The sequence below is a fragment of the Chelon labrosus genome, assembly GCF_963514085.1.
Source record: "Chelon labrosus genome assembly, chromosome: 6".
NCBI lineage: Eukaryota > Metazoa > Chordata > Actinopteri > Mugiliformes > Mugilidae > Chelon > Chelon labrosus.
In genome coordinates this window covers 23,351,905-23,496,083 of record NC_140342.1, presented here as the reverse complement: position 1 = coordinate 23,496,083, position 144,179 = coordinate 23,351,905, and the positions used below count along the sequence as shown (strand labels likewise).

General features: G+C 42.8%; 1 protein-coding gene across 2 annotated transcripts; it reads right to left on the bottom strand.

The window, feature by feature from the left end:
* Positions 1 to 65,285: 65,285 nt before the first annotated feature.
* On the bottom strand, positions 65,286 to 137,883 carry LOC311489821 (zinc finger E-box-binding homeobox 1-like; the record flags this gene model as incomplete). 2 transcript variants are annotated; one of them, XM_084547112.1, is made up of 8 exons in its annotated part: positions 65,286 to 66,522; positions 68,612 to 68,792; positions 69,387 to 71,224; positions 74,806 to 74,950; positions 75,594 to 75,799; positions 75,927 to 76,079; positions 89,661 to 89,840; positions 137,826 to 137,883. In XM_084547112.1, 8 exons carry the CDS (start codon positions 137,881 to 137,883, stop codon positions 65,873 to 65,875), a joined length of 3,411 nt encoding a protein of 1,136 aa, XP_084403238.1. In that variant the 3' UTR covers positions 65,286 to 65,872. The 2 variants fall into 2 exon arrangements, with proteins under 2 accessions (XP_084403238.1, XP_084403239.1); XM_084547113.1 differs by having other exon boundaries at positions 74,806 to 74,935.
* Positions 137,884 to 144,179: the final 6,296 nt, after the last annotated feature.

Sequence of the window (144,179 nt, the reverse complement as noted above, 5' to 3'; positions counted from 1 at the left end):
TCTTTTAACACCAGTCTATGTCATGGTATGTCCTTAAGCGATACCCCTTTTAAGGCTCCACAGAGTGACGGTTTACAGAACTTTGGGCTTCCGTCAGCGTGACTCGGTGTATAGAACGCTGGTGGAATTAGGTGCGATTACTCACCCCCGAGTAGTAGTCAGGATACATTTAATGACGGCAAAGTGGTAGAACAACCGATTGATTATCTTAATGAGGACGCTTCACTGTGTGACACAAGCCAGTTTTTTTCGTCTTTGTGAAAATTCTGGCAAAGAGACCACAGGCGTGCCACAACACACAACCCATCAACAACTTTTCAGCAGCCATACACATACCAGCCGGCTGAGTATAATCAACCGCCAGTGTTGAATACCACACACAACCCTTCAACAAATTTCCAGCAGCCATATACATACCCCTGGTATCTCACACCCCTATCCAACACACGTACCAAGCCCCAGGCTTTAATCAGCCGCAGGCATTCAACCCCGCATACGCGCCACCAGCTCCCTATATTCAGCCTGTGCACAACACACACACCGGACAGCAGCTTCGCCATTAACCTCGCGCTCCTGTTAAATTGGGAATTGACCACAACTGAGGCCACCGTACAAGCTAGAGTGTTACAGAACCGGGCGGGGTTATCACACGACACTCCTGTGATGTTTAATGACATTAAATTTGAACAGGCTTTAGATCGTTGTCTTCTTCAGAGCGGAAAGTGAGCGAGCCCTCTCAAAATTTCAAACGTGTGAAGGAATGCACTCTAAAACCCTGCATCTCTTCCTCCATCAAAACCGGTATTACCACCCTGAAAACATTTCGGGTTGTGCTCACTTATGGAAGCACCACTGCTCTGGCCATTGTTCCATATGCTTTACATCAGATTGTACAAAAAAACGGATCCCTTTGTTCCGCGTCATACTGTTTTGTACTGTTTCCCGTGTTTCCTAGCTCTGGACTTGTTATGTTACAATTTCGTCTTTTTGTAATTCCTGCTTCTGAGCAGCGCTTTGTGTTTCCAATTTGTTTAATTAAATTCAGTGTTTTGCCTCATCGTCAAGCATTTGGGTCCTACCTCACCTAGAAAATCCGTAACAAAGTGCCACTGCCCTATGGCGGGTAAAGCCGCCTTCAATTGCCAGACGGTTAAAAAGTGTAATGCTTGCAAAGCGGTGTATTACAATGCGATCAGCGGCACCACCCAGCACAAATGTAGAGTTAAAACATGCCCCGTAAAGACCATCTGCATTACACGACTCCTTTGAAAGTTGAGACTGACTATTCAAAACAGGTAGTGTTTTGTGACTTTGAAACACTCGTAGATGCCGCATCAGGTGAACACATACCCTTTTACATCAGTACACAAATGCTACTCGGTGAGAAATGGGGTTCCTGGGGCTTAAAATGCGCAGGAAGCTACTTTAAGAGTTTCAGAAAACAGGAATACAAAGGTTACATCTTCATTGCTCACAACGCTAAGGGTTTTGACAGTTTTAACTATTTAATTCGTCAAGGTATGACATCCTGTATAATTATGCAAGGCTGTAAGGTGTTGCAGATGGTGGATGAGGCATTCCATCAAACATACATCGACTCACTCTCATTCTTAACTATGCGTTTAGCAGACATGCCTGCAGTCATGGGTCTGGACGCCAAGATTGGTCTGCGCGACGACGAATTAAGCAAAGGTTTTTTTCCCCGCACCTTTTCAGTTCAGATGCCCACCAATTATTACCAGTCTCATCACTTGTAGGTGAAATGGAGCATACGTAGTAAATGTTTTTGGTTCCCCAGCAACAGCCTGACATGTTAAAGCAGCAGTAGCAGAACAATCACACGCACAGCACTGAATGAGTTGGACAAAGCCACGGTCGATGTGTTACAACTGCCGGATATATAGACATGCATGAGAAAGCAAAAATATGCCAGCGTTCTCCAAAGATACCGTCACTGGTCAGACAGGACGAGCGTGAGAAGGGTATCGTTTTTGTACAGTGTCCTTGTGAGTCTTGAAAGGCACTTATAAATAAATGTATTAATATTATGTTGACGCCATTGTTGCCTGCCCCTGAAAGGGACGATGTGGGAACGGCAAGTCAGCTGCCCGCCCATGCGGTTGATACCTCTCGTCAGCATTGACTAGGGCCTCAGATGCAATTTCACGGACTAGCCAGGGCGAGGTTAGCATTACCAACTGACCAGAGGCTCTCTTGTATGATCTGGTGAAAGGTGTCCCAACAATTCAGTGTTTCAGATGCTTCAAGACCTGTGGGGTGGTCTTTTTTTTAGAAACACTCTCCCACTTGAATGTACCACTGTCAGCAGTCCCCAACACACAGGTATGTAGAACTATTGCTAGTTATAAAGGAGGAGTGATGCTGTCAGGGTCCCGTACAAGGGTTGCCCCCGCTGATTATTCATATTCTGGCAGGAAAGCCAAATTATTTAAAACCCCACAGCATGGTATTCCTAAGCAGAGGTGCTCTCAAAGGACAGATGTGGCTTCATGGTCAGACTTTGACATACAGCGAATTCCTGGTGTTTGTTTCATTTTTCCTCTTTGTGACATGCTTTTATTTTCCTCTCAACAACTATTGAATGCATTTTCTTGATGACTATTTTATATATTTGACACGTGAATAAAATATGAGACTGCATTGTACACATGATTAGTATTCACGACATACAGCAACAGGGTGAATTTTGTTTACAAAACTACAAACAATGGCATCATTACAGTCAAGATTAGCCCTGTGCATTTTAAGCACACTTGTAAAAAAGGCCCACGTTTTTGTATTTGAAAGTAATAAAAACACTCGTCAAGATAATTATTGTCTAGAGCACTTTAACATCTCCAGCTGATTTTCAACGCTCTGATCAACCACTTTTCTATGCCTCTGAGACCAGGCGTAACTGGGGCACTTTAATAACGTCATCACATGTTTCGACGTTTTTTTTTTCCTCTTTTTCCTTTTTTCAAGATTATCAGCCTGTTTCAGCTCATGCAAAATTGGCTCTGCAGCTCCTCGGATTCGGGACTCATCTCCGTTGTTTCCGTTTGAACGAAGGTAGTGGACTATGGCAAGAATGAAGCCGTCAGTCCAGAGCCTCTTTAGGAACTTGTTGTAATTGCGCTTGAAATAGTGTCCAGGCATCCCCAGCAAATGCTTGTGCGGTTTCAGACTGGGATGGCCGATCTGACAGCCGTAGCATTGTACCCAATACTTGTGCAACACTCCGTTCAGTGGATGGACAATGTCCATTTTAACGCTGTCCACAAACTTTCAACTGCGCCTCCTGGGGATGGGCCACTGCCTCATCGTCAGACTAGTTTTCAGACTGGGGGGGATGGCTTCTCCATAGATGAGCGAGGTGGTGACACATCGAAAACAAGTTTATAAACCACATCATGTGTTCGTCGAAAGTGAGAGGGTATGGATACATCTACCATTCATCACAACCTCTGGCAGCCATTACACTTTCCCTACCCACACAACCAGTGATAACGTACTTGTTCGCAGGCCAATCTAGACGATTTGCCTCAACTCGATACATTTCAGGAGCCACCAGGCTGACCCACTGCGCCTCATATAGAGGCGTGGGCAAACCAGAACAGTTCAACTCGGGGAAAACTAAAGTGTGAAACATTACCCAGTCATCAATAGACATACTTTGTGATTCACCCAGACCAGTGTACAAACACTATTTTACATTGTACATATATCTATTCACGCCAGTGAAAAACTAATGTGCGTAACATTAATCTGTGTGTACATGCATGCACACACACGTGTCCCCATTATACTACTTTTATCTTTAAAGCTTGTCAGCAATTTGCTGCTGGAAGACACTCCTATGCAGACCCAACATGTGGTCTCAGTGTGACCCTGAAATCTCACTACAGGTACCTCATGGCCTCAAGTTTAGTTTATTCCCCACATTTGTAAAGCACATGCTTTGCATCTCGAGTAGATTTTCCTCTCCAACCCACAAGTCGTTTTCACAGCCAGTTAAACATGGCTTGAATTTGCTGTGAACGTCAACTTTGGGATTTTGCGACATGACAAATTGTAAGACACGCTACATTTGATAAGCAGTGTGGACCAAGCCTAGATTCAGCTTCAGATTACATACAGCATGGTGACAACACATTGAGACTTCAGACATAGCTTTTCCTCTGCATTCTACTTCTCTCCAGTTTCTAATTTCAATCATTGACTAAAAGCCAGTTATACTAAACCAACTTCAAGGTTGAATGAATTTTGTAGCAACAAATTCAAGGTTTGTGTCGTCATAAATTTCACATGACAAGTTTTATCGGAAACTGACACAAAGGTGTTTTACAAGTGTACATTATAAAAGATTTCCCCCAAATGCTGTAGTTTTTACAAGAACCAAGTGGTGAGAAAATACAACTTGTACATATTGGCTCAGATAAACAAAGAGAAGAGAGTACACCAATGTCAAAAGTAGTTCTAGGCAACACAGACTTTCCTACTCTTATTCTGTCTTCAATAATTAAACAGCCCTAAACACAACACAATCACAGCATCAAACATTTACGAGAAGCCAGACCAAACTGACCTGAGAAACCACTTTTTATACACACCTGCCAAACCCAAACGAAGAATCCTATTGGATCATTTGCAGGCCTCTGTAATCAGGCTGGAATCTGTGTCACCTGGTGCTCCAGCTGCCTTCTCCTTGAGAGTAATCAGGGCCATCTATGTGACCTCAATAATAGCAGCTAGTTTATATGCAAAATCCAAGAGGTTTACAGAAAACGTAATATAATCAGTCTCCTGTACAAAAAAAAAAAAAATGTATAGTCAATGTGATGGTAATGTTCCAGGTGGGACTAGATTTTCAACATGGAAATGAGCTTGTTGCACTGAAAAATAACTGGACAGTTTGAATAAAGCAAAAAAAAAAAAAAAAAATTAAAAAAAGAGACATTTTCTTAATCCTTTGCAATTTATAATTTTGTAAATAAATAAATCACAGCTTCCATTAAACTGCAGACAATCATCCGAATTTTAGAAAGTCCGTAGTGTCTAAAAAAAAGACTTTTAATGCATCAAGTCATGCAAGTCATTGGGTGTCGGCTTCATTTCAGATAGTAGTATTTTATATTTATCCAATTTCTTTTAAAGCAATTGTTTGTGGAATATATGTGTTTGGAGAGTATAGACTTTCTATGATGGATTAAAACTCAACTGAATCCTGAGGTTTATAGTAACTTGGTGTGTTTATTGTACATGAGAAAAGCCTTGCGCCGAGCAGTGTGTTTTTAGGATCCACAAAAATTATTTGAGTTCCTTCCTCAAAAATATGTTGCAATAGTTTTTCCTCAGAAGATCTCCATAGATCATATTTTTAGATCCCAGTCTCTTCTCAAAATTTTATGTATGAGAAAAAATATTACATTTTCCTACTGCTTTAGTATGTCTGTGTGGAGAATCATATATTTTATTAAGAGAACTCTGTTAAATAATTCCTTTCATAGTATGTGTTGCTACAAAAACTTTTTTTTTTTTTAAATATTTCCTTGTGCTTTTATTATTACAATATTTTTGTATATTTTAACAGGCCTCTGTAGTGACCTGATATGGAAACAGCAACAGGTGGCTAACCTGCTGATTGCTAATTGAGAATCACACCTGAGGCAGTTGATGAGGTGTATAAAGTGAGGTGTGTCAGTTGCAGTCTGCATGTTGTGGGTAAAACAGCTGAAACAGTTATGTTAGATGATTTTAAGTTCTGCTTTATGAAAGGGTTGAAACTGCATTTAATTTTATTTTTTTAAATTATGATGTATTTTCAAGAAATGACAGAACCAAAAGCATAGTTTTTGAAAGAGAAGCTTTAGTCTCATGTAGCCATATGGGCACTTTTACTGTTTTACACCAATTAGATTAGTTTTTGTCTGTGCCTTTGCTCTTAAATTCAAAATATTTGGGGTTTTGAAATGTGGCATGAGGACTGTAAAAAGGGGTTATGGTTTGCCCTTTCTCTCCATGTTCTAAACAACTTTTTTTTTTAGCTTAGGCAACAGTCATGGCTTCTTCTCTTTCCTGCATGGTGCGTCACATGTTTAGTTAATTTTCTGCCTTATTTGTAATGCAGTTTGTTCATAGCATTGGAAGCGTGGCTCCACGCCATTCAAAACAAACCAGTAGCTAGTCAGGTCCATGTAGCCAGTGCGGATAAACTTGTGTAGCTCCTATTAGCATAGCTTCTGTTAGCTGCCATCAGCTGCTTGTGAGATGAAACTGCGGTGGTTGGGTCACAGTATAAAGGACACTACGGTACATGGCCAACCCCTTCGTGCTTCAAATCCGTTTTCTCCACTACTCTACTTTGCAGAACATGTAGCTGGAGAATCCAGCAACCATAGTTAAATGTATTCCAGGGACCAAAGCAGCCAACATTAAATTATATCTGAAACTGCTGGTTAAAGCTAAATATAACATGTTTAGTAGCATTTCGTCATAGCATTACTGATTTTTCTTCTACATTTCCATGTTAAAGTAAATCAACACACCACATGAAGTAGAAGACTTCTGAAAGCTACATAGACCATAATGGTTTGAAACAGCATACATAAAGAATAAAAACGAAGCATATGAAATGGGATAAAAATGCAGACTGAATTGTAAAATACTGCACATTGTCGTGGCAACTGAATATCAATTCTTTGTGTAGTGCAGATGAGAGATGGTCAAAATACCAGGTTTTGACAATATTTCTTTTCTAAAAAAAAAACCTTTACTGCTTGCAAGCAAGAGCCATCACAGGATGACTGAAGAGAGGCAGTCTCTCCTCAGCCTTTATACTAGCCTAAACAATGTTCATATTGTAGGGTTTACTGCGCTTTTAAAATGTTTGTCAGGGCACCACCTCCTGTTATCGTAGGAAGAACACTGTTTGGCCCACTGTTTAATCAATTTATCAGTCTCAGTTAAATTTGCATATCTGAAGGAGTGAATCCTTTTTTCCACTGTACCATTCATCCTCTGCCATAAAACATCACAAAAAAAGTGTGAACAAATATTTAATGAAGTGACAACTATGAATAAATGAGGGACTAATGGATTATAGGAGTGTAATCTAATAAAACAAATATGATAAGGTATGAAATTAATTTCTGGAGAGATGGAGATGTCTTAAGGTTTAATCTAAAGGGAATGGATTTGATACCTAATCAATCTTCTCTGAAAGATGTTAGTAGGGAGTTTCAAAGTAGTGACACCAACTCTTTGTCTTAAGCGGTAGGAACGATTCAGCCTACTTTTCTTGGAGTCTTCTCGCCACGGTGATGGCGAAGCGTCGGTGTAACGAGGTGGTGACGGCGCAGCTGATGCAGGTCTCTCTTGGACCGGTAGATGGGTGCTTGGTCTGCAACTCCAACACCCAGCTTTGCTTGAGAGCATTGTAGGTGTTCAGTTGAAGGCAGTAGATGACACTTTGCAATGTCTTTGCGTTCAAAGAAAGAAGCCGGATCATCTTCTCGGCGTCGTTGCCATCGCAACAACCTATGCTATCTTGATCCGTCGAAGAGATTGGGTCTTTCTCTGATATCCCAGCTGACTACGCTGGCTAACTTATACACGATGATTAGTACTTTGGTTCGTAGAGTATAAAAATGAATAAAACTAGAAAAATATTTAAGTCACTACAAAAATTGTACGTCGTAAAAAAACGTCAGACGAGAAACGGAGCTTGAAATTGGCCGTGGTACAATTTTCCAGTTTTTAAAACAAAGTTACCAAGTATAAATGTGACAAAATGTGGAAAGAAGTAAAGTGCGGAGAAGAGGGAGCGTCTCTCGTTTTATGTGTTAATTACTCAGGGTGTGTTTAGATTGGTTTCCAAATTCTTCGCGCGGGAAGAGAACGCCTACTTTGTCTCTGTCTTATTGCCTGATCTTTTTAACCATTCCATCACTCATCATGGCTCGTTAGCAATGTTTTGCCTATGCAGCAACACTTAACATTACAAGATGGCGTAAATAACTCAAAAGCATCAGTGAATTAATAATGCGCATATATCCGTTGTGTTCGTTGGGGTGCCGATGTCCTGTGAACTGTGGGTTACTTTCTATCGCTGGACTTCAACCAACTGACTTATGCACTTAAGTAGCTATCAATGTGGGGTCCCTGTGTTCCCTCTGCCAAGCACTTTTTCCTCCCTTTACTGTTGTTACCTTTTGCCAGCCACACACAAACCTGATGCTTCTTCCCGCCTCCATCTGAACTAGCGGCTGCCAATAACATGCCTTGCCTACTCACTGTCAAATTCGTTCCAGAGTCAAAAACCGTGTCAGTCAAAGGTGAGTCATCTTCCGCCTCTGCTCTCGCTGACTGTAGGGGTATTTTATCATTAGTCCTACTTGTAGCAACGTAGGGTGTAGCCCATGGCTTATTAAAGCCTGGGCTACTGCCACAATGAGCTTCTAAACCTGTCGGACTGTTCCCTCCGGTCAGCTGTCTTTCCATGCTGTCACTAGGTCTTTCCCTCGTTGTCAGCTTCGCAACGGTCACTAGCTTAGGCTAGATATAGAATTCATTAATACACAGGATTAGAAGTTACAATCCCTTTTGCCAAGATCCCAGGCAAAACACATCAGCGTCAGATCTAGCATCTTCAACACTGCGCCTGCTGACAGTAAATGAGGTATTAAAACGCAAGAACTTTGAGACACATGATGAGTACAGTAATCTTTTCACATGGAGTCTGCGTGACTTCTACACCAACTATCTCAAATACTATTGTCTCTGTGCCAAGTGATGAGGCTACTGCTCCACTCCTACCTTTATGCACTTTCCATATTTTGAGATTTCACTATCCAAATTAGAAACGAACATATTCATCATCCTGCAGCAACATTTCAGTCAAACTAAACAGGTCAGATGATCAGTTATCAAATCATTCACTGAAAGATTTAGATGAGAGATATGACATTTAAAAGACCACATTTAATTTTTCCTATTTTCTACCAATGAATTTGTATAAGGTTCCTATGAGTAACTCTTTTGTTGCTTGATCATTCAGAAAGGCAAAATGTTTGACGGCTCTGAAAACAGAAACTTGAAAAATTATTCAGGTTTTCTGACAAGGCTGGTCTGAGCCAGCTCGGTTCTCTGTGCAAACTTACCCCAGAAGCTATCTTTTGGCGGGGTTAGGATGGATTTTAGCCGGATCAAACTGGATACCCTGGTTAGCCTGCTAGCGTCATCCAATGCTTCAGAGGGGTAGCCTGAAGCTTCTTGTTTCCCTTTCAAAAAGGTGTTGCTGTAACCCCTTAAAATAGTCACTTTTTGTCAAAATGCCAGACTTCAGTTATTTCAGCAACACAATATCCAGCGTCTAGGGCTTTTGTGAATTCGGGGGTCGGCCAGGTGCCGGATAAAGCTCTCTTTCTCGCTATGCATGCACAAGCCGGTTTGACTCTTTATTTCAGGGCACACGCGGCAGAAAGTAAACACCAGTTTACCTCGCTCGGTTTTGTAAGGCAGAATCGGCAGAAATGACCCTCGAGGAGGATGTACGACGGCTTTGATCAGACCAAAGTACATACGCGGATCTTTAAAATCCTGACGGATAATTTCAGGGTGACCGAGAGGGTACTCAAAGTGTGCCTTGACATAGGGGTACAAGGATGTGACGTCCACGTAACGAACCTGCTCAGTATCACTCACCGTGTACCTCAGATGGCTGGGACAAGTTCTACCTCCAAACAGCGGAGCGCTATGATGACTCAGGAACTGTTTCACTCGATCAGACTTTGTCGTGCGGGTCCAGTCATGCTCCCCATATGAACTGTACCGAGACCTTTAGCTTAGACCGCAGGTTTAACAGCTTTTCTTGCCAGGCCGAGTGGAGCTACTCAAAGGGAATCTTTGTCAGGGGGTTAACTTCATGGGGTGAGAAACACTTGGGACACCCATGAAAGAAACAGCTGAGAAACTCCCACACCTTTTTTACACCCTCAATTTCTGCATGCCCGTCTACGACATAATTCCCCAGCCTCTTCTCACCTCTGTTGAGAGCGTGTGGAATAGCGACTTTTTTGCTGTGTGAAATCCATTCTAACCACAGAATCCCCACGTTCGAGTAGTTTTGACGGTTGTAGTTATCAGTGGGCGGGTGAGTCGGAGTGTGGGGAGGAAGAAAGTTTGTTTTAAAAACTTTCATGCACACGAAAGAGTCAACGCGTGTCTCTTTGATGAATTCTTCATGAAACTTTAAACAAGACGCTGTTAGGATTTCAGTGTCTTTGTCGCAATAAAGCACGGCCTCTTTTTTGAAATCAAATGTACACCCATCCTTGGTGGCGTACCAGGCTATGAATTTTTTTTCATTGTCTCCGCCGACATTCTGTCTGCGCCGTAAGCGTGTGCAGGTGGGTAAGAGCCTACATAATTTAAGTGGGCCTCTGAACTGAAAAGGTGCGTGAAGAAACCTTTGCTTAATTCGTCATCGTCGCGCAGACCGATCTCAGCATCCAGACCCATGGCTGTGGGCATGTCTGCTTAGCGCATGGTTAAAAATGAGAGTGAGTCGATGTATGTTTGATGGAATGCCTCATCCACCATCTGCAACACCTTACTGCCTTGAATAATTATGCGGGCTGTCATACCTTGAATTAAATGGTTGAGAAGAAAACTGTCAAAACCCTTAGCGTTGTGAGCGATCCTGCGCATTTAAAGCCCCAGGAACCCCATTTCTCACCTAGTAGCATTTGTGTACTGATGTAAAAGGGTATGTGTTCGCCTGATGTCTACAAGTGTTTCCAAGTCATAAAACACTACCTGTTTTGAATAGTCAGTCTCAACTTTCAAAGGAGTCATGTAACACAGATGGTCTTCGCCCGGTTCCTTTACGGAGCACACGGGGAATGTTTTAGCTCTACATCTGTGCTGGGTGGTGCCGTTGATCGCATTGTAATACACCGCTTTGCAAGCATTACACTTTTTAACCGTCTGACAATTGCTGGCAGCTTTACCCGCCATAGGGCGGTGGTAAGGCACTTTATGTTTTACATAACAGGCGTTTGATCAGCACGTCATATTACAATCAGAACATTCGATCCGTTTTACTTTGTTTTTTGTACAATCTGATGTAAAGCATACGGAACAGCAGCCCGAGCAGTGGTGCTTCCATAACTGAGAAAACCTGTGTGACAATAATTGCAAACGTGAGGCATACCCAGAAATGTTTTCAGGCTGGTAATACCGTAGTAGTTTTGATAGAGGAAAAGAGGGTTTTAGGGTACATTCCTTCACACGTTTGGCTCGCTCACCTTCCGCTCTAAAGAAGACGACGATTTTACAGTCTAAAGCCTGTTCAAATTTAATGTCATTAAATGTCACAGGAGTGTCGTGTGATAACCCTGTCCGGTTCTGTCATACTCTAGCTTGTACAGTGGCCTCAGTTGTGGTTAATTCCCAATTTAACAGGAGCGCGAGGTTAATGGCGAAGCATAATTGATCGGTAGGGTTAACGACTATATGTAAACAATGTGCTTTTTTTTTTTTCCTGCAGATTTCATCGTTGAGAATGCTTTGTATCTTTTAACACCCCCTCAAGGACTACCTACCACCTGCACGACTATTTCCAGCATCTCATCCGTCATAAGGGACATGTTTGATTGCACGAATCTGTCGAGAAGATTCTGAAATTCATTTAGATCTATATCACCGTCATGAGTGGCGATGACAGACGTCGTTTAAAAGTCCCCCCCCCCCTTAATTCTAACTGCACCACATCCCCCTGTCTGGCATATGACAGAGCTCTTTCTACCGATTCTTGGACAAAACCCATCACGTTACAGTAAAACTCTGCATAATCAGGGACAGGAAATATTTAGAAACTGTCGTATTTCAACGTTGTTAAATTGGTCTCTGGAAATCACCCTGGGGGGTTCAGGATTTTGTCCCGCACCCCTCTGAGCGGTAGGTGTTGCAGGTAGACGGTCCGGGTAACGACTCATCGGATGGACGAATGGCACGCGCTTCGAATTGGGGAGGTGCATGCTCGTGGGATGGGTGACTGGAAGGAGGTTCTCTTAAACTCTTGAGAGCTCCGTTCACATTCTCAAGACGCTGTAAATCAGAAGGTTCAAGGCAAGCAAGGGCCTTGTTTAAATTCTCTAAATGCTGTAAATCGTTTAATGGAGGTAAAGTTTGCGAGTGCGGCTGATCAAGACGTTGTTGAGGGAGTTTTCTTAAGGCTTCAATTTCTGCATGAAATAACTGAAGAACTGACTGCGAAACCGAATTTTCCCCTTGGTTATTGTCATTCATAATTAAAACATACAATTCTACCCTAGCGATGCCGAGACCAGATTCCAAGCCGAAGAAAGTATGTTCTAGAATTCTGAGGGCCTTTCTTGTCGACCGTATCACCATTCGGAGCGGCTGGGGCCTGGAGTCTTTTGAATGGTGACAGACAGATTTTAAATATAATCGGACGTTGTTTAAAATGAAATTTTCAGATAAAATGTTCTTGCTGACAGCCGGATTGCTCTCTTGTTTCTCTCACGGTCTGGGGTTTATGGGGTAAGGCAAATCTTCGGTGCTGGAGCTGTCATTCCCTTCTTCACCTTTCCAAATCAAATGTTAGAAAATATGACGAGTAACATCACAAATTAAAAAACAAAACATCATTGATAAAATATTATGGGCAGTCACCTCACTCTTCTCCGGAGTGTCCGGTATGACGATTATGGGGCAAGATGGTCCCTGCTCGCCTTCTAATGTTGGTTCAACCTCTGTCAAATCATATAAATTCTGTGTGTGTCTGACAAAGAGTCGGCTCACTTCAGCAGTCTGAGGCACTGACCAGGCTACAGTCTGAGCAGGAAATGCTACAGAGAAATACAGTGATTATAAATAAAGTAACTATTTCTAAAGTAGGACAAGATAGTTTAACTAACTATTCCACACTGTTATGGAGGGTGTAGCGGGTATTACATCAGGGGTGTCTTGCATTAAATAAGAAAATTGTCATGCAGTTTTGTGTATATATACGAATCAAATGACTGTCGTATTTAAGAGGCTCTGGCTTTCATCATATTCACGGAAAAAGAACTATTTTTTTTCAGTGTGGAAGAAAGGGCCTGATGTTATCCCTTTACTGTATCAATAAATAGTACTCAGTAATTGGCTCTGGCAAATTAATGTTACTATTTCTGGGTTGTTTCTCGTTGGGAATTTTGTTGGTGAAGGTGCTGTTAAAGTTGTTGAGCTTTCTGCGGAGGCTGGTGATGGGTGCAGTGTTGTCATCAAAGAGGTTATTGGAGGTGACGTGCAATTTTTGTGTAAGGGGAAGGAGGGCAGTGTTTGCTACACCTGAAATGATAGTGGTATACGTTATTTTAAGAATATGTAGGTAAGCAAATGTATAAGAAAGATGAGATGTACATAGCTAGTGCCTTTTGTATGTATGCTGATTAGTTAGTTGTGGTGACAAATGCCACAAACTTTTTAAAGTAGGTAAATAGTTTTTGTTTACCAGCAATGGTGAGATGTAAGCCATCTCTGCGGAAGAAATGTGCAAGTACTTTGCCTTCATACAGAAACAAGGCGTTTGTGCGCAAGTACACAGCGTTAGGAATGTCTTTTACACGGTGCTCCATCATTGTGTTGAATTGTTTGACAATGTTTTTGGTGTATGTCATCCACAGGTCGGAGCAAAACGGCGATGTAAACTTTGTTTGTGCGACCACGGCGAATAATGCACACATTTGCTCTACGTAGAGTCTAGGAGTCGGCCTCCGGGCAACGTCATTAGTGCCGATGTTGATCGCGACTAGAGTTTCTGCTGTCACACGGTTGAAGTGATGCATATGTCGGTTCAGGGTTCTGTAGAGGAATGTACCGGGATGAACGAAGTCAGAGACATTGGCGATGTTGTCTTGCAGGCCACGACACATTGAGAAAATACACTTGGATACCTGTAGGGATAAAGGCCAATGGTTATGGTAACTGACGCACAGTGGAAATGATACCTTTGGTGACAGCATAGCGCCTGTGGCCCATTTTAGAGAGCACTGTAATGGAGTGTTGGCCTAAAACAGAAACAATCACAAAAAGGTGATTATAAATGTACCCCAAATTGATATTTGTTGTTGTTTATTATAAGCAAGGGCGTAGAATTGGGTAGGGACACGTCCCTACCAATATTCAGCCGCTACTGTGTTGTCACTATCAATACAACAGCTGTCCGTAGTGTTTAGGCAATGATTATGGCACACAAAGGGTTAAATGTCAGTTTCTGCTCGAAGTCCCGCCTCTAACCTAAATATCGCTCCCTGATCGGCTGCCGGTTTCCCGCTAACTTACATGTGATTGGCTGTCACTCCTTCTGTTTGAAAAAGCTACATGCAACCTGCTAGTTGGACCGGACGAGTGCATGTTATCTGCAGTTGCGAGTGTAAGTCATGTAAGTTGCCAACATGTTCGGCATTTGTTCTTCATGGGTCACGTCAGCTAGACGGATTTTAATATCAATGGTGTCATTTACATTTGTGTCTGTTTGCGTGCGTGTACGTGTGTGCGAACCACCATGACACAAGTAAGACTGAACAATCTTGCTGTGTGCATGTCCATCAGGGAAAACTGGACAATACTGACCTGACAGAAATCTGCCAGCAGTTCATTTCTGCCACAGACCGGCGTAGGCATGTGTTTGGCTCTTTCAAATAAAGTAAAGACGAGAACTCTTCGAAGTTGCCCCCTTGTCTTTCATTATTTGCTTTAACCTATAACATCTGCATGATGTGAAACTATGATTGCTAATGTAAAAAAACGTCAACTTTCAGGAGTGCTGCCTTGGAGCACTTTTGTGTCCCCACCAATCTCAAAATCAAACCTACTCCCTTGATTATAAGTGCATGTTTAGTGTAAACATTACTATGATGAGCAACGATAGAGGCCTAATTTGAACATGAACAGAATCAATAGCCTGCCATACAAATAAACTTGGCTCGTTGCTGCGATAAGTCAATGTCGTTGCCATATTGGAGGAGGCAGCACTGTCCCGCCAACTAATACGATTACCCGTATGTAAATACAGCTATCAGACAAGCAATACACATTACAAAGATGTAGACTTTTACAACACGTGTTAAGGAGTACTGTCCTGAATCTGATAGTGAGCAACCATTGCAGACTGCTGACTCTTGTAGTCCACCTGTAGCTGAACATGCTCAGGAGGAGCTACTGCATGATCAGACACACTGTACACACAGAGGCAATTACTATGTCACTCCTCCTCGCGTCACGTGAGTAAGCGTATTGCGTCATTTCCTGCTTCTGCACCGTGTGGCATTGCTGTTTACAGACTGTTAGTTTCGCTCAAATATCAAAAAAAAAAAACATTCTGTTTATAGCGGGGAATTCTTGCGTATCTTCATCCACCTGTCCTCTATCGCTACTTTTTGAACCACACACAATCTCTCTTCTAACCAACTTTGTCTGCTAACGTTAGCGATTTAACCATGGCTTCTCCCTCTGCTTCCCCTTCTCTCTCCTGCATCTCGTGCCACATGTTTAGTTACTCCTCTGCCTCCTTTAGTGGTAATGATATGTGTAACAAATGTAGTTTATTCGTAGCACTGGAGGCGAGGCTTTCCAAATTGGAAGCACGGCTCCGCACCATTGGAAAACAACCAGTAGCTAGCCAGGGCCCTGTAGCCGGTGCGGACCGACCAAGAGTAGCTCCAGTTAGCTGTCCCCCGACAGCTCCCGAGCAGCCGGGAAACCAGGGCGGCTGGGTGACGGTTCGAAGGAAGCATAGTCTGACTCGGCCCGTGGATCACCACCAAACCCTTCACGTCTCCAACAGATTTTCCCCACTCAGCGACACGCCCGCTGAGAAACCAACTCTGGTGATTGGCGACTCTATTTTGCGAAACGTGAAGATAGAGAAACCAGCGACCATAGTTAGATGCATTCCAGGGGCCAGAGCGGGCGACACAAAATCTTACCTCAAACTGCTGGCTAAGGTTAAATATAGTAAAATTGTTATTCACGTCGGCAGTAATGACACCCGGTTACGTCAATCGGCGGTCACAAAACTTAATGTGGAATCGGTGTTTAAGTTTGCTAAAACTATGTCGGACTCCGTAGTTTTCTCTGGTCCCCTGCCCAACCTGACCAATGATGACATGTTTAGTCGCACGTCGTCATTCCATCGCTGGTTATCTAGGTGGTGTCCAGCAAACAACGTGGCCTGACAATTGGCACACTTTCTGGGGAAAGCCTGGTCTGATTAGGCGAGATGGCATCCACCCCACTTTAGCGGGTGCTGCTCTCATCTCTAGGAATATGGCCAATTTTATTAACCCCCCGAAATATGACAACCCAGAGTTCAGACCAGGAGGCGGAGTTGTAGTCTTACACACTTCTCTGCCGCTTCTCTAGGACTGTCTCACATCCAAAACTCTATAGATGTTCTGTCTGCTCCCAGATTATTTAAACCAAAAAACAATAAAAGAGGAGTTACTCATTTGAACCTGATACAAGTACAAGTTCATTGGTAGAACAGAATAGACCAAATTAAATGTGGTCTTTTAAATGTCTGATCTCTCTCATCCGAATCTTTTAGTGAATGATCTGATAACTGATCATCAGATTGATCTATTTAGTTTGACTGAAACGTGGCTACAGGATGATGAATATGTTAGTTTAAATGAGTCTACGCCACCCAGTCATAGTAATTATCATATTCCTAGAAGCACAGGTAGAGGAGGAGGAGTGGCAGCAATCTTCCACTCTGATTTATCTATTAATCCTAGACCTAAGGAGAGCTTTAATTCATTTGAAAGTCTTACTCTAATCTTGCTCATCCAGACCGGAAAACACAAAAACCAATTCTTTTTGTTGTGGTGTATCGCCCACCTGCTCCTTATTCTGAGTTTTTAGCTGAATTCTGAGTTTTTATGTGATTTAGTTCTTAGAACAGATCAAGTCATTATAGTAGGTGACTTTAACATCCATGTTGATGTTGTCAGTGACAGCCTTAGCTCTTCATTTACATCATTAGATTCAATTGGCTTTTCTCAGAATGTAAATGGATCAACTCAGTTTTAATCACACCTTAGATCTTGTCCTAACATATGGCATAGAAACTGAAGGTTTAACAGTATTTACTCATAACCCTCTTTTGTCTGATCATTTCCTCATCACTTTTGAATTTACAATAATGGATTACACAGGAACTGAAAAGACATTTCATTACAGTAGATTTTTATCCGATGATGCTATAACTAGATATAAAGAATTAATTCCTTCTCTATTTACCCCAGTGCCAATGTTGTGGACGACAGCAACCACAATTTAACTCCTGCACTAATAGATTATTTTGTCAATGGCACTGCAGCATCGCTTAGTTCAACTCTAAACTTAGTTGCTCCTCTGAAAAAGAAGGTCATGAATCTATGAGCTAGTACCCTGGTATAATTCAGTTGCGCTGTTCAAAACAGGCAGTCCGAAAGCTAGAAAGAATTTGGCATTCCACTAATTCTGAAGAAGCTCGCATAGCCTGGAAAGATAGTTTAACATCTTAAAAAAAAAAAAGCTCTCAGTAGTATTAGAACAGCATATTATTCATTAATTTCAGCACTGTAGCCAGGCTGACAAAGGGCCACAGCTCTGTTGAGCCATCTATTCCTCAGTAGTAATGACTTCATGAGCTTCTTTACTAAGAAAATTGTTCAAGGCATCCTTCCAACAGCTGTCAAAGATGTAAGTACAGTGACATTAGAAATTTTTGTAAGACATCAATATCTGGAATCCTTCTCTCCAGTAGATCTTGAGCTCTCTTCAATAATTACAGCATCTAAATCAATCTGTCTTCTAGATCCAATCCCAACTAAATTGCTCAAAGAAGTTTTTCCATTAATTAACACCTCCATATTGAACCAGATAAATTTATCTTTATTAACAGGATATGTGCCTCAGTCTTTTAAGATTGCTGTAATTAAGCCCTTACTCAAGAAAGCCACTCTAGATCCAGATGTGTTAGCCAACCATAGACCAATCTCCAATCTTCCTTTTATTTCCAAAATTCAAGAAAAAGTTGTTGCTAATCAGTTGTGTGACCACTTAAACAAGAATGGCCTGTTTGAAGAGTTTCAGTCAGGTTTTAGAGTTCACAGTACAGAAACGGCTCTGGTTAAAGTTACCAATGATCTCCTCATGGCTTCAGACAGTGGACTTGTCTCTATACTTCTGCTAGATCTTAGTGCTGCATTTGACACTATTGATCATAATATTTTACTACAGAGACTTGAAAGTGAGATCAAGATTAAAGGAACTGCATTAGACTGGTTTGAATCCTATCTGTCTGACAGATTCCAGTTTGTTCATGTTAATGATTCCTCTACTTATACAAAAGTAAGTTACGGAGTTCCTCAGGATTCTGTGCTTGGACCAATACTCTTCACGTTATACATGTTGCCATTAGGCAAGATTATTAGAAAACATGGCATAAACTTTCATTGCTATGCAGATGACACCCAGCTATATTTATCTATGAAACTAATCAGCTGGTTAAACTCCAAGCATGCCTTAAAGACAAAGGCTTGGATGACCTGTAATTTCCTACTTTTAAACTCAGATAAAACAGAAGTTATTGTATTCGGTCCTAAGCATCTCAGAGATTCATTGTCTAATCACGTGGTTTCTTTGGATGGCATTACCTTGGCCTCCAGTACTACTGTGAAAAACCTTGGTGTTATATTTGACAAGGATATGTCCTTTAAATGTCACATAAAGCAAGTGACCAGGACTGCCTTCTTTCACCTGCGTAATATCGTCAAAATTAGGAACATCCTGTCTCAGAGTGATGCTGAAAAACTAGTTCATGCATTTGTGTCATCCAGACTGGATTACTGTAATTCATTACTGTCTGGCTGTCCAAATAGCTCTTCAAAAAGCCTCCAATTGATTCAAAATGCCGCAGCAAGAGTATTGACAGGAATTGGCAAGAGAGATCATATTACTCCAGTTTTAGCTTCTGTTCACTGGCTCCCTTTAAAGTCTAGAACAGAATTTAAAATCCTCCTCCTTACATACAAGGCCCTTAAAGGCCTAGCTCCATCGTATCTTAAAGACCTTACTGTACCATATCATCCCAACAGATCACTTCGGTCTGAAAGTGCAGGCCTACTTGTGGTTCCTAGAATTTCAAAAAGTAGAATGGGAGGTAGAGCTTTCAGCTATCAGGCTCCTCTCCTGTGGAACCAGCTCCCAGTTTGGGTTCGGGAGGCAGACATTCTCTCTATTTTTAAGGTCAGGCTTAAGACTTTCCTCTTTGGTCAAGCTTATAGTTGGGGCTGGACTAAACCATCCCTTAGTTATGCTGCTATAGGCCTAGGCTGCTGGGGGACGATGCACCAAACACATGTCCTCCTTCTTTCTTCTCTCTCCTCTCTCACATCCTCCACTTTCTTTTCTCTGGCACAGAGCTCTTGCCCTCGAATTTCCTATCTACTACTAGTCATGCAATTCTGTGCTATTACTATATAGAATGTTTACTGCTGTATGTCCCTCCCTCCCCTCCTCCCCCCTCTTCTTCTGAGTATCTCTGGCCTGGAGTTGTCCGTTTCCTGTGGAGCTCCATACATCTGTTGTCGTGGTCTCATCAGCCTGCCCAGTCTTCATGGAATCCTGCAGTTATCCACTCCTACCTGAATGAACAATTCCCCAACCTGCCTATGATTCCTCTTACATTTTCAAACTGTCATGTAACATCATCAGATTCCACATGTACGCTTTAGTCAGATATGTGTATCTATGACAGATGTATGTTTATCTTGCTGTTCTCTTCTCTCTTTCGTCTGTCTGTACCCGGCTGGCCTTAGGCAGATGGATCCCTCCATATGAGCTGGGTTCTGCTCAAGGTTTCTTCCTGTTAAAAGGGAGTTTTTTGCTTGCTCTGGGGGTTTCAGGCCGGGTTTTTGTAAAGCGTCTTGAGACGATTTGTATTGTTATTGACGCTATATAAATAAAAAATTGAATTGAATGTATCACGACACCTGTCTCATGCGGTCGATATTGGACAAGAGGCTCTTGACCAGTACTTTGACCACATCTTGAACATCGCTCCTGCTGAAGGTTACTCTCCAGTTAGACTTATCAGATTCAAGTACTGAGGCCAAGTGCTTTCCGGTTCTTTTTCCACAAGGCAGCCCTACGTACCACGACAGCAGGTCGCATTGCCTCACCCTGTCATGGTACTTCAACAGGATTATGAATGCAGTAGTAATGTGGAGTAAATTTTCTTTGCACAGTACATGTTGTGACGTTTTTTTTTTTTTTTAAAGCAACTTATTATCCTATTTTATTTTCTTTTTGGGGTGCCAGTCAGGACTCAGCCTGACAATTTAAATATAAGTTGTTTTTCTTTTTCAGTCAAACCGACACAAAGGATGCATAAATTAAATACCAACTCATACAACCTTAAATAAAGTTAACACAAACCAAAATACCACTTTGTCCTTTTTTTTTTTTCTTTTAAATGTATTTACACAACAACCAAAAACAAAACAAAAAACAATGTCCACTTTTCCAGGTGTAGGCAGTCTCTCAAAAACACAAAACAATAATTCCTTTTTCAAGGCAAAAGTCCGTTAGTCTTTAGTTCCTATTTATTTCCCACATCCAAAACGACGGAGAGGGAGAAAAAAGAGAGAGAGAGAAAAAAAAATACATAATCCTCCAACGTCCGTCAAAAAAAAAAAAAAAAAAACAGCAGGGAAAAACATAAATAGCGGTAATCCAGCTCACCCAAACATCCACAATTTTAGCCACTTGCCAGTGAACCCGTGGTCCGGTTCCAATTCAGTTCATTGCAATTGATCGAGAGGGATTAACTACCTCTATATAAACTTTTTTTTAATGCTGCCGCAGTTTGCGGACTACAACGCCGAACCGGAACGTCGCTCTGCCAGCACGTCATTGCAGGAGCGCCGGAAGCGGCTGCCTAACGTCTCTTTATATTGACGGCGACGTCAGATCAAAGAGCCGTTTTAATTTTTTTTTTTTTTTTTTTTAGCTCGTTACAATGTGTGAGGTTAAGCAAGTGCTATCCAGCGTGTCCATAGCCCTGCGCAAAGGCCACACACACTCTGCTTTACAGCTGCTTGAAAGTGACACATTTAGTACAGAGGAGTCCTTCAAGAAAATGCTTGAATTCAACGAATGATACCGCACTCCAGCTATCTGGAAAGTGGCGCAGTGTGGTATCCCTACCTGGTTCTGTTCTTTTTCTTCAGCAGACATCCGATGGGCAAATTTTCTGCCGACTATCTTGAAGCAGGAACACAAACTGCCAATGACTTGGAGTGGGCGCAGAGATGCGAGCTTCTGCGCCGTAATCCTGTCACTGCTGCTTGCATGTTTGACTTTCGCTGGCATGTCTTCTTGGAGGTTCTCATGTGTAGGGGGTTCTGTTATCTTCTTTTCTCTCCCTGTGGAATTTAAATTTACAAAGTTTTGCAGAAGAACTCTCCTAACAGATCAACCTTTTACACCTTAGCCATAAAGGTGCCATGTCCGAACGCTGGACAGGCCCACGCTATCAGACCTCCCTGATGCTCTGGACGTCATCTGAGCCAAAATGGACAGATTTACACTTCTCTGGAATTTCACACCCCCTTTCTTCTTCTAATCTTCCTCGTTTCACTTAAGACATCAACACGATCCTAGGAATTTAAGGGGAATCTTAATGATAGACTCACCTCTTGGATTCAAATGGCCAAAATCAGGAAGCCTTAATGTGATACTAATCATGTTTTAAATCTGTTATCATTAATTTTTCTTTTCAGAGACACGCACGCAAACATACCAAGCACTATGCTCCGAGAGTTTTCAGAGGAGCAAACACATAAGGTCATAAACTTTCTTTCCCCGGAACCAGACTCTGATCTCCATTTTTCTCTGAAAAAGCACCTAAGTTTGATAATATGACTATCGAAATTGTAATAACCTGTTAAGTTATATATTTTCAGGAAGGGCTAAGGATCCCAATGAGACGATTTTGATCCTTGTACGATAAAGCTAGCCCAAATTCACATAATTTGTCACAGTAAGATGGATCAACATTGCCATCAAGTGGCTCTTTAAAAGTATTTTCTTTGTTTTAATATTTGAAGTTAAAGCATGTAGAACCTTAGATAGCTACCATTAGCATAATAACCTGTTAGTGTAAGCTATAACTGTTGAGATTGTTATTTTAGAAACTCCAACCTTTTATTAGCAAAATGTCACTGTTAAGAGAACTTGAGTTTATTAATTTGCTGATGCTTTTGAGTTATTTTGATCTTGCCATCCAGATATGTCATCTTGGAATGTTGACTGTTACTGCATAGGAAAACATTGCTAACGAGCCATGATTAAGGATCTGGAAACTCGATCCAAACACGCCCTGAATAATTAACCCATAAAACCAGAGAGACGCTCCCTTTTCTCCGTTCTTTCTCCACACTTTTCTACTTGTGCTTTTATTTTGCTCGAGCTCGCTCTTTTCTTCGTTACGGACGTAGTTACATTTATACCCAATAACAACTTAAAATTGTTCCGCGGCAATCTCAAGCTCTGTTTCTCGGACATTTTTCCACAACGTACAATTTTTTTGTAGTGACTTTAATATTTTTCTAGTTAATTTTTATGCTCTACGAACCGAAGTACTAACCAACATCATTTATAAGTTAGCCAGCTGGGATATCAGAGGAAGACCCAATCTCTTCGACGGATCAAGACACCGAGAAAATGTGACGATCCGGCTTCTTTCTTCAAACAAAGACATTGCAAAGTGTCATCTGCTGCCCTTGACTGAACACCTACAACCCTCTCAAGACGCTGGGTGTTGGAGTTGCAGATCAAGCAACGAGTCCCGTCTACCGGTCCCAGAGAGGCCTGCATCAGCTGTGCCGCTTCATCACCACCTCGTCATCACCGTGCCAAGAAGACTCTAAGAAAAAGTAGGCTGAATCGTTCCTACCGCTTAAGACAAAGAGTTGGTGTCACTACTTTGAAACTCCCTACTAACATCTTTTAAAGATTGATTAGATATCAAATCCATTCCCTTTAGATTAAACCTTAAAACATCTCCATCTCTCCAAAAAATAATTATTCCATACCTTATCATATTCGTTTTATTTGATTACACATGCATATATTCTATTAGTCCCTCATTTATTCATAGTTGTCACTTTAATAAATATTTGTTCACACTTAAGAAGTTTGATTTTTTTTTTTTTTTACGGCAGAGAATGAATGGTACAAAAGGATTCACTCCAGATATGCAAATTAGTTAACCGAGACTGATAAATTGATTTAAACCGTGTTCTTCCTACGATAACAGGAGGTGGTGCCCTAATGAGACATTTTAAAAGTGTATAATATCCTACACATGTCTCCAGCTCACCCCGTTGGCAAGATCCAGGATTACTACTACTGTGTGGAATTCCAGCAGCGCGGATCGCCGCATGTTCAGTCTTTTGGATCGAGAATGCACCCGTCATCAACAAGAACACAGACGAAGAAGTTTAGACAAATACGTGACTTGTCAACACATGACCAAACTCTACTTGAAACTGTGACCTCTGTGCAACAGCATTTCCACCGCCACTCCAAAACAATCCGTTTTAACTTTCCCAGGCCCCCCTCTGCTCGCACTTTCATTTGTCGCGAAGCCTCTGATGACCACGTGTGGCTGTCACACCAACCTGCAAACGCAGCTTGCTCTTGTAAAGCTGTTACTAACATGACAAGAGGAAGCAGATAAGATCATGAGCAAAATTAAAGCTGCTCTTTCTGATACCACCGCGGATCACTTATTCAGTCACTTGAATATCACCCAGAGCCTCTTTGAGAAGGCCTACACATGCTGCGCTTGCAAAACACAAGTGGTCTTAAAGCGTCAAGCTGATGAAGTTTGGATCAATCAGTACAGCAGACCACTCTTAAAATGCTAGAATGCAAACATTGATATCCAGTATGTGGTCGACGCCTACGCTTGTGTACATTTCCAAGGCTGAACAAGAGATGGGCTTTCTACTCCAAAGATGCAATGAAAAACCTGGGAAGTGTTGTTTATTTGTCGGTGATGATGAAGGAAAAAATCTCCGCTGACACCGTCTTTCTTGTATATAAAAAGGTTTATTACAAAGAAGTTCAGCATCCAAGTACAAGCATCCAGGATTGCTTGGAGAGGATTCAGTGCCAATAGAAGTCGCTCTCCCGATCTCCGTCCTAAACCCAACTTATATAGGGGAGTTGTTATTGTCTACAACTTAATGTATACCGGCTGGAACAGAGTTCACTTTTCACAAAATGAGAAGCATATGGAACTCCTCTTTCATGGGCATGCAACCTTTAACCTTAGGCTCTTCAATCTTCTTACTCCAGACTTCAGGTCTCATGGTCCTGACACTAATATAAACACTTAGCCTTCTCTTTCATCACCTTAAATTCAAACATCTGGCCAACCGTTTGACTCCACAGAATGTTTCTTTTAAAATTCAATATACCTCATTTCCCCCCTTCGAGGCTAAAGAAGCCTCAACAAACAAAAGAATAAAACATACATGTTTAACATTGTTTACAGAAATAACAATTCTGCTTGGCAACACAATAATTTTATGGAGTGTGAAAAACCTGTCAGGCAGCTATTTATCCTTAAACATCCTTCAGATAATCAAGACAGGAAAACTCCTCACGGCCCCTCTGCCCTAGGTGGCCACATTTAGCACTCCAGCCCAATCAAATTTTAATACTGTGTTTAAGGATATGACTTAAGCAAATACATATGAAACCCCAGAAAATAAAATCAATCCAATGTCCATCTTCCGGCTAGTCAACCCATCGGACCTTCCCCTGCCTAATTCCCATGTCCCTAAACATCGAGAAAAAGAAAAAACATCTGAGGTACAAATATATTTGCCCAACAGCATAAACCATCATTCCTCAAACAATTACTACTAAAATGATACATATGTATTCATCATATAACAGAAGAAAATTGCAAACTATTGTGACTTACTATAATTATTACTGGTATACAGACATTCTCTAATAATATCGAGTATAATATAACTAATACAGTCCAATAATGAAAACATATATATGTGAAAAGAAGGTATCCATCTGCAACTCTTCTGCAGCGTTGGCTCTCAGTATGGTATCGCTGATGCGTTGAATCCCAGCATCCTCGTTCAGAGCCTTCCAATCCTTCTTATTGTCCATGTTCGAATATATGCAAACTCCCCAATCTTGCTTCTTAGGAGAAAAGAAAAAGACAACCAGTATCGTCTTCACAAACAAATGAATCACTATCATATTAGTCACATTCCATTTCCCCCCTTTCATCATAACACTCTATAGGAGGAACCAATAGAAAGCAAAAAATAATCAAAAAAAAAAACAGTATAATATGATTAGACATCAAAATGGATATTTCTCCACCAATTCACCTCCTAATACCACTTCATCTACATCAGTTGTTTGCAATAGTGGCATCTGAGTTTGATCCCCAGGCATCACTACTCCAACCCATCGCAATATCATTGCCTTCGCAAAGGTCAACAACAATGTACAGAAACAAAACATCACACTCAATGCTAGAAGAACTGCCACCAAAACTTGCACTAGCACTGCTCCTACTGGTCCTAATTTGTCCTGCAACCAAACGTTTGCAGACCATCCAGCTCCTTCTGATGGACCAAATGCATCTCTTATGGTCCTTAATGCTTCTATAACACTAGTCATATTGTCAGAAGAATCAGGAATCAAAGTATAACAAGCATCACCAGTTAAGTTCAAAGCTACACATAAGCCACCTTGTTTGGCCAATATATAGTCTCGAGCCATGTCATGTTTTAACAATGTCAATCTGTGACTCCTTTGAGTATTCGACAGAAAATCAAACCCTCTTATGGTTTCATTGGCGAAACCCTGTAGCGTATAGGTGATATCAATATGATCTGCTAAAAATGTCACACCATACCATGGAAACAGTCCTATACCCCACTTCTCTCCTAGACTTATCCTCCAATGATAGGCTTCCAAATTATGGAACTGTGCCAAGTCCCTTTTTACTCTATTTACAGAAACAACATTCGATTGATTTCTATCAAGTCCGTCACCTTTCTGTATAGAAAAAACCTCATGACAGTTTCAATTTTGCCATGTAACAACATCCTATCCATCCATAAGGCAAAAATATATATGCCTTATCACCGCAAATCCACCAAATATCTTTAAAATTCCCTATTGTCACATTTCCAGGCAAGTCTTGATTTCTCACCATCAAAGTTCTACTATATTTCTGATATGGCACACGAAATGTCACTTCATACAATTCACTAACATCTTATCATGTTTACCCAAATTCATCAAATAGCTGTCACAATCAGATGCACCCATAAACATCCCAGAACCAGTATAAGTTTTATTGGAACAAAAACACCCAGTAGCTCTCACAGGTGTCACTACCATCGGCTCAGGGACTGCTGTTAGTATATTTTCATGTTGATCAAATAAATTCACATAGGGTAATCCTCTCAACCATAAACAATCATTTTTGGGCCTAAACAAACCAATTGACATAGCCATTACTCTATCGGTTGATACCTGCTGCTGAAACAACAACCAACCTAATGCAAAAGACTGACACTCCATAGTTAATGGTTCCGGCACTGTCTCTAAAATTGACGGCCATGTACCTGGTGACGAAACTTTCACCACACATGGACAATTCAATTTTCTAACTGATCTAACAGAATGAGTTATCTGCTGGAACCATAAATTCTTACCTGCCCATGGGTCTGCAATCTGTAACACCGACGAATCCATATGCCTTCCACCTAGTCTCTCTCTTTTGTAAGGAATGATTTGGATCAGCACCAGAAAACTCACTTTCTGTATCCAATGCTTCCTCCTGAGCTGTCTCAGATGAATCTACAACATACTCTTTCATCATTTGTTTTCCCATCTTCAAAAATCTCCTCCCTACCCTTACCTTCAGACTCAGTTTTCAACATAGGTGTCTGAGTTACATTTGACACCTCCTTTGCCTTTAAGGTCACTATGTCAGGTGCCTGTGTCACATTTACAAATTTCACAGACATCAAAGGTGTCGTCACCGTTGTAGTATCATTACCCTTCACAGTCCAAGCTAACATAGTGGTCTGGGTTGATGTATTAACACTCTTAGTTGTAGCTGGAGCTACAGTAACAAATTTCATTTGCGTATTATTCAACCTTGGAGTGGTTACCATAATCGGTTGATCCTGAACCTCCTTAGTGTCTGTGACACTTCCACTAGGTCTCAAATCTTTTATCTCAAGTGTCACCTTACGTGTTACATAACCCTCCATCCAATAATTCCGAATTGGTACAAATTTAAATGCCGGCTCGAAATACGTACACGTATATTCTCCTTCATCTTCCCACGTAGCATTACGCAAGACTAGTGAACAATCTGTTAGACTCTTCAACGTCCTCATGTCATTAGACAAAGAATACTTCCTTTTGTCATGAGGCACAATTGCATCGTCATACTCTGTCCACAACAGATCTTCACCCTGACTATTTCTCCACGTAGGAGGATTATTACCAGCAACATTCCATCTTCCACATTTAAAAGGAAGAACAATCAATTTCCCTAATTTAACTCTAACAACAACCTTCGGAGGAGTTTGTGTTGTAACAATCTGTTGAGGGGCAAAAGCCTCCTCAACTCTAGTTTTCATACCGTTTTGGCCTAACTCTTTTCCGAACTGGTCTTGGACTTCTTCTCTCAACTGTCCCTCTAACTTCTCCTGCAGTTGACTCACAGTCCTTAACCTCTGGTGTTTCGCTCTCAATTGGCACAGGCTCTGTTGTCTCTGGAACCTGCTGGAAATCGATGTCTCCAAATGTTCTTTCCTGTCTGCTAACTGTAATGTCATTTCCGGCATTATCAAGAGTGTGCACAGAATCATCAACATTTTCCATCTCACAGACAATCCCCTCTTCTGGGTTTTGACCTTGATGAGCTTCAGGCATCTCTTCTCCTGCATGCTCATCCACACCTTCTCCCAACTCTCTTGAGCCTTCAACATCTTGGCTCTGGGAGCACGGTGCCTCCTCCGCTGGTGCTTTAACACAATGCGATAAATGATACCACGTTGGAGACCCTCTAACCTGAACCGCTGTTCCAGTACTGCGGACAACTTCAAGTGGTCCTTCCCGGCGTTCGTTATACCATTTCCTTCTAAATACTTTCACAAACACCTTGTCTCCAGGTTGCACCGTGATTCTCTTTTGCTCATCAAGTTTCTGCTGCACCTCGTCTTTCCTCTGCCTGTCAAAAACATATGTGGATATTCTTTTATGTAAGCTAACCATATGTTACATAAGCTCGCATTTCGTCTTCTAAAAGGGCTAAACTTGGACCCTTTCCACTGGTACGCAAACAAGGTGTCGGCATCCGTCTTCCTGTTAGCAGCTCATGAGGTGTCATATGCAAATCTCGCAGCTCACTTGAGCGACATGCCATTAGTGCCAACGGAAGTGCCGCTACCCAGTTTAAGCCCGTATGCTGACAGATCTTAACAATGCGATTCTTTAGAACCCCATTCATCTTTTCACAAATTCCTTGACTTTGCGGGTGATAAACTGCTCCAAGACGTTGTTTAATTCCCAACTTTTGTAAGATCAGCTTGATCGTTTTATCCACAAATTCCTTTCCATTATCTGAGGATATCCGATCCGGAAGTCCCCATCTACTTATAACCTCTCTGCACAAAAACTTGGCAACCGACTGAGCATCCTTTCGCTTGGTTGGACAGGCTTCAGGCCAACGTGAAAATCTATCCACGACAACCAACATGTATCTTTTCCCTTCAACCGGTCTTATCATATCAACAAAATCCACAACTAGTTCACGCATAGGACCTCTCGGAGTGGGAATATACCCAGGGGGAACTGATACACCCTTTCGAACATTATTTTTCAAACAGATAAGGCATCTGCCTATGACAGTCAATCTGTTCAAGCAAACAGGGTGCCCAAAAGCCATATTCCTTCATGATCTTTCTCCTAACTTCCCCCCTTGCGACATGAGCTAACCCATGTGCTTCCTGAATCATTAGCCCTAACAAGTCTGGAGGTGCTACTGTTAGCCCCTCATGATTTCTCCACAGACCAGTAGAATCCTGAGTGGCTCCTCGATCTAGCCACAACTGTTTATCTATAGCAGGAGCAGCTTCCTGCATCAAAATCACATCTCTAAGGGTAATTTTGTCTTCTAAATCCACTCCATGAGTGACCAGAAAAACTTTACCCAATTTGTCCCCTCCTGCGACTGCTTTAGCAGCTTCATCAGCCGCTTTATTTCCTTGAGTGACCCTCGACGCATCCATCCGATGTGCTGCACATTTAGCTATTGCTATTTCTTTAGGTTTCATTATAGCATGCAACAGCTTCATTATTTGAGCATGGTGTTGTATTGGAGAACCATCAGTTTTCTTAAACCCTCGGCTCTTCCACACCGCTCCAAACAAGTGGCACACATGTGCATATGCAGAATCAGTATATATTGTCACTCGCTTTCCTTCTGCTAACAAACATGCTTCAGTTAGCCCCACGAGTTCAGCAAGCTGTGCAGACGCAGGCTGTGGTATAACTTCAGCCTTCTCAACAACAAATTCTGCTCCTTGTGCTCTTACTACTGCATAACCAGCACTCAATTTGTCTCCCACACGATAACAGGAACCATCAGTCCAATATTCCAAGTCTGCCTCACGCAATGGGAGGGCTTGCAAATCTGATCTAAGCCTTGAGTATCTCTCTGCTTCTTGAACGCAATCATGTGGTTCGCCATCCTCTGGTGTTGGCAAAGTTTCAGCTGGGTTCACTGTAGCACATCTTACCAAAGTAACATCCTCCTGCTCTAAGAGTCTATGGTAATCCCTGAGTCTAGGCATAGTCAATGTATATTTACCATAGTTCAAAAGATTTCTAAGGCTATGATGTGTGAGAATTGTCACCGGATAACCCATCGTGACTGACGACCCCTTGTCGTACATCAAATAGACTCCTACCATCGCCCTATAACACAGTGGTAGCCCTAGCTCTACCTCTGAGTATGCAGTGGAATAGTAAGAAACGGGTTGAGGATTTGTCCCAGTACCTGTCAGCTGACAAAGAACTACACACGCATATTTACCTCCGGTAGAAGTAGACACATACAACAAGAAATTCTTGGAGTAGTCTGGAAGCGATAATGCTGGAGCCTCTTGTAATCTCTGTTTGATTGTCTCAAATGACACAAGACCATCCTGCGTCCAGGTCAGATTACAATGAAGCTGAGCATTGCCAGTGTCTTTAATCATAGCTCTCAAAGGCCCCGTCAGGCTCGCATAATCTTCTACCCATGCTGAGGAATATCCAGCAATGCCAAGAAATGTCATCAACTCTCTGACGGTTCTAGGCTTTGGAGCCTTACGAATAGCTTCTAACTGATTACCAGAAATGCTTCTATGTCCCTGCGTTATTGTTTGACCCAGGTAAACTACCTTCTCCTGACAATACTGCAGCTTTTTCTGAGAGGCCTTATGCCCCTTCTCTGCCAGTATCTGTAGCAGTTTAATTGAGTCCTTGTGACATGTTTCCTTATCTGGTGAACAGATGATGATGTCATCCACGTATTGAACAACAGTACTTTTCAGTACCTGATCTATCCCTGCCAAATCATCCTTCAATACTTTGTTGAAAATATGAGGACTATGTTTGAACCCTTGTGGCAATCTCTCATACTCATAACTCTGCCTGTTGTATGTAAACCCAAACAACCCTTGACTTTCAACACTGAGTGGAACACTAAAAAATGCACCACACAAATCCAATACTGTGAAATGCGTCGCATCAGGTGGAATTTGAGCTAGCAAAGTATGTGGGTCTGGTACTTCTGCTGGAAAATCAGCTACTATGTCGTTCAGTGCTCTCAAATCATGTACCAGGCGATAAGAATCATCAGATTTTTGCAAAGGTGTATTGCTCTGGATTGTGAGTTATCTTCAAAACACCTGCCTTCATAAGTCCTTCAATTTGAGGTTCAATCCCTTGAACTGCTTCTTCTTTCAGTGGGTATTGATTCTTCCACGGAGGTCTAACTCCTGGTCTGAGTTCCACTCTCACTGGTTGTGCTGACTTCACAAGTCCAATATCAGTACTATGCTGAGACCATAAACATTCTGGAACTTGTAACATCTCTCTCGTGGGGTCTGAGTCCATTTTAACATTACAAATTGACTCATGTGTCATCCGTACAATTTGTGGCTGTCCCAATCCTTGAGCAGAGATCATAATCTTAATAAATCGTTGATCTTCACTCTTCCAAATAGCCAAATTCTCTGTCATCGGCACAAAAACAACTTTCTCTGCTTCTGCCATCATTTCTCCTACATGCTTCTGATCGTACTCTTCAGCTACCAACAAAGTCACATGTGGGACACTGTTCTTAATATCAAATTCTCTGTCCAAGTAATCATTTGCATTTACCTTCATAGCTGCTCCTTGTGGTCCCAAAATTATACAACCTGAACTGAGTTGAACCTGGTTTGGCTGACAACTCAACCATTCATCTGAACCTGTCTGATCAGTATTCTTAAAATACTTAAGCGTGCAATGCAACGGATACTCTGGAGGTTTTGCATTGGGCATGTTTGCTACAATGAACTTTTCCCACAGCTTCACTGGTTCCAAAAAAAAAATCAGTGCTAAGGTAGTAATTGTTTTTGACATTTTAATACCGTTCTGTATTCTTGCACACTTAAATTGAAACTACTTACTAAATTTAAAAACTCCTCAAAACTAAACTCAGCACAACACAAACAAACTATAAACCTTGCATCAACAACTCTCAACCAAGTTCAAATCAAATGATTATGCTCCATTAACTAGTTAAATACCACAACTGGTCAGTCCGTTGCCAAGCCTCCTTTAAACCACTAGCACAAGAGATGCACACAAAAATGAAATACACTGCGTTACTTCTCAAGCTGAGAGACAAAACCACACAGTAACAATAATAGCGATAATTGGGTATGCACACATATGTTCAATACATAAACAAGCACTTAAAGAGTTTGTGGATAAAACAGTCACTGGCCTCTGATCACACTGGAGCCATAAGCTGATCCTGCTGTCATCAGCGCGCTGCACTCCGTATGACGCCCTGAGCAGCTTCCTCCCCCGTTGCGGAGCCGACGGCGACGGTGCAGGTCACATGACGATCCTGTTCGTGACGCCAAAGTTTTGTTGTTTATTTGTCGGTGATGATGTGAAGATGATGAAGGAAAAAATCTCCGCTGACACCGTCTTTCTTGTATATAAAAAGGTTTATTACAAAGAAGTTCAGCATCTAAGTACAAGCATCCAGGATTGCTTGGAGAGGATTCAGTGCCAATGGAAGTCGCTCTCCCGATCTCCGTCCTAAACCCAACTTATATAGGGGAGTTGTTATTGTCTACAACTTAATGTATACCGGCTGGAACAGAGTTCACTTTTCACAAAATGAGAAGCATATGGAACTCCTCTTTCATGGGCATGCAACCTTTAACCTTAGGCTCTTCAATCTTCTTACTCCAGACTTCAGGTCTCATGGTCCTGACACTAATATAAACACTTGGCCAGATGTTTGAATTTAAGGTGATGAAAGAGAAGGCTAACCGTTTGACTCCACAGAATGTTTCTTTTAAAATTCAATATACCTCAGAAGCGTCTTTTTGCACAACAGGGATGTTTGTCAGTCTATACAGCTTCTTGAGCGCAGTCCGTTAAAAGTGTTCACGAAAAGTCGTCTTTGTTCCAACTGGGGATAACGTTGTCAAGATGAGCTTGCCCTTGAGTGTGCTTAGACAGAAGGCCGCTTCAAAAGAACTCAGCACAGATGACATGTGGATGACTAGTCTTGTGGATGGAAACAAGAGTCGCCCACACCAAGCCCCGTTTAATGACACGTGTATGGCCACATTTGCATCAAACTATCGCATTGTGTCTAAACATGAAACCTGGAACAAGTTCACACTGGAACACAACAATGGCTTCATTGCAAAGCGCACACAGCCTGCCGTCGTCCGCTATGTGCATTTCTCTGAAAACCAACAGCCTGGACAGTATTACCGCAGCATCTTGCAGCTTTTTATGCCATATCGTTGCAACGTGGACTTGAAGCCTGCTGTGTACCCTACCCACGAGCTCTTCTGCTCAGATATTGTTACGGTCTTACAGAAATTTCTAATGTCTTCTTTGACAACTGTCGGAAGGTTGCCTTGAATGTTTTCTCTAATGCCAACAATTTTATTAGTAAAGAAGCTCATGAAGTCATTACTACCGAGGGCTAAAGGAATAGATGGCTCAACAAAGCTGTGGCTCTTTGTCAGCCTGGCTACAGTGCTGAAAAGAAATCTGGGGTTGTTCTTGTTTTCTTCTATTAATGATGAAAACTATGCTGTTCTAATACTACTGAGAGCTTTTTTATAAGTTGTTAAACTAGCTTTCCAGGCTATGCAAGCTTCTTCAGAAATAGTGGAATGCCAAATTCTTTCTAGCTTTCGGACTGCCTGTTTTGAACAGCACAACTGAATTATAGCAGGGAGCTAGCCTCCTCCCATTCATTACCTTCTTTTTCAGAGACGTAAGTTAGTTTAGAGTTGAACTAAGCGATGCTGCAGTGCCATCGACAAAATAATCTATTAGTTCAGGAGTTAAATTGTGGTTGCTGTCGTCCACATCATTGGCACTGAGGTACATGAAGGAATTAATTCTTTATCTAGTTACAGCATCGTCAGATAAACATCTACTGTAATGAAATGTCTTCAGTTCCTGTGTAATCCATTATTGTAAATTCAAAAGTTATGAGAAAGGGATCAGAAAAGAGGGTTATGAGTAAATACTGTAAAACCTTCAGTTTCTATGCCATTGTGGTAGATTGATTTTATTAAAAAGCTGATAAAAATTTGTTCATGGGACAGTAAAAACGGCTTTTAAAATCTAAAAATGATAAATTAAATTCATAATTTTAGAAAAACTGAAAAGGAAATTAGTTGATGGGAAGATGCAAGATTTGTAGTCCTCTCCTAATTGATTTAAAAATTCATGTCACCAAAATTAAATATGTTAGGTTAAAATGCTTAAGTTAAGTGAACAAGGTTAAAAATATACCTGTCAGATTGGCTTATCTGTCATCAACCTGTTGGGCCTTTTTTAAAAATTATTCGTGATTGATTAGTTATACCTGCAGTGACCGTGAGGGGGAGTTCATGGCAAGGATGCTTCACACTCGGCTGAGCGACCGCGAAAGGAAGCATCCGTGTCAGTGTATTTATTGATTCCCCTCATTTCAGGGTCGTAACACCATATGTTAGGACAAGATCTAAGGTGTGATTAAAACAGTGAGTTGATCCATTTACATTCTGAGAGAAGCCAATTGAATCCAATGTAAATGAGGAGCTAAGGCTGTCACTAACATGGATGTTAAAGTCACCTACTATAATGACTTTATCTGTTCTAAGAACTAAATCACATAACGGAATTCAGCTAAAAACTCAGAATAAGGAGCAGGTGGGCGATAAAACAAATTGGTTTGTGTTTACCGGTCTGGATGAGTAAGACTTTCAAATGAATTAAAGCTCTGCTTAGGTCTAGGATTAATAAATCAGAGTGGAAGATTGCTGCCACTCCTCCTCTACCTGTGCGTCAAGGAATGTGATAATTGCTATGACTGGGTGGTGTAGACTTAGTTCATCCTGCAGCCACGTTTCAGTCAAATTAAATAGATCAGTTATCAAATCATTCACTAAAAGATTTAGATGAGAGAGATCTGACATTTAATTTTCCTATTCTGTTCTACTAATGAATTTGTATAAGGTTCCTACGAGTAACTCTTGTTGTTTGATTTAAATAATCTGGGAACAGACAGAATGTCTATGGAGTTTAGAGTTTTGGGTGTGAGACAGTCCTAGAGAAGCAGCAGAAGTGTGTAAGACTACAACTCTGCCTCCTGGTCTAAACTCTGATTTTATTCACCCCCCCAAAACCATGACACAACCCAGCCATATTCCTAGAGATGAGAGCAGCACCCGCTAAAGTGGGGTGGATGCCATCTCACCTAATCAGACCAGGCTTTCCCCAGAAAGTGTTCCAATTATCAGTGAAGGCCACGTCGTTTGCTAGACACCACCTAGATAACCAGCGATGGAATGACGACATGCGACTAAATACGTCATCATTGGTCAGATTGGGCAGGGGTCCAGAGAAAACTATGGAGTCTACATAGTTTTTGCAAACTTGCACACTAATTCCACATTAAGTTTGGTGACCTCCGATTGACGTAACCGGGTGTCGTTACTACTGACGTGAATAACAGTTAGCATATTTAACCTTAAGCCAGCAGTTTAAGATTTGGTGTCGCCCTCTCTGGCCCCTGGAATACATCCAACTATGGTCGCTGGATTCTCTATGTTCACGTTCTGCAAAATAGTTGCCAATTACCAGAGTTGGTTTCTCAGCGGGCGTGTCGCTGAGAAACGGGGAAAAGGGGTTAGTGGTGATCCACGGGCCAAGTTGGACTAGGCTTCCTTCGTACCGTCACCCAGCTGCCCTGGGACAGCTAACAGGAGCTACTCTTGGTCGGTCCGCACTGGCTACAGGGCCCTGGCTAACTGCTGGTTGGTTTTCAACGGTGCGGAGCCGTGCTTCCAGTGCTATGAATAAACAACATTTATTACACATACCATTAAAGGAGGCAGAGGACTAGCTAAACATGTGACACGACATGCAGGAGAGAGAAGGGGAAGCAGAGGGAGACTGAAAAGCCATGGTTAACCGCTAAAATTAGCAGACCAAAGTTGAGAGATTATGTGAGGTTCAAAAGGAGCTATGGAGGACAAGTGGTTGAGTAGAAGCTATACACAAAACATTTTGGGAATTTCGAAAAGCTAAACCAGTCTGCAAACAGCAACACCGCATGGTGCAGAGACAGGAAATGACAATATGCTTACTCACATGACAGACGTCGAACGAAATGTTTCAGTCAGCCTGTACATGTAACAAAGGCTTTCCTACTTTTTGCCACCTAAAATTGTGGTCTGAAATCCAGCATTAACCTTACAGGACACAGTCTTTCAGATACCTGGGCAATATCAGTTAAAATTAAAGCTGCGAGCAGCATTGAACGGGCCCTGGCACCCCACGCCCGTCGGGGACCGGCAAGGACAGGGTCACCGCAGTTCTCGGGGGATACACTGGAGTAACAATGCACAGTCTGTGCAATTCAATATTTGTCAGAGCAAGTCATCTGTGACAGCTGGAAGTCTTGGCTGTTTTGAATGTATTCTCTCTGTGGCATCAAAGTATGTTAACAGTTTCACACACACATACAGCCACCAGAGAGAAATGCTATGTCTCCATCTGCTGGACTGTCAACATTTGAAGTGAATCAATCACTGACAGTAACAGCAGGGGGGTATTCCATCAAGCAGGCTAAAGGCAAAGTCAAGCTTAAATGGCCAAGTCTGGCTAATATGAGTGAGAGTTCGGTTCCATCAAAGAGGCTGAGATTAGCCCCAACTCAGTAACCATGGAAACTATGACTCCGGCTAAGCCAGAACTGTGGCTCAGGTTTCCGTTCCATCAAGGTGGCTAATGTGAATGCCAGCCAAGTAACCATGGTAACTTATCCTGCCGGGCAAACCTGGTCTGTAGCAGGCTAAAAGTGAAGCTTAGCACCATCTATGATCAAAGAATGTCCAATAGACAGAAACAGAGACACACAACTGTCATGGAATGATAAAATATGTAAAACATGAAATATATAATAAAATGTATTAAAGAAATTATTTATACTAATTATATATTATCTATAAGTACATTAAAGAACATCATGAAAATAAAATATAATAAAAAGACAAATAAATTAAACTAATTAGCCAAAAAATATAATAAAAGGAAATTGAGGCACTGAAAATAAAAGATTGAATATGTACACCAAACCACAATTAGATGTAAATGTGTAAAACCACCACCAGCACCAAGGGTCTTCCAGGACAGGACCAACCCGTTGACCCACACAGATGCGTACCTGTGGGAGAGGTACCGGTTCACCAGGCAAAGCATTGTGTATTTATGCAGTTTGCTTGAACCACACATTATGAGGGTCACTCGCCGCAGCCAGTCTGTATTGCACTGCGGTTCTTTGCCAGTGGTACATTTCTCTACAGTGTTGGTGCTGCTGAGAAGTTAAGCAAGGCAACTGTTTGCAGAGAGGTAATAATTATATGTCCTCTATTCATTTGTGATTATTTCCAGCATCGCCACATATTATGCAAAGGATTTGAGATGATCACATGGGGGTGTCCATGATGTCATAGGCCATGACTAATTGGAAGCAGAGACAGATGGCAATGAAGTAATATATTTATTTGAATAAAGTAATTTCCATAGTTATCTTTCATATTTATACATTAAACATGACACAGAGCAAACACATTACAGGTAAGAGCAGTCTACCTGGCCCTGAAGCAGTTCCTTAATATCTACATCACCTTCCCTGGCCATTTGCATAACAATCAGTTGATAAATGTGATGGATATCACTTTCTAACATTACTACTAGGGCTGCCAAATGATAAAATAAGGAGAATTTCACATAAATTGCAGTGAAACAATAATGCCATTTTAATTATGTTCATATGAATGTTACTTATTAGGGCTGTCTTTTTGTTCTTTGGGGATTTGGTTGCATTAATAGGTCCACATAATTGATTAGTTTAAAACAAAAACCATCAAGAAATCAATTGGTAGATTATTGTCTACACATATTTTGTCCCTTTGATGGGGGATTTATATAACATGATGATGCTGAAATACTTAATTTTCTTTGTCACTTACGCATTCAGCCTGTCGGCAATATTCTGCCACATCCCTCGCTTTATTGATTGCCGCGGTATTTCCCTTCTTTCGGATTACGTGGCTGTAATCCTCATACCTCCATGAGGAGGGTTTGCTCCGCTGCAGAGAATATTTCTGCACGCTTTCCCTTGCTTTTCGGCATTTTTGACAGTGTTCGGCACTCGACTATAATGGGCTTTTTAGTTTCCCTGTGGGCGTGCACAAGTTGAGACTTAACAGGTGAGGCTTGACTAAGCGTCAGGTGGAGCCAGCTGATTTCACTTGATGGAATGACTTGAAGCTGGATTGGGAAGTGGAGCTTGGTCAAGCTTCAAGCTTACACCTAAATCTGGCAATTCTTAGCTACGTTGATGGAATACCCCCCAGGTCACACTACAAAATAAGACATTTCCTGTTCTCAATAGGTTGCGCTACAGTATACCACTATCATTTCAGGTGTAGCAGACATTGCCCTCCTTCCCGTTATACCTGCCACGATATTCGCAGATGTCACCTCTAGTAACCACAATGACGACAACACTGCACCCATCAACAGCCTCTGCAGAATGCTCAACACCTGTAACAGCACCATCACCAACAAAATTCCCATCATCAAACAACCCAGAAATATTAATTCACCAAAGCCAGTTGCTATCTGTAAGTACTATTTTATTTATTTTTTTTTAAATCTGCTTATACCGACTTCTGCTGCTGTGAATAACTAATACATATTTCCTTCTAGTTTTCCATTATGGACCCTCAAACGGCACCAAGAGACAACTACAACACATCACTAAAACTTGGTTATAAGATCAGTAGCCTACTGGTGAAACAGGACCGCCAACACCGTGCCCTACAAAACACACGATGCTTTGGAGGAACACCTTCACAACTGCTTGTGCAATAATAGTAAGTACTTAAGGCTTACATGACTACTAACACAACTTTATTCATTACAACTAATTAAATACTATCCACACTTACATCCACATGCCAATACATCTATGTCCTACCAACACTACTTTCCTTGAATTTATTCCATTTATTGCACATTTCTAGTCATCTCCTCATCAAATGTGATCCAGCCCTAAAAACTATTGACTGCATTCATCTTGAACCTTCTTCTGGAAATAATAATGCATAAACTGTCTTGCAGGTATCCCAGACTCCATCTTCCTGGAGCTTCCTGACACAGGACACACCTGAGTTGTCAGAGTCTGACTAACTGCACTAACAGGAACAAATAACAGTACAAAATGCACTCTTTGTTTGAGTACTTCATATTTATTATACTTTATTCTTGTAAATAAAAATACACTTTTACAATGTCTTCATTAATGCACTCACTCAACATCTATACATTTAACTATATCACCATTGCATACACATGATTTTCCAATCTTTATGAAATCAAAATGACTACCCTCATTACAACTTTATAATTTCCTTAAGAGGAACTTAACACACACAATGTTCATCTATAATGGCACATTCTAATTACTTCCAGTTAATAAACTTATCTTAAAACCTTCTTAGAAATGCTTCAGTTAACATAAGCAATGGCTTCATCTGCTGGACAAAGTAGCACACTACTTGAAATAATGGAATCAGTAAGACGGTGAACCATTTCACTTTCACAACAGGCCCAAAGTTTAACAAAAACTCACAATTTTCGCAGTAAGTCATCATGACGGCCATTAGTCTGTCCTGACAAAATTTGAAGAGAATCCAATCACCCTGACAGTAACAGCAGGTCACACTACAGACACCTGCCAAGATCAGACATTTCCTGTTCACAATAGGTGGCGCTACAATAATTGTATTTATACTGACACATGGATGTGTGCAGTTAGGGACCATTAACAATACTGTAAAGTTTGATGCACTTTAGACTGAATTAAAGCCCGTTTAATGCAACTTCGTGGTCATGAAATTTTAAGGGGCCAGAACACCCACGCCACTTCGACGAAAAGTCAGAAACTTATGTCAGGTTCCTTTGCCTTTCTTTTGACAACCTATTTCCAAAATTTCCAATTTTGACAGTTTTATCAAATTAACAGACTTCCTGTTGGGTTTAGAATATGGCTCCAATTGACTTTGTGCGTCCTGGGATGTTACATATTTTTAGACGCAACGGGCTTCAGGGGCTAGTCCGTAGATGGTGTCACAGAGCCTTTTTATACAAGTTAGTCTTTCCAGGCCATGTGAACTTCTTCAGAATTAAAGGAATGACTTTATTTCCAGTTTTCGGACTGCACAACTGAATTATACCAGGGAACTAGCCTCCACCGATTCATGACGTTGTTTTTCAGAGGGGCAACCAAGTTTAGAGTTGTACTAAGCGATGCTGCAGTGCCAACAAAATTTGTGTAGGAGTTAAATTGTGGTTGCTGTCATCCACTTCATTGGCAGATGGCACTGGAGTAAATAAAGAAGGAAGTAACTCCTTATATCTAGTTACAGCATCATCAGATAAGAGTCTGCTGTAATGAAATGTCCAGTTTCTGTGTAATCCATTATTGTAAATTCAAATGTTAAGTGGAAATGATCAGACAAAAGAAGGTTATGAGTAAATACTGTTAAACCCTCAGTTTTTATGTCTAGGACAAGAGGTGGGAATTAAAACAGCGAGTTGATCCATTTACAGAGAAAAAGCCCATTGAAGGATGATTAACACAGAACGTCTATTGAGTCTAGAGTTTTGGGTGTAAGACAGTCTTAGAGAAGTGTGTAAGACTACAACTCTGCCTCCTGGTCTGAACTCTGGGTTGTCATGGTTTTTGTCCATGTTACGGTCTCTAAGGCTCAACAGACACGTAACATATTAAGGGACACCAGACAAGAATCGGAGGGTGTACAAAAATGTGTGTTTTATTTAAATTCAAAACCAAGAGCAGGGGACAAACAAACTCAAAGAACCAAAAAGGACTGTAGGTGCCGGCCAAAAAGAACAAAAGAGGGATTCGGACACGAGGCCAGCCCACATAGGGCCGTAGGACCCTGACCTCATCCCAACTAACACTAAAGTGCTTAAAGTAAACCTAAACAACAAAAACCGAAAACAGGACTACCGGTCACCTACAATCCAATATAAAATAATAAAGAAATAAAACACCTGCTAAAGGGACAAAGAAACATGGACAATACCAGCACCTGGCGCGGTCGCGACGTGCGCCAGCGATGGTGAGTGGTGCCAGAATGAGTGAGCGAGAGCGAGCCCAGAGAGAGAGAGAGAGAGAGAGACAGCCCCTGAGCCACCTCCCTCGCCTCCTTATATAGTCTCCTCCCCTACCTGGGCACAAATGAAATTCAAGTGCTCAGCAGGCCAGGGGAGGAGTCACCAGGAGGAGATGGGAAGAGCAGCCGCACGTAACAGTCCATATTCCTAGAGATGAGAGCAGACCCGCTTAAGTGGGGTGGATGCCATCTTGCCTAATCAGCCCAGGCTTTCCCCAGAAGTGTTCAAATTATCAATGAAGGCCACGTCGTTTGCTGGACACCACCGAGATAACCAGCGATGGAATGACAACGTGTGACTAAACACATAATCACTGGTCAGGTTGGGCAGGGGTCCAGAGAAAACTACATATTCACATTAACTTTAGTGACCTCCGTTTGACTAAACCGGGCGTCCTTACTGCCAACGTGAATAACAATTTTACCGTATTTAGCCTTAGCCAGCAGTTTAAGATAAGATTCGCCTGCTCTGGCCCGTGGATTCTCTATCTTCACGTTCTGCAAAATAGAGCCTCAATTACCAGAGTTGGATTCTCGGTATGTGTTGCTAAGTGGGGAAAATCGGTTCAAAATGTGAAGAGGTTGGTGGTGATCCACGGGCCAGACAGAATTACGCTTCCTTCGTACCGTCACCCAGCCACCCTGATTTCCCAGCTGCTCAGATGCAATTTAAGGCACAAGTGAGCAGCTTAATGTGCAAGTACAGACATTTAAGGTGCAAAAAAACAGATACAAGCATAAAGTACATACAAGTTACCATGCCATAAATGTTATGACTAACCAAAATATCCATGGAGAATGTAAAAAGGCTGTGTAAGTAAAGTGCAAATGTAAACAGTAAATTGTAGTTACAGGGAAAATGTATTTACAAGTTGTAGCCGAGGTAGAATGGGTAATAAATAAAAGGAGCTATGGAGGACAAGTGGTTGTAAAAAAGATATGCAAGAATTCCCCGCTATAAACAAAGTTTTTATAATTTGGAAGAAGCTTAAACAGTCTACAAACCGCAGCACCGCACAGTGCAGAAGCAGAAAATTAACACTACTAAACAGGGAGGTCTCTGCAACGAGTATCAGGTATGAGCAGTTTCATTGACAGAGTAACAGACAGAAAAGCAAGATAGCAGACAAAAGCAAACTAAACTAAAATCCATGAAATATGCAGCAAAAACAAACAAGACTGGAAAGTGACAGGAGAGACTGGCAGTGTGGCTCTGCAGAGCTGGTATATATTCTCTGGGACTGATGAGGGGAGTGGAAACAGGTGAGCTGATTGGAAACTTGGAGCAGGTGGTGTGGTGTGGTGGACCAGTGGCCCACAGAGCTAGAAGATATAAAACCAGAAACAAAGATTTGACACTTCTTCCCATTAATCATCTCACAACCTCCTCAGATTATTTTATTTTTCAAATATAGGACTTTAAGTTGCACGTTTACTTAAATGTTCTGAGTTCTTCCTCCACTATGCTTTGAAATTTGGCTAAAATGTTCAAATATATTTTGCCAGGTGTTGAGAAAAACAATGATTTGATGCATCGATTGAATTAATACCATATCCATGAGGTTTGATCATATAACCAAATCATGCATTGATGTAGGGTACTTTGTGTGTTCACAATTGTGGCACACGGAGGATATAGATTGTGCTAGAAAGAGAGAACAAAGAAATGTTTTTTGAAAAGGCTCTGTGTCCAACCTCTGTATGTAAATGTAGCACAAAGGTACATCAACAGTTGCACAACACCATAATCAGTCAGACTTCACATGGCATCCTGAACTGACTCGGGTTTATTTCTTTTTAAAAAATAAACTCTGCTTGCAGGTTTTAAGAACCTACATGTTGAATTAAAGAGGCTACTATCTGGCCCTACCATGTACCTCAAATGTTTTTTTCGACACAGGCAGGGGCTGCGTCAAAAGATCAGACAAATGGCAGCAGCTTTGGGATGGACTCCCCCTGTGACGATAAGTCTACAGCACCCAAACCTCATCAGGTATTCAAACACTGGTACCTAAACATTACAATCGACCCGGAAATAATCAATGGGGCTCTGCTGTTTTGATGTGGAAATGTTTCACAGCTGCAGTAACACAAAGGGAAAGTCAAGGGGGATAAAAACCCCTCCTAGGAGTGACAACTGTTTTTTTTTTTTTTTCTTTCTTTCTTATCCAAGATAGAAGGAAAAAAAAGTCACAAACCAGACAAAGGGAAGGGCTGACAGAAGGCACAGAGAAGACAGAAAAAAGGAAGGAGGTGAGAGGGCAGGGTGGTGAGGAGGAGGAGGGCTGATGTGGCTTCAGAGACTCAGTTGGAAGTTCATTTATTCTGTCTGTCTGCAGATAGAAACATCACAGCTCCGTCTTCTCTGACTGAAGGCCTGCTATCAGCTGTCTGCAGCCTGTTGTTATGGGAGACAAAAAGGGACGGATAGTGAAAACGAGAGACGGGGCGAGAATGCAAAATGAAAAGGAGAACTCTGGGTTTGCAGGCTTAAAGTTCATTACAGATTGCTCTCTCTGTGTGTGTGTGAGTGTCTGTAGTTCCTGAACGAGGAACAATCTGTGCATTGTTATGTACAGTGCATACGAAGTCCCATCCAACCTGGTTATGAGCATTGTCACACAATTAATTTGGCTAAAATGGGAAAAAGATAAAAAAACAATATGTGCAATGGAAAAAGACTTGTGATTAACAACGGGGAAAATGTCTGTGAAGGTTCTAGGTCATCCAGGTCATGGTATATCCAAAAAACAAGCTGAAACAAGTGCAAGTGGATGCCTAGACACGGGAGTTTCGGATGGGCAACACACGTAAATGTTCCGATTTAAGCCCCAACTCCCCACCAGTCTTTTAGAAATGAAGAAGCTACTTGGGTGAATGTCTTCAAGAAACTCTACAAATCCAGTTGTCCTTGTTTCAGCTCGTTTTTTTAGATATAGATTGAATGTCAGCAGACAAAAAAACCTACATCTGTGTGAGCAATGGAAAAACTATGAGATGGACAAATCCCAGCACATGTTTTACGTTTGTTTTGGTTGACTGGTCCTCTTTCAAATACGTCGGTCTTCCTGTTGCACCATTGGAACTCAGCCAGAAGTCGCCGAGTTCTAATATTCTCATAAGATCAGTGGGTGGAAATCCCCAATAAATCTGCATTTTCTCTCCCCAATTTTTTTAACATCTGGATGGAAATTTGACTACAGGGTCACATAAATGGTAGCACACGATAGGTGGTGTGAACTTAAAGGGGAATTTTTTTTTTTACAACCCGGACCTTATTCCTGGCATAAAATATGATCGTTTACTCACCCATATAACTTTGGTGTCATTTGGAGTCTTTTGGACGATATCCTTATAGAGGGAGTGACTGGGGCACCGAAACGCAGCCTCTAAATAACGCATTATTCACCACGAAACTCATTCATTTCACCAATATTTTGTTATGATACGCTAGTGCTATTCCCCATTGAGTCCGGAGTTACCTGTTATCATCATCCGCGGTCTGTAGATTGACCTACTGACCTCCGGAGGCAGAGAGAGGAACAGCTGGCCAAAGAACAACAAACCACTGCACATCCGCGAATAGATAGTAACTGGTGGTGTTCTCGTGGACAATGTTCGTCTATGACAACAGAGGAGGAATGCCTCTGTTGCTCAGAATAGGTTGGAACGAGTTTCGTGACAGATAATGCGTTATTTAGAGGATGCGTTTCGGTGCCCCAGTCACTCCCATTATATGGATATACGTGGCGCTCCACTGGATCTAAATATCTTCTGAACGACTCCAAATGACACCAAAGCTATGTGGGTGAGTAAACGATCGTATGTTATGCCAGAAATGAGGTCCAGGTTGTAAAAAACGGTAATCCCCCTTTAAATGCATTAAAATAACCTAAATCTTTATGCGTTTAAGCGTAGCCACTAATTTGCGTGGGGAGAAAATGTCTAAAACACGCTAAACACAATGAATTCATAATGGTGTGAATGATTAAAACTACCAAAAAAATCATGTTTTCAACACAGGAGAAGCTGGAGAGAATGAAAAGAGAATCGATATAATCCATTTAATTGTTCTTCTGATGCTGTCAGGACTAAGGTGACGGGGAAATCTTGGAAGGAACAATTTCAGAGAAGTGGATGTGGAGATTAGCGGATGAAGGGCTAATGGTGAGAAAGCCGGTGAAATAGGCACTCAAGGTGAACGAATCTTAACTCACACTTTGCCTTTGTTGAAGCATCTCTGCAGCCGTTTCTCTTTCACTTTCCCCATTTCTGATTTTTCTCCAATTTGTGCAACTTTTTGTTTCATGCCCAAGGACATGCTCAGAAGTTTGTACCTGCACTTATCTTTTATATTTTTGTGCTCCACAACAATAACTCACCTTCCATCTATTTTTCCCCCTTTGGCTATTTCTGTTCTCTTTTGTTTCTTATCTTGTCATTTCACTCACTGATGTACAGTGTAATCGGAGCAGTCTGCAGATGCACAAAACATAACCTTGAGACACATAAAAACTCCCCTTCAGTTTAAAAGCAGGTGAAAGGAAACATCCAAGTGTGTGGAAATGCTTAATCTGGGTTTCTTGCCGTCCATTATTGAATATTTTAAAATGTAAATCATGGGAAATTGAACTTAATTACTATCTTTAACAACAATAGTGATGGAACAGGAGACGCTGTCATGCATGCTTTTCCAGTCAATCACACTGACTATGCCTGCTGGCCAAGAGAAATTAAAAGTGGAAACTGAGTGCCACAGAGCTGAATGTCTCTTCAGAGAACAATAAAACAGATTTCATATGCATATAAAACGCACACATGCTGCTAAAGGAAATTAACTCCTCCACAAGGGTCATTTGTGTCGGATCTCATCTCACTTTAGAGGAGCTCGCGCGAACTCTGCTGCTAATTGTGCTGTGATTGTTACGTCCATACTGGGATTTCTTCTCTGTGAAATTTACATCAGTAAATCAGTAAAAAAGTGAAGATGAACCACATCAGAGACTCCAAACAACCCTTCTGGAAGCACAATCAAGGACAAACGCGATCTGATTTGGACAATCCGAGAGACAAATGAATCACAACAACGGGGGAGGTATCCTGCAGCGAGTCCTCACTGCGTGACCTGCGCTGACACGGGTCAATGGATGAGATTGTTTTTATTTTTCTTCTCCCTCTGACCACAAAACAGAGTTTGGAAACTTGAGGCACAGGTCTGTAGCAGACTGTCAGCCACTAATTGGTTTTACTGCCTGAGGTGGAAAACAGAGCAACCGTTCTGCTGGATCTACAACTGCGAGTGACTGACAGTTTAGGGGTAAGAAATGGAGCTCAGGCTGAAACAGGAGGCCGGGTGGAGCTTCAGGAAGGTTTGTTTGGTGCCACGGGATGGTACAGGTGTCTGAAACCGGGGGTACAAGTTGAGTTTGCGATGGGATCAAGGATGAAGTGGGTAAGCACACAGGAAACGGTCACAGTGGTATTTCTGGTTAAGAGTTCCGTCATTCTCTCGGTAAACTAAACTAGAGTCAGAGCTTGTGATTGAGTCATGGAAAGAATTTATTTAACTTTTCTTTTCCTTGGAAGAATCTTTGATTTAGATTTTCAGAATATCTTAACAGAAAGAGATTTGTTTTTTTTTTTTCACCAAGAGTAAGACATGAAGATTGATATCTTACATGCATGTACACAAAAGGTGAAGCTAAAGCTAGCAGCTAGTTAGCTTAGCTTTAACGGGATGATGCAGCTAGCTTGTTCATTTAATCAAATTAATAGAAAAGTCAAAGCATTATAGATGAAAATTTAAGGTTAACAGGTGCTGGTAGCTGGTTTTAGGTACCAGCAAGAACAAAGCTGGCTGATTGTAGCCTTTATGCTAAGCTAATGGCTGCGGTTAGGGTTAGGGTTAGGGCGATTGATCTACTCCAACTCTTGGTAAGAAGACAAATGCTTTAATTTCCCAAACATGTCAAACTATTCCACTGACACTAACATCAAGTTTTGTTTTTTCTTTACTTTTTCCTCACTCATGAACTTTGCTGCTGCTTTAGGCTGCACATATGTCTGTTTTCTCCAGAGCAAACACCCATTTTTCATAGCTAGATTGCAGAGAAAATATTATCTCTGTCTTGGGCTCTCATAAATCACACAGAAGAGCTCACGGGGTGCAGTTTGAACACTCAGGACAAACGCTAAGCTTCACTGAAGAAAACCTGTAAAGAGGCGGCCAAGTCACGGTTATTGGAGGCAGCTTGCACCGTATCGAATTTCTCTCAGTTTCAAGGTCGTTTTCCACCAGAGGCTGTTGACGCCTGTCCCTCAGAGGGGCGGCGGTCCCCATCAGTCATGTTCAGGTTGATGACACTGAGGAGTAGTTTAACTGACGCTGAGTGAAGAGGGACTGGACGGAGGATTTAGCCTGCGGTGGGACAGAAAGGTCAGGAGACAAATGTGGCCTGAGGCGGCTTGATGGAGTCTTAAGAAAATGACACAAAGAACTTTTAAATCCACTGCACTTGGAAAGACTTGCTCGACAAGCTACTGGAATGACCTTCAGCTCGTATGAGGACTTTTTTAGCATGTTTGGGCTACGTGAGGTTTAAACTGTAGAGGAGTCTGAACTGGTGGTGCTTTGCTTAATTCTCTCCAATTTGATTTTATTATTAATATGATTATTAATGTTTCCGTAGGCACTCTGGTAGTGGCATGTTTCTCATTTGATCAGGCAGTCCTCCTCTTTGGTCCAGATGGATATATCAGACGTCAGTGGTCTCAGTCCCGTGAAACTTCATTCATGTTCCTCGGAGGATGAAGCATATTTACTAAAGTTAATCCACTGACTGCATCTGTCCATCCCAGACCTTCACCTACTGTTTGTCTTGTTGTCATCTTTTAATTGCCTAACCATACTTTAACCATTGGTATTTGGACTTTTCCTAACCTCCTAACCATATGCAGATGAAAAACATTTTAACTCTCTCTCTTTTTGACCAGGGGCACTTCCTGTTTTACTTTGAAAGTGACTTACTGTGTCATTTCAGATGTCTTCACTTCCTCCTTGTGGTTGCCGCCCCTGATTGTTAGCCCCGCCCTGATGTGTTTCACCTGTGCCTCATTGTTCTACTTGTATTTAGCCTCTGTGCTCCCTTCCCACCTCCTTTTGCCGGTTCGCCTCGTTTCAGAGAGTCAGAGACGTACCAGTCTGATTCAAGTTTAGTTTTTGATTCAAGTTTCGTTTTTGATCTGTTTCTTGTGATTTCTGGACTTTGTCTTTGCCTTTTTAATCTACTACCTTTGCCTTGGGTTGTGCGTTTGAGTCCTCTTCAACTTGTTCCTCGTTTCACACTCTGATCGTGCAAAGACTAACAATAGTCATAATAAAACTAAATGCATTTCAACAAAACTACTTTAAAACAGAGCAGAAATCTCAGTCTCATCTGAAGCCCCTGCATTTTGTCAACCCATCTATCCACCCTGACCTCCTCTATGTAGGCATTGTAGCTCAGACATTGTCCCCTGACTTTATGCTTTTGCTCTCGTTGTTTTTATTGCTGCAACTAGAGGGCTTTGTCAACCATATGAAACCAAATTAAAATTAAGCAATGCTATAAGTCTGTATGCAAAATTAAAGAAGGAAATATTTTTATATCATGTCTATTTATGGAAAGAAGCTGATATCAGGGCTCACATGTGTTGTTTGGCAGATGGATATAGACTTTATCCAATTACTGTAGTAGAAAGGCTTCATGTTTTAACTGGTATTCTAGCGTCGCCAGCAGGTCAAAACATCAAAATTACCGTTTTATTGGGACATTTTCTTTACAGACGCATCTAACCAAGTGTTTTAATTTCCCTAAGAAATTTAAATTTAAGATCCTCCTAATCCTAACCAAATGTAAATGTGGAAAACTTTAAAAACGCATCATGAAAAAACATTTAATATGCTCGGTATCAACTCTTGATTGGTGATGAATAAATGACATATTCCTGACGCGAACAATATTTAATTCTGCCACAGAAAAATGGAAACAAAATTCCTTTTTTGACTGCGATAAGCCTCGCATTTGACATTTGTTCAGAAATGAATTAAATCAAATAATTGCCTCCACCAATCTCCCAATCACTCATTACCTTGACTAATTTTCAAACATATTTTCTGGTGCGACAAAGGGAAACTCTATAAGTGAAAGAGGAAAAATATCTAATTTTACACAAAGCTACACTTGCCAGACATTTATTCACCCTTGTTAATAAATTTCATTATCACATCAGACAGCTAGAAAAAGAGGAATAACTTGTTACCGTTTATTTCTCTCGGCTCCTGCTCCTTTTGTTCAGGAGCAAAGTTCAGCATGCCCCGATATAAAATCTGAATTCTGTCTTGGCCGAAAAAAGGCGGAATAATAATAATAATGCTTCAGTCATCAGGTGATTTGCAACAGAGACAGCTGACGTATTTCACTCTGCCTTCTATAAATTACTTTTCTTTAAAGGGACAAGGCAGGAAGCGGAGTTCAGACAGAGGCGCTGAAATTTATATTCCTTCTTCTCCCGACCTTCACTCCACTCACAAGACGGATTGAGACAGCAAGCGCTTATTTAACGCCTCCCTCTACAGCGTTTTCCTCTGGTTATAAGACAAACTGTGACGGCAAACACTGGCAGCAGGGATTTTACTGTGATACCCGACTGCTTCGTAGGACTGATGACTGGAGGTTGAGGGTAGAGGAGGGGGGAAAAAAAAAAATGAATGGAGCCGAGCTAACTCCTTATTATTATTCTGTAGGAGAAAATGAAAAGGTAAGCGGAAAAGGAAGATGAAGAATGGATGAGAAGATGGAGGGTTACAGCAAAGGGCTGCTGGTCGAATGGAAAACAAGTTTAAAGGAAAGGAGTGAGGATGAAGGAAAGTGGAGGCTAATGAGCTGGAGCGTCACAGCGGGAGTGTTTTTGAAGGCTGTGGCGCTTGAGAGAAACTTTCTTTTACTGACTCGCACATATTTACTAATGACTTGTACAAAGACAACTGAATTTTACCAACGCTTTAAAATGACTTTGGCAAAGTTTCTTTTAAAGAAGAGCTACTTGAGTTTGCACCAGTTTCACGGCTTTAGTGTCTCGCTGCCTTTCTTTCTTTGTTTCATCTAATAAGCCGTTTGTCACAACATACCACTTTGTCATATTCTTCTGATCTGATTTCCATTTAAAGAGTTTCATTTCCTCAATAGTTCATTGTCATCTGCGTAAGGGCATACTTTGGATTACAACAAACCACATGTCACATCCTCGACAACCGAAGCGTAGACGCGAACGGGATGGCAGGAAGTGTATTTTATAACTATAATAACATGGGCACAAGCGTATAAGCACCATTTCTCAATATGTCTGTTCTCATGTTCTTGTTCCAATCCAAAGATGACATTTCACCAAGTACAAGTCCAGATAACCAGATAGAAGTGAGACTATTGAATGGAGTAGTGTCTGAATAAATAAGTTTTGAGCTGAGATTTGAAGGTGGTGACTGAGTCTGAATTTAAATGTTTCGGGAGGGCATTCCAGAGGCAGGGGGCTGAGCGGCTGAAGGGTCTGGACCCTATGGTGGTCAAGCGAGCAGGTGGGAGGGTGAGTTGCAGTGATGAGGATGACCTAAGAGTGCGGGCAGGAATGTTTATGTGGAGCAGGTTAGTGAGGTACTGAGGGGCCAGGTTGTTTAAGGCCTTGAAGGTGAGAAGTAGGATTTTGTAGGTGATACGGACTTTGACAGGAAGCCAGTAGAGTTACTGCAGCACCGGTGTTATGTGACTCATGGAGGGGGTTCTAGTGATGATTCGTGCGGCGTAGTTTTGAACCAGTTGTAGTTTATGGATGGATTTGTCCAGTAAACCAAATAAAAGGGAGTTGCAGTAGTCCAGACGGGACGTGACCAGGCTATGGACCAGAGTGGCAGTATTGTCAGTTGAAAGGGAAGGACGGAGACGGGAGATATTGCGTAGGTGAAAATAGGCTGAACGGGTGATATTGTCAATGTGAGAATGGAAAGAAAGAGTGGTGTCAAGGATGACACCCAGACTCTTAACCTGGAGGGAGGGGGAGACTGGGGAATTGTCAATTTGAATAGAGATGTTGTTTATATTAGACAGGGTGGTTTTGGTGCCAATGAGAAGAATTTCAGTTTTTCTACTGTTGAGTTTGAGGAAGTTGGTAGAGAACCAGGTTCTGATTTCCTTAATACAGTCTGAGAGGCAAGTGGGTGGAAAGGTAGAGCTGGGTGTCATCCGCATAACAGTGGAAATGAATATTGTACCTATGAAATATCTGGCCAAGGGGGATGAGGTAGATGATGAATAAAAGAGGCCCAAGAACAGAGCCTTGGGGAACACCAGAGAAAAGGGGGGGATGGGCGGGATGTAAATGTTTTTAACTGAATGAACGGAGTGCGGCCAGAGAGATATGAGATGAACCAATCGAGAGGTGTATCAGAGATACCGATGGAGGCTAGTCTATGGATGAGAATGGAGTGGGAGATGGTGTCAAATGCTGCGGTTAGATCAAGGAGAATGAGGATTGAAAGGAGTCCAGAATCAGCAGTCATAAGGAGGTCAATGGTGATTTTTAACAGAGCTGTTTCTGTACTGTGTAAAGGGCCAAAACCACTGCATTGGGCGCCAACGTGGTGTGGACTTGGGACAGCCAAGTATCCCAGAATGCATTTTGTGGGTGCCGTCGAGCACAATCATAAATGAAATTGTGGTCGCGTTCGATGCAAAACTACGAGTTTCAGGAAGGAAACGACCATCAGCCCTAACTGCCACTAGAAGGCTTTATCACTTCACAACTGTATAAAACCAAATTAAAAATTGAGCTACAATCTGGATGAAGAATTAAAGGTCGCAGAAATGTGTTTATATCCTGTCTTTATGGAAAGAAGCTGATATCGGTTAATTAGCAGTGGTGACGGGACGTGATGGTTTTATTTGAACTCCACACGAAACCTCACATGTTGGGTGTGTTTCAGACTCCGAGGGACTTGAAACGTGTCAAACACCGGTGTCTAATTTACCATGAAAGAACATGTATCATAAACGTCTTAATTAATCTTCTCTCTAAAATACCCAAACAAGGCCCAAATTACGCTTTCTTCTTCTTCTTCTTCTATCTTTTTGTTATGTAAAACCTGTGCTGCAGCTCACCCTCTCTCATTGAACCATTAGACAAAGACCATCGTTAAAAACTCTTTTTTAATTAAACGTCTACCCTCAGCTCTCTTGTGTTGTAATATATGTGCATAACATTAATTGGGGTTCATGTGCTTGGTTTCAGCCTGACCTGATTGACTCTGGTTCTCTTTAACATCCTCAATCTTCTTCCTTTTGCCCTTTTCTCTTGTCTCTCTTCATTTATTTTTATTAGGTTGTACTTTAGATGCAGCCACCGTGTCCTAATCCGTCTATATGTCTGTCTCTGACACCAGTGAAGTCATCAAGTGGTTCAGGATCAATAACCCTATTCTGATTACTGACAGTCTGGACAAGTGTGTTTTTATTAGATAGTGGACTTGATTGTTACTTCACTTTGCTCCCAGAGCAAAACAAGGATCATTTTCACTTGCAAAGGATCCCACACTTTGACTGTCATTCAGTAAATCTCACTAAATATCTACTACTACTACTAAATATTAGGTCCTGTCCCTCCAGCATTAAACACCAGACCAGGAGCCTCATATATGGATAGTGTGCGCCCACAAAAACGTTCTGTACATACTCATTCACAGAACAGGTCAGATGTACCCAGTAATTATTTGTCTGTTACTACATTTTGACTTTGACATTATTCGATCCACTGCTAATGAGCTTAACGTATAGATGGGGCTTTAAAAGAGATTGGAGCCAGACACAACAGACCTGAATCTGATGTCTGCAGCTTGGGGATTATTCAGAGAGCTGTCTGCAAATAAAAATCTTTTAATAAAGACTGAGCTGCCAGAGAATGATCCATGTAGACTGTAAATGTCTTAAAGAGCAGGCAGGTTCAGATAAAGGCTCAGGTACTTATGTTTACATTTTAATAAGCTGCACTGCACGCCACAAGACGGCACAAATCCACCCAAGTATTTTCTATTAATTATCCAGGCACAGCTCAGATGTGTGCGTCTCAGCTCTTCTTTAAGGGTTCTCCGATCAGGTGAGATGTTCCTAGAATATCTTTATAATTAGGTGCCTGAACCGCTCCTGTGTCTCCTCAGTCCGTCCCTAAAAATTTTATTTTTCCTGCAAAAACTCAGACATTGAAATAATGCAAACCTGGGAGTTACAGTCTGACAGTGACATCCAATTGGGGCATTGACACTGCATGAGGGGGGAGGAAAAGCATTTCTTCTGTCCATGCAACCGAGTTAAAAGGGAACTTTTTTACGACCTGGACCTTATTTCTGGCATAAAATACGATCGTTTACTCACCCATATAACTTTTTGTAATTTGCAGTCCTTCGGGTGATAATTAGAGCTGCGTATATCCATATAGTGGGAGTGACTGGGGCACTGAAACACAGCCTCTAAATAACGCATTATCTGCCACGAAACTCGTTCATTTCATCAATATTTTGTTATTGTACGCTAGTGCTATTCCCCGTTGAGTCTGGAGTTACCTGTTGTCATCAGATGATGTCTTCTGACCTGGACGATGTCATCTCTGAGTGGCGCGCGCACCCGCGATGGTCGGCTTGTTTACCCGTAATTTGCTACTGCTAGTTTTTTTGCAACATGGCTGAATATTTTTCCGATTCTGAGGTTGTGGACGAACCGTAGGTGGTGAAATGAACGAGTTTTGCGACAGATAATGCGTTATTTAGAGGCTGCGTTTCGGTGCCCCAGTCACTCCCACTATGTCAATATACGCAGAGCTAAATATCTCCCAAAGGACTACAAGTAACACAAAAATTATATGGGTCAATAAACGACTGTATTTTATGCCAGAAATAAGGTCCAGGTTGTAAAAAACAGTAGTTCCCCGTTAAATAAGGAGCATTGCTGTCTGGGATTCTGGCCAAAAAATAAACACGGAAGCAATTTCCTGGCAGAGTAGGTTGTAATATGACACAACATGGCATACTGTTATTATCCTGGGTAATTGCTGCAACATAATTGTTGCATTCTTTTTAAATTTTAATCTGAAAAGCCATCAAAAGACTCTCCACAACATCAACCATGGACAATCCATCTCATACACTAAACTATAGAGGGGACATTGGAGCTCATTCTCCAACAGACTGATCCTGCTCCACTCCCACAGTGAACGCGACAGGACGTCATTCATACCAAACTCTGTCCAGCTGTACAACAACTCACCTTTCTGCAACACAACTCCATGTTATTCATGTTAATGCACATTATTGCACATACTGAATATTGTTTGTGGAGGTAACAAGTAGCAGGAAGTCCCTGCCTCATTGCTCATGAACAATACATTTTGCTTTCACTGCAACACTGCTTCCCGCTTGGAGACCTTTTTGTTTTACAGTTCCGCTTGAGTGGCTTGCTTTGCATAAGAGCATTGATTAGACACCTGGAGTTATAGCGCCGGTGTCTGCAGCAGAGATCGAGCTGAAGTCAACGCAGCAGCAGAGGGACCAAGCGACGGACACTTTCTCTCCCCGCTCGGCTGCTTCGGTGACGAGCAGCAAACTCGGTCAGCAGGACAAACAAATCACGGGGAGCGACCTCGGCAGGCGTCTGCCATCACTCACACTAACACTGCTCCCTGCTGGAAAACCCCATAAGCCTGCTGGGGAGTCTGGATGGGAATAAAAGTGCACACACATAAAAACAGAGGGATTCATTTGTGCAGAGGAGGAAAAAGAAAATCCTTCTGGGTTGTGGGTGATCATAACATAAAATATATCTCGGAGGCACCCACAGAGGGAATATAAATGTAAGCTGAATGTCCATCTCTTGTTTTTCCCCATCTAATGTCCAGACGGTGAATCCACCTTTTTCTCACTCTGGGGGATGAAATTCAGCTTTTATGGTTTTATTGGACTGCATGAGGCTTCGACCGACAAATCAAAATGGAGTTGCACAGCAGGGATGGTACAGTCAGGTCTGTTATCTACCATCACTGACAGAGTCGTTCTCTCTCTCTCTCTCTCTCTCTCTCTCTACCGACTCACTCTGGTGCATTCTGCCTTTTATAACATAGATCTTTGAATTACTGAGATGCAGCTCAAACATCTCGGCTGATAAAGAAGCGTGTCAGAAAGCTGAGAGGCGGCGGCTTTAAAGAGATCAATAATAAAACTCAAAGAAGATCTTGAGATGTGATTGAACGTGCATGAACTGAGGCTGTTTTGTCAGCTGCAGCTTTGAAGTTCAAGAAAGAAGCCTTGGTCGAGGTGCAGCTTGTCAACAGCTTGAGGCATCTGCAGACGGGAGATGGTGAATATTCTCCCTCGTGCTCGTAGGTGTTTTCTCCAGGTCCTCCCACAGTCCTGGGCTGTGGACGGGCATGTTTGTCTCTCTATGGTAGACTGGAGACCTGTCCAGGGTGTACTCCACCTCTTGTCCAGTTACAGCTCGGATAGAACCTGAGATCTTCTGCTGTTGTCTTCACCCAAGTTTTCTGATGGGTTATACCCACAGAGTTTCCTATTTAAACCTCAACTTCCAGTCCCTTGGAACTGAAGCAGCTATTCGGATGAGTGGCGAAACGTCTTCTGTGGGAAAAAAAAAGACTACAAGTACAAGTCCAGCTGAATTTTTTTTTCCCACACCGAAGCACTCTCCAGGAAGGGCCAGAAGTGACTCTACCTTTTGAGGAGACTGAGGTCTATCAACATCTGCCAGACAATGTTGAGGATGTTCTATGAGTCTGTAGTGGCCAGTGCGCTCCTGTATGCAGTTGCATGCTGGAGCAGCAGGCTGAGAGAGGTAGACGACAATAGACTCAACAAACCGCAAGGCCAGTGATGTTGTACGGGTGGAGCTGGAATCATTGAACACAGTGTCAGAGAAGAGGATGTTGGCCATCCTGGACAAGCCCTCCCACCCACTCCACAACACACTGGCCAGTTTAAGGAGTACCTTCAGTACTTTGGATAAACCATGACCTGGATGACTGAGAGCCTTCAGACACTCTGTCGTCACCTACACAGTGTGAGGGGATTCACACCGTTTTCCCCTCACTGCAGTAAAGCTACTCTTCACCATATCCCTCTCATGATTATTTCTCCCCATATTATTGTTTGTTGAAACCAGTGAAAGATTTGCTAGCCACAGTTCCCTAACATTTTATGAGTTGAAAGTGTGTTTACATGAAGTTTTGTTGAGACAAGTGTTTGAGCAGAGCTTGGTCTCTATCCAAAATGTAAATGTACTCTATTTATATAGCAGCTTACAATGACCCACAGGTGAACCAAAGTGCTTTACAAAAGATTAAACTATTAAAAAAAAAAACACACCGTAAAACAAGTACATTAATAAAAGAAAGCTAAAAACATAAATGAGAGGAGTAAGTAGATAAAATAGAATAAAAATAAAAGTGTCACCACACTACCAGGTACTAAAAGCCATTCTAAATAGGTTTTGATTTGAAAAGGCCCAGGTCAGTAATGAGCAGATGTCAGTGGGTTATTCTTATTCCAGATCCTAAGTACAACGATTGAAAAGGCTCGGACACCCCAGTGTTTAAATTTTGACCTGGGCACTTCCAACAAGAGTTGGTTTGACAACCTCAAAGCCCTACCACACTTACGAACAGTCAACATCTCAGACAAATAAGATGGGGCGAGGCCGTTAAGAGCTTTAAAAACAAACATTAAAAGTTTAAAATCAATTCTAAAATGGACTGGAAGCCAATGGAGGGAATAGAGGACCGGAGTGATGTGCTCTCTTCTCTTAGTGCTAGTTGAAAGTAGTTTTTATACGACACTAGAGAGAGATAATAAGCTCATTTGTTAAATTCTTTTTCTGAGCCACAACAGACTCTAGAATCACCTCTGACCCTTAAACCTCATCTTATATTCAGTTTATTTCCACTAATATTTAATTCTTTCTAGGTTTTATAATTATCATCAGCACCATCAACCATCTCCAGTGTGCTGTTGCTGTCTTAACTGCTCCCAGGAGACAGATGTTGAAGAGAAGATGCCATCTGTCAAACCCTGAGCTGAGACTGACAGGCTGAATAAGATCAAAAACGTTTCAGTGAACTCTGAGAGGACGGAAAGTTCTGATCCGTGACCTCCGAACACACTGAGGAGCTTTCACTGATGTGGTCTCCAGGCTCGGACTGAATGAATAATATCACCAATATAAAGACCTTCATTCCTTCATTTGAAAGCCCAAATGAATTAGTGATTAGTCTCCGTTGAAATTCGTCATATAAAAGTTTTATCTCACAGTGAACATTTATTCTATTTAACTTTCATCATATTTTTTTTAACTAGCTTCTAAAGTAGGTCTTGAAATTATAAAATCTTTGAAACTAAAAACCAGCTTTCATCAGTTTCTGTGATTGCTAACCGGAAATCATCAGATCAAGTGTTTACAGGTTATTAAGGAGCTGACGTTTCACACCACTCTTCAGTCTAGTTGAAAATTTCCTTCTGAGCAATGCAGTCTGCTCTGATTGAGGTAGTTAAACACTAATGGCCAACACAACAGATCTGGGTTCAGGAGTTGGTGTTTCCTTGAGAGAAAGAATGAGTCGGTGCTTTATTGTTCAAACAGAAGGGAAAGGAGAGTGTTTAGCTGCTGAGCATTAAATAAACTGCCACACAATGACCACAACAGAATACCAAACCTCAAAGAGACATGGAATTATGCAAAGTGCCCAAAGGAGTCTTGAATTCTAAAAATGACCAGACGACTAATGAGGAAACTTTCAATCTCCCCACGAAATGCATAAAACTACTAAAAACTGATGCAAAACAGCCACAAAGAGATTTATTTTAACCACTAATTTCACTTCAACACATTAATCTTCCTGTTAGTGGAATCTAAACTGTGCCAGTGGCTGATATTCATCATTTTAGAGGAGTTCAAGTTCTTGTTGTTGTCAGGATTCTGGAAATATAGAGGTTTAAATTCCCAACATGTGCTGTTATTGCAAAGACAAACACGTCCAGCAGCTCCGGCGTCGCCATGGCCGGAGAGGGGGGTTACACAACGTCTGACAGGTGTGACACGCTCCCAAGCTCTCCGACTAATTTTGACAAACGGCTCAGTGTGCGCGGCTCCACGAACCGCAGCGGCGTGAAATGAGCTTTAATTACTGCCAGCTATTACAGGCAGACGCCATTTGCTGCGCTTTGCCGCGCTCCAGCAGACGCCGAGACCTGTTTGGTTTGTAGATGAGCTGGATGCGTTGTCGCCGAACATCTGGGAGGGAATAGATGCATCGCTTGGAGCGTGGAGAAACACTCCAAGGCATATCTGAGCAGCTCAGATTAGAGGCGAGCGGCGTTCACTTGTATTTGTAGTGCTGAGTAACACGTGGCTCTAGAAGTTCATAGTCCAATTATCCAATATAAATACCTGGTTTCAGTACAACAACTTCATGTGGAGTTCATTCCACGGCTTAAATCACCAGGCGTTCATTTCTAAATGCTGCGTGCTGCCCTGCATGTGGGCTCTGAACACCCAGACAGGTGTTCACAGGTGTTTTCAGATGCTATGAATGAGATGTCAGTCAAGCAGAGTCTGTTTGGGCCCAGAAGCGGCCTAATCTGCAGACATGAATGGAAGCAGCTGTGTGGGTGGACAGTTTGTGTTTTGGAGGAGTTAATTGTGGACAGAAGGAAGGATCCATGAAGAGAGTCGCTGTTAAAGTTGAGAACAAACTGTTTGGCTGAATTTATGGAAAAGGACGCCACACACGTTTTTGTTTTTGGTGCCAAATTCTAAGTCACCGCATGGACATAAAATGACCACATGAGCTCACAAATCAACCACGAGGAGACTCAAACTTACCATAAGGGATGCAAAAAGATCCCAAAATGACCATGTGCCATGCAAAATGACAAAAACGGAAACCAAACACCACCACAATGATGACTGCAGGTGACGCAAAAAGCAGAAACGATTACTAAACTCCTAAAAAAGTCATGAAACTACTTTGTATTGTGCACAGTACGACACGAAACTGCAAAGAGACGCAAAACGACTGCAAGAGATGTCAAATTCAGAAGAAGAAAAGACTGCAAACGATGCAAAGTCTCAACAAAGATGTTCAGGAGGACCAAGAATGAACACAAAAAAAATTGTCAAACATAAAACGTCCAAGGAAAAGTTCTGCAAAATGAAGAAACGACTGCGAAACGATGCAAAGTCGCCACAAAAAGACAAAAAAAACGACTTTGAATGGACACAAAATGACCAGAAGAGGACTCAAAATAACCTGCCAGCCATGGAAAATGACAAAAAAGTGATGCAAAAGGTCATTCATTCATTCATTCATCTTCTGTAACCGCTTGTCCTGTTAAGGGTCACGGGGGCCAGCTGGAGCCTATCCCAGCTGTCATTGGGCGAGAGGCGGGGTCCACCCTGGACAGGTCTCCAGTCTATCTCAGTGCTAACACAGAGAGACAGACAACCATTCACACTCACACCTACGGCCAATTTAGAATCACCAATGAACCTAACCAGCATGTCTTTGGACGGTGGGAGGAAGCCGGAGTACCTGGAGAGAACCCACGCAGACACAGGGAGAACATGCAAACTCCACACAGAAAGGAACCAGTCGGCCAGAGGATTCGAACCCCGAACCTTCTTGCTGCAAAAGGACATGAAACAAATTTAAATGAGACGGAAAGCTGCCACGAAACAAACACATAAGGACATGAGAGATCTAAAACAGTCACTACAAAAACACACAAGGAGACCCAAAACGATCACTAAAAGACCAAATCAAACGCTCAACCACTGCACAGACACAAGGACTGTCTCCAACACTCTGATGCTCCTGTGTTCAGTTTGAAGTTCTTCCTCCTACGCTGGACGAGCCACTGAGCTGTTGACTTGTCGTACCTTTTATGAGTCCATTATCCTCTGTGTTAAATACATGCTCTGTGTACGACACCAACCCCCTCCCAGAACACTCAGCGGAGGACTGTCTGTATAATCACAGAAGCACCGCTGCAGTGGTCCCGTCCTTCCTTCCTTCCCTCCGTCACAGTGCTCTCAGCAGCTGACCCACAGCCAGCACGGCATCAGCAGCAGGTGCTCTGTGAATATTCATTAGAACTAGATCAAGTCCATTTCTGCTGAGAGCTCCCTCGCTGCAAACATCCTCCTTTTTATCTGCTGTAGTTTTAGCGTTTTTATAAAAGTGCTTTAGAAGTAGAAGCAGAGTTTTCTCCCACAAACAGTTGCTTCTATTGTCTGGAATCACCCGAGGAGATGCTCATCACAAATGAGAATTTCTTCGCCGGCTCAGAGACAACTCTGCTGGCTGCTCTGTCTCCTAATAATAACCCCCACCGTGCTATCCTATCATTGATTTCTTTTTTTTTTTTCTCTAATTGCACATAATAACTTTTGCAAACTGAAACCAGTCATGCAGATAATCTGTCATTTTGCCCACGGGGGGAAAAATAAATTGTAAGGTTTCATGGATTTATACTCGGATAGAGCTCCATTTTCTCCTCCTCCTCCTCCTCCTCCTCCTCGTCACTGGCTGGAATTAATAGTTGGGGATCAATTATTTATGAATGATTTGTTTCTCAGGAGTGGAATCACCCAGTGGCCTTCAGACTTCAGCTGTTTGTTGCAGAGAAGTCGTGTGGGACGGTCTTTTAGTGCCCCCTGGTGTTGAGGCTGAAGAACAGCAGTTTTCCCCCCAACCCTCAGTTTGTCTACTTTCAGGACTTGTGTGAAAATCTGATGTTTTGAGTCATTTTGATGCAGAAATGTAGAAAAGAGAACCAAATTGTAAAAAAAACAGTAATGAAATGTGTATTTGTTTAATCTGTCTGGCTGTAGATTTGTTGTTAAAGTCTTTTTAAAGATGGTTTTGTGACCTTTTCCAGCCTGATGAGCAACAACTCTTTGTCTGAGATCCTCAGAAAGCTCCTTCGTCATATCATACACATCAGAGGACAAGTTTCTGAGACTTAACAGCTTGCGTGATAGGCGGCTCGCAGGACAGCAGCTTAATAGTGGTCGTAGTAAGCAAGTCTTAGTTTCAACTGTGAAGAGAAGACTTCGAGCTGCAGGTTTGACAAGACGAGTTGCAGCAAGAAAGCCGTTGCTAAGATGTCAGAATGAGACAAAGAGGCTCGCCTGGGCCATGAAACACCGCCACTGGACCTACTGAAGACCTGGAAGAAGGTATTATGGACTGATGAATCAAAATTTCAAATCTTCAGTTCATCACGCAGGATCTTTGTACACCGTCGAGTAGGCGAGAGGATGGTTCCACAGTGTGTGACATCAACTGTCAAACATGGAGGAGGAAGTGTGATGGTCTGGGGCTTTTTTGCTGGATCCAGGGTCGGTGACTTGTACAGAGTGAGAGGCATCCTGAACCAAAACAGCTACCACAGCATTCTGCAGCGCCATGCAATACCCTCTGGTATGCGCCTAGTTGGTCAGAGGTTCATCCTACAGCAAGATAATGACCCAAAACACAAGTCCAAGCTATGCCAGAACTACCTCAGGAAAAAAGAACAAGATGATAAGCATGAAAACATGGAGTGGCCAGCACAGTCTCCAGACTTAAACCCCATCGAGCTGGTTTGGGATGAACTGGACAGAAGAGTGAAAGCCAAGCAACCAGCAAGTGCCACACATTTATGGGAACTTCTGCAACAGACTTGGGAAGAACTTTCTGAAGAATATTTGATTTCTGTTGTAGAAAGAAAGCCACGAGTGTGTTCAGCTGTTATATCTGCCAAAGGTGGCTACTTTGATGAGTCAAATACATTTTGGTCTATAAATTCAAGTCAAGAGCAAGGAGCTGGTCATTGATTTCAGGAGGAAGAGGACACCAGTGGAGCCCATCACCATCCAGGGTCTGGAGGTGGAAGTAGTGGACCAATATATAAGTACCTGGGAGTCCACATGAACAGCAGACTGGACTGGAGGGACAACAGTGATGCTGTGTACAAGAAGGGACTGAGTAGACTCTACTTCCTGAGGAAGCTCAGGTCTTTCAATGTATGCAGCAAGTTGCTGGAGATGTTCTACCAGACTGTTGCTGCGAGTGCCCTGTACTTTGCTGTGGTTTGTTGGGGGAGCAGCACCAGCAAAGAGGACATAAGTAGGATCAACAAATTGATCCGAAAGGCTGGTCATGTTATTGGCAGTGAGTTGGAGATGTTTGTCTCAGTGAGGGACAGGAGGACACTAGACAAACTGCTCTCCATCAAGGACAATCCGTCACATCCACTACACCAGACAATAGAGGGGCAGCGAAGCTCATTCTCCAACAGATTGATGCACAACTAAGCTACTGTGACCAAGCAATTTCCCTTGTGGATGAATAAAGTTTATCTAAGTCTAAATTGATTCCATGTTTTCTTTTTCAACTCAAATTGCTTATTTGTTCTATGCTTTCATTTCAGAGTGCAATGAGACACTAAACTGAATAATTTTCAGTAAAAAAATGGAAAAAGTGTGGTGTTCTAAAACTTTTGACCGGTAGTGTAACTCTTTTCTTTTTACCGTCTTCTTATTCTTTTAATGTGTGTCACCAAATGTCTTCATCTCCTATGAGGGTAAATTAGTTTTAAGACATGTTTTTAAGGCACGTGATCCACCTTCTTGACTTCAGACACTGCATATACTGTAAATGTACCTTCACTCTGCTTCTCCATATTGAACTTCTATTTTGTCTTTTATGTTTTGTGGATATTTTTTTTGCTGATTAGATTTTGCTTAAATAAGATCTCAGATGCTGACTGAACGTCAAATCTGCCAAAGCAACCTTAAAAGGATTCATCATCCTGTTGATGCGGGACACGAGGAAGTAAAGTCAAGCCACTCAGAGCTACTGTCTTACATTTTATTGTGATGGGGAGTCATAAAAATGGAGCAAACCTAAAATAAAAACAATACAAAAAAAAAAGACAGTGGATTTACAAAGGGTGGTGTAGAGGACAAACATTATGCAGCCTTCAAACAGTACGATGGAACAAGTTGGCACAGAACAGAAAACGGGGCGGGGGCGCGACGATGCAAATTTGGCTTCAAAATAAAATAAAATGATTCAAAAAAAAAAAAAAAGGGGAGAGAGGAGTAACGTCTTCATAACAAGATCCTTCATTTAAACGGCGACGACTCATGCTTTTTTAAAAAATCACAGAGTTTTAGAATTCAGTAGCTTTATAACGACGCAAAGAGCGGATGCACATGTAACAGTTTCTATTTCTCACTTCATTCCTGTCTCTTTTCTATTTTTACATTAAAACAATCAAGTTTCAAGAATACACGTGTTATCGTCTTTTTTTTTTTTCCTTTTTTTTAATATCTCTCCTTTTTTGTTAAAAACAAACTTCATCTCCCAGAACCACATTTTTGGGATTTTTTTTTTTTATTATTTATTTTTTTTATTTTGTTTGTCTTGAGATTATTTTTCATACTAAAATATATTACTGTATCAATTCAAACTACAGTAATGTACACTACAATGTGTAATAAATAACCATAAAAGAAAATATAAAAATAAGACACATAAATATAAAAAAGTCTTCTAAAAACTAAACATGTATATTTATTTTATTTTTTGTTTTAAATCTGTGAAAAGGGTTCTAATACTGCCATTGTCGACAAACACATACAGAGGACACAAAATAAAATAATAAAATAAAAATGAAACACTGTTCGGTAAAACCAAAAGAGACCACATTCACTAACGCTTGTTACCTGAACTGCGGGACAGCTCGCCAGAATTACTTTTAATTATTTTAAAACAAGTGCACAAGTGTGACTAATTTCTATTGACGATTTCTGACTTTATTTAACCGTAAATTCGTTTTAATTTCATTTATTTTCACCTGTCCTGAGCCAACCTGACGGGGCACAACATCAAGTTTTAAGATCTGAAACTCTCCCTGCGCGTTCAGGGATGTAAACATTTCATTCAACGTATCGCTAACTCACAGAGAAACTGATTATCTGAAAGTTTCAAGGCATTTTTTTTATATCCACAGGAAAGCTCGGTTTAGTCCTCAAGACATTTTCTACACTTTATATCCTCTTAAAACGCTTTAGTTTTGAACTTAAGTTGAAGATTTTTTAGTTTTTACAAGGCCATGACTAAATCCTTCCTCCTTTTTAAGCCTCATGAACGTTTTATTTTGAAGACACGACACAGAGCGAATCATTCTCTCGTCCATGTTCAGTTTTTTGTAATTTTTTGGCAATTATAACATTTATCAACCCACGCGGGGCTCCATTTTCCGCTAATTCGATTAACCGATGGTGGAAGCAATCGGTTTTTCCAGTTTTCTCGTGTGTCCCCGCTTCAAATCATCAACAACCAAAAAGAAAAAAAGAAATAAAAGGTCTAATTCCACAGGGAGGATCTTTCGGTCGGCGTGACATATTTGCTGTTCTGTGCAAGTCAACAAACATTAGTCAACATGGGTCTTGTGTAAGTAACAGAGGGACATAATACTGGCTACATGTGTGAAGAAGAAGAAGAAATAATAACACTGTTCAATGGCACTTTTAACAGCACACAGGTCTTGCATAAGGCTGGAGGCATTGGGGTGGAGCAGGAAACAGCCCCGATCCTTCACGTACAGTATGACTTCATATATATATTTATATTTATAAGCTAATAATACTGAGGCTGAGAACGAAAGTCGACCAAAATAAGGAAAAGCTTGGTAAGAATGGGCGCCTGTGTTTTGGAGGCGCAGCCGAGCCCGGAGGCGCTCGGCTGGAGTTCGTCTGGAGACTCCGCCGCCGCCTCCGGGATCCGCCGGGTGGGTAAAACAGAGGCGCCCGATGCTGGCTTTGAGGTTGTGACTCCACCTTTCCCTGATAGGACAAATTTGGTTATGGCGTACAGAAGCCGCATCCCCGCCCGTCCCCTCCCCCGCCCGACACCCTCCCATCCCCTCCCCCGAGAATACTTTGTTTTCCTTAAGGCTAACAGTCAAACTGAAAAGGTAATGCTAGCTAGCAAAGACTAACACTAACACAAACAACATGTGGCTAGCTAGTGTACACATATAACACTGAAGGGCATACGATGCATGAGGCATGTATCCGTAGGTAAACCAGGAATACTGTAGTGCAGAGGTTTTTGTTCGTAGAACTCAATAAAATACTGATTTAGGAAAACTTCATTGGCAATAAAAAGGTATAGAAATCTTTCTCATCTTTACAGGTTAAAATGTTTTTTGTTTTTTGTTTTTTAAAACAAGAACAAGGATTAGTAACACTGACTGGGTGAAAAGAAACAAAAACAACCTGGGATGTCAGTAACGAGTCTAACAAGCCGATGGGTGAGTCCTACTTTTAAAATCTGTACTTCTATAAACAATTTAAACACTGATATTTTCATTTTCACAAATAAAAAGTCACTTTTTTTTCAGTTTTTTTTTCTTTTTTTCAAGTTCAGGCACACCTGGGTTTTTGTACACAGTAGTGGACCGTTAAGATCAGGCAACTGCCGTGACTTTCTTCTGATGGCAAGATGCGGTTTTAATTTGACTTCGTTCACCGATGCGTTCTTCCTTCTTATTTGGCGTTTATCATGTCGTCCTCTGTCAGTTCGCTGCTGTCTGACCACTCCCTGACGATTTTGTCTGCATTTGCTTCACAGTCTGCCATGTTTATGTCTTTTTCTTCGGTTCTTTCCCCGGTCTCGTTGGCCTCCACGTGGTCCTCCCCCAGCTCCACTTCAACTACGTCACAAGCAAACTCGTCCACCTTCTCTTTTTCTGTCCCCTCCTCCTCCTCGTCTTCTTCCTCGTCGTCCTCCTCATCGTCATCAAAGTTACCTTCGTAGATCTCGCACTCGCCGTCGTCCACCTGCACCACCCGGATGTCGTCCATGCACATGGCCTCGTCGTCCTCGTCTTCCTCCTCCTCGCTCTCCCGCTCGTCCGAGTCCAGTTGGGATCGCGGGGTGGTCGTCCGGCTGTCCGACTGCGGCCCGAGGTCCAGCTGGATCCTGCGGGGCCCCGCGCCTGAGTTGGGCCCGTCCTTCTTGCAGTAGGAGTAGCGGTGGTTCATGTGCTGGGAGTACGACCCCGAGTGAGAGAAGCGCTTCCCGCACTTGTCACACTGGTAGGGTTTCTCCCCGGAGTGCAGCCTCGAGTGTTCGATCAGGTGGTGTTTGTGTTTGAAGGCCTTCTTGCAGACGTTGCACTCGTGGGGCCGTTTTCCTGCAGATGAAAGGGGAGACGGTCAGAGAGAGATGCACGCTGATATCCCTAAAGAACTAAACTGAAACCGTTAGAAGTAGGAAAGACTTTAAATGTTTTGTAGTGATTTATAGCTAAACGCATCCATGAGGCATTTTTTAGTAATTTTTAGACAAAGAGACAAAGTGTTAGGGGTGGGTTTAAAAAAAAAATACATATTCTGACTGAAACTGATCTTTGATGGAGACGTTATTGATTTAATAAAAAGAAAAATAATAATACATTTCATTTCCCTGCGTCTTCGCTGTGGCTTTTCATGACGAATCTCATCTCATAAGACCGTGCGGCAAGATTAATCCACTCATAAGGGAGCTCCAAAGCAAGACAGAAGCTACTACTTTGCAACATTGGGCCTAAAACGCTAATTAGATTTAAAAAGTATAACGACAGAAGAGCTGGACAAGAAAAAAGACGCATGCAAGATGGGAAAATACTGAAGAAATACCACATGTCTCTGGAACTAATGACAACATGATATTTATGAAGACGGATAGATACTTTCTTAATCCCATGGGGAATTCGGGAAACTCTCTTTCGTAACTAAATTGTTTTGAAATCGAAATATCTGTAAATGAATCGAAACGGATCAGGACCTTGTGAAACTGAAATGTATTGGCTCCGAAAATTGGTAGCGATACCCAGGCCTTACAAGTATACAGCCTCTTATTGTCACAGTTCAGTCACAAGACTCTCTGTATTTTTCCGTCTGACCCTGGATCTGCCTCACTCAGCCTGCCAGCCACGCCCACCTCGTCAGTCTACTCTACTCACCTGTGCACACAGCTGTCTCTCATCTCAATCAGCCCAGCATATAGGCACCAGCTCCACACTCACTCCTTTGCCAGATTGTTATTTGCCATGCAAGACTTTCCAGCGTTCTCCTGCCTGACTTCCCGGTACCGACCTCGCCTGTCCCTGATTCTTCTGCTTTGTCTGCCTCCTGGTAACCATCTCAGCCTTCTGTCTTTGACCAAGATTTTGGCCTCCGCTCTCCGGATCCCTGTTTGCCTGTTTCTGTGTTTCTGACTGATTGCCTGGTTACATTGTTCCTGCTGCCTGCTCCTCATTGGATTGTCTGCCTGTGATATTGTCTCTCTGGTACCGAACCCCCTGCCTGCCTTGACCAATGCGCCTGCTGTTGTGTTTGTTGTACTGTTTTCCAGTGCTTCAGTAAACCTTTGAACTATTTCCATTGGTTCTGAGTCCTTTTGTGCTGCAATTGTGTCCATACACCACCCATTACATTTATCACGAGAATAAAGCGCTTTGTTAAAACCAGCTCCAACAAACTAACTTGACTCTCTTTTATTTACTAAATCACAGTCCTAAGATGTGTCTCCCACACAGCAGACATGTTTAGTCCTTAATAGTTTTGTGTTTAAGGCAGCTATAAAACAAAGACCAGATATCTTGTTTAGCCACACGCTCAATCCGATCGTTATAAAAATGCCTTGATCGACCATGATACCGATCTTTAATCAAGTTTAAATCACCGTTCTCGGGAAAACAAGGCCGTAACAAAGTCATCACCGAGTTAATCTGCAAAGAGAATATTTAGAAATCGCAGCACGTGGCCGAGTAATCAACACTATTCACTAAAACCCAATAAACCCCGCTGATAATGTGTGGCTCTGATTTAAAAGAGTACTGCAGTTAATCGTTTTAACAAAATTATAACTTAAAACTCATGTGTGAGCACAGTATAAGTATGGTTTGTGTGTTTTTAGGTGGATGAAGTCATGGCTGAACCCACACACACATACCTGTGCACAGTAGTACACACAGATAACTGTTAACAGACTTTAATAAAACCACATTCCAATGTGACACTAGCTGGAGCTTCAGGGGAAAATATCCTTTTTAATTCGGCGCACCAGCGTCTATAAATACTGACGGTGAAACTGGAGAGTTTTTCAGGCCAGGTGTCACATAAAGAGTACAACGTATTAAATGATGTCACACCTTGGACGCTAGAGGTACCTTCAGGCAAAAAGAGAAACCTTGCTGAATAAACTTTACACGTGTTACTGGCTTCTTCTTTCCACCTTACCTGTGTGTTCGTATTTGTGCCGGAGCAGGGAGCTGCCCTTCTGGAAGACCTTGGAGCAAAGATCACAGGGGTAGATGCAGTTGTCCACCCGCCGCTTCTTTATAACTGCAGGCGAATCGGTGTCTCTCTGCTCCTCTGTCGCTGTAACGCCTTCAGAGCTGCTCTCCAAACGCTTCTCCAGCTGCAAATGGCGGGAAAAAATGGCATTTATTATTGTGGTCAGATGAAAGAAATCTTAAAATGGTCTTAGAGGACTGGACAGAGCCTCACTTGTGCACATTTATGCTTGTGCGCTCGTCAGTCTGAGTCGATCTGCAACAACGCCACCCAAACACTAGGTGGTGCTGTGTCTTTTTTGCTCGAGTTAATTTTTGTTTCTACTTCCTGCTTCACTTTCAACAATGGCGACTGAAACTTTCATCGAAATTTCGCAGAAGACGAGTCGTAGAAATGTTTGTATCGCCGAATCTTTTCAGTTAACCTTTCCTCGATGTGTTCCGTCTTTACTGAGCCAAAACAATCGATTCAAAAATTGCGGAGATGGAGAAGCAGCCGGAAACGGAAACATGCTACTACCAAACAGACCAATCACAGCTCATTACATTTCTGGGATGGTGCACATCAGGCTACGGCGTTAAGGTCTGGGCTTCCATTCTTATGGCGTCAACTTGGCGCAGAAGCCTAAACCGCCTTTAAGAAACCAGGAGTTTAAATAAAAACAGTCTTCATGTTATGGGTTGACACTGAATTATACATATTGTTTACCGATACTAACCTTATGGCCATTGAGCACAACAGTCTTGGCGCCGGTGGCATTTCCGGCTGTAGTGGCGTAGGTATACGTGAGCTGGGGGATGAGGATGGTGCGCTTCGTTGTGGTGTTGATGGCGCTGAGGCAACCCACCGCTCCCACCGTGCCCTGACCAGCAATGGCCAATAATGTGGGTAGCTGCGCAGCGGTGACGATGTTGACGGGTCTCCCGGTCTGAGGCGTGGTGACGTAGATGGTTTGACCCTCGAGCTGATCCTTCCTCAAGCAGGTCAGGTTCAGAGGTTGTTCCTGCTGCTTGACGGGAGGTGGGGTCGCCTTGTTTTCTAATGCTGCTGCGATATGTTTAGGAAGAGAGAGGTCCAGGGGCTCTGCCTGGGAGTCCGGGGCCTCCGGGTCCTCGGGCTCGCTTTTCACAATGACGAGGTCCCCGTTGCTGAGGTTGAGTGATGTGGAGTCTGACGGGGAGGCGATGCCGGACTCTGATGAGGCTTTGTTGGATGCTTCCTGGCTGGTTTCATCTTCTTCCTCCTCTTCGTTCTGATTCAAGGTGTCCTCTGAGTTCGTGGTTTCAGTCTTTTTGGAAACCGCCGCAGCGTTACTGTGGCTTTTCCCCACCTTTTTACCCGAGTTCATCTTGGTAAACCACTTTCTGATCACGTCCACCGGAATGCTGACGGACTCCGAGATCTTCGTCAGCTCTTGCTCGCTGGGGTTGGCGTTGGAGGCAAAGTAGGTCTTGAGGAGTGACAGGAGGTCGTCGACGGGCGGCTCCTCCAGCGTCACCCCGGCCTCGCTTAGCAGAGCGGCGAATGACGGGTCTAGAGCTGCAGAGTCGACGGCCTCGCCGTTGGCCGCTTTGCGATGCTGGAGGAGGTGCAGCGCCTCCAGGTTGTCGGGACAGTCGTCACATAGTAAACATGTACTACTCTGTACTGGTGCGCTGCTGCTGGGTTTTGGCATCGGGGCTGATTCTGAACTCTTAACAGTTTTCGTCTCTGTCTGTGTGGCTTCCTCGTTCTCTGTACTCTTGATGGGCACAGGTTCTGGTTCATCCTTAACAACGGTGAGGTCAGCCACCTCTGTGGTTTGGGCTTTGTCTGTTTTGGTTGGGGTGGGGGCTGCAGCGGCCGTGGTTGTGACAGCGGGAGGGGGAGGAGGGATATTTTTGAAGACGAGTGGCGTAGGCTGGGTAGTGGCAGTGGTGGCAGCCGCAGGGCCGATGCTGTAGTTGATGATGATCTTCGTGGTTCCATCGTGATCCACGAAGGCCGGTAGACTGATGATCTGCTGCTGTGGCTGCTGCAGTACAATCCCCTGCTTCCCCTGCGCCGCCACGCCGTTGGCTGACCCCAACACCTGCCTAAGTATATTTCCGTCCATTGCCACCTTCAGCACATTCTGCAAGTCATTTATATTGATACTGATAGGCGACATCAGGCCGACCGTCGGTACGACCATAGCCACACCCTGAGGCACGGTCGCAGCCGGGACCACAGCTGGCTGTGTCGTTCCTCCGTTCACCACTCCATTACTACCGGCTGAAGTCGCGGGTGCCGCCATCACAGGCTTGCACTCGTACTCCACAGGTTCTGATTTGATCTGTGTGACGGGCAGCTGCTCCTGGAGGGGTTTACTTTCAGTTTTCTCTTTGAGAATCACACGGGCTGGAGCGATTACAACGGGTCTGCTCTGCGTAGTCGGCGGAGGGGGTTTGATCGACGTCCGAGCGACGCCGTTGGGGGGGCCTGCACCCACGCACTTCTTGCTACTGATGTGGGAGCTGTAGGAGCCTGAGTGGGAGAATCGCTTCTTGCAGTTTGAGCATTCGTAGGGTTTCTCACCTAAAAAGGGTCAGAGAGAAATGAGAAAAACCTTAGTTACGGATGATAGCTTGGTGACAAAATGGGTTGGTACGACTGTGAGGTGACAACCCATGGGAGGGACTGTGTTTGCATCATGTCAATCAGAGATACGCAAATGTTTACCACATGCTTTGAGCATTGGGTAAATACAAATGGAGTGGCGACAGTATTGATGGTATTATCTCTTAAACTGAGAGCAGTGAAGCCAAGAAGAGCTAGCCAAGGCTATGTTCTGCTCGTTTCACTCAAACATTCGGGAAATGTAGGCAACCAACCGTCAACTAAAGCAAGGGACGAAGGGTACCTAACCTGAACACTTCTTTGGTACAGCTATCGGTTCTAAATCTTTGGACCAATGATGACCCCAAACAAATATATTTAGCTGGTCGACTACTAGGGGTGGGAATCTCTTGGCACCTCACGATTCGATTCGATTCCGATTCAGAGGTCAACTATTCGATTCTAAAACGATTATCGATTAATCGATTATCGATTTATTTATTTTTTTTTTATGTACATTTCCATGCGTGACTTTAAATTTTGTGATATATGTATATATATATATATATATACACACACACACACACACACACACACACATATTTTAGTTTGGTCAGATTCTTAAATATGAGTTTGCTACTCAGAATTTGCAAATCATTTCCTACTATTGTGTTGATCATTAGAGAAAGAAAAACAGATGAATTACCTTCTCTAATTTTTTTTAGAATTTACCTTACAAACGGTCTTGTCGATCTTTCCTCCATCCTCAAAAAATCCAAAATGCTGCCATACGTCAGCTTTTAAAGAAGCCGGTGCAAGTCTTATGACTGTGTCTCAAATGGCGTACTTTCGTCAGTACACTTCGATATCATGCACCATGAGCACTATGCACTTACGTCCGTAGTGCGTAATTTTCAAAAAGGTAGTATCAGAGCCCGTCTACGGAGAGCCTTCCCACTCTCTATTAAGTCCCATTGTAACGAATTTTGGTTGCAGTTCCACCAGATTTCCACTGGGGGCGATCGCCATGAGTGCAACATGAATGGGACTCTATGGAGCTAAACGGCTAAATGTGTCTCTTTCACCCGATTGTCGTTGAGAAATCTCAGATTTGATTGTAGGTTTTGCAAGTTCAACATGGGTTATAGGTCAAAAGTTGAATGAACGAGAACTTATGTCCTTTCGTTTTCTTACAGGTTGAGTTGTTGTTGCCCATAACACGCTAGCATTCTGCTAATGAACGCTGATTGGTCAGTGAAGGACTGATTACGACCAGATCCCGCTTGACGGCATCGTGGCATCCGAAGCGGGACCAGAATGTTAAGATGGACTTTTTCGCCCAAGTTTTTTTTTTTTCGGGCCGGTCTTTTAAATAAAAACGAAACAGAAACTCTTCTAGCACGATTATTTACCCGTGTCAGCTGTGTTGTCCATGCCTCGAGAGAAAAGAAAGTGCAGAGCGCGAAAGCACCAAAGCAGTGGCTGAAGGATTGCCGTAAAGCAGTATCTGGTCGTACGATGTGTATGACGTCATTGACATTTTAAAATACTTTTTAAAGCAAAATAAGTGACTCTAAAAAATCTAACACCCAGCAGTGTGTAATTTCTTTACATCTCCTTTCAAATTCAATATTCAAATTACTGCACAAAAAATTATATCCTGAGAAAAGTGGATTTTGAGGGGTACTGCTCCATAGACCGCCATTCATTCTGCACTCGTCCTGAGAGCGCCCTCATATGGAATCAGAGTGGAACTGCAACAGTTCAGAACCCGGAAGTTCAGTGAGAGTGGAACTTCTCCCCATATTAGACGTTCTCTGGTAGTATCGTCTCAAATCGGGTGCTACGCCTATACTTACCGGAAATGACGAATGACTAACGCCGTATAGAGAGGCGAAGTCCCGCCCCCCTACTTCCGGGTTATGGGACCTATCTTTCGAAAAAATATGAACGGCAGTCTATGGAGAGATAATAATTATTTTCTGGTCCCGATCGAATTGTGGCATGAATTTCACATATGATGTGTGTGAATTTAAAAGATAATTTTTCACGTCAAGAGATAAATTATTTGACGTAAATAAGCTGAACAACATTAGGTTTTGTATGAGATCGCTTAGTGAACTACATCTCTCGTCTGAGAACTATGTCTGTCTCCTTGTTGAGCTTTACCGTCTTCTTCCAGGACGAAGGCAGAAGCATCAAACGAGGTGAAAATCATTATACATCGGGTCATGTCGAGAGCTGTAGTTACACCAAGGGAGTCTTGGTCGGTTCTGTACGCGCCAGCATGCGGGACTTGTAGTTCGTTTAATTACGTATTTTCCATAGCGTTTTACTGAACTATCTTGCGACAAACTGTGACATTCTTGACATATAAAATCATTTTTTATTCTGAAAAACAACATATGTATAATCCAAGGCACAAGTCGATCGGGACCAGAAAATAATTTATCTTTCGCCATAGACTGCCGTTCATATTTTTTCGAACGATAGGTCCCATAACCCGGAAGTAGAGGGGGCGGGACTTCGGTTCTCTATTTTGATTTTGACCGCGAGCGTATATCGAGCAGCAATTTAATAGTACTACGTGTAAAACAGCAATATAGATCATTTTCATTAAATGTCATATTATAACTTACATCTGTATGGACCTGTAAAACTGCTCCACCACCGCTTCCAAATCACTGCCGCCGATATCAGCCGCCACTATCGCAAGTTTGAATTGGGTTGATAGTCCCTCCCCTTCCGCTTCGTAGCCAAGATGGCTACCGTTTAGGGTGGAAAGTGTGCAGTGTGCAGCGTTCCACACTCAGCTTTTTGACCGTTATGAGTACACCATCCGGGTACTTGCAGTGCACTTCGTCTCGTTGGAATTTTCAGTGTGAACGCCCTCACGTACTCAAATTAGGTGGGTCTACCGCTCGCTGTTGCAGCCATTTTATCGCCGCATGTAAACAACTCGCACGTGTGTGCGCATGCGCGTATAGCAGAGAATCAGCAGGCCAGAGAGGAGAGTTTTCAGTTGAGCTCCGCAGCAGGCGCACAGAATATTGCAGCGGGCGAACTAATTAAAAATTTTAATTTTAAAATTCCGATTATGAACTTATTTGAATCGAGACAGAATCGTTCAGGATAGAATCGAAATAAATCGGAGAATCGATTTTTTTCCCCACCCCTATCGACTACCATATGCTACAAAAACGAGCTTAAACGAGAACAACTGGACTTGAAGATGTTTCATCCAAGCAGCTTCTTCGGTTCTAAACGACTGCCCACTGAATGGTACTATTTCAACTCCCAACTCCCCATCAAAGACCTTAGTCATGTAAGTATCAGGAGGACAACACCCTCAGATGTTCCTCTTTAAGCCCCAACTCCCCACCGGGCTTTTCGAAGACGCTGAAGACACTGTGGATTAAATGTTTTTAAGAAGCTCTACAAGTCCAGGTGTCTTTGTTCCAACTTTCCTTTTTTGGATATATGTGATCTGGAAGACAACCTTCACCTTCACCTACAACCACCAACCCAGTGATTTAACAGCAGTTCAGATTGCGACTCACCGCTGTGAATGCGCAGGTGTTCCTTCAGGTGGTGTTTGTATTTGAAGGCCTTGGAGCATTCGGTACACTTGAACTTGCGCGTTCCGCCCGATCCTCCCGATCCGCCTGAGCCTCCGGTGCCTGTTTTCAACTGGGACAAGTAATGCTGAGACAAAAGAAGAAGAAGGGTCCGTACATAAATGAATAAATCTATCACCCTATAATCTAACAGTTTTTTTTGGGGATCGACACCCAACCCAGATCTTTCTATGGAGGGGGGACTCTATCTTTAGCCAGACTATGTCTCTGTTGTTGCCGCTACATCTGTCCTTGCAACCGAGACAAAGTGGGACCTTGACTCCAAGTCACTTCCTGAATTTGGCCACGTCTGGGCATTCCCAGTACACATGCATGAATGACCACAGGAAACCTAATGAGCCCAGGTCAAGGTTGAGGGAGGTGAAATGAATTTTATATACTGGATCCTTGTAGACTCCCTAGATGTGCCACCCTCTTTCTTTCTGTAATCTAAACTGCTGAAGCCGAATGTTGATTTTGTAGGAATAATAAATCAAAGTGCATTAAAGGAGACCCTAACATAAAAAGTATGCACGAAGATTAAACAAACGATAAAAATGTCTCAAGAAATCCACTCCTAGAGAAATTTTAATCTAAGAGAAAAGACTTTATGGCAGATTTCTTTTAGGAATTAATCTCTTAAGGCTTTCCAAAGACCCTGAAGCCCGCAAAGGAACTGGTTACTAAGATATCAAACCCTGTGCTCGCTCTTGCTAAAATGTGCAAATTACCTGCTCTCTGTTGAGAACCCTGTGATGGGTCATGTGCCTCTCCAGCTGCGAGCGGTAGGTGAAGGTGTAGCTGCACTGCGAGCAGCTGTAGTTGTCCTCGCTGGTCTCGTGACGATACTTGATGTGCTCCTTCAGCGAGGCGTTGCGTTTGTAGCCCCGGGAGCAGTAAGGGCAGGTGTGCAACTGGGAGAAGGAATCAGGCGTTCCTGTAAAAAAAGATGTACGTATTAATATATATATCTTTATGATGCAACTTTTGTCTCACTTGTAAACACTACTTGACTTACGAGACGGTAGTAGTGAGGAGATCGGGGTCATGTGTATAAATATTACCGTTTTCATCAGCGCCTCCGGTCTCGGCTGGACTCTGCTCGTCGTCGGGCGCTTCAGGATAGATGATGGCTGTGTCCCCCTGCTGGAGAATCTCTTCTACTAGAGCATCCTTCACCGCCTCCTCTTCCTCTTCGGACACGCACTCTTCCTTCACTAAAAAAAAAAAAACACAAGATGCACAAAATGTATGATTATTTTAGCAGCTGAAGTGTTGACGTGTATGGAGCAGCGGAATGATGGATTACTGTAGCTCCATCCTTGAAAAGATGGCAAGAAAAAAGTTATTTTATCAAGAGATTAGATTCAAGAGCTTCTGTGATGCAGTTTTGAAGCTTCACCACTAGATGGCGCCACATGACTTGCTAATATTCCCCATGTCCTGTCTCGATATTGATATTACCACATTTCTGCAAGGTCTTCAGCTTATATTTCTACAGTTATTTTAGGCCATCTCTAAAATTTCAATGGTGCATTGTCCGATTTAGTTACTTTTCTTATCAGCTCCCCAAAATCTGAAATTTCCAGACGTCCCTGTTGATGTTTGACACTTCATGATATCGTCATAAATGAGCAAACAGCGTCAGCCTGTTGGTCTGAACGCTGCCAAAAGCCAAGAGTACCAAACGAAACGAAGGAAATCTAAATTTGGATTCAGACGTTTGTGTGACAGCTCATCACCTCTAAAAGCCTAAAAAAGGACAAAAGTAGAATTTTGATTAGAAACGTGATAAGCTAAAACAACTCTCCTTACATGACTCCTGTAATACTTCATCAGCTGACCTTATCCAGTGCTAAACTACTGAGCTTTAAAGAACAAAGCCAGCTGTGCAGAAAGTGAGGGAGCCTGCGCTTCATCCAGGTCCTGCTTTCCCCAAACGGCCTTTTTTTTGTTTTTAGAAATAACACGTTTAATTGTGTATTCGGCTCCGTCCAGCTTATCTGAACCGTCCTGATGAGATCTATTAGTGATGTGAGTTCACTTGAAACAGCTGGTGTGCTGACAGTCTGTGTTTTCTCTGTAACCGTAATGAGCTTTTCAAAGAATAATAACAGCCCCCGGGCTTGATTCAAATGTGGCACTTCAGAGGAAAGTGACCCAGCAGGGATGTTAACGGTGGTATTACTCTGACAGTCTGTCCTCTACTCAACACTCTCTCTCTCTCTCTCTGTGTCATTAAACCAAACACTATTCAAATTAAACAACGAGATGTGGAGCAAAGCAAGTCACTAAATTGCTCAGAACAAAATAAATATTAGTACAACACTTTGGAGTACAATAAGCAAGCGTGTTCAAGCTACGATCCGATGTTGTGATCTGTTCTCCCTGTCGAACTCATTCCAGATTAATGCTGCAACAGTATCATCAAACAAGAGTGGGAAGTCTTCAAATGGAGATGCAATGAGTTGCACGCTTTGTATGAAATGAAACGGCGACGTGCCACCTTTCCTTAACTCAAACCAACGAGGCAGCAGCGTCAGTATCTGGACTATTGGTGATTTCTGTCTGATTCTTGGTTGTTGGTCAGCGTCTAGAAGTCAAGTCATTGCGTCTTATTCTGTTATTTTTCAGGTAAGAGCTCAACAAAGACTCGCTAGAACAGATGCTAATGAAAAGCAGCGTATACTTAATCGGCACAAGCCACTGAAATTAAATCATACTCAACACTGTGTCTGCTGATTAATGACAGAAAATAGGTATCTTTGGTAATTAGGGGTGGATAAATTAGAACTTTCTCATTAGTTAGTTAGTTCATAGATTTAAAGAACAAAAGTTATTATTCAACCGCTTAACCCGGTCATGGGGGTGCTGGATCCTATCCCAGCTGTCATAGGGCGAGAGGCGGGGTCCACCCTGGACAGGTCTCCAGTCTATCACAGGGTTAACACAGAGAGACAGACAACCATTCACACTCACACCTATGGCCAATTTAGAATCACCAATGAACCTAACCAGCATGTCTTTGGACGGTGGGAGGAAGCTGGAGTACCTGGAGAGAACCCACGCAGACACAGGGAGAACATGAACACAGAAATGCCCCAGTCAGCCATGGATTAGAACCCAGAACCTTCTTGCTGTGAGGCATCAGTGCTAACCACCATGCCGCCCTTAATCCATCATGAAAACTAAAAATAATTAACCCAAAGTAATCGATTTAAAAACTCATAGTTTGCTTGCCACCCTTGTCTCTCTGTGTTAGTCCTGTGATAGACTGGAGACCTGTCCAGGGTGTACCCCGCCTCTCACCCAATGACAGCTGGGATAGGATCCAGAGGACAAGCGGTTACAAAAAATGAATTAAATAATTAATTTGTTTAAGTCCATTCATGTCTGAAAATGTCATCTTACTTACGATCACAAGCTTTTATTTTGAAAAATTAGCGAAACTCAGCCAGGATTTAAGGGAAAAATGTCCATACGTCGTTACAGTACTGCTCAATTGTGTTTATTACAATTTATAAATCAAACCTGATTTCTACTAACTTAGAAGAAGGCTCACGCAACAGTAGCCAAGGTATAGTCTCCATGTTGGGCTAAGCTCCAAAAAAAACCCTGACTCCTACATTTCCCATAATCCCACTTTTTATTATTATTTTTATCATTATTATTATTAGTCTTCCTCCCTCCTCAAGGTCTCCTTCTTTAACACTCCTCACCTCCAGTTTATAACACAGCGTTCTGTTAAGAAGCCTCAACACAAGCTGGAGATAACCTTGATGGACTCAAACTTCACGCAAACATGAGATTATAGCAAAGTTTAATCTCTGGTTTAAGGTGATTTTTTTTTTTCATATTTAATGCCAATACATATCTCAGAGCGTCTTTCTTCTTCTTCTATCTTCCAAATGTTTCAATCTTGATTTTTTTTTTTTTCTGTGTCAGTCAACTTTGTTTTGAAAGGTCGCTGTTCAAACAAACTCTCTTATCAGCGGAGTATTTGTTGCTCGTTGCTCTAAGCGCTTTCATCGCGCCGAGAGGAAGACCTGCCGGTGATAAGACCTGACGTTGTGTTTAACACTGATGTCTACACCAACAGCAGACAGAGAACTGGGGCAGGGAGCCTACTTCGCTCTCTAGGTGAATAGAAACGCTGATAGCGGCGAGGTGAAACTGTGAACCGGCGTTGCCATGGCGATCGAGCATTTTTAAAGCCAGGCAGGCAGGCAGGCAGGGCCGGTGCCAAAGGCCACGCCTCTTCCTGCCCGAGCCCGTGTCAGGGACAGGTGCAAGGCTGTGTCTGCAATAGTCTGCGATCCCAGAAGAAGAAAGGCGTCATCTGTCCTGAGCTGTGAGAGTGAATGTGTCTTCATCAAGAGGGCGGGTCCAGGCCGGGACGGGCTTGGCCGGGCCCCGTTAAGCCTCATTTTAAACACTTCCCATGATCTCATCTGAAAAGCTTTCCAAATCTCTCTTTCCCCTGCGAGACGCACTCATCTACCTTTCAAGATTCCCCTTCCTCCTCCTCCTCCTCCTCTCTTTGCTCACTCCTTTGTCTCCCACTGCCTCTTTCTTTCTCTGCCGCTCCTGATCCACCTTTTCTCCTTATCTCAGTCCTTCCCTCCAAGTTATATTTGTACAGCTCTGGACTATGTGTAGCCCACGACACCCTCTGTCTTTACTTTAACCTCAGTTCAGATAAGAAGAAGAAGAAGGAAAAAAAGACCATTTTAACAGGAAGAAGTGGAAGGAATCTCAGGAAGAGCAGCTCTTAAATCTGTCCACACTGAGCTGGCTGTATTCAAAAACATCCAATTCTCTCCACTTTCGCCCACATTGAGTGATTCTGTCGTTTCAAAATTAGGCTTTTTAAAAACAATAACCAGGAGTGAAAATCTAGGCATCTGAGAAAACCGTCCATCTAAGGTTTCTGTGCCGATAAAGTTAAGAACACAACTTTCTTTGGACTTGTGTGTGTGACTGAGTCGAGTGCAACAGCAACAGCAACAGCAGAAGAGTTCAAGGCTGCATCAGTCAGCCGCGGTGGAGTCGAGGTTTAATAAATGCTCAGTTATTTGACAACAGAGAGGGAAACCGTAAACTATTTAGCTGTCTTACATAACGGCAAAAGCGATCCCAGATATCCGGAGAGAACAAGTTTATATGGGCTGAGGCTGCAGAGCTGCTCGGCTGACTGGATTATTCGCCACTGTGCTACCAGCGCTGGACAAAAGCCCTACTCGCACGGGACTAGTTTTACCTGGGGACGTCATGTGACTCAGATACAACGTCTGTGTTTCATGTGGCACATTCACACGGGATAAGCAAACTCTGTCTCTGCTACTTTCTGCTTCATTTCACTGCATCTCTGAGGACATTTTACACTTTTTGACAGCTTACGTTACTTGGCAATTTCTAACTGATAATAAAAAATGTGTTTTTACAAATAAAACATGATGTGACTATTGATCCCGGGGAAGAAATTTCCAAATTGCCAGCCCCCACCTTTGCAAGATGAACATATCAATGCTCAACTTAATGATTTCACCCGTCTAAATGGGTGAATAAGGCGGCGACACCTCAACGTTGCACCCTAACATCTGTCCAAACTTTGATTTACAGCACATCCTCTATAACTCTTAAGTGACAAGAGGCAGGAAAAAGAAAAGCCGTGAATCAAACAAAAGTCTTGAAAAAGTAAAAATGCACCTCCCCTAATCACAGAGACGCCGATTCGCACAGGATTAGTTTTATCAGTTTAGTTTTACCTCTGTGTTACGAGAAATAGGGCAGGTAATTTGCAGTGTAACATCACAGACAACGTCCAAATTAGTGGAGGTCGGTCCCCATGTAAAGAAATGTAAAGAAAAACTTTAAATACTAAAATTGAAGCGAGAAACTAAAGCGTGGAACATGATTACTAGTTACTGATCAAAATGAAAGCTGACTAACTGACTAATCTTTGCAGCTTAACAGGTTGTAGCTGCGACACGTTGATTTGTCTTCGCGTCCCAAAAGTGGAGGACGAAGATTTAGCTGTGATCCTGTTCAGAAAGGAAAACATTAGTGTGGATGCACGTCGCCTCCACCTGTATCATCACTTCCTGTCGCTCTCTGTGCCTCCTCCTCCTCCTCCTCCACCTCTTTTGTCTTTCAGCACATTAACGTGTAACTGTCTCGCCTCCATCACTCCCTCTCCCAGCCCTCCTCTCCTCCCCTCACTTGATTCACCTCTCTGCATATTTTCCCACCACACTCTACAATTACACTTAATGCCTCCTAGAAAAGCTGCACATTAATGACAACCAGGACCCCGCAACACACACATGTGGAATATCAGACAGGAATGAAAACAGGAAATCATGTGGTGCACACACACACACACACACACACACATCGGCAGAGTTATTCACACACTCTCTACAGACACGAACACCCTGCGCACTGCACTCGTGTACCTTGCCAGGACCTGTCACTGCGAGTCCGTGGTGAATTTATAAGGCAGGATGGATTGGAGCTGCAGTGCGGCCCAGACTGCAGGGGGAGCAGCCCACACTAATCTCTCACCAGAGGACCAGCTCAACACCAGCTGCTCTCCCCGGCTCTCGCCTCAGACGGGGGAGAGGGAAAGAAAAGGAGTGAAAGTCAGACAATCCAAAAATATCAAGCGAAGCCTTTGAAGGGTTCCCACCGTGGCTCCGCGGCGCTGCAACATTTCATGACTTTTCCATGACTTCCCTCCAACACCAGTGTGAGCTCCTGCACACTCCTTCCTGGTTTGTTAATGTTTTTCTAAAGGAGTGAACGCAGCGGTTTCTGCTGCAGGTGCAGCTGGAAAACAACAGGTACCGTTGCCCTGACTCGAATCAATGTGTCACGTCACTGCTTCAATTTTTTTAATGTCCTCAAGGAACAAACCTGCTTCACTGACTTCACCAGTGCAGACATTTATGAGGAAAAGTATTGAATTACTATTAAAGTCACTTATATTGACGTTCGTAAATGCAGACACAAGTTTACCTTCCTACGTTATAATCATGGAAGTCACATGACAGTAACGGTCAACGGTCAAAAACAGCAGCACTGAAACGATAACACTGCATATTTCACTCTGAGTGCAGTTCTCATTCAAAATTAAGAAATAAAAACTCCACATAACAACAACTTTCTTATTAAACAAATAAGCAAGACACTTATTCTGGTGAAATGCATCTGTAACTGCTCACTGTCCAAGAACTGAAGTAAGATTTTAATAGAAAGCAAAGAAAAGACCACGGCCGTGCAACAATTAGTCACAACATCTGTGTTTTAGGTTGGAATATACCGATCAGCCACAACATCACAGGAGGAGAAGTAAATGACATTTAAACTATCTTGTGACAATTCAATGTTCTGCTGGGAAACTTTTGGACCTGGCATTCATTGGTGTGGATGTTACTTAGACATGTAGCACCCACCTAGACCAGACCAGGCACCCCCACCCCACAGCAATGACACTCCTTGATGGCAGCTCAAATAAAAACATGAAGAACAGCACAAGGTGTTGACCTGGCCTCCAAATTCACTAGATCCCAAACTGATCAAGTATCTGTGGGATGATCCACAGAGGCCCCTCCCCTCAAACAACATTGTGTTGCCAGACACCACAGGACACCCTCAGAAGGCCCATGTCCATTCTCTGATGAGTCCCAACTGTTTTGGAGGCAAAGGGAGGCCACTGATCAGTGTGTAATCATCACAGGTTAGCATGAATGCAGAAAAATCTATTCTATAAGTTCAGCAGTTCAGACTGGATGTTTGTAAAGAGGCGTACACACAGGAAGGAGACTAGCAGCAATGTGGAAAGTTAATAAAATTCAGCGTCGATGGAGAAAACCCCTTCGTGGTATTACCAAGTTTACGGTAATCCCAACTTTGAGGCGACAACCAATGAGCGACTGAGATCCTCGTGCTGACAGCTGGCTTTTAAAGTTGGGTGAAACTCTTTAAGCGTGAATGTGGCTTTAAAGTTTAGTTTGCTGGGTCAGGCCTAACACTAATTATAGTACATACAGTTTGTCTTTAGTGATCATCTGACAAGTTTACTTCAATACCAGCTACAGCTCGCTCTATACTTGGTATCTGACGCAGAACCACTCGATATAAATGTGCATAAATGTTTAGCTGAAGTCAGGCTGGAGCACTGAGAGAGAGGAAGGCTTAAAAAGTTAGAAAAGTTAACTTTATCCCAAAAAGTTGAGCATGTGACGCTAAAGCTGAGATTTACTAAACAACAACAAGCTCAGCAAATCTTCCCTGGGTAGTTAAACAACAACCAAAGTGAGAACGCCACCTATCACTTCAAACGCTGAGGAGAGCCTTTCACGCAGTATCTGTCGTTGGATACTAAACATGCAAGAGAGGAAACAAAGACATAAAAAAGGAAAAGAAAAGCCTGAGAGCAGAAGAATATAAGGAGATGTAAGGGGATCACTGGCTGCAGGGAAGTAAGGGAGTGTAGAGAGGAGAGAGGGTCGAGCTGAGCGAGGGGGAGAGAAACAAAGCCAAAGAGAGAGTGAGCAGCCCTCGCGAGCGCCGCTCACACCATGTAAGGCTTTATTCAGCAACAATGAAACGAGCCCCGAGAGCAATATCTCCGAGTGTCACATTCTCGCCGTCTCCATGGTTTTAGTATTTCCTGCTTGGCTGTAACTAGCTGCCGTTGAGATGAAGGCGGACGCCTGCGTAGGCTGAGCTGTTTGCAGGGAATCGAGGATTAAAAGGGCATTGAGTATCGGTGTAAACACGAGCCAATCAACCTCTCAATGCAGACCGGGTTCTGGCTCTACTTGTTAAATCTTGTGGCACTTTGTTTGTTTTTTTTTGTTTGCATGCATAAAGTGTGTGTTTTTGAACGTGTGCAAGCGCTGATCCGGGTTTTTCCCCCGTGCAGTTTGGAAGTGAAAAACAACTGAAACAATAAAAAATGACAACACAAAGCTGAAGAACTTCCTGCAGCTGGAGAAACTTCTGCAACTATTAACAGACAACAGTGGGTTGACTGATAAGCGGAATGCAGATGATATGATGACTAAACCTGTCCGTGTGTTCATTTCCAAGTGAGTGTGCAGACGTTAAGCTGACTCAACTCCCCACTGTCAACACGCCGTCCCAGCGGTGCTAATCAGGGGCATTATCATTTCTCTAATATCTCAGCCGACACACGTCTGCCTTTATGTAGCCCGTGGGTGGAAATGTAACGACACAAGATATATACTGCCTGGCCAAAAAAAAAAAAGTCCCCACCTGGATTTAACTAAGCAAATACTGTTGGTACGAGCCTCCCATTACTGCATGGGTGATTATCTTTAATCTGGCAACAAGTTATTTACCTACAACTGATGCAATGAGTCGCTTCTCATTTCTTAAACAACCATGTCTAAAGACACAGCCTGTGGTCCTGGAGAAGATGTTAGTCTGTTTGAGAAGGGTCAAATCATTGGCATGCATCAAGCAGAGAAAACATCTAAGGAGATTGAAGAAACTACTAAAACTGGGTTAAGAACTGTCCAACGCATTATTAAAAACTGGAAGAAGAGTGGAGAACCATCATCTTTGAGGAAGAAATTGATCGTGATCGATGATCACTTAAACGTTTGGTGAAATCAAATGGAAGAAAAACAACAGTAGAACTCAGGGCTATGTTTAATAGTGAAAGTAAGAACATTTCCACACGTACAATGTGAAGGGAGCTCAAGGGATTGGGACTGAACAGCTGTGTAGCCTTAAGAAAACCACTAATCAGTGAGGCTAACTGGAAAAAAAGGCTTCAGTTTGCTAGGGAGCATAAAGATTGGACTCTGGAGCAATGGAAGAAGGTCATGTGGTCTGATGAGTCCAGATTTACTCTGTTCCAGAGTGATGGGGGCATCAGGGTAAGAAGAGAGGCAGATGAAGTGATGCACCCATCATGTCTAGTGTCTACTGTACAAGCCTGTGGGGGCAGTGCTATGATCTGGGGTTGCTGCAGTTGATCAGGTCTAGGTTCAGCAACATTATGTTGCCCAAAGAATGAGGTCAGCTGACTACCTGAATATACTGAATGACCAGGTTATTCCATCAATGGATCATATTCCAAGATGACAATGCCAGGATTCATGGGGCTCAGATTGTGAAAGAGTGGTTCAGGGAGCATGAGACATCATTTTCACACATGGATTGTCCACCACAGAGTCCAGACCTTAACCCCATTGAGAATCTTTGGGATGTGCTGGAGATGGTCAGACTCTCCCATCATCAATACAAGATCTTGGTGAGAAATGAATGCAACACTGGATGGAAATAAATCTGGTGACATTGAAGAAGCTTATGGAAACAATGACACAGAGAATGTGTGCTGTAATCACGAAATATTGGAGTGTGTGACCTTTTTTTTGTGTGTGTATAATCTGCAACAATTTTCCACCCACTTAATCATGAACATCTTGGCCTTTTTATGACTGAAAAACTAATTAAATGATTAACACTCGCAGATGAAAGTTAGTCTGCGTCTGTGATTTAATAAAAGTCTGAATATCAAAAAATAAAATCAGCTGAAGATGCCACATTCTTAAAACTTTATATCCATTAGTCATAAGCCACATTTAAGTACGGCTGCTGCTCTCCAAATAAATGTTTTAGTCTATGAAGATGTACTTTAATAGTAAATGTGTGACTATACATTTCTATTTTTCCTCCTTTATAACCAAATTCAAGCAGGAAACATGTGAATAAAGACACAATAATGACCTGAAAGGAAGTGTAACAAACTATTCTGACATTTTAAGACATTTCAAGGCCTTACGTTGAAATCTAAGGTGACTTAGGAGAACAGAGTGAATGATGATGAAGCTGGCCTCTGTGTTTTATCAGAGAAAGATGAACAGGGGGAGATTCAATTCAGATGCAGGAGCGGGAGTCTGTTTGTGTGTACTGTAATTAGATTAGTATTTATGTGGTGTTGTACAGGCAGATCTGAAAGTGAGAGATAGAAACAGCAGAACAGCTGGCTCTGCAGGAGAACGGGGCGGGCGTTCCCCGGGGCTGAGATGAAGGATGAACTAATCTGATCAAAGAGAGAGCAGGTAGATGAACGCACGCGAAACCACCGCACACCACCGGGCTCTAAACCATCAGCGATATTACCAGCTCATTGAACGAGGCACCGCGAGACGGATCTAATGAAATCTAGAGTCAAAGGCGGCACAATCTCGATCTTCAGGTGCGATGGATACCTAGTGATATCTGATTTAAACGCAAAAAAATATACATGGAAAGTATAGTGACTGACAAAGCTGCCACACAGATCCTGTCTTCTCATGTTGATTGATTTATTTCTAAATCCCATTTATAGAAGGTTGGTTTGGGGAAAAAAATAAAATGACAGTAGTAAAGGGTATAGCTGGGCTGTCAGACGTTATAAACAAACAAAAGGTTGACCTACAAAGCTGGAGATATAGAATTCTGCAGACTGTACAATGACCATATCTATAATAATTCATTCATTCATTCATCTTCTGTAACCTCTTGTCCTGTGAAGGGTCGCAGGGGGGCTGGAGCCTATCCCAGCTGTCATCGGGCGAGAGACGGGGTACACCCTGGACAGGTCTCCAGAGAGGCAGACACCCATTTATATTCACACCTACGGCCAGTTTAGAATCACCAATGAACCTAACCAGCATGTCTTTGCTATCTTACAATAATATTCAATTCAATTATTATTATTTTTACTTGTATAACGTCAAAGAATGGAGTAGGGCCGAAGTAACGGGATAAAAAGAGAGCAGCAGAAAGAAGCAAATAAATTCATACATGCATCTGGATACAGTATACATGCTGCAAATAAGAGTACATGCATGACAAATAGGAAACTAATGTATTGATTGGAATTAAACTATTAATTACAGAAAGCTTTGCGGGTATACAGTGCGTATACCACACTTGTTTTTGCACGACATATCTTGAGAGACCACGCAACGAGATTAGTCCCCATGTGAGAAAGATCCAAAACACGACAGAAGCTGCAATCCTGAGAGGCAATATGTGAAGGTAGGGGTAAAATATTGTGGAAATGCCACAAATCTCTGTAAGCAAAGACAACATTAAGTTTTATCTTTAAATAAATTTGTTTAGAAACTGATATATCTCTAAATGAGTTACTGCTATAAGATTAAACAAGAGCACAGAGACAACAACGGTTATGAGGTGGCTGGTTTAATGTACAACTACACGAAGTATCATAAGCAGGTTGCTAATGCATAGCAGTAAGGTAGGAATAACTTGTAGGTGGGGCCAGGACCACAGAGGACATATTTTCTTTTCTTTACATCTCTGACTGGCTTCCAGTTTCCCTCTGACTTTTTCTGAGTCGTGGCTCAGTAATCACATCTGAGCGCCATATGCGGTGCTGTGTAGCAGAGCAGAAAAATGTAAATGTCGCCTTTCCCTTACCAAACAAGGGGGTCTGAAAGTGAAGTTAAGATGTCAAGAGTTCATCTCTGATCTGAAGTGAAAGGTCACGGCGAAATGACAAGAGAGGTGTTGGTTATAGCAGCACTGGTACAGACTAGGAGTTGTACCGACTAGTTGACTTCACTGCTGGGCCGTGACGCTTTAAGCAGGAAGTCGACTAGTCGCCGATCACGTGACGATAAAAACACGGACGCCTCCGAGAAGACAGGTGAGGATCCCAGTGGATCATTGCAGTGTGTGGAAATACTTCACTAAAGACGAAGCCCATACTACCGTGACATGTCAGTCCTGAAATACAACAACAGTTCTGCTGCATTGCACACTCATTTAAAAAGCCGTCCGCTAACGCTAACAGAGGAACGATCCAAATCCTCTCAACGACAGTACGACGTTGACTCAACTTTCACCACATATTAGTCGACTTTAAAAAGTCGTTCAACCCCTAGTGCAGACATATCTGAGCACACACGGCACAGAGTAAACTCCCAGAGAAGAACAACCCCTGGGCCGAGTGCTGTATTATTATTAAAAAGCACGTTAGCCTGTTAGGTATGGGATTATAAACGTTTGCTGGATGTGAGAGCGAAACCTCTGCATGGCTGCCGGCCTTCCTGAAGCGCCTCTAGTCCTCAGACGTCGCTCACTTCTCTTCCTTCTTTCTCTTTCTGTCACTTTTTCGGGCCTGCCTCTCATTTTTACTCGTCTGCATGCTCTAGTTCCGGAAAGTTCTTGACCTGATCGGTCTTTACTTCTCTGTGGATCTGAAAACGCCACACCGCGCTGAGCTGTGATCGTGCTCAGCTGACTCATGCCTCCAGCTTTTCTGCACGCCAGCAATGAATGCTCAGTTTGTTTGTTTATGTACCGTGTGAGTACCTTCGATCACATGATTCATTTAAGTAGCAACGGCTAAAAAAAACTAGGTGTGAATTTGCTGAAAGAAAAAAAAAAGCAACCAAAGACAAATGTTAAACACACGAAGGATCCGCTAACGAAGAAAAGGAACTGAGGCCGGACTTTGATAAAGACAGAGGGAACAACACAACACTGAAGTCATCAGAAAACCTTCTATAATGGACATTATCAGTGCTATACGGTCATTTAAGCACACACGGTGTACTGACGGCAATCAAGAACGTTCAAGCCGATGCTAAAGACTGCTGGGGTTGAACAGCGCATATCCACAGCAGAAGAAGAGATTAGAAACTTACGAGTTGGACTTTACAGAGGACAGACTGACTAACCTAGTTTCTTTTTTAATAAACCGCAAATTTTAATTGAAAACATAGTCAAGCCTCTTACGGAGGCGATGAACCATATTTGGTAACTTCCACGCTCATTTTAAAGTGCGTCCTGTTGCCTCTCAGCATGTGGTTTTCACTCAGCCAATCAGAGAAGATCAAGGAAACACTCTCAGGTCAAATCAGGTTCAAATGTGGTCTGCAAGGTTCCACCTCTGCATGAACGCTGATCATAACTGCATTAGGTCTAAATACATTTGTTTATCACCTAACGGCTAGGAACCACATATGGAAACTTCACTGATCTTGATTTTCTACATGGAAAAAAGTAAAAAAGTCTTCTTAAGCCCTACAATAACACTCTAGAAATTTAGAATTTCCAAGTATTTCAATGCATGGTCTATAAAGGGTTAACAATCTGTAAGCTAAAACACCTTTTCCTGCTCCTTTACACACAGTGCTAGCTCTCCAAAGTCAGAAGTACTCATGGAAAAATCTAGACCAAAAAAAATCAGGTTTCGTACGTGAAGATGAGGCACAAGTTTGCTTCTGACCTCACTTTTTAACGTTTTACTTATGTGAATACTCGCCCCGTCCTTTTAAGACTATTATCTATTAAACTAGAATCACATGACAACATAAAGATGAGGTTACCACCAATCACTGACTCATTTTAAATTTTATTACAGCAGATAGAAGTGTTTTAAAGTTGGTCTGAGTCGTCATTGATTCAGCTCTGAAGGCAGGCTGAGAAAATGTTTGCAATTAAAGTGAATAACCCTTTAACCTCTCTGAACTACTCCCACCAAGTAAGACTCTTAACTGTATTTTCCTGGTTTCTGCTGCAGATCTGTGTGGAAACAGCTTGTGTAAAAGCCTGGAGGTCTACGGGGCGGCTCCCGGATGACACCGTGCGTTATTATGTGAACGTGAAAGAGGATACAGCTGAGAACGAGCGAACACGTTCAGCAAACCTTCCCAGATTAACAGCAGCATTGAAAACCTACAAACTAAAACACATTTCAGTCCTGAGCAAACAGTCCTCTTGTTTTTACGGTGGCATCTCACCTCCGTTCCAGGAGCCGTTCTGGGGTAATACTGTTTCGGTGGCGTCATGGCTGTCCTGCGGCGTGGTCCCGTCGCCGTCGGTGACCTCAGGCTCCTGCAGGCTGTCCTCCTCCACAATGTGTAGCTTGTCCTCATCGTCTGAGTCTGAACTGGCCTCCAAGCCATTGTTGAAGTCTGTCACTGCAGGAAAAAGATGAGGAGATTAGAAATGATGTAATGCATAGCAACTACACCTTGTAATCCCAAGCACTGAGACGCCAACACCCTGTCGCTGTAAAAAGTGTTTTGATTCAAATCTGGGAGAGGAAAAAAAGATAAGATGTGATTAAAATATGAGCTGCATGGGTGGAAAGGCCTCCGTCTGACCTTATGTAGGTTTTCCACTTATAGGTGACATCTCTTGAACTCTACTTCAACTTCAGGTTTGTCTGTGGTTTTGTTCAGACCTGGTATTAACATCCGATCAGGGCAATCTGATCGGAAGTGGCCAGATTTAAGCACCTGTGTTCACACATGCGCCCCGAACCGGCACTTGAGATCCGATCTCAGTTTTTTTACGCTCTGTATGCAAATAAACGCTGACAAAATTTGGTCAGTAGAAGATTAAAACAGTCACCATCTCTAATGAATTGCTACCGTTGTTTCAGAACCATGAACAGTGCTGTTTTCTGCGTATGCATCGTTATTATTTATTGATCTCCTCCCTGATATTAGTTATTTTAGAGACACACTGCACAAAACCCAAATTACAACTCAAAACTTGGTAGGAAGGTAAATAAAGACTCAGCTAATTGAGGAAATACATTAAACTCCACACGGCTCCTTATACATCAACATGATTGCATTAGTAATGCACAAAGACAGAATGTATTAAAAGCTGTCATGACTAATGAACAGACAGCCCTTACACTGTGCTTTCCCTTTACATGTCATCATTTATAACAGCTGCTGTGTGCGTTTTTTATTCAGATTAAATGAGGCAAAACTCCTGTTGAGTAGGTGGTTTTTCAATGTGACCCAGGACTCATTGTGTGTTCACACCACCGAAGGAACGAACTCAGATGTGTGCCAGACCACATCCGCTTATCAAGTGCGACCTCAAAGCATCCTGTTCTTTACACCACCACCACTTGTGATCGGGCTGCCCCGGGACGGGATGTTGGGAGGGAGGTGTGGACCTGGAACTGTGTTTCAGTTTAAAAAGTTTTAAATATTCAGAGCAAAATGCTTGAACGGAGCCGACATGTTGTAAAAACACAACACTTCGCATGCCGACTTTCAATCACCAGTGTTTACGTAACGCTGCTAAGCAATAAGAAAAACGTGGATCGGTAATCAATTAGTCTGCCTCAGATGTAGAGGCTTGGGAATCTTTGCAGATCAGAAAATGTGCTGCACCTGAGAATGTGTCTGCATACGACAGCAGATCCCTAAAGAACAGAAAATGTATTTAGACGAACATCTACAAATTTATTTGCGTCAGATTCCTCCTCTGCAGTAAGCCTCAATTTCTTGTTTCGATGTTCTCATAGTGAATCATCTGAAACGGATCCTTAAACCTCATTAATAATTAATTAGACGAAGCCCAGTACGCCACCGTGCAGTAAACCAGCTGGAGTTGCAACAATAATAATGACAAATAATGTATCTCAGCTGCTCTAGTGTGAGGATTTTATGCTTTCTTTGTGGCACATAACTCTGCTTTTTGTTGGACAAAATAATCAGGGCATGCAAAGAAATCCTGTCGAGCTGTTGAGGAGTTTTAAAAGCTAATGTTTTGTTATTTAATTAACCGAATAGTTAAAGGAGAAACTGATTGTTGGCAACTTGACTCGGACTCTTCTTGAGATTCTACACTTTCTCTCTTCATGTAGGAAATTCAAGAAAAAGAAAAGTAAAAGGACAAATGGGAGCCAGGAAAAAGTAATCAGTTGTTTATCAACCTCCTGAAAGCGAAACTATTTTGCACTGTGCTGCTGGTGTCTGTGCGGTGCAGCTCCTTAATGGAAGCTCAGAGTGAAAAATGAAGCAGCTGAACTCGTCTCAATGAAACCTAAAGAGAGCGCGAGAGTGTGTGTGTGTGTGTGTGTGTGTGTGTGTGTGTGTGTGTGTTGATGGTAAAGACGTGGGGGTAAACAGAGACGTTTGTGCGTAAGTGATGATGAGCGTCGTCGCCGTGCTGTAATTGCTTCATCGCTGTCAGCATGTGTGCGCGTACGATTGTGTTTGAGCACAAATAAGTAAATTTATAAGAGACGTAAAGTGTGTGTGTGTGTGTGTGCGCTCGCAGCGGGGAATCTGTACATGTCAGCGGAGGTGCTGAAGACGCATAATGAGGAGGAAAGCCCAGGCTGTTCGTTCACAGGTGACAGGTGCAAACACACAAACACTCACAGGTTTCAAACCACAAAACAAGCTCTACATATAGATAAATATATATAGATGACGTTCAGGTAGCGCTGTTAACCGCTCACGCCCTTGATGCATGCACATACTGCAGACCAAATCACGCACACACCCCTACTGAAACACACCTATAGCACATACAGCCTTTGACACACACACACACTATCTGCAAACACACCCCTCCAAGACTGATGTGGCGCTTTCTGGGGACGATTCTGTCACCGCTCCAGACACATGAGCTGAGCAGGGAAAGCAAAGATGTGTGTGTGTGTGTGTGTGTGTGTGTGGGGTGAGGTCGATGCTTGTCTGGATCGATATGAGAGGCTGGGCGAGTCATGGAGGGAGTGAAACCAGGAGAAGAGGGTATTAGTATTATTAGTATTATTAGTATTAATATTATTTGCAGGGGCTCAGGTTTAAGATCTAAACCCAAAGATGGAGAGAAACATGACATTTACACAAGTCACATTTCTTTCAGTTTAAAATCCCCCTGACGTGTTCACGTTAAAGACCGCGGCTCATCTTTCAGAAGAGCTACCGTTACACAGCCGGTGACAGCAGGACAACAACATCACATCCTTCTGCGACAAGAGCCACGGTCATTCAGTTAACTTGAGGACTGTTGTTATCGATTGACGCACAGATTTATTGTTCGCAGTCTCCCCGGCTCCAAGACGGCGTCCTTAAATCACTTGTTTTGTCCAAAACCCAAAGATAGAAATAGAAAGACAAGTTAAAGAAAAATAAAAATCTGGAGCCAACAGGAAAGCCAGTCATTCGTTTTCCATTTGGTTTAAAAAATGACTTTAATAATTAAATTATAACTGTGCAGGTTTTCTATATTCTTCTAAAGGTGAATGTGGCTCGAGGCATTTTCTACATACAGTAGTTGTCTTTGCACAACAGTGGAGCTGTGTCACATATCTGTTGGCAATTAGAAAACTACAGAAAGGTTATCTCTAAAAGACTAGTGGAGTTTGAGAACTTGAGTTTCATCACTTCTTAAAGAAAGAACTGGAGAAGACACTTGTTGGGTTTTTGTAGAAGATGGAGAAGTCAATAACCTGGATGACGGAGAATCTTCACAGATATGTAAAGATTATTCTTTAGTCGACCATGGATTGATAATTTATTAATCAGTCAATCAAAGTGTTTCAGCTCTGCAATAAAGATATAAATCCATAAAAATCCTGCAGGTTCCTCCTCCAAGTTCAACTCATTTCCATATGTTATCATTCAGAGATTGTTGAGACTAAACTTATATGTGATATGATTAAAGCTCTTAGATGTATTTGTCAGTAGGACTAATCCATTATAGGTGTTTTAGGCGGTTTAGGCTTCAGCCCAGACCCTAGTGCTGTAGCCTGACTTCTCCGACTTGGTAGTAGCTTCTCCATTCATCTCAGCAATTTTCTAATTGATTGTTTTGGATCTATAAAGATGGAACACATTGAGGAAAGGCGGTTGGAGATGCTGGCTTTTGTACGACTCGTCTTCTGCAAAATTTCAGCAAAACTTTCAGTCGCCATTGTCGAAAAAAGCAGGAAGTAGAAACAAAAATTAACCCAAAAAAGACACAGCGGCGACTAGCGTGCTCACAAGTATAAATGGCTCGCACCGGTGTCGGCTAAGTTATGGCATCTTTGACCCGTAGTACCTTTAATGAGCCTTTAGTCTTTCCTTAAATGTGTTGACAATAAGAAAAAGCTTATTCTTTACTAATCCCTTAATCAAATAAAAGAATTAGAGGTGTACATTCAACTAAAATAAACACACAACTATGTGTAGTTCAATGAAGACACAAATGCTGGTTTAGTCACTTGCCTTTTTGCTGCTATCAACGACAAAACCTTGAGAAACATTATTGTTAATTAATCTGAGCTAAAGATCAAGCTTTGATGCGACCAATAACCAACATGGTGACTAGAGTGAACCACTGTGGTTTTTTTGGTCAGATGCAGATTAACTCGGCGTACTCACACCCTTACTGCAGATACAAAGACCTCCTTAAAACCAAACACCCCGTGTCTCCCTTCATTCAGACAAAAACAGGCGCTATTAACCAGACAGGCTCGTGGCTCTGAGACGCTCGCTCACATAAACAGCTCGTGTCTGTTCTCCACACCAGAGGCTGCCTGCTGCAAACGGGGTGAGATATTCTCAACAGCGACTGGCTGGAGGGGAACGGCAACCAGCTGGGCTCCAGATAGCACCGAGCGCTGGAGACGACACTCGATAAAGACGTGGGCTTTGTTTATTCTTATCCAGATTTCCTCACGGATTTTGATTGATGTGTTAGATATAGCAGAGCTCAGCTTGGCAGCACAAGAAGTGACAGTTCATATACATTTCTAGCCACTCCATTTCATTATGAGGCATGTTTCAACCGATGCAATAAAAAAATATGATGGGACAGTCCTACAGCTAGCCAGAGACATTTTATTGTAAACAGGTTTAACTCCACAGAGCTGAGATCACGTGTTCGTATGTATATCTTTTTTCCATCACCACATAAAGCCTGCCCAAGCAATACGTTTGGCAGATCTTTGCTGGAGTATAATCATCTCCCAACAGAGAGACTCCAGACCAACTGTACACCACAAAAAAAATGTGGGTAGGTGGAGTTTTTTTTGGCTGGTGTTCAGACGTTTCTTTTCTTATTTTACATTTTATCTAATCTGAACACTTATTCTCACCACAACATGATCGTCTAGAATGAATAAACTGTAGGAAGAGGCCAGCTCTCTACAGCTAGCTTCCTAACCTCCCAGCTAATAGTAGCTCTTCTTCTTTCACCGTTTCAATCACAAATTGAACTGTGCTGTGCTCTTATGTTGATCTATTGTCCTGTCCTGTGTCTTATGTTTTTTGTGTTACCTGCCTAGGGACTGTGGATGCAAATTAGCAATGCTGCTATAATCCGGCACATTTACGTCGATTTCTGTCTGAATAGATGTTCATTAATGTGCACTGTCCCTCTCAAATAAATAAATAAATAGATAACAAATGCAGAGGGCGGCACAGTGGCGTGGTGGTTAGCACTTATGCCACACAGCGAGAAGGTCCCGGGTTTGAATCCATGGGCCGACTGGTTCCTTTCTGTGTGGAGTTTGCATGTTCTCCCTGTGTCTGCGTGGGTTCTCTCCAGGTACTCCAGCTTCCTCACACCGTCCAAAGGCATGCTGGTTAGGTTCATTGGTGATTCTAAATTGGACGTAGGTGTGAGTGTGAATGGTTGTCTGTCTCTCTGTGTTAACCCTGCGATAGACTGGAGACCCGTCCAGGGTGTACCCCGCCTCTCGCCCGAACAAGCGGTTACAGAAGATGAATGAATGAACAAATGCAGACTACTGCCACCTGCTGGTGCTCTCCAGAACTTATGTGACGGGTGGACACTTGTCGCTGTCTTTGCAGTCTATTTTTTGAAATACACAGAATGTTTTAGCTCAGAATCAGGCGACATCACAGTCGGGTTGATTCCTTAAATCAGAGCAAAGTTTGCACTTAAACATGTGCATCATGCAGGTGATTAAATTTCATAAATTACACTCTGCAAAGATTTTAAAGGGACATTACGCTCCCACTATCAGTCTCCCTCACAACGTGGTGTTCAAGCATTTCAGATATACTAAACATTTCCCCCTGTTTGCCCAAATACATTTTTTGAATAACACAAATCCAGATCTAAAAAAATAAAATAAACACAAACCAAGCAGGATTTTGTCGTGAGAAAGCTGAACGGAGCAAAATTAGATCTTTCTTCCTCTCTTTTTTTTTTTTCCCCCCTTTGAATTTGATTACAGACTGATCGGGTTAGCAGGCAGGAACATGCTGCGTGTGCTTTCATTTCATTAGGCTTCAGGATTTCTGAGCTCTGAAGTCAGACAGTTATCTCGAGAAGCAAACCCGCTGCGGTTCACATATCGCAGCGTTTCAGAATTACAAGCCGGGCTCTTGATCTGAAGACGCTGCCTTAACAATAAATGACACGCAAAACTATACGAGGGAAGATAATCCGAGTCTGGATCATTTGCCAAATAGTTTACTTTCCCTGCTCTTTGGGGTGAAAGTGTAGTCGCCATAGCAACAGGCAGGGGGCAGCACTGGTCAGAGTAGGAGACAAAAAGACAATAGGTGAACTAGGGGGAGTTATTGTGCAGGGGGGAAAAAAAAAAGAGAGACGGAGAGACCTGTCCACATCACCATGACAATGTGTCAAGTGAACTGTTAATCCTCCATCTGGAGGTCTAGAGAGAGGAGAGGCCGGCTACGAGAGGAAGAGGGAAGTCTAGACAAAAGCATTCCTCCCTTCCTGCCATCCATCTCTCTGATTAAGAATTTGTTTCATAACGGGCCACTTCTTTTTTTATTTTTACTCCCAACTAATGTTTATTCACGTTTTCTTTCTGCCACTTTCCCTCTGACAGAAATAAAACAAATGTTTTAGGAGAGATCTCAAAGTCAAATCTGGTTTAATTACTCAACGAGTAAAACTCTTGGAGTAAAGAGGCCCAGCATTTTATATCAAAGATAAACTTTATGTAGAGTAAATCAAAGTTCTTCAACTAAATAAACGTCAAACACAAACCAAGACATGTTTTCAACAGACTTTTTTTTGTCAAACGTTTTGTCCCATCACAATATTTATTCAGTAACAAGAGGTACAGCATACACGGACAAATAATAAAACTGAGATAGCGTCAGCACTTTGCTAGCAGAAGATAATAATTTCTCCTCAATTAAAAACAAGGGGAAAAACTCCAGCAAGAGCAATAAGTGAGAAGACGGATAACATCCTGTTAGCCAACCTTTTTTTATTTAATGAGGGAGTCCCAGTGAAATTAAAACCGAACCAGCTCGACAAACATGGTGGAAATTAAAAAAAGAAAAATCTAAGAACAAAAGCACCTAAATAACACCCGAGTACTTCCTATATGACTATAATGAGTCAGAGAGTTAAGTTTGGGAACCCGATGGCTGACAAGAAGAAATGTGTGCGCTCATTTCCCCTCCATATACACAGAGGAAGTGCCCTTGAGCAAGGCACCTAACCTCTCAAAGTGCAAATGGATGGGTAAAAGGTGGAGATGTGTAAACACAGGAACAACAACAAAAAAAATCTCCGTATTTACTCCGACAAACTGTCCTTTTTTCTTTTAGCTTTCAAGGGCTGAAACAATAAATAACTTCTCCCAACAGTTCCGTTTGAGGAAGACGCGCGGGGAAACAATAGCGCCCGTTCAGTCGGCGAGCAGCGAACAGTCCGACTTCCTCCCCCGTTAGCGTCACACGGCGCGCGGGGCCCGCATCAAAACACGTGACCCCCGGGGAGGAAATCATGTGTGCCTGACACACCACAACACAAACCCTGAGTGGGCCACATGGCCTGGAAATCTGGGTCAAAGGTCAGCTGCTGTGCAGTGGAGAGGGAGAGAGAGAGAGAGAGGGAGAAAGGGGGAGGGAGGGCGGGCGAGGGTGAGCAGGCTGGAAATAGACCACAATCAGTCTGCTCATAACAGTTTATCAGGGCTATAGTGGACTTTATGACAATCACTTTCAGCTAACATGCTAACATGCTAACACGTTGATGTTTAGCAGGTATGTAGTTAACCATGCTCTTTGTGTTCGGTGCTAGTTAGCATGCTAACAAGTAGCTTAGGACAAAAGAGCAGCTGGACAGGAATGTGATTAGTTTGCAGGAAAGCATTAGTCATTTTTAAAGCTATATTTTTGGACCATTGTAACTTTATTGGATAGTTATTATCGGTGGAGAGAGAAGGGGACAACAGGCATGAGTAGTAGTATGTCACGATCAACTTTTTATGCCCCCTCATCCGTTACCGTCCTTTAATATTGAGTATCAACCAATCCGAGCCCAGAACTGATCTTAAATAAAACAAAATTTCCTCCCCTGGAGATGAGGAAAGGCTTTTATCTCGCTTGTATTCTCCTAGAATTCATTTTCCAGAGTAAAGTACTTCCACACGGCAAACATTTAGTCACGTGATTTTGATTCTTTATTCTTCTTCTTCAATTTTACTGCCATTAAAACAGAAGAAGGAGACATTTTTATGCAACAGGGACATGATTTAGCTAAAATAAGTGACTACACAAGTCTGGGCCTGGCTGATATTTGTTAGGATATCGAAGAAGTTGCTGCAATTCCTCACACGGGGAACATGAATCCGTCATCTACTACCGCTTATCCTTATAAATGGCCGTGGAGGGTTGACAATGGGCAAGAGGCGGGGCACACTCTGGACAGGTTGCCCAACACGAATGTCTGCAAACGTAAAACCTCAAACATCAACCTCATGGTGAGACTGAATGTCTGGAAACGATGGAGTATCTCTACAAAACATCACAGCAGTTCATGAAGTAGCTGTTGAAATACTTGAGTCTGGACCAAGGCTGCAGTATTATCTCTACGACAGCCTTGTTGTAGTAGTAGTAATAGTAATTAATCAGCCCGGCATAGTTGTAAGTTGGTAGGTACAAGAATACCAGTAAATTGTGAATAACACATCTCCGTCAACAGCTGAAGACTTGATGATAACCTCCTCCAGCTGAGCAAGCATTCACTAAACCTTTACATGAATGAAAAACGTCTTTAGTCATGATTAGTTATTGAAAAGTCCCGACTAAAGTGAGACACGTGAGCAAAAAAACAGACTGTACGACAAGACCACAGCTAGTTCCCTTGATGTGTGTGTGTGTGTGCGTATTGACCCAGTGCAGCTGTGCAGCACGGGACATCTGCCAAACCCCCTAACAGACAATTACCCCACTGTGTGTGTGTGTGTGTGTGTGTGGCAGCCAAACAGAAGAGTGTACATCACTAGAGCTGCCTGTCTGCTACTAGATGTGACCAGACTTTAACATGGTGAGCAGCTGCAGAGAGAGTCGGCCCACTTAAAGGAACAGTCGCACATTTTTAATTCACCCTGTTCTAGGGCGCCGGTTGATGACGGGGGAGGAATTTAAGTATTTAAAGGTGACATTTACTACAGAGCTGAAATTAGATGCAAAGAAAATCACAGTCAGGTGCATACGTCATCACTTAAAGCTCCAAAAATCTAGAAAATCTTCACGTTTGACACTTTCTCGTGGGAATCCCGCACCATCAGCCACTAAATCCAGCACTGCTGTTAACATTTATGTTGAGATAAGTAGTTTTTAAGTTCACAATTGTAATTTAAGGTTGTAATAAACAGCAAAATTCTATGGCATATGTTTTGAAGCCAACATGTTTGTTTAACTTTGTTTTTTCTCTTTATTTTTGGAAAAATGTTATGGACAAAACAGCTGATTAAGAAATAATGAGCAGATTAAAGGATGAAAAGGGAAAAAAGTGTTTAATTGCCACTCCTGTCACCTCTTGCTGCTATCTACTTGTGCTTTCCTGAACAAATCTGAAGCAACTTTGAATCTTTCCCTTGTAATCTACGGTTCTGCACATCAGCGCTCTTTTTATTTTGTGATTTAAAACTAGAGAACTATCAAATTGTCAAAGATAAAACGCAACAGCACACTGCTACGTGCATCTGAGGGCTTTCCAGGTACAAAAAAAAAAAGAAAGAAAATGACTTAAAAAGAATGAAAACAGACCTCGCTGCACGACTGGAAGTTGTTAACAGCGTGACTCATATTCCTGAGGTGTCTGTTAAAAGCGAGCGTCATGAGGTAAGACTGAGGCTGCGTCATCCAAACAGACAGAGGTGGGGTGTGGCCGCTCATTTCCCTGGCACACCACACCGTGTTTCCATGCCCACCTTGCTTTAATAAAGCTGACAACCTCTGGACAGGCGCACGGCAACGTTTACGGCTCCGCAGTGAGTCCGCACGCAGGAAAGCCCCTCTGGTTGCAGCCAGCGATGTAAACCACAGGCCAGGGACTACCCCACCTCCTCCCCCTCCTCCCCCTCCTCCCCATCCCCTTCCTCGTCCTGCACCCAAAGAGACGGAGCATCTGCCACGTGTATGTTCACATGTGTGTGTTTGTTACAGACTATCTCCATGTGCGTGTGTGTGTGATTAATAACTGTACAGTGAGTCTCTATAACTCACACGGGTAAGTCACTGCAGGCTAACCTGTCACAGTAACTGTGTGTGATTGTGTGTGTGTGTGTGTGCGTCCACAGAGTAATCAGGACTCTCCAGCTGCTTCCTGCTCGGCCCAGGTGCTCAATCAGACCTCTTTCTCTCTGTTTGAAGGGAAGGCCCCTCAGCAACAGTAGGAACCACAGAAAAGCTTCTAAACGAGGCCTACAGCCTACACAGAGAGAGTAGGCTGGGACTTTAAACAGGGCCCTGGGATGGATACTTGGAAAGCCTGTCATAAAGCTTAAAGGAATCGCTTTAGAAATCATCTAGATTCTCAAAATCTAGTTCATGTCATGTGCACCGTCTCCTCCTAACAATGCCAGAAAAAATAACATCTGCATGACTCTACAGATTTCAGCGATGATGTAAAATGATGAAAACCTTGTGCTCAAAATCTCAATCTACTGCTCAGTGTTGAGTTAAATACTTAGCATCTGCTATAAGGGCGTTATCTGGGACAGAAGCTAGCCCTTTCCCTGTTTCCAGAGTTTGTTAAGTTTTTACTTTCTCATCCAACAAGAAAATATGTCCTAAACTGTTCACACAATCCACAGTTAACCAAAAAAAACGAAATAACAAAACCACAACCAATAATCAAAACTGTCCAACACAGAGTAAAGACTGTGACTTTATACTGTGCCCTCTAGGCCTAGTTCAAGGAGCAGTCTTGGAGGTTTTGCCAGATTCTAGTTCGATATCCTACAAAACAACATTTCCTACTATGAGCAATTTGGCCATTTTATTATCATCTGTTAACCTGGACAGCAGACTGACTTCCCCACCTTCCTCCCCACCTTCCTCCCCACCTTGTTAGAGGAAAGCTGGACTGGAACCGCTCCGTTGAGAACTGATTATGCTCCAGCTAAGATCAAATAATTTGTCCGCTATCATGTCTGTTGTTAAAGATACTGACAGCGAAATAACTTTAAAGCATTCTCAAAAAATCACTGTTCATACTTTAATCGCTTAATAGATGGATGGATGATAGATAGATGATAGAGGATGGACGGATGATGGATAGATAGATGATAGAGGATGGATAGATGGATGGATGATAGATGATAGAGGATGGATGATAGAGGATGGATGGATGGATGATGGATAGATAGATGATAGAGGATGGATGGATAGACGGATGGATAGAGGACAGAGGATAGAGGATGGATGGATAGATGATAGAGGATAGACGGATGGATGGATGGATGGATGGATACTTTATTAATCCCAAACAGGGAAATTTCACAATGTCACATACTTTGCTCTGATTGGCTATGCCATGCTAATTATCAGTATTATGAATGTTTCCATTTGCAGATATGCATGACTCTACAGATGTCAGCAAAGATGCAAAATGGTCAAAATCTACTGAGTGTTACACATAAGAATGTCATTTGGGACAAAGCCTTTGCTCCTGCCTCTAGCATTATGCTAAGCTAAGATAACCTCTATCAAAATAATAAGGGGTTGGCTGTGGCTAAGTAGGTAGAGCGGGCTGTACATGAGTTAGCTAGCTAAGCTATTCGATCCCTTGCACATGGACCACATGCCAAAGCGCATTGAGCAAGACTTTAAATGTGTCATTGTGACTGTAAACTGCTCTGAGTACTGACGGGTAGAAGGATGTTATATAAACACAAGACCAGTTACCAAAATGTGAATGTGATGAGTTATTCAATAACAAAATGTCATCTGCACACTGGATAACTTAGCAGCAGCTAAATGAGGCAAATTCTCAGTATTTCATCTATAATTTACCGTTACTCTTGGCAGGTTACCAGAAGAGCTCATCTGACAGCGACTACCTGCCCTACCCACGACAGGTTCCTGAGCGTGAGAGAGCGATCATGAATCTAGGTTAGGCCCGCTGAGATCCGGTATCCTCTTTACAGGCTAGACCTTTTAGCACGGTGTCACAGTGCGAGCGATTGATTTTAAAAGTTTTAAAAGGTTTGTGAAATCGGCGTCAGGGTCACAGCAGAGGCCTGAAAGGTCGGACTGTTTCACCGCTCGCTCTGTCGAAGGGCGTAATAATAATAAGAGAGTTTGACAAATACATTTTTGTCTACAATAATCATAGCGAGGACAAGGATATGTGCACACATTGGGATTTTTAGATCTGTGTCAAACACGGAAAAGCCCCAAGATAAACATTTTTAGTAGTTGGTGAAATAGATGGTGAAAGAAGCCGGAGAGAACTGCCTGGTGGTATAAACAGAAACTATTCTGCTGCAAGATGTGCGGCCGAAATAATAAGCAGCTGCTAACGAGGATCCGTAGAGCTAAACATAACTTTTCAGCTTTCATTGTGATCCATCAGCCTCGAGACAAATCTAATTAACATTCACCTGAGATTAAAGCTCCTGGAGAAACAAGTGAAGGGGAAACGCCGAGAGTAATGCATCATATCCAATAACAGGAGTCCACTCTCCGGGAAAATCGGTCAACTCTCCCGTCAAACCAGAGAGAGAGACGTGATTTAAAATGCAATGTCATGTCTGAAAAAAGCTTCAAACTCAAGCACTCAAATTAAATCAAACTTTAATGTCTGCATTAAACATACAGGAAGCAGCGAGAGGCCAGACGGATGAATTCCAGCGTAACAAGGTCCTTTCAAAATGATTCATGACCCTAACGGTAACCACAACACCTCAGCATTTTTAGACGGCATTTTCAGTTTCCAAAATAACTGAACAACAAGTTTAGAAATGAATCTATTCTGGATTTTTATTTTTATTTTTTTTGTGAACAAGCTGCACGTGACAGAGACTCCTTCCCAGACTGACTTGACTCTTACATAATTTTCAAACTCCCCACATGTTGTCAGGTGATTTACAGGTGATGTTCCAACAGTGGGTGATGTAATTTCCCCAAATCTCCCATTTACTGCAAAGTGAAACTGAGTCAATCTGTGAGTCATGAAACACCTCTAGGCCTGACATCACTTTAAGACTCTGTGTGGGCACGTCAAAAGACAAACATGTTAGAAGAGACACGATACACTGATCAGCCACAACATTAAAACCACTGACAGGAGAAGTAAATAACATCGACCATCTTGTGACAATTCAGTGTTCTGCTGCTGGGAAACTTTTGGACCTGGCATTCATTCATGTGGATGTTACTTAGACATGTAGCACCCACCTAGACCAGACCAGACACCCCCACCCCATAGCAATGACACAGTGACGCACACAAAAACACTTTAGGAACATCTAAAAAAAACATGAAGAACAGCACAAGGTGTTGACCTGGCCTCCAAATTCACTAGATCCCAAACTGATCAACTATCTGTGGGATGATCCACAGAGGCCCCTCCCCTCAAAGACCCCCCCCCCCCACTAACAACACTGTGTTACCTGACCTACATTTTACTGTTAGGGTCAGAGGTCAGAGATGAGAGGGATTTACTGATGTGCTCAAAGACACTCTAAATAATAAACAACTCTACGCTGCAGCTTATACATGCATACCTACACTGATGTAGTGCCAAACATGGGGCTGACTTGTTTCGTGAAAGTCTACATCGAGACTGATGATATGCACCAGGTTGAAGACGTGCACACTCATACGTGCCGCCCTTCTGTGAGAGTGTAATGAGTCATGCTCTACAGGGGGTGGCAGCAAACGGGGGCATTACATAACGTCCTCAGCTCTGATCTCGTTCCCGTTACGGCCTCGTGGAAAACCCACCGATCTGACTGCACCTCTGCACCGCGCCGTCATCAGTCTAATCAAGTGGAGTTCGTCAGTGAGCCGCATTAGCACTAATGGGTGATGAGGTATGGATTGAAGCTGCTCCGGGGCACCATTTTTTTATTTGAAAAATCCTCCAGTCTCATTAGGCTCCTCCAAGAGCGGCTTCAAGTTGAAGTGGTAATTTGAAATGTTAAGTTGTCGAGACTCAAAAGGGAAATTTAAATAGCTTCCCAAAGAGCAGCGATACTGAAAGCTGGACTGTTTACTGAAACCAACATTGAATCTTCTTTTTCATAGAAAGCTTTTAGAGATCAGCCAGAATGAGGAACATCATTAAAAACCACCAAACCATGTGCAGTACTAATGCTGCTCTCTGCTCTGGTAGCTATTTAAAGGAAGTTTCATAAATCACAATCGGTCAGCAAAAATCCCGTACTCTCCGTGAGTACCACAAGATGCTATAAGTAAACAATCCACAGGAAGAAGGCGATAAAATCAGATTTTTAGTGTGCATGACTTTGCAAAAAAACATCAACATTGGCCCGGCAGATTTAAGAGTTAAATACTACACAAACCTGAAGAGAAGCAAGTACGTAAAAAGACAAAGTGAATTATAAGAAACGGCTCATTTCTGTTCACCTGCAGCTTTCTGTTTCTGTTTAAACCTTTAGGGAGTTCCCTATATGTGCACGGCGCTGCTATGTTTCATATCAGCGACAAAGGTGAGCTAAGTTTAAGTTTTAACATCTCCACTTCTGCTTTAGTCTACAGGCTTGAATCAGGTTCCTGTTTTCTGAACACTTTAAGTCCATAGAGCTCGTTTGTGCTTAAAGAACAGGTGAAAGGACGTACACTGATAACTTTGGTGTCATTTGGAGTCATTTGGGAAGATATTTAGATCCGCTTATATCCATATAGTGGGAGTGACTGGGGCACCGAAACACAGCCTCTAAATAACGACATCATCCAGGTCGGAAGTTAGTAGGTCAATCTACAGACCCCAGATGATGATAACAGGTTACTCTGGACTCAACGGGGAATAGCACTAGCATATCATAACAAAATACTGGTGAAATGAACGAGTTTCACGGCAGATAATGCGTTATTTAGAGGCTGTGTTCGGTGCCCCACTCACTCCCACTATATGGATATACGCGGATCTAAATATCTTCTAACAACTCCAAATTACACCAAAGTTATATGGTGAGTAAACGATCGTATTTTATGCCAGAAATAAGGTCCAGGTTGTAAAAAACGGTAATTCCCCTTTAACTGTTTAAGCGCACTGCTGAGCATCAAATCCTCAACTTTAAACGAGTATGTTCACTAGAAGAAAATAACCAAGATGGATCCATGTTTTCAGTGTTGCTGCCCACACAAATTTTCAGTTTCATTCATCTTTTCAAACACTTGTTACCTCCATGTATCTGCCTGATGTCAGATGTTTACAAGAATATTAGGAGCTAAAATGTTCCCACTCAGCAGATTATTAAAGGTTTACACCACCCCACCTCACAATCTGATTTGAAATTACTTCTGATTGGACCGGTCTCTTCTGATTAGGCGTTTTTATTCCATGTATAAACGTAGCAAATCTGTCAAAGGGAGACTTGCATTGCATTGCATTACAATCCCATTTACATAGCGTCTCAATCCAGACAACAGCTGGATTCATCGGTTTAAAAAGCTCTGGTAAAATGGTGAAAAACTGCCGAAGGGTTTCAACTGAGAAGCTATCCCTGTTGCCAGTCTGAAGGCATTTCCCTGCACTCTGACCTCTGACCCTACGAGGGGAGGATGCAAGACAAAAGAAACTGCTTTTGTGAGTGGAGCGCCGCGCTGAAAAGCAGAGCTGGATTTTGAATTTTCCCCTCCGCTCCCACCGAGCCTGCAAGTCGGTAAAAAGCGATCCGCTGACTAAATGCATCTTTGACATTCACCTGCCACGCTGGCTTACCGCTGCCTGCCTGACAAACACAATCCTGGTGTGTGTGTGTGTGACAAATGTACATTCAGCAGGATTTAACTCACTCCGACAACAACTGGGTCACGCGCTAACAAGGTGCTGTTAGGAGTTCACTCCCACGCACGTATTCAGACGTACAGTATAAACACAGCTTTGACCTACATATCAAACGCATCCCGGTCTATCCTTGTCGTGGATAATAAAACGCGTCGCTCTCTCTTCACCAGCGCACACGCTTGTAGTTCGGTGACAAGAGGTGAGTATTCTCCGTCTCACACAATTACAGTAAAGAGGCGTCCGCATACAGGAAGCGACACACTGGGAAGTGGGGGGGTTAACGTGATGAGTGGTCACTTCCTGTTTACCTTAGTACCTCCTCCTCCTCCTCCTCCTCCTCCTCCTCCCTTTTTAAACCCAGTCCTCCACTCTTGGCTCGACTCTGTCTTCACTCAGGTATTACTCAGACGTATTCCCCTGTATTTTCACTTAGCAGAAATTCTTTCAAATCAGTGTTAATGTCAAATGTCGCAAAAAAAGGATGTGAAAAGACGACTTTGACGCTGTGGTTCCACTGGCTAACTCCTACCTGGTTTAAATATGAAAGAACTATATTATTTACAGAGCCTTTCGCAGACTATGGGGAGAAAAGGGAAACCAGGTAAACTGGACGCATGTTACATCATGAATAAATAATGCAGCTTATTTCAGCAACACTTAACTCCAGACAGCGGAAAAACAAACGAATAAAGCAAGTCGCCCTCGAGCTTCGCTGTTCTCCATTTATAACAGTGTTTCGCTTTGTTCTTCTTAAGGTGGTATCAGCTCCGATACTTATCTACTGCGTCGGTTTGAAAAAGTAGGCAAACATTACGCTTGGTATTATTCTACCGTCTAAAGACAAACCATGAAAGCGCTCTCCAAACATAACAGATATTTTCACATGTGTTTGGTTTGGTTTAAAAAAAGTGAGTCCCTGGATCTTTACTACATCTAATTAAGGCGAAAATGCCAAAAGTGTTTTGCCGGCCCCTCTATCGCCCCCAACATCCTCAGCTTTGACTCCTATATGTCCACTAGAGGGCACTGCCACAATGAGTCATAACTGTGGGTCACAAGAGGCTGCAAATGACCTATGGGGCTGCTTCTGAACTAATTTTAAAAAATCTGATCGAGCCCCTGACAGGACAGGATAAACATATCAAAAGTTTTGTCCAAACTAGCATTATGATTGGTAGACAAATACTTGTCAGGGGTGGAAGACAGAGGGGGTGCCCTCTCTGCAAGAGTGGGCTATGGAGATGGCACGTGTTGCAGCATTTGAAAAAATGTCATATAAACAACTGGGTAGATTGGATCTATATGAAGCAAAGTGGAGTGGATATTTAAATCTCTTGAAGGGTTCTTGAAATGGGGTTATATAGTGGGGAGACGCAAGTTTCTAGTTATGGTGGATACTTACGTCTGTGATGCTGCTTTATATTTTTGTATGAATTTCATTTTATTAGCTGTAGTAGCTGTACATGAAAGAGCACAGCAATGGATGCTGGAAACCAGAGAGGGATTATCTTCGATGGTGATGATTTTGGCAGATAAGCGACGTAAACAAACGTTTAAATTAATAATTAAAACACAACCTGATCCCCACAGTTTGCAGCGCCGGGCACTGAAAGGTATCACAATTAAGTATTAAAATAAAAATCTGGTGGTCAGAATCAAAATCTTATTCTGTTCTGAGTCAGTCCTGGATATGAATTAAAACTTTAGACTTTTATTTAAACCAAATTCATGTATGGCATCTTTTGTTCAAGGAAAAGATTTGTAGAAAAGTGTTTATGAAAGTCAAAATTACTGGTGTCAATATCAAAAAAGGCAAATCTGTATTTCTGTTACTTTTCCTTTACATCATGACCTGATACTAAAAGAAAGACAGTGAAACAGAAAGAAACAGAGAGCTATGAATAATGGTTTGTTGGTATTTTTTTTTTTTCGGTCTAATGGACCCATTCCTTTGTTCGTTTGTCACCTGTTTATTTCTGATTCATATCTGGGGAAACTAAAAGAAAAAGTACATCGATAATCGCACAGAGCTGCTGGTGGAAACTCCCTGCTGCCAGTCCACTTCTTTTAAACGCACGGGAGGAGAAACAGGAGGACTCACTTCAAAACAATGAGTACCTAACTGCAGCCCTGTGCACAAGAGAGAGATGTGGAGTGTGCGAGGGACGAGGCAGAGCGCCGATCACATAACCTGCACTGTCATACTCTTAAACGCCCTCCCTCTTCCAACACACACACACGTTCACTCGTGCAACCACTCTGGCAGGGCGTTTCCCCATCTTCCTCCGCCACATCGGCTGCAGAGGAGAGCTCAAATTTAATTTAATACTACAGTGCGTGCATTAATCTGCCGCATCAGGAGGCGCACACGCACTAATCTTCTCTGCCAGAAGGCCATCCATACCCGCTCTACACCTGGATTAAATGGTTTTAATCCATCATGGATGATTTATTGCGCACAGATACTGTTTGTACACCGCACTCGTTGGGTTTTACCTCCTGCGTGTCAGTTAAATCGGCGATCAGAGCAGAGCTGCACACAAAAGCCAACAAGGTGACGATTAATGAGACGCATTTATACTTCTTGCACACAGAGGCGTTTACGCCGGATTATTAATATTATTATTTTTATAGGTAACCGTTTACATGCTAAGCCAACGTCCTAAGCTATTTAAAGAAGGAAGAGGAAGTCGGCATGACGACTCTCTGCTAAATTTGTTGTGGTTTCAGCAAAGGGTCGATCATTCAGGGGGAAAAAAAAAGGCAGATTGCTGTTCAGTGGAAGCGTACTCCTGTTACCATATAAAGATGGTGTATACGTCTGCGGTGAGGCAACGTTTATTCAGAAAAGCGGTAAAAAGCGTGGGCTGAAAGGGTTGAGGTTACATCTGAAGTGGAAGGAAAAAGCATAATGAAAATGTGAGGATCAGGTACACTGGTTAAAACGAGTCGACCTAATTTAACAGCCCTGCTCTAGATCTTAGCTTCACAACCGTTATAATGCTCTGTTTATGCTGAAACGGCGTCACAAAGGTGGTGAATCAACCAGATGATGATTTTAGAGGCTGTAGTTTGTGTTTGTTAATTAGCCTAGCCCGCTGTGTCGGTACAACATACGTAATATCAGAGCTGGGTTGTAAAAAATCAATTCTCTGATTCAAACTGATCGTGATTTGATAGAGGCGATACCGATTCGTGAGATATGGCACCCATTGCCATTTCCTGCATCCTCTCGGCCTTGCAAGACTTCTCACAACAAATCTTGCAAGGCCACACTGCAAAATCAGGCCACGTGTGAGGAAGAGCTAAGACATGGCAGGAGGTACAACTCTGAGAGATTTAAAAAGTGTAACGACGGAGAAGAGCTGCACAAAGTCCGACTAGAGGTGAAATGTTGTAGAAATACCACAAACCTGAGGAACCAATGACAACATAAGTCTTGTGAAATTCTCTTTTATAAGCAAGTATGTAGAAACGCCACAAACCACAGCCTCCAAAATAAAAACACAGGTGAATCAACAGCTCTTATAAGTTATTTTAAATAAATGCTGAACACCATAACCTTCATGAAGCTAAGACTTAGTGCAGAGAAGATTTGAATGCATTCATTTTCACTGCTGTACCTAAACTAACAAATGGAAAATGACCAAAGTAATTGTTAGTTGCAGACCTAATCTGCTGTAATCTGGCTTTTCTTTGTGTTAAGACGCCGTTTCACTAATAGATTTCAATTAATAAAACCTAAATCCTCAAGTTTGGGGAGCCGAATCGACCCGTAGCTGCCACAGTGACTCTCACTAACAGGCCGAAGACGTACTCTGGAGAGGTGCATAAACATAATATGCTTAAGTAGGGATGTAGCACAATGATGTGTATAAATCTGGCTCCAAACCCCTAATCGTCCAAATGAGTCAGCCTCCTCAATGCATTATTAATGAGGAACAAAAATTAGTCTCTCTGCCTCTTCGCGGGGTGGATTTCTTCCAGCCAGCGCGATGGGCCTTCTTCGCGGCGTACATTTGTTATAGCGGGAAAAGCACACGTGTGTTAATACTTCATAGCTTCAACACAGCAGCTCTGTCCTATTCAAGCCGTGACAGGGTGACAATGAGGCACCGGGAAAACTGAAGCAGACGAAGCTGAACTTGAGTCATCGCTCATTTTATTACTAACACTCGCGCTCCTCTTCCGACATGTCAAAATGTTCTCTGTGGAAAAGGCCTTTTTGTGAATCCCAAGTGAGAAATGACAAATCTAGGAAGAAGCTCTCGCTCCTCTGAAAGGTGCATACAGATGATTTATTCGGATTTATTCTTAACGTTCAATAGATGTTTCTATTAAGTGTCCTAAATAACGTAAAAAAATTAAATATTCATGCAGAAACGTATTAATTTCAAACATTTTCAGGCTTAAAAAAGTAATTTCAAGACAAATATGACACTATGAAACATAAAAAGTGCAGGAAATTTGTGTCTTTAAGAATTTCTAACACAATTTAACCTTTTCTTTGTCTGCATTTCACCTCAGGTCAGGACGCAGAGGCTAAGGAAGGACAGGTTCAACACCCACTCCTTTTAAAGTCCCAGTACACGTACATAAATAAATAAATAAATAAATAACATGCACTGTAATTGAAGGGCTCTCTGCTCGTTAAACATCCCTCATGAGTAACACACTATCAGGCTAATCACATGCATGATGCAGCCTGTCTGCCTGTCTGACCCGCTTCCCTGCAAACAGTTTGACAAACAGCCTGGGGAACAAGAGGATGACGTTTTGTTTTTTTTGGTCAAGTATGTCTTTAATAGCTTTCTGAGTTCGAAGGCTTAGACGGAGGACAGGTCTGAGGGCAGGTCCTGAGGTCAGGCAGAAAATAGCTCAAGGAGATACGCGTTTCTAAGTGTGTGTCTGTGTGTGCACGCCGAGTGGAATAAGGGCTTAAGAGCAGCTGAACTGACCCTGTTTTTTAGTCGTCTCTGCAGCAGCCTCGTGGGGATAAGAGAGGAGTGAGGTTACATAAGCTTCACTCCCAGAAGGCAGTCACCGTGTATCAACACTGGCACAGAGAGACTGACTGACTGACTGACTGACTGCAGACTTTCTACACGTGAGATAAATCAAAACAATGGAGGGTATGGTGATAAGCCGTAGCTCTGATGGGCCCGGCAGCGACTCACCGGCTTCCTTTACTTTCAACTCTGCTCGATCTAATCAACTAGTCGGACCATCCTTAAAACAACAGGCAGCAGAGAAGGAAGGCCGACTGCGAGACGGCGAAAAATCAATCTGATAGCTTGAATTTCAATGCCAGGGGCCACACAAGAGCCGGGCCGACTGGGGAGCAACTGATTGAATTTACCTAAGAAGCCCAGCTGTTACCAAGCGAGAGAGAGAGAGGTGTGTGTTTGTGTATGTGTGTGTGTGGAAATCTGCTATACTAGCACTTTCTTCCCTCTTTCTTTTTGTAATTCCATTTTCTGCAGCTCTGCTCTTTGGCAGACATGAGATCCGGGACTAAAGATGTTAAATCTTGTTGGCTTGTTAAATGACTGGCCGCGCACATGCTCCTTCACAGGCATGCTCAGGCTATGCTCTGACAGGCTATACGTTATCCATACATCACCTGCATGTGACTCTCTGATTTCATTATGAGCACAAATAGACTTGAGGAGCATGTGCAGCATGACCTGCAGTAAACAGGTTCCTTACAGGAAGCCGGTTCTTGCTGTTATGGCACTAAGAGTATTAAATAAGTCTGTAGGTCGACTATTATTTTGAAGTTTAGACACAGCTGGCTTGTTTAGCATGGGATCAAATGACAAATGCTAACTAGTTTAGCTCATAGCACACCTGGTCTTGATGTTGTGGTGGCCGGCTTAGAGCAAAGGTGTGAACACAACCGAGATGAATCCATTTGTCGTGTAATAATTTAATAAAGAAACAAGAATTAACTAATGATAAAAAAAAAATATATATATGTAAATGTACATGAGAGATGTGAAAATACCGCATCATCATGTGGTTATTCAGTGCTGCGCTCGTGTTGACGTATGCAAAGTAGCCATGTGGAGTTAGGTTGCTCATTTCCTCAGTCTCTATTTACCTCCACCTACAAACAGTTCAGCAGCCACATTCCTCTAGACGCTTTAGTTTTGTGCAGGCCTCAGTTCAATTCAATTGTATTTATATAGCGTCAATAACAATACAAATTATAGTGTTCAAAATATTAAAATACTCAAACAGTTACTGTAAAAGGGAAAAACAAGAGCACAAAGCCGCCAGTGACAACAGACAACAGTATTTATATCACATGTAACATTGCTGTGCATGGTTCTGAAACAGCAGCAGTCATTAGATACATTAGATACATTTGGGACGGCAGCTGTGTGCACAATATTCTATTATTCTACCAGGGTGTATTCACATTACTAGCAACAAAAGGTACTACCAGAAACAACAAAGGGGGTTTCCAACGGGCACTGACTGTGTATGTAACACGGCAACAGATAAAGCATATGATTGGTTGACTACGCAAGTGGAGCGGCAAAAAAGGTTTAAGCCAGCTTCATTTTCATGTTGCTCATCTCGCCTATAGACTGTAAGAAAAGTGGACGCCATGAAACCAAGGCATGTGGAGCTCCCCCTGGTGGCTGGCCGCAGAATAGGTCATAAGCTCCGCCTCCTCCATGTTAGTGGATGGGACTTGGGCCAAACTAAAACACTAAAGTACATATCAAATACATGTTTTTTGTCAGAGAAGTTTTGTTTCAGTTGTTTGAGTCTATAAAAACAGGATGTGACATCATGATGATTGACAGTTGCCATTGAAAACCGCTCCGTAAAGCGATCCTGTAGGAATGTGAGAGTGGGAAAACAGTACTGCTCAAACTCAGGCTCTAAGCTCACAAGATGGCATCACAGACATCCCTGGGATACTAGCGTCAGTTTGACCAATGGGAGGAAGTGGAGGCATGTCGTCCATTTTTTCTACAGTCTATGTTCTCGTATCAACAAGTGTCTGACGTCAGCTTGTCGCTTCATATCGCCGGCTCCCATTGAAAATGTGTTGTAGCTTGTTGCTCTCCCACTGCGAGAGTGAACGCACCATTAGACTGAAAACAGATGTCAGGATAAACGTGACTTGTTACTTGATGTATTAAAGGATTTGGGAAAAGAAAGTAGGCGATTACAATGAAACACCGACACCAGTGCAAGGCGGCGATGTGACAACATTCCCTCTGCCTATAAAGTGTGACTCTCCGAAATGCACATCGCGAGCCATGACGGATCTACGCCGAGACGCCGTGTTACAGATGAATCCTGACACAACCGCAGCATCGGATGTCAGGCACTGCAGCATTTCCATGCCCTGCAGCGACGCCGGTCCCCAGACTCCACAAGTCTTCTTCCACACGTTTACTGAAAACACGGTTTCCGAGCTGAGGCTAATTATGCTTCAGAGCTGATGAGATTTGGCAAGCAGAGCACGAGAAGGTCAGGGAATACAGAGTGGAGCAAAACCAAGCTGCACCTGTGCTGCTGTCCACTATTACTCTATGCTGCTTGCACAGCTCTCTTCAGACTGTACAAGAGTATTAATTAAAGACATGCACTATTAGGGACGGAGGTTTCTTTGTGCGTAGCGAATCAGCAATTTAAATCCAGCGTAGACTTTTCTTTTCCTCTTGGAAACAGGTTGTCTCATATGTTATGCCAGAGGCAGCACCATCAGATCAATACGTGTGATTAATGAGGTCCGACCTGCTTATTTCTATTCTGTTTGATGCACTTTCAAGAACATCTTTTTAGGTAATGAGGTCAATTCCTTTTCCAGCACTGTGCGGGGAAAGACTTTGTTTACAGCAAGGCACGGCGCAAAGAGATGCTGCGCAGAAACCCAGATTTCTTAAATTGGTTCCAGTGTCTCATCTTCATTCAGGCTAATAATAATGCACATTAAAGCTGACTCTCGACGAACCTGAAGTACAGATGGTTACCAACTTCCTCTCTGTGAGCAGCCATGTTTCAGTGTAAGACCAGAGGGCCAGAAAGACAAGAGTGCAGCCAAGCCTGGAGCCACACCGCACCAATCAGCCCTAAAGAGGTCGGAAAGGTCGCTACCCGTCCACTGGCGCCCACTGACTGGGAACGAGAGCAGCGACAAAGCACGCAGAGTCCTCCTCATGAAAGGATGAGGAGGAGGAGGAGGCCCGACAGGTCAGTGTGCCGAGGCAGGGGCAGGGAGAGGGGGAGGTGAGGGGAGAAGCTGTGAGCACATGGCCTTTAGCCACATGACACACTTAGGAAAGAAGAAAGCAGGGAGGCTAGCTTGTGAATGGAGCTGCTTCTGAATCCATTCAGTTGAATATTGAGTCAAACACTGAATCTCGGCTCAGTGGAATCAGCACAGACGTAGTTTACACGCCAGCATTACATGAGGTTCTGTATTCCAGCCTTGAGAAGCCGAGTCGTCTGCCAGAATTTCTTGGATTCTATTTCTAAGCAATGGATAAAATTATAATTACAAGTATTAAACATGGACTGTGTTTTTTTCACCACTACAGAGACAGCAGCTTTCTACCACCTACTGAAGTATGGAGATTCAAAACAAAGCAAAAGTAGTAGAAGTTGGATGTAACAGACTAAGATATAGTTAGTGCTCTGTAAGACACGTCATCCAAACACTGAGATAAGTGAAAATGCAGCTGTCACAGAGAGGAAGGAGATGTGATAAGATTTAAACCTTAAGTGCATAGTTGCAGACCTCCACCTCCACAAAGACAGGGACTGTATGCACAGAGAGCTGAGAGAAAGGTTCAAACCCTCTGTACTGCTGGACAGTCACGTTGTGAAGTGGGTACAAATGTCAGAGCGTTAGTTTATGAACTTATGAGCTTAATCTTGGAAATGTGTGGAGGGAGCGACCGTCCAACAAGCTGCTCGGACGGACGTGATTTAACAGTCTCATAACTGAATTGTGTTTAAAGCAAAAATGTCAAAACTCATTCCTTCTTGCGTCTCAAACGGGAGCTTTAGTTTACACTCTGTGATAACACGTCGACACATTTGTGGAAATTAAATATCCTCCTGAGACCCGAGCTTTTGTTTGGTGTGCATTTTTCATTTCGCCAAGGTATTTGGGATTAGTATGACCTAAGAAGTATAAAAACTAAGCATCATCTTTGAACAGGAAGTAGGTTTTGAAAAAAAAAAATATGTCCTCATATGTGGACATGGGGATTACTTCACTGTATATTACAATAAAGTCACCAATGTGTAACAAAATATAAAACTGTTTGTTTTATTACCTCAGCATTGCTGTGCAAAACCAGAATTGCAAACAATGAATCCCAATGTCCTCAAATGAGTACTTGCCAAATAGTGACGGTGTAGCTTGTTACCATTGATAATATTTGTTAAATTTGTGCGTCATATGAAACTAGAAAAGTTAATAAGCATAAATAAACAAGTTTCACCTCGTCCACCGTAGGATGAATCTGCTGAAATGCCCGCTATCATGTTTTTACACCGACTAGTGTATTGACCCTTTATTCTCACTAGCTGGCAGACAAAGGTGTCTACATATGAGGACAACAGGACTAAATGAGGCAGAATGCGGAATAAGCGGCCACAAACCTAAAAACTAATGTCCACATATGAGGACGCAGGGTCTCAGGAGGATATGTAAGTTATTCAAAATTTTCCCTAAAGCCTAAGACGTTGTATTTTCATTATTTATGTTGCTAATATCCAAAATCAACATCAAACTAAAGATTATTAGTTTATTTTCACGCACGGAATCAAATCAACAAAGAAACTAGGATTGTTTTATGACTACAAGTCGCTGCAGCAATAAATTGCACGTTCAACTCAATAAACTGTTCAATTCAATCAACGACAAAGACAAGCTGGAACCTGCAAATCTGTTTTTTTCTTGAAAAATGTCAAAGATAAAATGATAGACTAAGGATCAAAACAGTTCATTTTACTTTGAAAAACTGAACTTTTTAATCATGACCTGCCTTGAATGTTTCCAACCAAAAGAAAACCTCTACTGATCTGGGCTACATACTTTCCTAAATGAAATTCTCTTTCTGTCTACATCACACAGTTTTCTGGTTTTGTTGAATTATGAACAGCAATCTGTTCTGCTCTTTCAACTTAACCCGTATCACTCTGCTTATGAATGTTATCGAAATGCTTCACATGTCACCATAAAAACACTTTAATCCGACCTGGTGCACATCTGGAGGAAGTCTCCAGACCAGGGACCAGATAAAAAAGCACCTACGCAACACATTCCCTGCCGCAAAAACAACAACAAACCGGCGAGTGATGACACTTTTATAATGCTGGGAAGGTACTGGGGGATTTGTAATTTGTTTTTGCGGCCCCTTAAGAGCCGGTGTTGTTCTGCTGGAGCGACAGATCCTGCTGAGTGCAAATCTAGGTCATCGCTGTGTTTTGGAGGCTCAGCATTAGTATTTGACCCAGCAGTTTCACAGCACGGTGGTTTTTCCAAATTTTGTAAGTGATCTGCATTCACGCAGATGGATGACTCGTGGCTCGTATCAGGTGAGTCAGGTGGAAGTGCCCGGCAACAGGTAATCACATTCCACTGCTGCTTTGTCTCGTTGCCAGGGAGATAACATTCAAAAGAAGAATATTTAGAGAGTAGTTCATCACTGGAGTGTACGGTAATATCTCACTGCGGTTATAACAAGTCATCAAAGATCGGGAAGTGAACAAAAGGACAGTGAAATAAAGGATTTTTCTGTTTAAGTTTCCAACACTTTCTGTGCCTGATTTGGAGAGAGTAAACTTCTCAGGTTCTCAGGGAGCAGAGAAAAGAAAGTGGACTGTGATTACACTGCTCTGAATGTGTCCGTCTGTATGAACGAATGAATGAACTGAGCTGCAGCTGCTGAGCTTATGTGCTGAGCAAACGTTCTTTGGATTAAAGAGGAAAAAACGTCCAGTGTGAGACAATACCTTGTAATACTGGGAGAGATGGGGAACAGCTAAACCAGAATAACTGGTTGGTGTAATTAGATGGTGAATACTGTGTGATCGTCACCAGTAGGGCATTGAATTGCTACTGATTTCCTAAATTGATTCAATGTCACTTCATTTAGAGACACACCCATCAGTCATAACATTATGACCACCTTCCCAATATGGTGTAGGTCTCTCTTGTGCCTCCAAAACAGTTGTGACTTATCAGAGAATGGACATGGACCTTCTGAGGGTGTCCTGTGGTGTCGGGATGATGTTAATGGAGGGCCTTTGGGTCCTATGGGTTGAGGGGAGGGGCCTATGTGGATCATCCCACAGATACTTGATCAGTTTGGGATCGAGTGAATTTGGAGGCCAGGTCAACACCTTGTGCTGTTCTTCCTGTTTTTTTGAGTTGTTCCTAAAGTGTTTCTGTGTGTGTACCTGTGTCAGGCCATCAAGGAGTGTCATTGCTATGGGGTGGGGGTGCCTGGTCTGGTCTAGGTGGGTGCTACATGTCTAAGTAACATCCACACCAATGAATGAATGCCAGGTCCAAAAATTTTCCAGCAGAACACTGAATTGTCACAAGATGGTCGATGTTATTCACTTCTACTGTCAGTGGTCATAATGTTGTGGCTGATCGGTGTATTTCAGTTTCTAAACCACAAACGGACTCCTTCAGAGAACGTTTGGGACCAGTCTTTTGGGTATAACCATATCAGTGGGGATGTTTCAGTGCACACCTGAGTTTGGTCACAACTGCCCAAACAAATCAAACCGAGAGGTCAAACACATTATGATTCAAACTGTAGAGCTGCTAGTGTTTCTATGGCTACTTTGGATGTCCAGTCCAGCGGGGGTTTGACAGACAGTGGAGGGATGTAGAGGGGACAGGAGACTGCTCCTCAACCCAAATAAGGGGTCTCATTCTTTGACAGGAAATCCCTTCTCCTCACAGAGAGACAGTTTTGCAGCTGACCTGTGACCTCCGTGTACAGGAGCATTACGAAATAAAGCCAAAGTGAAGCGATGCATGTACCACATACTGTCTATGAATGACCTCTAGCACACGGTCCAACCTCCTCCCATCTTTTTTGTCCCTCTACGCTGAACGTGGGGGTTGGTCGAACTCTGATAGGTGCAACAAGGTTAATATCCCCTCAACCAAGCCTCCTTCATCTGAGGGTCCTGAGAGAAGAACCTCTGAACCAGATAAGAAGGGAAAGCTGCGACTTCTTTCGACAACACAAAGTATGAAGAAATCCTTTACATGTTAACGACGTCTCTGCTGACCTTTCCTTTCAAGGCTGCTGAGGTTATCACGCCCAGACTGTCACTCACATCCACCTATTAAGTCTTTAATCACCTTCAGCACTCTTCTTCCTGGCTGCCCCCCCAGCATTGAAAACATCCATAATGTAATGATTATCATAAATTATAACGGGACAAATGGAGCGTCAGAGCCACTCTCATGATTGCAGAGTGGAGGACTCTGTTACCTCTAACGGATGCATTTGTGAGAATATTAGTATCAGACAGGCCTTTGTTCTTATTACCCTGGTGGTATAGTGAAGCCTATAGGGAATCAGGTGATGTCTGATCAATAAACTCCAGCATCTGTCACCCAATTTGTCCCCCGTGGAGACTGAGATGCAAATTCTTAAAGAGAAAACCGTCTCTTAAAAGGTTGACAAGCTCCTATCATGACTGATGTGTCACTGCAAAGCCTACAGTCACTAATGCAAAGAAAATGAGGTTGGAAAAAAACGATCTTTCCAAAAAAAAAAAAAATGTGTGCAACTGTGTTTTCAAGAGCTGCTCCTGAGTATTAACAGGAAAAAAACACTTTCATCTTATCAATAACAATATCCGAGAGCTTGATTTATGCCCCAGCAGGTACCTGCAGCACGGCCGTGGTCATAATTTCATATCTGCCTCCAGCTCCTGTACGTTTCCCCCCCCCCCCCCCCTATTCTCACCTGCTCAATATTCAAATCACGCTCCCTGGCTGGCGGAGAACTCCTTGGGAAATAGGTCGGGGGACTGTAGTGTTACAAAGAGCTGCTTAGCATCAGCAGAAGCCGAGCGTTGTGATGTGCAAAACATGACATCTGTGTGTTTAGCTGTGTCTCTATGAGAGAGAGAGAGAAAGAAAGAAAGAGGGAGATGCCTTTGCAACATAAGCTAGCCCGTAGGGGGAAGTGTGTATTGCCCTGAGCAGTTTCTGTATCTGTGCTATGCTTCACTAAGCTAAGCTAGGCTAAACTAAGCGCTGAGTTTAACACTCAGCTAGGCAGGCTTCACGTGGGGGCCGCCCCGAGGTTTAAGGTAAACACACCAGAGAGCGCCCACACACACACACACACACACACACACACACAAATATACAGGCTTTTGCTGTCATGTCAAAAATGCTCTTGGGTAACGCTGCTGACCTCAGCCGTCTGGGCAAACGGAGGTCAACTGTAAAGGTAACGTCAGTCAAAATGTTTGGTTTGGAGCTAAAATACAGAGTCTCTTTTCTCCCGTCGTCAGAAATGAGACACTCAACCTTCTGTTAGCACATGATACAGGAACGGTTTTCTCTTTTTAATGGTTAATTTAACGTCTGACAGTTAAGATAAATGATTTGTTCTGCAAAAAAAAAAAAAAGTTGCGTTTCCTTGAATTAAATACCTCCAATTATGTAACGCCGCACTCCGAAAGCGCTCGGTCCAGCGTGATATATTTATTTTCCCCTCCTCCTGAGCCTCTCGATCTGACAACAGCAGATGAAGTAGGTATGAGCGCGGCGCTGTTTAAGCTCTCCATTGTTGTCGTTCTCCAGAGACTCCACGCTCACTGAGTCACGCTCTCTTCCGAGCTATCGAATCAAACCCCTTAACTAGTTCGAGTTCACGTCATAATTACTACCTGCTTTCTGCTTTTTCTCGTTGCAGAAGAAGATAAAGAGCATTTGGGTGTTTCTAAAGTAAAATGACATTAATCAGTGTGTGTTATTAAGCCCGCATGAAGGAGCCTAATTTCATAATCAGAAAACAGATGGAGAACAGACAGAGCTGCAGCTTCTCCCCTCCTTTCCCTCACCAACAGCATCTCCATCTTCCACATCCAGCAGGCTGCTTCGCACCACCCCACCGTCTTACATCATATTACTTAATCAGACCACAGTATTTCTGGCACCGCCGGCACAATACGGCCCATCTACTGTATGTCAGGAGTTGGCAGGAGCCGCGGCGAGCCCTGCAGGCAGCGCTCTGGCACGTAGCCTCGGCTGGCACGGCGGTTGTGTCCTCACTAAATGAAGACCATCCGCCGCCGTCTGGATGCCGTACCGCTAGCTAGGTAGCTCGCTCGCTGTCTGAGCGTCAAGCTGGGAGATGAGTCCGTGCCCGGGCGATGCAGAGCTGGCACTGCCCGAGGGACGGGGGCTTCATGTCAGAGAAACAGAACAGATCTCCATATGCTTCCAGCCGTTAGATTTAAAGTTCAGCCGAGCCTCTGGGGTGGATGGAGGCGGCGGCGCTACAGGCGTGCTGCTATCAAAGCACTTTCCCCTCGCTACTCAGCAACACGTTCAAAAAGCTTGGTACGCAAAGTCTCTTCCATGATCTCTGATCTGTCTGCGTGCATGTTAATAGATTAAAGAGTCGTGTTTGGTGCACTGAAGCACTCGTTCCAGCTACATTGTGCAGCTAAGCGCAGAAAAGACTGAGCCGTGGAGACTGTTCTGTTTGGAGCAATAATGAGATGCTGTACCCTACTTTTTCCTTTACAGGTGTGTTCAGGGAAAACAACAGAAATAAACAAATCAAGGCTTTTTTTTTTTCTGTGAGAGGAGGTAGGCAATAAAGACAAAGGCATAATCCTAAGCTTGCAGCTACACAAAGCAAGCTCCCCAGATGTAGAGGCAGGCTGTGTGAGGATATGGTGCGTGTGTGAATGCATGTGTGTCGACCTGTTTACCCGGCCGCACAATGCAGGGAGGAGGGGAAGGAAAACACGGGGACAGGCAGGACCTTCCGAACGCAGTTTAACAAAATGTCAAGCACGTTCAGATCGCCGGTCGACCGAAATGTCACGCAGACAAAGGTAGCAAAGAGGCTAACACTGCAGAGAGAGGTATCTGCACGGAGTGAATGCCAGACAAATATTGATAATCACCTCAACACATCCTGGCTGCTAATGTGCCCAATTTGCCACGACGGATAAAGGAGGTATTAAACTCCAGAACACATCGGCCTGCTTGATGTTGGTTTTCCCACTAAGCACCGTTTAAGTGGCGGTGTATGCAGACGCTACACATTACAGCCTCAAGTAGGATCCGGTTTAAAAGAACAGCTCAAGAAAATATGTTTCATACTATTAATACAGAAGTGACAACGGCTCGTATCTGAGTTCATAAGACACAGCTTGAGATAAAGTATGTGCGCTCAGACCGGCCCGCTCTGTTAAGAGGTGCCGGGCAGGGGTGCAGCTTTCCTCCCGTGAAGTGTGGTATAATGTAATTGTGCTGAGGGGCTGCACGCCACGGGAGAAGAGTTTTATACCGGAGCCTGCCTGCTGGAGCGGTGTCAGGTGGTATTTATGAGACTTGTAATGGCGCTGAAGCCCGGGCACACCTGCTACACTGGGAAAGGGTACATGTACACACACACATTTAGCCACAGCATATCCTCTAAGCTTGTTTTCATGTAGATGTCTAAAAATGTCCGTGCAGCCTTCCTGTTTGAAAACTATTAGTCGAGTTTGTTTCAAATGAATTCTCCCACAATAATCAAATTACAGCTACAGTCGTTGTGTATCATACATTAATCTGCTCGTTATTTTCTCAATTAACCGTCCATGTCATATTATAATTTGATAGTCATCTCTAAATGTCTAAATTGCTTCTTCTTGCCAGGCAAACAGCCCCAAACTGAATAAAAACATTTAATCTACTCATAAATATACAGTAAAGGTGAATTTTTGCATTTTTTTTGCTTAAAGAATTACTTAATTGACTTAAACTCATTTTAGTTGGAGGGCCACGTAAAGCCCAATTTGATCTCAAGCAGGCCGGACCAGTAAGATAACAGCATAATAACCTATAAGTAATGACAACTCCAGATTTTTTTCCATTTGTTTTAGTGCAAAGAAGAAGAGCAAGTAAATTAGGAGAATGTTTACATTTAATAACCTATCCTTAAAAAACAAAAAAGTGCAATTTGGGCACATTGCTGTCTGCTGTTTAGTCCTGGGTCTCAGTGTTGTTTTCTGTCCACTTCTGTCCACTGTCCACTGCCTAAAACTTTTGACGAATTAGGGATAGCAGTTCAAATTCATGCTGCGGCCCAGATCAGACCCTCTGGTGGGCCGCTTTTGGCCCACGGGCTGTATGTTTGTAATATGTTTGATTTATAAAATTGTCCTAATGGAGGCAATGCCGTATACGTTTCAGTTCACTGCACTCAAAACTCCAACCAATAACAACTAGAAACAAACGATTATTTATTTTTTTGAATCGATTGATCTTTTATTTAACAGAACTTTTCCTAAAAAATTGTATTTATTCAAACATCTTTGAACAGAGAACTCATTTCACAACATTTGGCAAAAATTTGGATTTGTAAATTCAGCTAGGAAAGACTAATCAGCGTACACTGAATGTGATTTAACTTGAATCACTTGTGCTAATTGCAATGTGAAGTGAATCTGTATCATCCTGTAGAGCAGGGGCGTCAAACTCGTTTTAGTTCGGGGGCCACGTAAAGCCCAATTTGATCTGAAGCGGGGCCGGACCAGTAACATGACAGAACAATAACCTAGAAGTAACGACAACTCCAGACTTTTTCCATTTGTTTTAGTGCAAAGAAGAACAAGTAAATTAGGAGAATGTTTATATTTAATAAACTATCCTTAAAAAAAAAAAAGTGCAATTTGGCCACATTGCTGTCTGCTGTTTAGTCCTAGGTCTCAGTGTTGTGTTCTGTCCACTTCTTCTCTTTCTAAAACAGTGGACAAATTAGGGATAGCTCTTTGCAAATTCATACTGCGGGCCGGATTAGACCTTCTGGCTGGCCGCTCATGGCCCGCGGGCCGCATGTTTGACACCCGTGCTGTAGAGGGTCACCACTCATGCTAACATTAACCCAACATCACGAATGACGCAGACAACTCGTTGCAGCCCCACTAACAACCTCCATCGTCTTTAGTCGCACATAGTTTATATTAGTTCAACACTGATCTGCTACTGGCCTGGTCCGTATGTCAAATTTTTAAAACCCAGAGTGCGTCTGTGTATCTAAAAACTAGTCCAGCCTCCACAGAATACACACTGATGATGTTTCCCTGTCGAACTGGGCTCCTGCTGCCTTTTCAGTCTCTTAGACGCGACGCAACTGGAGACTAATGAGCCTCTACACAGGCTCGCTACAGGTTGGTGAGATTAACTCCAAGCATCTTCGAGCTCGCCTTAAGATGCCTGCAGCATGAGTCGAGAGAGACAAAACAAAACGGCGCTGATGAAACCCAGTCGAGACTTTAAAAAAAAAAAAAGCTGCAGCCTCTGAGCTGCACCTGTGCCAAGTCTCTTAGGACGATAACCCAAAAAGGAAAAACTGCAGCTCAGCCTCAGCTTCTGCTCAGGTTTCATTCTTGATGAGGAGCAGGAAATTAAAACTTTCTTCGCCCGTCGATTACACAGCACAAGTCAACAGCCAATCTGGAGTAATGTGGCTGATACCATCATTTTAAGGCCTTTACCTAAGACATTACATAAAGACTAAATGCTGTCGAACATCTCTAGACAGTTCTGATAAACTGTAGCTGGTTATGTGGTTTGACATCTGACGCCGATACTTCACAGTGCGAAGTGAGGATGGCGCTTCACCTCGGCAGGTGTAAAGGTTACAGTTTGCCACCGTGCAAGCAGCACTGCAACATTAACGCTGCAAGATTATTCACGTCTCGGAGGGAAATGCACAAACAGGAGGGTCACCGGCACAACGACTCCAACCGCTACTACTGCAGCGCTGTTACAGAGATAAGCCTGAAGGGACACACCTCTTTGAAAATAAACAAGCCACACAATCACACACTCGCACAAGGGTTGATTTTTTTTTAGTTGTTTACAGGGACAGCGCTCGTGGACGCTAAATGTTTGACGAGCGTGCTCCGCCCTTCGACAACGCAGGCTTCCCTTAGTGATGACGGAGCGAGACGAAAGTCACAGAGCGGCAGCAACGCCAAGCACGGCAACAAAAATAAATAAATAAATAAAAGAGAAAGCCTCCGCCGTCGCCGCCGCGCCACATCTCGAACAGCTGACACCTCAACAATCACGCTGCAGAGGAGGAGGAGGAGGAGGCAACACCGATGCCAAAAAAACTGCTTTGATCAACCAAAAATCTAAGTGGATAAGCAGCGCAGGAGACGGTGTGTCCCACATCCTGAACGCTCGGCGGTAAGGAGGAAAACAAACTAGATAATGAATACAAAGGTGCAGTGACAAGGGCAGGAGAGCATCTGATGCATAGTTACATGACTTGGTTCACTACCAATAAAACTGCATCAGGGCTGCAACTTATCATTTCAAAATTGATGCGTCTTTTGTTATTTTATCAATCCGCTTTCTGTGCAGGTTATAAAATGATTTGCTGTGCTTGACTGACAGTCTAAAATACCGATTACATCCAGTTTACTAACACATCCAACTGAAAATCCACAGGAAATAAACCGCAAAGGTGATTCAAATCCTAGAAAAACATCAGTGCCGTTTTATTTCTTTGGAAAATATCAAGCATGACATTGTTTACAGTATGCTTAGCGTGGAAAACAGCCCATGCTTCGGCTGTGGCTCAGTAGGTAGAGCAGGTTGTCCACGAACAAGAGGGTTACTGGTTCGAACCCCAGAATGTGCCACATGCTGAGGTGTCCTTGAGAAAGACACTGAACCCCCCCAGTGAATGTGTGTGTAGATGTGATCTGTGACTGTAAAGCGCTATATAAAAACAAGGACCATTAACCATAATGCTCCTGCAAAGATCTGGCTGGCCAATCACATCGTTTGGATGAGATTTATATAGCGGTGGACAGCGTTGTAGGCAGCCACGTCATCTTTAACTAACGTTGTTGTCCATGTATTCTGTTTTGGGGCTTTATTTGTAGGTGTTGAATGAAGCTGGTAGTATTGAATGATGGTCTCCTACAACCACACTGCATAATTTACTAATTACTATTTGACTTGGCTTCATTTTCCAGAGTTAAGTTCTTCCACACCATCTTCCTCTTCTTCCATCTTTGTCACCAGTCGACCGCCATGAAAACAGAAAAGGAAGAAGACGTTTGAGGCCACGAAGCTGTGGTTTTCAGACCTAAAATAACTACGAAATCCAATTATTTCTGATCCTGATCCTGATCGGGACATCCCCAGCTGCAACAGTTTGGCATCAGGCATCCTATTTTTTTGATTCGATGGACTGGCTATAAGCTGAGTCACTACAGTGAGGTGAATCGTCGACAGCAGAATTGAGATAAAGAGCTTGTAGGGTATGACTTTCAGATCCTGCCGACACCCTGCCAAGCGCTACGGCGGCGTGTTAATGCAGTTATTGTCACAGCTTCGGTACGAACATGTTGCTTCGTGCCTACAGCTCATCAAAACCCGAGCACTCATCTCACTCAGCAAGCCACCTCAATTACAGCAGCATCCCCCCCCCCTCCTCGTCACTCCCTCACCCCCCACCCCACCGGCTTCGTCGTCCCTCCATCCATCCATCCAGTCTGGGGGTAATTCATCAGGGCTGGGTGGCCTCCATTAGTGCTCCTCCACGGGGACAGGACGGCCTCTAAAGCACAGCACTCAGGGAGAGCACTGGGGCCCCGCACTTTACCCTAACAGCTTCATCTACCCAGCATCCCTGGAGCCCGACACACCGAACACACACACACACACACACACACACACTCTCTGGAGGGCCCAATTAGCAGCCATCACCTGTAATTCAATAACAACACTCCCTTTCTTTCACCCACTCCAGCTCTCTCTTTCACTCGACCGTGAATTTGCTTGCATGTTTTAAAAAGGACAGGGCTTAATGTTCTCCTGCATCGACAAACAAATCTAAAGCTGCGCTGACAGCTTAAGGGATTTGAATGGACCTTGCGTATTTTGTCTGCAAGCAAGGTGTCTTTGGCCTCCCAGTATGTTTTTTTTTTTTTTCTTCTTCTTCAGCTGTTCACTTCTGCACGCGCCATACATCATCCCGCCGGCTCCACGGACTGCAAATCAAGCCCACGGGAGGGAGGCAGGATGGATGGATGGGAGACACAGAGAGAATCCACACTGCACATCTCTACTCTGCTTCTAATCAAATCCTCTGTTCCACCTCGACGTATTCACTCTCCATCTCTCCGGCATGGTGGGAGAGGAGACTAACCTCCACCTCCAGCTATAAAAACGTCACCGATAAATAAACAGAAACCCGTCGAGACCACGAGTATTTGCCGTCTTCGAAATCTTTGAACTGTTCCATCAGCAGGTCAAAGACAAAAGGTTAATTTAAATATTTTTTGCCTAGAAAATGACAAATAATTCATCACTGTTTCCAAAGCTGTTTCCAAGAGCTCCTGGAAACACGCCGCAGTTGTTTGCTTTTGCATTCTGTACCTGCTCATTAAGGGTTAATTGTTGCTCTTACGTGTTCTGCTACTTGCTCTAAGCTTTGATCATCTGTTATACTACCTGGAGACCGAGGCCTGGCTCAGTTAACTCCTCACACCTGCACACACCGTGTCAGCTGCCATTTGTTTGTTTGATCCGCCAGGGTTGCCAGTGCTTTAGTCTGGGTAGAGAACATAACCAGCGTCTGTTGTTTTATTTTGTAGATTAGAAGAAACCTGGGTCGTGTTGGATTCTGTTTTTATTTCTTTTCTCTGATTTAGGGTCCTAACATATGTCACACAAGCCAGAAGAAGACATTTATGAGAATATGTTTTTTCCACATTGACTCGCGTGTCATTCAGGTCATGGTATACACCGATCAGCCACAACATTATGACCGGAGACAGGAGAAGAGGAAGATCAATGACCATCTTGTGACAATTCAATGTTCTGCTGGAAAACTTCTGGACCTTAGACATGTAGCACCCACCTAGACCAGACCAGGCACCCCCACCCCATAGCAATGACACTCCTTGATGGCAGCAGCCATCCCCAGCAGGATGCAACGCTTTAAAAACAACTTAGAAAAACATGAAGAACAGCACAAGGTGTTGACCTGGCCTCCAAATTCACTAGATCCCAAACTGATCAAGTATCTGTGGGATGATCCACAGAGGTCCCTCCCCTCAAAGCCCCCCCCCCCACTAACAACATTTTGCTGCCAGACACCACAGGACACCCTCAGAAGGCCCATGTCCATTCTCTGATGAGTCACCACTAGGGAGACCTGCACAATATTAGGAAGGTGGTCATAATGTTACGCCTGATCGGTGTATATAACCAATCTGTCCATGAGTCACTGTGAGCGTGGACTGAGCTCACCACCTGCTATTATTCAGTCTTAATCCACTCTAACCCGTACATGAAACAGGACACTATGCAACAAAAGGGAAAACACAGAACAGGCTCTGGTGTAGAGAAGAGAATAAAACACCTGGAGCTGATCAGCCTTGACTCTGTTAAATACAACCTCCAATTATCCAATCACCTTGGAGGTCGGAGGAGTAAACATAACAAAAATAAAAAACACAATCACGTCTCATAACCTGAAAATGGCTCCTTTAACTGTGTGCTTCCAAGACAAAAATAAAAAATAAAAAATAAAACTAAGTGTGTATAAAGGGGAGAATAAATCACTGTACTGTGCCTCTCTAATCTAATTCTCTATTCCACTCCCACCTGTCCTGCTGCTGCTGTACATCTGAGGTCTCAGGGGTGTATTTAGTGAGTCAGGCCCCTCCTAACACACCTGTCCACCGCTCATGATTTATGTCTCCCGGGACCAGTGAGGCTGCCGGGAGGTCGCCGCCCATGCTCCGACTGCAGGTTTTACTTATGTTTCTGTTTTGCGCTTCGTTCGGTCACAGAGAATATTCACGACGCTATGTGATTTGGGTTGTAAAGAAAAAAGGTAAACTCTGAATAAATAACTCCTAATTTAATTACATGACGTTCCTGTTAATAGGCATGTGTGCATGGTAAACGTGAACCAAAGACATGCAGTGGTACATTTTTATAAAGTACAGACATTTATAAAGTGTACAAGATTTAAACTAAAGCTTTTCCAAAAGCATCCTGGTCAAGAAAGCGCGGAGACGTCTCACTGAATCAGCAGGGTTAAACATTAAAGCCTCAATAACTATAATTTTCACTAGTAGAGTTCTCTATTATCTTTTGAATCAGCAATAATAATATAAATAATCTACTACCCACATAGATTTAATGGGTTTTAGTAACGTCTTATGAGAGCAATATATATCTCTTCAAGGAGTCAATTCATCTTAAGTCTATAAAATGTGTTAAACTAGTAAAAAATACCACCTGAATCTAAAATAAAGGACTAAAATTATAAATAAACTGCACAACTCAGTCAGCTACAGGTTGTTTTATCCACCGTGGTTGCCTATGTTTTAGTCTTTTTTATTATCCAGTCCCTTTATCCTTTGCAGTTCAGTCTCCTTTGTGAACTTAAAGTAAATAACTTTACCCAAGCTGAGCCAGGTCGTGACAACTCACCACAATTAGTGATAATTGAGGCTTTTAACAGCTGGAATTTCTCTTGTATGATTCTCTGTCCTCTCTTTGAAGCATTAAGAGTATGAATAATATATTCCCCCACATAGATCTAGTGCCTTACTAGAGCAACTTCTAATATAAAGTCTATAAAATGTCTGAAAAGAGACTAAAATTATGAATAAACTGCACAATCAGGTGTTTTATGATGATTATGTTTGTGTTAGTCATTTATAATCATGTATTCAGCTCAGATTTGACTGAGATGAAGAACAATTATTCAGCTCTGGGTTGTGACAAACTGAAAGTGAACTGAAAGTGTTTCTTTTAGCGTCGTTTAGCTTCCCTATACCTGTTTCTTTTGGTTCACCTTTGAGATGTGTCCTAATTTTAAATGGAAGCGAATGAAAGCGAGTAGCCTATCACATGCGGCCAGGACTCCACTTCAGCACACACACACACACACAGGATTAGGGCTCGACTGGGTCTCTACTGTACAGCACCCCGGACTGTGGCTCCATGTTGCGCCTGGAGGCCGCCTGCAGCAGCAGCAGCAGCAGCAGCAGCCGCAGCAGCCGCTTTGGACCGAGCTTTCACTGATTTCCTCGGCCTCTGTTCTGCTTCTCAGGCGGCCAAGGGGGGAAAAAGAGAATGGAGGATGGCAGGATATGCAAATTGTGGCACCACCAAAGGAGAGGGAGAAGAGTTTCCCACCGGCAGAGTGTGAAAGAGAGCTCCCCCTCTCCCACTCACACAGCACTTTGAATAGGACTCTTTCTTTTGACTGGCCTGCCTGCACGGACACATGACCCACACAATCACACAAATGAGGTGTGTTTGCGTTCATTTAACGCTTGTGCTAATGCGGGTTTTTAACACATGCAGCAGAAGAAACCAGGTCCCGTCACCACAAGGTGTCTCTCACAGATCAGCCTTATACACAGATTAAAGTTTTAGCTCTCTTCAATGCATGAATATTCATGTGGTGGAGTGAGGACGATGAAAGGCAACGGCAAAGCAGGTTACTCGTGGAAATGGGTTGGGGCCACCTTTATGAAAATACGAGTTTGGCAGTTCCTCTGAGATTTGTCGCACTGGAGGTGTATTTCAGTTCTGGTTCCACATTTGGCTTTGTTCACAGCGTAGGAGGCGGCTAGGAAACTTCATAACATCAATTTTTAACAGTTTTTTTTTTTAAGTTTAGAAAAGGATTTTTGCTCGAGTATAATCTTATTTTAAATTAACACAGCATGCTGCACAAAGAAGATCTTAAGTCTCAGCAAAGCGTAACTGCTGCACCTGGACAGACACAATACCTTGGCTAACATTTTATTCTAAATTAACACGAAATAACATGAGTATAACGATTAAATCTAAATGTAACAGCCTTACAATCAAAGTTTTGTGTTTCTGGGGAGGATTTGACTCGTTCATCTGATGTTCATCTTTGCAGCCTGAACACAAAATGAGTAAATGGGTTAAAGCACCACATCAAAGAACTACCGACTGTGACGTCACCTCACAACACCTGTGTCTGGACCAAAAAAAAAGCTGCACTCGAACGCACCACAAAGACTGCAGTCAGGGAGCAGCTGTTCTGCACCTGCATAAAAAAGGCAGCAACTCTCCACACCAGCAGGTGGCAGTAGTCTGTATTCACGATTCACAAGAGGAAACAGGAAGAGCTAGCATTAGCTGGGAGGCTAGGAAGAGCTACGAACTTTTCTCACTAATTCATCCTGCTGCTGATTGCAAATGCAAAATCGTCCGGCCGGGGTCACCAACGATCCAGCTGAGCATGGACTGGCACTAAAGGTGAGAATCTACAAAAAAAAAACATGTTTCCATTATGACACACAAAGGTGTCTCAATCAGCATTTCGCAATCATCTGACATATAAACAGCTGAGTAAGGTAGATGTGTAATCTTTATGCAGAAACATCCTCCACAGTTTCTAAACTTCTTCTACTGCTGCTGCTGCTGCTGCACACCTCCAGGGCTGCTCCACTGTCCTCTGACCTCCCTGCAGCGGCCACGGGCGGCCCGGTGCACGTTTCATATTTTATGACGCAATTAGTTGCTCTCAGTTTCGTAGTCAGTCAGAGGGCGGCGCACCATTTCCCTTTCGCTCTGACTAAAAATAACACTCTCGGCGAGCGTTCGTGAGTTGCAAGCGGCACATCACACCTGCATGACAACACGCTTGTCTGTGCCGGGTAATGTCTTCAGTCATGTGTCGCTTGATCGAGACACGCTTTCAGGATGTGTAGCTCCGGTTAGAACGGAGATCCTGATCGTAGATGCTCTGTTTACAGAGGCAAATGCATGCATGCATGCAAAAAAAAAAAGCTATTCAGATTGATTTTGATTTGAAAGATTTGATATCAAGTCATAAAATCCTTGCATTGCTTTTCAAAACATGTGCCATTTTCTGCATCCTTTTGTTAAAAAACCCCCCCTTGCATGACAAATCTGTGAAGGAGATCCAAAACGTGACTAAAGTTGCAACTCTGACAGCAAAGTCAGGCCTTTAAAAAGTCCTCAGAGAAGAGAAAAGCCATATGCAAGAAACTAGGGGTAAAATATTGTGGGAAAAGCCACAAATAACGACATCAGTTTTGTAAAAATCTCTTCCATAACTCAGTAAAATCGTTTAGAAACTGAAATATCTCTGAATGAATGTGTGAAAAATATCCCAGAGAGGGTTAGGGAGTTTATGGATGGAAGACCAGAACATTTCTGGAGTAGAAAACCCACTGACAGCTCTATTTATTGGACTTAATACACATGGAGGCGAATACGAGTAAGATAAGAAAAGTCTTTATGAATCTCCAAGGAGGAAGTTTTGTTTTTTTAAGCTGGGATCAGGACTCGGATCAGGGGGCAAAACACCTTCATCGGTACATCCCTACGAGAGAGTGACAGACTTTCTTCACCTCATCAAGCATAACTCTCGAGTAAAATCGCTGTGTAGTGCATGAAATAATCTCCACAGTTTGTTTTGCCTCCAGAAACGCTGACGGCGGAGGCGTACACTTCTTAAATCCACTTCAACCTGCTGCATGTGTCTTTATTAGGCCGTATTGAGTCATCTCGCCGTGATGACTTGCCGTGCCTGATCTGCCAAGGTGCCTTTATCAGCCGACATCGTGTAATCGAAACGCAACAGCATCAGCGGGAGCCGTGGATTCCCCCCCCACCTCCACCCCCCTCGCAGCCATCGTGTTAATGCATGTAAATCCAAACAAGCAGGGCCGTGTTGTTATGCAAAGCCTGCAGGAAAGTAGCAGTTTCCCACCTTGATGCTAACACACACACACACACACACACACTGCTCAATTAGTCGCAGCAGCAGCAGCAGCAGCAGCAGCAGCAGCAGCAGTAGCCCTGTCGCACCTCCCCCTCTGGACCATAAAAGGCGAAGGGGAGGGGTCACTGCTGACTTGCTAAAGGCATCCTGTAGTGCTTTGTCATTCCACGAGCTCATTTAAAGCACACACACACACACACACACAGCCCCAGGCTTTTTGAGCACAAGGAGAAAGTAACATGAATGATCACTGGTCACGTATAACAGCTATTGTTGACCACAACCACAATAAATGCTATTTAGACGTCTTCTAACTCACAGAAAGCAAAAGTGCAGCTACAACTTTAAATAAAATGCTACTCCTCCTTGTAACAATAGCTTCGGGTGCAAACGGACATGCGGGCTAATGCTACAAAAACTAGTCGGATTTTGTGTAACTGAATTTTTCTAAATGAATTCAGACCAATCTAATGAGCGTGCCACGGTGAGCGCAGCCTGCGGCTAGTCGTGCACGTAAAAACGCTCGGTGTTACCGCAGAGGGAGGGCGCTCACGTGACTCCTCCACATCGAATCTGGAAGACTGCTGTAACTGGAGCACCTTAGGGTGACCGCAACAAAATCCTTTATTCATACTTAAAGAGGCCTATTAAACATGCTGCAGCTTTAAAGTTTAACTCCTTCTTACCTTCTTGGGTTTGTGCTTTGTGCAACATCGAATTTTGAAACCTGACGGATCAATAAAAGATCAACTCAAGACACGAGTAGCGCGTTAAAGCTTCAGCTTCTACAGAAGATAGCCGAATAAATACAAGACAAAGTCCCTCAGCTCATCAAAAATCAATCAAAGAGACAAAATATTTCTTTAAAAAGGTGCAAAGCCCTTTCACGCCCAAAAAATATCTGCTCTGTTGACGCAATATAAGTGATAAACGTTAATTAAACACGCCAAAACTTCTACATTCAGCTCATTCTTGCCTTGTGTGCGGTTTTGCGCCTTGCATAACATCATATTTCAAACCTTACAGAACTGATACATCAATAAAAGATCAAATCAAGACATGAGCAGAGCATTAAAGCTGCAGCATCTACAGAGGAAAGCAATATAAATACAAGAAAAGGCCTCTCAGCTGATCAAATATTTGTTTAAAACGGTACAAAGCGCTTTCATACGGACGCACTGACCCGCTTTCAGTGTCTCTTGTCAGTCACTGCTGACAAGCGGTTATAAACTCAACACTTATCTCTCAACGTAGCACTTGGGAGTTTAAGCACTCCGAGGATTATTATAAAATATGAAACCGCACAGCATACAGAACCATAACTTTGACCAAAAAGGGAACCTACGCAACAACACCACCCACTCCCGAGTGCCATTTCCACTTCCAGAGAAGAGTCGGTCCCGGGCCGGCTACGTACTGTAAGTACGAGCAGTCGGGAAGCCTGGGAGTAGGCCGCTGTGTTTATCCTGTCAAGGTATGTTAACACCAGGCTGCATTCCTGTAGTCCCTAAATTGCAGTGTTAAATTACAGTGCAGCTGAGAGTGCATTCGTACTCGCATGCACACACACATAGAGAAAAACACGGAGCACTTTAAAAGGCGCTGGATGACGAAGCCGTGACCAAAGCGGCGGCAGCAGCAGCAGCAACAGGCAGAGCGCAGGGAGGGCAGAGCACCTGCCATTTACAGGAGAGCTGCAGACAATTAGCATGAGGTGGAGCTGGAGACGACTACTTCATGCTCTCTCTCTCTACCTCTGCTCTTTTTGCTGCACAACATCTGTATCGGATATATACTCTTTAAAAAATGTCCTAAGCATCCTGTCACAGGGTAAATATTTTACTAAAGAGGGAAAAGGTGGTCAGCTAATGCTTGTAATCCTGTAGAGAGTGAGAGAAACGTCAGCTCTCCATTGCATGTTTCTTTAGATACTTTAGAAACCTCATGCTCTAAAAAAGCATCTATATTTAAAGTTACTGCACCCACCTTCCTCTAAACTTTATTAATACACCTTTTAATTCATGACAAAAACAATTCAGCCTACAAATACTTACAGTGAGATCACCTTCCTAAAGATACCATACAGATAACCTTCTCAGAAAGTAATAAATAAAATCTAGCAGACAGTAAGTATAGGCAACAGTGTTAAAGTAGCTCAAAACCTATTCTGTATACTAGCAACAGCGCAATTTAACATTGCTCCATCAAAACAAACACTTTAACTATTTCGAATAAGAGTGACAAACAGAGTCACAGGGAAATATAACACGTTAGGAGCAAATAACTCATCAACCTGTCCAAAAACCTACAAGTTAATTAGGTCATCTAATAGCAAAACATACTAAATTCTTAATTTTAAAGCGTTAATATGTTCGCTAGTGGAATTCCAGCCTCCAGTTGACAGATTTCTTGTATATTTCCCTAATATTAAACAAGCTAAACGTACAAATATACTCCTCGTGCCACCACAGCTCGCGGCCTAACAAAAGGAAATGCCGTCACAAATCTCACTATGCCATCTTCTGTCACGTTCTGGATGCCCCCTCACAAGTGGACTAATCTTGTTAAGACTTCCAACTATAAATATAAGCAACCAATTAATCGGGAAGTTAAGTTTTATAGAGAAAAGCCTCTAAAACAAAACCACCTGAGGAAAGTTAATTACTACCAGCAAGCCCACGTATGGCAGGTGATATAAGGTAAGCGTATCTGCGGTTTGTTCTAATGAGGGGGAGTGGTTAGGATGCTGGTGCACTGATCAGAAGGTCAAGGGGTCAAGATCCTTTAACCCTTAATCTGCTGCTTACGGTGGGACAAAAATACACCGATCAGTCATAACATTATGACCACCTTCCTACCATTGTGTAGGTCTCTCTTGTGCCTCCAACACAGTTGTGACTCATCAGAGAATGGACATGGGAACTTGTGAGGGTGTCCTGTGTTGTCTGGTAACAGGATGTTGTTAGTGGGGGGGCCTTTGAGGAGAGGGGCCTCTGTGGATCATCCCACAGATACTTGATCAGTTTGGGATCTAGTGAATTTGGAGGCCAGGTCAACACCTTGTGCTGTTCTTCCTGTGTCAGGCTGCATCCTGCTGTCATAAAGGAGTGTCATTGCTATGGGGTGGGGGTGCCTGGTCTGGTCTAGGTGGGTGCCACATGTCTAAGTAACATCCACATGCCAGGTCCTAAAGTTTCCCAGCAGAACACTGATTTGTCACAAGATGGTTAATGTTGTTTACTTCTCCTGTCAATAGTCATAATGTTGTGGCTGATCGGGGTTAGGGTAATGGCCCTATGTTAACAGGTTTGATTTGTAGAAGTTAGTAATATCATATAATGTGAAGCCTTTTGACATCAGCATCTGTTTGCTTCATCATGGTGACGCCTGGCTACCTGGAGGTCGTGGTACATTAGCACAGGCTAACGTCTGCCACATCACCTTTAGTGAAATTCATTCATTCATTCATTCATTCATTGAGTAATTTACATTGAAACTAATAAAAAAACAAAAACGAAAGACTGAACCGAGGATGGGCTGGAAATGAAAGGAGAGAGGCAGCAGATTAAGACGCTGCGCACTGAATCACAACACCTTTTGCCATCTTGATTGTGCGCACCCCCCACGTTACACGGACCAGGATGCTCTCGCTTTCACGTTTGTAAAAGGCTCAATTAATGTCCCACATTTCGGGGAAAACCGCTGCTACTTTTAAAGAAACGTTGCCGTCGCAGGGAGAGAGAACAGGAGGCGAGGAGCGGTTATAAATACACCTTTAAAAGGTGTTGCATCACCTTGCGTATACCTGGCTGTCTCCTGACCAGAGGAAAAAAAGGCAGCTACACCCCGCCTTCACTGCAGTAATGGTACTGACCGCCATTCTCTCTCTCTCTCTCCCCCCCACCTCCACCACTTTTCCGCACACTGCTCAGGAAATTGTATGAGGAATAATCGCTGCACAATAGATGGACGCGAGAGGGTTTTTAACGGAGCACACGGTGGGGGGGGATAACGGAGGGATAAGCGGTGCTCGTTTCCTCCAGAGCTGAGTCTTGGGAGCTGCGGGGTGCACTCGACCAAGCGAGGTCCCCGCACAAAAACAAATGTACAAAAAAAGCGGAGATAAACCACGCACAAGTGGGTCAGGAAAAACGTGTCTATTAGATAAATCCCGCGAGAATAAAACGCACACGAGCATCCATTTCACACGGTGAAAAACTAAACCCCCTCCTCTCCAACACACACACGCAAATAAATTGCAACGTCTACCTGCACAAGTTGACATTTGGAGCGGTTTTCCTGGCTCCTCACGACGCACCGAGCCTTTAGGGAAACGGCGACCGGATCCTGGTTCCGTCAACGGTAGAGAGAGAGATAGAGCCGCAGGTGTTTTGTTTGGGTTTATTTCTAGGCCATTTGTCAGCCCCGTTATCCGCGTTCAGGTAAACATGATGATGATGATGATGGTGATGATAATGATGGCTCCTGTACGGACGCACAGAGTCACCGTCGTGGCGTCAGCACAGGAGGAAGGAGGGGAGGAAAGAAAAAAGGTGCTTTCCAGCCCCTCGGCTCACACCCATGAAGCCTCATAACACAAAAAAAAAAAAATATATAAATATATTTATACGTTTACCTTGTTTTTATTGGTTGATACAAAGGGAAGAAGGGGGAGAGCACAGGTAAGAGTCTGACCAATGAGGGGCTACCTCCAAAAAAGGTTGGCTAAATTTAAAGTTGTTGCACCCCACCCACCTACATCTGAAAACAAAAATAATCCAGCCCTTAAACAGATATTCTGAGATCAAATACCGAATTACATAATGGATAAAAAACAGTATTACTCAACATATAAACACCAGAAAGTAGGCAGGCGACCAAAACAAACTCGAAACCTTAATATTAGATAATAAAACAAAAATAAAGCGGTAAAATCCGTGTTTATGTTCATATTTGCGGACAAAACGCAAACCCGAATTTGCATGCGCAAAGAGAAGAAGCCGTGGATGTGCGATAAAAGCGGTTTGCGATGCGTTTGACAACAAATCCACGGCGATTATTAGAAAACAACCAGATCGGCGGACGCAAACTGGTGCAGCCGATCAGGAAATGCGTGCACGCGTGGAAATAAACTCATTTTCACTCTTACCTTAACTAAGGAGCATGTGTCGCTGCAGCGCACATCAAATAAACGTCCCATCAACCCGGAGCAAGCGGTGAATGGGACCAGAGCCCGTGCAACAACAAAAAAAAATAAAAAAAAAAATCCCACGCATTCAACCACAACAGCACGGTTCACCCATCCGGCCATCATAACATAAAGTTGGGTTATTTTTGAACCGGAGGGAGTGAGGAGCAGCTAAATCCGGGGAGGGGAGGGGGGGCTGAGTTTGCAGCAAGTTGGTTTTTATAAAAAAAAAGCAAACCCCTCGCTGCAAACCTCGCCCTGAAAATGTCATGCAGTAAAACTACAAACTCAGCGGCCACGTTGTTATGAGAAAGCCCCGCAACCTGCCGCCAAGTGTTGCTGTCGCTGGAGGAAAGTCAGAAAAAAGTACACAAACAACAAGAAATAAAAAAAGGTATGAGACGTGGAGGGATACAAGTAAGTAATGAAGCGCTCCTCGGGGTTATTATTATTATTATTATTATAACGGGCGGATAACGGTTCACTCTCAGCCGGGCGGCCCCCGTGCACCGCTAGGCGGAGAGTAGAGTAGCCAGCCAGGTATAACGGTACACCACCAGCACCACCACACTGGGACATGAGCGCACTAATACGCCCCAAAAAACTCCCCGAAATGTGCCCCAACTCGCTCCCAAAAGTCTCCAGGAGGAGTTTACCGAGTGGAAAGCTCGCCGGTGGCACCGCTCGGCTCGCCCGGCGGCGGCTACGGAGGAGTTGGTACTTACCGCTGCTCCTCTTCGGGTTCGCCTGTTTTCTGCGCTTACACCTGGGGCCATCCGCCATGATCCTCTCGCTGAGTCTGAAACGCAGCCGTTCGTGAGGTACCTCCTCCCTCCTCCTCCTCCTCCTCCTCCTCCTGTCTCTCCCTCCTCCTCACCCCTCCCATCCCCTTTACGACATCACCTTCCCCCCGCAGCAGAAAAAAAAAACAAAAAAAAACACCTGGTTTGCGACACACTCACCGCTTTTACGGCATCACCTTCTCGAACACCTCAGCACACGGCCCCTCCTACTGGCCGCACATGGCCGAGTGTTCCCGGGGAGCTGCTGAGCTGCACTACCCGGGTCTGACCACACGGCCTCCGCTCCTCCTCCCTCCTCCTTCTCCTCCTCCTTCTCCTCCTCCTCCTAAAAAATAAAAATAAAACCACGAGGTGATGATCTACAGGTGGAAATGTAGAAATGTGGAGCTAAACTGGGGATAAACGTGTCAGCTTTAGCAAAAACCAGCAACATAGTAAAAAAATAAATAAAAACAGTCTGAAGCAAATGTATGTAAAATATTAGAAGTTGCAGAAACGTGCTAAAATTAATAAAATAAGGAATAAAAAGTTAGTTTTTGATTTACAAGTAATGCTGTAAAAATTAAACTGAGTATAAAGTAAAATAAAATGGAAAAAATAAAGGAAAGAGCATTAAATGTGTATTTTAATGAGTTAATATACTTGTAATGTTATGTATGTTATCTATAACAATGTATAATGTTATATTCTGTATATTATTAAAGTAATAAATTACGGTACACGTGTTTAGGTGGGTAATATACAGCTAAAATTGTATTATTATTATTATTATTATTATTAATAATAATAATACTGAAGCATTAGCAAATACTTTTACTCTATTATATTTTATTGACATGCTACATAATACTAGAAATACATAAAAATAACAGATGATACTGATCCCAGGGGAAAAATTCACAAGCGAGACGCAGCAAAAAACAAAAGAGTAAAAAATGAGCTAAACACCATAATGTGAGAAAAGTAAAATCTAGCGGTCAGTTTTTATTTCATTTAAATTAACTTTATTTATATAGCATGAGAGATAATGAATATAAACAAGAACAAAGTGACATAAAGCTGTTTTAGTGGTTATATTACAGGTGAGTTTGCGGCTATAAGAGGTATCATACATTTCATTATATCTACATGCGGATATATTCATTCATTCATTCATCTTCTGTAACCGCTTGTCCTGTGAAGGCTCGCGGGGGGGTTGGAGCCTATCCCAGCTGTCATCGGGCGAGAGGCGGGGTACACCCTGGACAGGTCCATGCGGATGTATTTTGTCTTTTTATTCAGTCATTATAACGTTTTTCTTCAGACAGGCGGAAGTCGCAGGACAGGTGTCATTTTTGTTTGTGCTCAAAAGAGCGGTGGATGTCATGGTGTCCGTTTTCACCTGATGGGAGTGCAGCTGGAACCGGGAGACAGAAAACAACTTGTCCATGAGAGAAACTAATGTTTTTTACTGTTATCACACTATTGGAGGACATACTGAAGATGTCCGTGTGGGCCCGTGTCGAGTAACTAACCCCAGCGCCTTATGTTGAATCTAACTTGAATGCGTCTCAGTGAAATACATTTGCTATGAAATATCCTCCACAAGAACACACAAAAGCTTGTTTTATATGAGTAAGTGTGGAGCTTACATGCAGGTATACCTTTAAAAAAGGAAAACAATCATTTAAACATGCTCCCAGGTTTTGTCCTCAGCTGGGACACAAGTTCAATGACAGTTCATGGCAGGTCAGAGGAGCGGCCTTTAAGGCCCACTTGAGCTATTCTTGTACCTGCCGATGATCAGGTTTCCAGTTCAGACATACCAGGTGCTGCTGCCGAACACCCCACCAGGCTCCTCCTCTGGATGTCCTGACACGGTGTGGAGGACACGCATGGGAGGGAGGGTGAAATTAGACTGCAGAGGCTTAACAGGGCGACAGAAAGCTTCAGATTATATCCATTGTTCAAAAGGTGCTTCACGGTTGGTGTGCCGCGATCGGCTGCCTGACACAACAGTGAATATATAAACTGGATTAAACAGGTTTTATACAAGAAGAAAACACGAGGAGCTAAACTTCTTTATTGGTGATATACTGCGGCAGAGGGCCACTTACCTCTCAGCAGTTTAAAGTCTTAACCTTCAGTGTCGTCAGGGGTTTTTTCATTAAATTTCTGAATCTTTAAAGTGTGCTGAAACATCTTGTATGTGATATAAAACGGTTGCCTGTTTTTGTTTTATTATTCTGAGGATGTTTTTGTCATCAGCCATTTGATTATAATAGAGGCCCAGGAGAACAGTTACACGTGATTAAACAAATAAATGGAAAAATCAGCTCGACAGCCTGCAGGTATAATACCAAAAGATATTAATCCTGAAATATTTAGCAAAGGTCACAGTCTTGACCAGAATGTAAAATAAAGCGTTTTTTTTTCTTTCACACACTAAACTGTGCTCTGAATATTATTAGTCTGTAGCTAAATGCCTCCTTCAGCTCCAGTTAAGCAGCATCGTATCCAACGTCAGGTTTTAATGAACCTTTCTACATCAACTCATCTGAGCTTTCCAGTAAGATACAGGCGTTATTTTTAATAAATTAAAATATCAAAAAGTTCATTCATGTTGGTAATTCAACTCAAAACTCATATATGATATAGATTAATTACACACAGAGTCATACACCGATCAGCCACAACATTAAAACCACTTACAGGAGAAGTGAATAACATCGACCGTCTTGTGACAAGTCAGTGTTCTGCTGGGAAACTGCTGGACCTTAGACATGTAGCACCCACCTAGACCAGACCAGGCACCCCCACCCCATAGCAATGACACTCCTTGATGGCAGCAGCCATCCCCAGCAGGATGCAGTTTAGGAACAACTAAAAAAAACATGAAGAACAGCACAAGGTGTTGACCTGGCCTCCAAATTCACTAGATCCCAAACTGATCAAGTATCTGTGGGATGATCCACAGAAGCCCCTCCCCTCAAAGGCCCCCACTAACAACATCTGTTGCCAGACACAGCAGGACACCCTCAGAAAGCCCATGTCCATTCTCTGATGAGTCACAAGGAGGCACGAGGGAGACCTACAGAATATTACCTCCAAAACACAATATCATGAAAACACCACACTTAGAGTTTACAGAAGACGTTGTGCTTATTACTAGTCAGCAAAAATGCTTCAGTATCGTCCAGCTGATTGTATGTTAAGATGAACGAACCTCCATGACGCCACACCTTATTTAGAAACTGTCAGAAAAGAGGTGGAGCATGAGTGGAGCTGATGCTGAGGTGGATGGGTGACGCCTAGGCAGACAGCTACCTGTTATGCATCAATTTAAGTATTGGTATCATCTAAACAGGTGCGTTATATAAGAATTAACCCCATACAGTTGTCACGAATGAGAAAATTAAGTATAGAGTCCAAAACTATTTGTTTACCAGGCTGTAATCGTGGACATTTTAACAGGGAGGTCTATTTTCTGGTGCCAGCCTCTAGTGGATGTTTTTTGGCCCTTCCAAAACCTCCAGGGCCAAAAAAACGAAGCGAACTGTCTGAAACCCAGATGATTTCATCAGGCCTGCATGAAAACCTTCTCAAATGGAAGATGCCACCAAGTTGCATTGTGGGAAGTGTAGGATTTGTCACATCCACCTCTGCAGCACCTGGTCATGTTTAACTCTTATCTCTGTTTTTTGGGGCATTTCCTGTTTTATTTTGAAAGTTACTAAACTCTCCATCATTTCATACATCTTCACTTCCTGTCCCTGATTGTTAGCCCCGCCCTGATGTGTTTCACCTGTGCCTCCATGTTCAACTTGTATTTAGCCTCTGCACTCCCTTCCTCCTTTGCCAACTTGTCTTTGAGCTTCGTGTTAGAAATGTACCAGCCTGTTTGACATGTACTTAGTTATGTTGATCTGTTCTTTGTGATTTTTAGACTTTGTCACCATCCACTATCTGTGTCTGTGTCTTGAGTTGCGCGTTTGAGTCCTCCTCTACCAGTTCCTCATTTCAGGATTTGTTTTTTTGGACTTTTTCTGAGACGTATTGAAACTAAAAGTACTCTTCAATGTTTTATCTGTCTTCTGTCACTAAAACACAAGAATAAATGCTTGAGTCAATTATTTAAATGCCCCAAAATTTAACATTTAATCCTATAAATTGATTATTTGTCGGCTGCATCACTCATATGGAGGTAGTGTGTCTTACAGTCTCTAACCTCAGTACCTGCACACGTCATCTTGGTTTGAAAGCCAACCTCCACAAGAGCTGAGCTCCCACACCGACCCCCGTTCACCACCACCACATCAGTGACGCTTTAATTGAATGTCCCGCCGGCAGGATAGGAAGAGTCCACGTCACAATCTCTCTACAGGCCGCTGATGTCCTGTCCTGCTGCCTGTGGAGCGAAAGAGGAAACGGATGCCATTATCCAATGCTAATTTGGCATTGACATGGATATTGGGCTCAGGCCTTCAGGGCTTTTTATTCTCTCTTCAGGAGATCCATTTGTATTTGTGCTTGAAAGTCCTTCTCAATCAGAAGCCGGCCAGCAGACCGTGTGAACAAAGGTGAACCTTCAGGCTAAATTCCTCTTCATCCCTTACCTCAGCAGTTTCCTTTGTCAAATGGCAGGTAAGGGTTTACAAAACTGTGGCTCTGACTGGGACACAGAGGGAGTTTAACCCCCAGACCTGTTCATACCTTGCAGGGAATCGTGTTGAAACAAAAGGACAGTTAAAAAAAAAAATCAAGAATGGGAATGGATGCAAATGGCGTGGCAAACTCTGCATAATATAGATGAATAGAGATAATTATTGTGGTCAGCTTGCATATTCGGGTGAGTTATTATATTAACTTTCCAAAAGTGGATGCATCTTCATGCCATGATTAGCCAGGTGATGCCTCTCAGATGCCATTAGACTTATTTTGAAGCATTTTCTTTTTGCGTGTGTGTGTGAAATCGTCAAACAAAATCAACAAGTTCATAATTTGGCTTGAATGACCGCGAGCACGTAGCAGCTCTCTGATGCTGGAGGCTGCACTTGTACAGCTTAATTAGCTATTGACAGAGCGGGGCTCTGAGCTAAATGCTAAACATCTAACACGCTCACACCAGCAACGTACGTTCAGCAGGTCATATTTAATATCCACCGTCTGAGCTCGGCCAATTAGCTAAACATAAAGCTGAGAGTGATGGAAAATTAGGTTTTATGTAAATAGTATTTGGTCATGTAGAAAAAAAAACACGAAACAAGTTCAAATGTTAATATCAGTCTTTAAAACTTGATGTTACATAAGAAAAAAGAGACAAAACAACTTGATTTCTTCTTTTTATGATCCTCGTGTTTAATTTTGCTTTAGTTAGTGGTCATTTAGTTTTAGTTTCCATGACAGCAGGCAGCCTGGGACTTGAACGTACAAAGAGCAGACAGGTTGGTGATGTGGATGATGGAGACTTTGTGACTAGAAGAAATAATAGATGCTTGATTTATTGTTTCTGACTGGAGAAGACAAAACAAAGTGTATGAGAAAACAGGGTGCTGGGGTGGTTTGGTTGCTGTAAATGCCACATTGGGTTGCATGTGCATCGTTGGACATAAACCGATCAGGCGTAATATTATGACCATCTTCCTAATATTGTGTAGGTCTCCCTTGTGCCTCCGAAACAGTTGTTACTCATCAGAGAATAGACATGGTCCTTCTGAGGGTGTAATGTGTCCTGTGGTGTGTTAGTGGGGGGCCTTTGAGGGGAGGGGCCTCTGTGGATCATCCCACAGATACTTGATCAGTTTGGGATCTAGTGAATTTGGAGGCCAGGTCAACACCTTGTGCTGTTCTTCATGTTTTTTTTGTGTGTGTGTCTGTGTCAGGCTGCATCCTGCTAGGGATGGCTGCTGCCATCAAGGAGTGTCATTGCTATGAGGTGAGGGTGCCTGGTCTGGTCTAGGTGGGTGCTACATGTTTAAGTAACATCCACACCAATGAATGCCAGGTCCAAAAGTTTCCCAGCAGAACATTGAATTGTCACAAGATGGTTTAAATGTTCACTTCTCTTGTCAGTGGTTTTAATGTTGTGGCTGATCGGTGTATGTGTGTATAAAATGACAAATTAAAGCAGCTATTATTGTAGTCGTTCCTAAAATTTGTGTCTCATCATTACTATAATATTTTTATTTTTTCATTAGAGCTTCCTGACCTCTGTGCTCATGGTGGCTGCTAAGGTGAATAATTACAGAACATCAGGTGAGGTCAAAGGTTGTGAGGCGCCTTTAAAATGCTAAATCC